The sequence below is a fragment of the Cricetulus griseus genome (assembly GCF_003668045.3).
Source record: "Cricetulus griseus strain 17A/GY chromosome 1 unlocalized genomic scaffold, alternate assembly CriGri-PICRH-1.0 chr1_0, whole genome shotgun sequence".
NCBI classification, from domain to species: Eukaryota; Metazoa; Chordata; class Mammalia; order Rodentia; family Cricetidae; genus Cricetulus; species Cricetulus griseus.
Genome location: NW_023276806.1, coordinates 249,828,286 through 249,972,464, shown reverse-complemented (window position 1 = coordinate 249,972,464; position 144,179 = coordinate 249,828,286). Strand labels below are relative to the sequence as shown.

The 144,179-nt window shown below is 40.5% G+C and overlaps 1 protein-coding gene across 1 annotated transcript; it reads right to left on the bottom strand.

Moving 5' to 3' along the window:
- Nucleotides 1-71,437: 71,437 nt before the first annotated feature.
- Nucleotides 71,438-135,348, bottom strand: Efhb (EF-hand domain family member B). The gene is given in 14 exon segments (XM_027394573.2): nucleotides 71,438-71,608; nucleotides 75,924-76,105; nucleotides 76,563-76,775; nucleotides 79,128-79,335; nucleotides 86,636-86,790; nucleotides 88,573-88,640; nucleotides 89,229-89,312; nucleotides 95,777-95,906; nucleotides 106,387-106,497; nucleotides 114,037-114,217; nucleotides 116,513-116,656; nucleotides 128,930-128,977; nucleotides 129,544-129,558; nucleotides 134,527-135,348. Coding segments are annotated over 14 exon segments (2,532 nt in total).
- Between the last annotated feature and the right edge of the window lie 8,831 nt (nucleotides 135,349-144,179).

Genomic DNA, 144,179 nt, shown 5'->3' with positions numbered 1-144,179 from the left:
TTCCTCCCTCCGCGCCCAGGTGGCTGACCTTGGGGGCGGAGACCTTGGGACGGAGTGTTTCTCAACGGGGGGGGGGGCGTGGGGGCGAGGCTCCAGGCCGGCTCCCTTGGTGTTCGTTCTCGTGCCGGCCCACCTGGTGCTCGCCCTCGTGCCGGCCCACCTGGTGCTCGTTGCTCGGCCCCAGCCTACCTGGTGCTCGTTCTCGGGCCTGCCCATCTGGTGCTCGTTGCTCGGCCCCAGCCCCGAGGCTCGGTGCCAGGCGGGGCGGGCCGGGGGCGCGAGCCCTGCCGGGGTGAAGGCTTGGGAGGCCCCGGCAGCTTCGGGGCAGGGGGCTCAGGGGCATTTCGAGCGGGTCTTTCATCACAAGCCTACATATATTTTTTAATGTAGTGTAAACCTTTATCTGGATCTGTCTTTACTGTAAATCTTTACCTTTTTCTGGCCACCAGTCTTTTAACTGTTAAACAACACTGCCAAAATTAAAGTGGCGGCTTTCTTAGCTACTGTCTTCGGTTTTTTTCTGCTTTTGCTGAGTCAGGAAAACTCACTTAAAGCATCCACTCAAGACTCTTCTTGTCTCTAGAAAAACAGAGATCACCCAAGGAAACGCTGCTATCATGAAGTCATGCTTGTCTCTGATCTTTTGCTGCTAAAAATCCTTTTTTAAGCTTTTGTAAAGTTTACATGAACTTTTGTAACACTACCTCCAGCTGCCCAGGTTCTGCCACTGTTTGACTAGTCTCCAGGAGGCAGGAAGGCAGCTTGTGGTGGTGAGAGCTCAGAATCCTAACCCTAGAACCCTCAAGGACTGCAGGCCATCTCAGGAGTGCCGGAGTCCAATCCCCAAGAGCACCAGGACAGCGCGAGCCTATGGAAGCTGCTTCAATGCCTCTCAGCAGCCCGACAGGGCAGGCTGTGGCGGCAGGTTTCCCTCTTTCTCTGGGAACCTTGGGGCTCACTGACACCATTCTGTTACAATAAATCTTTCCGACAAAAGCCGCCCAAGCCCCACCACCACATGTGAGCTTTATGCCAGCTTTATGCCAAGTTAGGGCCCAAATGAATAGACAGAAACTTGTATTAGGTACAATGCTGCTTGGCCAATGACTAGGATTCTCATCTGTTAGCTCAGTCTTAACTATCATAAACCTATATATTTTATAAGACTTATCGGACACCTTATTGTCATCCCTCCTTGCCATTGGATCACATTGTGCCGCTGGAGCAGGAGCAGAGGGGAAAAGAGGGATGCTTCCTGTTTCTCCTTCTTTAAATATGAATCTCCTTGCTATGTCACTTCCTGCCTGGATCACCACTTCTCTACATTTCCCATAATCCTCTTTGACTCCTAGTCCTGTCTAACTTGCTGTCTCATTGGCCAAACAGTATTTTATTTAACAATCAATAAGATAAACATACACAGTACATTCCCCATCATCTCCTCTTTTCTGTCTAAATAAAAGAAGGATAACTTATCTTTTATAATAACTGAAGAAAACTATAACCATAACTATGTGTCTTCAATTCTATCAAAGACCACAGAAGGATAATATATAAACTCTAGAATTGACAGAGACAGTCATTTTGATCTCTATGCATCATTCTAGAATTCTCAGTAACTAGAGTGCTACTAATATGCCTCACACCTGGGTTGTGTCCACTGCCCATGCTGTACTCTCACTACTCCTTGCTGTGTGGGAAAAAAATCTATGTGTTTATTTTGCTTTTAGATTCAGCTGAATGAGACTCACATTGGTTCCTCAGCCAAACTGGCTGTGCTATGTGCTATGTGCTACCTCACATTTTACATGTAAAGAAACTGTCCTATGTATATTAGCCTGCTGTGACCCCAACAGCTTGGGTCCAGAAACTCTGACTAGAGATGTCAAGGGAACAAAGAAAGGACAAACAAGTGGACAGTAAAGCTCGGATCAGGTTGGGACCAGGTAGGGTTTTGCTACCACAACAACCACCAGCCTCAGCAATGTTTATTATGTGCAGCAAAAAGGTAGAGGGGTTAGTAGTAAATTTCTGTAGGCATGTAATCTCTGGCTGTCAATATCTGGGAAGATGGAATCTGTAGCTGCTAGTATTTGCACATGCTGATCAATTGTTCATAAAAACTCACACTCATACCCCAAAGGAAGCTTTGTCGTCCCTCTTGAGCCTTACCTGAGTAAGGCATTGCCACTCCTGTGAGGTTTGGCCATACACTAAGGGCTTCATTGAGGTCCTCCTGCACTCACTACATTAGCCTGCAGTGCCAGCTGTTCATTGGCATGTCTATTGCCCTCTGGGGTACAAAATTTCTTTTAAAGTAAAGATTGCTATTATAAACTCAGTTGTATCCCTCCAAAGTTTGTCTGTTGAAACCCTAAGTCGTCAAGAGCTCCATGCAGCAGATGAGGTCAAATCTGATGAGATGCATGTTCTTAGAAGAGACACCAGAGCCCTTACTGTTCCCACTTCTACATGCACAAAGAGTACCTTGGTGTCAGTGTCCCTTTTCCTTGTGGGTCATTGGCCACTGACCCTTGAGGGCAAAGGGAGTAGAAGCAGGTTCTCAATAGTTGTAAACATTACAGAAAGAACTTCCATGAGTCACTTCAGAGAGACAGCTCTTTTATTGAAGCAATGAAGCTAGCTTATATAGCTCAAGTCAGGGGCATGGTGTGGAAAAACAAATAAACAAGGGAGGGAATACACCTAATTTGAAATACACAGACCTAATTAAGGACAGATGAATGTTAATGATGCACCAATTCAAATACCATAGCATGTGGTAAACTTACTCACATGTTGAGTCATGCAGAGTTTTTAGGGAGCTCTTTGAAAAGTCATCCTCCAAATAGGATCAGGCATTCAAGCCTAGAGACACTCTCCAAAAAAGTTAGGCAAAGAAAGGAAGTCCTGCTGAGAAAGGGTGTCCTCCATCTAGCTCAGAGAGTTACCAAGACATGGTAAACTACAACCTTAAATGCAGGGTGCTCCAACATCTGGGGAATAAACAAGTTGGTAGGTCTCTGCAGTGGTTTGAATAAGAATGGCCCTCATAGAGATACCATAATAGAGGGAGCCATTATAGATTTAAAGAGAGATCTAGGAAAAATTTCAGAGATCTACAAGGATGACACCAACTGGTAATCTTAGCAATAGTTGAGAGGCTTCCTTAAATGCCCTTCGCCGATAATGAGGTTATAACTACATTGTATGCCACCCTAGAGCCTTCATCCAGTGGCTGATGTAAGCAGAGCCAGACACCCTCAGTTAAACACCGAACTGAACTCCTGGAATCCAGTTGCAGAGGAGTGAAGAGCAAAAGGGTCAAGACCGAGCTTTTGTGGGTAAAACCCACAAAAACAGTTGACCTGAACAAAGGAGAACTCATGGACGCCAGACTAATAGCTGAAAGGCCAGCATGGGAATGATCCAGACCCCTCTGAATGTAGGTGTCAGTGAAGAAGCCTCTGCAATCAATGGGACCTCTGGCAGTAGACCAGTACTTATCCCTGGAGTTAGAGATCATGGGACCCCTTTGTTTCCTGATATGGCCACATTGAATAAATCTTTCTCTCCTTTTCTCCATTAATCTTTTCATGATCAAGCCTATCAGTTTTCAATCCTAAAACTCTGGTAACTCCAGCACCTTGATCTTGCCTACCCTAAATCTATGAGGAAAACATTGTTCTTGTCTATGGTGTTTTGCTGATGAAGCCTACGCTGACTAAAATACTCATGTCTCCTGTGTCCGTCCCTACATCCCTCATCCCCTGACACATTGCCTGGTACATAAGCCTTAGAAGTTGGCATTGAATGAAATGTGCTTCCCATACTATTTACTGTCAAGTGGGGAAAGATAACACATAGTATTTTTGCTATCTGTCTAAATATGGACTTCAATGCAAATTTATATTGCTCAATAAGACCTTTCCATCTGTTTTCTCTTCTAAGAAATGTATTTCTTCAAGGATATGCTTGTTCCATTTCTGTTGCTGTAAATTCCTTTATTCATTTGTTTACTTCTTTTATTTTTCAATTTTTAAAATGTATTATTTTGCTGAGAAGTAAAGAGTGTGTGAGTAAAGGCATATGCATATATGCCAACTTGACAGATGACACCTTTGAGAGTATATTCACTCCTACCTTATGTCAGTTCTGAGGATCAGACTCAGGTCATCGGTCTTTCACAGAAAACCTTTTGCCTACTGAACCATCTTGTGGCCTTTTCTTGCTTTTTTTTTTTTTTTTTTTTTGGATAGGGTCTCACTCCATGGTGCTAGATAGTCTTGAACTCACATAAATGTTCCTGCCTCAGGATTCTGAATACCAGATAACAGGCATAAATGATCACACCTGATTATATCCTTTTTGTGTGTAATACTGGGGATTGAACTAGGGCCTCATAAATGCTAGCTAAAACATGAGCTATCTGTCCTAGGAATCAAACCCAGGATTTCCTGTATGCTTGTCAAGTATTCTGCCACTGAACCACAACTCTAGGCTTGCATTTTTAGCTTCCACTGCATTCTTTATCATTGGCCAATGAAATTATTAGGGAAGAAAGATCTAAAGATTTTTGAGGAGTGTGTGCTTGTTTGTTTGTTTGATTGATTGATTGATTGATTGATTGATTGATTGATTGATTGGTTGGTTGGTTGGTTGGTTGGTTGATTTCATTTTGATTTTGTGTTTACCCAAATAAGTGAATACACTAAGGCCCCAAAACCTCAGTTGAATTTCTAAGGGCCTGCTATTTTGACTAAATGTTAAAGGTCCTTTGGAAATTAGAGGAGGTAATAAGAATATGAGTTCAGGGGACTCAAATGCTGTGTGAGACCAACTGCTTCCCTACACACACAAAAAAAGGTCCCTACCAAAAATATAGAGAGAGAAGAAAAGGAATATCTTTTCTTAGGCTTGGACCCTAATAGCCAATTGGCTGAGTTTTGTGTCAACTTGGCACAAGTTAGAGTCATCAGACAGGAGGGAAACTCAGTTTAGGAAATGCCTCTGGGAGATCCAGCTGTAAGGCGTTTCCTCAATTAGTTATCAATGGAGCAGGGCCCAGCCCATTGTGAGTGATGCTATCCTTGAGCTAGTGGTCCTGGGTTCTATAAGAAGGTGGGCTGAGAAAGCCAGGAGGAAGCAAGTCAGTAAGCAGCACCCTCCATGGCCTCTGTATCAGCTCCTGCCTCCAGGTTCCAGCTCTGCTTGAGTTCCTCTCCTGACTTCCTTTGATGATGAACAGCAATGTGTAAGTGTAAGCTGGATAAACCCTTTCCTCCCAACTTGCTTTTTGGTCACAGTGTTTTGTTGAAAGAGTAGAAATTCTAACTAAGACACCAATACAGAATAATAGTTGGCTTCATCAAGAAAGTGTTCATAAGCCTAAAGCCAAAGTTGACTCCTCGAGTCTCAAAACATTGCCTCATAAAGTATTTATTACTTCAAAAAGAAATAAAATAAAAATGTATAGTACAAGTACTTATCAGAGGTCTAATGATTAAAATTAACATAAAACAATATCATATATCTCTCGCTATGAAATAAAAAGGCAGGATATTATTTCTTTGGTGTAATTGACAAAAAAAATACCTAATCTCAATAAAATCATGAGAAAATATGAAACAAACCAGTTGTGGGTTACTTCCATGAAAAGACTCACAGCAAATTTCCCAAGGTATCAAGGCCATAAAAGAAAAACAGGCTAAGCATTGCCAAAAATATGATTCACTAAAGAAGCAAAACCACTAACTGCAATGTGGGATATTAGATCAGACCTGGGGTCAGGAATAGGACATTGGTGAATTAAGTGGAAGATTTTAGCAATCAGGGAAAGTTAACACTGTTCTATCTACATTATTTTTCTGGTTGAAATCATTATGTTACAATTACATGCCATGTTAACATTTATAATGTTATTACATTTTTATAAAACTTTAATGAAAGGCAAAAGTAACTTTTAATTTTTTTAATAAAAATACCATGGCTCCAGTTACTTTTTCTGGCAGAGTAATTTCCCTAGTACGGATGTCAATATGGCTCAATACTATTTTGGTGATGTTTGTGGTTTTGAAAACTGCAGGAGAGAAATCTTTAGCACATCGAATCTGAATGCAAAATCCAAAGAGGAATAAAGCACTGAGAAAGTCTCACTGTTCACAGTGCTCATGTAGAAGTTCAAATTCTTCTTTTAATCAAATTTGGGCAAAATTACCAGACATGAAAAAACACCTTGGAGAAATCAACAATAACAACAATGGTTTTACTGACTTGAATTATTACTCTAAAGAACCAAAGAGTCATATTTGATGAGGCTGAAGAGGACTCAGCTATTAAGACCTCTTGCTGCTCTTGCAGACCTGCATTTGATTCCCAAAAACCATATCAAGCAGTTCACAACTATCTATAACTCAAGCTCCATGGGATCTGATGCTCTCTTCTGACTTCCCTGGAATCTGAATGCAGGTGGCACACATGAACAAGCATAAAAACACAAAAATAAATAAATGCAATTAAAAGAGAAAGTGTACAGTGTGGTGTCTCCATGTTGACTAATGCTGCCTCCCCAGCACTGGGTCTCCCAGGCCTCTGGGAAAGGAAAAGCATCTCTGTTATTTGGGTCCTGATGGTAAGAATCTCCACAATTTTCTCTGTGCTAATTTCAGAACTCAATGACTTCTGAGTCTGTGGCTGCAGCTTTTACCCAGGAGTAACAGGCTCTACTAGATCTTGTTCAGATGTATTTGTATAGAACGCTGCTGGAAACCTTCCAGAACCTAGACTTACTAAGGGCTTACTGTACAAACTCCATCTGGTTCCCCACTAGGAACAACAGTAAGATCTGCAGAGAAGGAGAGAGAACCATGCCAGGTCACCTATATAGAGGAGCACCTACAAAGTCTTGAGAGTCAACCAATAGTGAAGACTTGGTTGTTCAAGATGTCAATGAATAAGTGATATTTGATTTTTAAAAATTGATAGAATTGACAAGAAACTGGCTACCCTATTGTGCTAATTTGAATGAGAGTGGTCCCCATAGGTTAAAATATGTGTATGCTTAATTACCAGTTAGATGAACTTTTTGAAAGAATTAGAAGTATTGACATGTGTGGTCTTGTGAGATGTGTGTGACTAGGGATGGGCCTTGAGGTTTTAAAAGCATACTCCAGTCCCAGCATCTGTCTTTGCCTGCTACCTACAGATCAAGATGTAAAGTTTTAAGTTATTGCTCTATCATCATACCTAATCATGGACTAACACTCTAAAACTGTAATTAAGCCCCAAATTAAATGCTTTTCCTTATAAAAGTTGCTTTGGTTATGGTGTCTCTTCATGGTGACTAAGACATCCATAATATTGATCACCAAAAAAATGAGATTGTAGAGTTTTGAATGAGAAATATCTTCCAAAGGCTTGGATATTTGAACACTTGGCTCCCCACTTGGTGGTACTATTTGGAGAGGTTATGGAAAAGTGTGACATTCCTTGAGGCAGTACATCACATGGGGAGAGCCTCAATTCACTTCCTTTTCACTCTCTCTGCTTCATGCTAACATTTGAAGATGTAGCATCAGTAGTACTAAAAACCATTGGTGTTAGATGCCAGGTCATAAGTGTAGACACACCTTGTCTTAATTGGGGTTTTATTACCATGAAGAGACACCAGGACCATGGCAACTCTTACAAAGGAAAACATTTAATTGAGGCTGGCTTACAGTTCAGAGGTTTAGTCCAGTATCATCATGGTGGGAGGCAGGATGTAGGCAGACTTGGTTCAAAGAGTTCTACAGGCCTTCGGAAAGCTGGCAGTGAACTGGCTTGAGCTTCTGAGACCTCAAAGCCGACCTTCTAGTGACATGCCTACTCCAACCTGATCACACCTCCTAATAGTGCCACTCCCTATGGATCAAGTATGAGTCTATGGGAGCTATTCCTTTCAAACTACCATGCACATAGTCAGTCTCACCAGGGCTGGATATACAGTGGAAGTCCCAGTTTCAATGGTGGGAAAGAAAAGGATTTGGAGCTCCTAATCTAGAGAACACAGGATTTCTGGCAGCAGGTATCTCTAGCAGTTAGAGTTCACACATGCAGCAAGAGCTTGGGTCAAGGGAAACAGAATGTTTTCCAATTCCTAATCTCTGCTATCCTCATTCTCTGTTCAGTACAACCCTATGATGTACTTCTGGCATCTCCTAAAACTCTTCTCATCCACAACAGTTGATTTCATCATTTGTTTTGATTTTAATGGACAGTTTCATACATTTATATAATGAACAGTCATTTTCACCCCCTATTGTGTTTTCATCTCCTTCTCCCACTGGAAGTCTTCTACCCATAGAGTCCCTATCCTACTCTCAGGTCTTTTTGTGTGTGGTCTACCACTTAATTAGAGTTTCTTACCCAAGTGTAGGTGGGAGACTATTTACTGGAGTAAGAATGACTTCTCAGTGGCTACACCACTGAAGAAAATGACACCCCTGCCACCAACCACAGAGAAGGGTGGGTCCTCATGGACCCTTATCCATGGTGAAGTATTGAAGGGACCAATCTCATAAAGCCTTGTGCAGCTAACCATAGCTTCAGTGAGTTCACAAGCTCAGTGGTGATGTCTTGATCAGTTTTTTTTAGTATGGAACTAAGGGCAAAGGCCTCCTAATCTGCCATCTTGATATCTATTCTTTTGACTTGCTCTTGGTTTTGTTTGTGTTTTTTTATTTTCATGAATTTTGTCTGTTTGGGTTTTGGTTTTTGAGACAAGGTCTTGGCTGTCTTTGAGCTGTAGACACATAACTTCAGCTTCCTGATTAGTGAGATTGTAGGCATGCCTCCACCCTCTGAACTATTTGTGATATTTTTAAATCTCAGATTATTTGAAAATAAGACTTTAAAGGATTGGGACATAATATGGAAGAGCTAGTCACTATGTTTGCTTATAAGAAGACACACAGAGGTTAGAAGCAAAAAAGAGATTAATGATTTATTGACTTTTGCTGCATTATTTTAAAGCCATATTTGTGTTTAATTCCTTATTAACTATATAACTTGGAAACAATGAACATTTGTTCATAAACACTAATGACTCTGTAAAACCAAGTGGGAAGCAGAGAGCCACTGCAGAAAGGAAGGAAACAAAGGAAGAGAACTCCCATGATTGCTAACAGGAGAGAATTCTATTGTGTGCAAACTTAAGTGCAGCTGCCTCATTTTTAGGTTTTTTATTATATTTTAAGTGTGTGGGGGTGGGTGTATGTGTGCATGTAGGTGTGTGTGAGACAGTATGAGTGTAGGGGTGTGTGTCTGTGTGTGTGTGTGTGTGTGTGTGTGTGTGTGTGTGTGTGTGTGTGTGTCGGTTAGAAGAGGGCATCACATCCTTTAGAACTACAGTTATAGATTGTTATAAGCTGCCTGACATAGTGCTGGAGACCAAACTCAACTACCTCTTCTACAATAGAAGCAAGTGTGCTTAGTTACTAAGCCATCTCTCTATTCCCGTGCAACTACTTATTTTTTTCTTTTCTTTTATGATCCAGGCAAACAAAGGCATCTGGAATCATCCTTAGAACATACACCTGCAACAGCACACTTGCCACATTTGCATCAGAACACAGTTATCACTTTGCCAGTCATCCACTTCAAGATAAAAGAAGCTCTGCTGTGCACGGGCCTGGAAACATTTCACTGAGATGCCCATTTTTACATGGAAACCCTAGTAACCACAGCACAGGTATGGAACTAATAGATAAAAGACAGAAGGTCAAGCACTGAGATGGGCTTCCCAAGGCAGTAAGAGTGCCTGTCTCTGTGAGATTATTAGCATGTGCTGTTGTCTGATCCTTCACAATTATGACTGCTCTATGGAGGCTGATTATAGTCTAGATGAATCTTCTCAAAGAGGTCATCACTGAGGCCATCAAGAAAGACTCTTCCAAGAGACACCTGTGTCACAACTGCCAGTAAGGAATCATTTCCATAACACTGAGCCCTCTTCTCACCCGGAACAAATCCTGTCAATTCCAGACTTTCCAAGACCCCAGTTTCTTCTCTTCACTCCCTCATGTTTAACAAGCACTTACTACAAATCACATTGTATGAGTCTCGCTCCCATTTCAGAAGTCAATCTCGGCCTAAGTATGTAGTAGAGCATGTTCCCAGTATGGCTGAGGCCTTGTCTTTAACCCCCTGGGTTTTAATCCACAGAGGCAAAGCAGATTATCATCATGTGCTTCCAATTGCCATTATAATCAAATGGGCACTCTCCTGGTTAGTTTTAATTGTCAATTTAATACAGCCTGAAATCGTCTATGAGGAAAGCCTTAGGTAAGGAACTGTCTAGATCTGATTGACATGTGAGCATGTCTATGGACTTTGTCTTAACTGTTATTAGATTTAGAAGCACCCAGCCACTGTGGGCACACGACTCCCTAAGTAGGTGATTTGGGACTACATAAGGAGGTTACTAAGCATAAATCTGCTGGCAGGCTAGCAAGTAGCATTCCTACACAGTTTCTACTTCAAGTTCCTGCTTGAGTTCTATCTTGGCTTCTTGCAGTGATGGGCTGTAACCTGGAACCATAATCTCCTCTAGGTTGCTTTTTGTTGGTGTATTCTTTCACAGCAACAAAAAAGAAACTACTAATACAATTACTATTTTCTATGAACTAACAATTCAGATGGGCTATATTTGCAAGAAATTTTAGGATACAAACTATCAAATAATTTGGGGAGTTAGGAACCTAAAGTTTTATCTGTCTTCAGAGGTCAACAATAACACTAGTCAACTGCTACATGAAAACTTTCAAAAAATAAAATTATAAGATCATAAGTATACAACCAAGTGCCATAGTTACATATGGATGCATGTGTATAGCCACCTTCCAGGTAAGCTTTTATCCTCTATATACTGGCAATAGCACCAGTACCTATCCCAGGGGCATGAACTGGCTTTTTGGAGCCCACTCACTATAGTGGGAAACTTTGCTCAAACTTGATACAGGGGGAAGGGCTTGGTCCTGCCTCAGCTTGGTGTTCTGGACTTTGTTGACTCCCCAAGGAGAGCCTTTCCCCCTCTGAGGAGTGGATGGGGGTGGGAAGGGTGGGAGGAAGGGAGGCAGAAGGAGAGGGAGGGGGAACCGGAGTTGGTATGTAAAATGAAAAATAAATTTTTAAAATAAAAAAGAATATACATTTCTTGATTCTATTAAATGATGTGGAGATTACTTGCTTAACATAGCATGCCTGATATAGGAGACTAGAGGAATAAAATAAAGGGTACCTCAGGGATGTACAAGCATTGGGAAGTTGGAAAGTGTAGAAGAATGTGGTTCCTTCTCTGTGTCAGGCACTTCTCTGTACAGCAGTCTGACCACTGTAGCTGAATTGCATAACTTATTTCCTTTCTCAGACCAAAAACAGAAACCATTAGTACTTAGAATTGTAAACACCCACTGCAAGTTTATTCTTTATGCCCAATTAGTATATGTCTTTGTATGTTGATTTTGTATCTTGAAATTTTTCTGAGTTCACTCATTAGTTCTATTAGTATTTTGGTAGCATTTCTAGATTTTTCTATAAGAAGAATAATTTTCATTTTCTACTTCCCAATTATGTTGAGTTTCTTTTTTTATTTATCCTGATTGTTCTGGCTAAGAAATCCTGTGCTGTGTTGAATAGAACTGGATTTTTTTAATTGATATGTTTGTATCTTAAAGGAAAAGCTGGAATCTTTTCCTTCAAAGATTAAATTATGATGGTAGCTATAAAGTTGTTGTTCATGACTTAATTTGCTAAGAATTTTCATCATGAAAGCACACTGAACTCTCTCAGATACTCTATTGAAATGACCATGTAGTGACATTCTATTAATGTGGTGTTCCACATTTTTTCTATATTAAACTATCCTTGCATTTCTGAAATGAATCCCACTTTTTTACAGTGAATAATAAAGATTTGTTCAATTTTTATTGGTGGAGGGGTCAGGGGTATGTTTGCATCTATGTGTGAATGACTGAAGAGGCCATAAGAGGGCATCAGATCTTCTGGAGCTAGAGTTACAGAAGGTTGTGAGCTGCCTGACCAATGCTGGGAACAGAACTATGGTCCTCTTTGAGAGCAGCAAGCACTCTTACTGAGCCATCTAACAAGCCTTCATGAGTGCTATTTCTGATGCACTGAGGAACTTGATTTGTTAGTATTTTATGAGGATTATGTAACAGGACTCCACCCCTTAGTAGGACCCCATACCTTAGTACAACTGACTCCATGATGGAAGTACCATCCAAGCCATAAAATTCAGCATGTAGACAGCACCACCTGCCAAAATGAAAGCAAAAACTTAATCCATCAAAGCCCATAGTTCTGAGAAAGTCTCTAAATGTACTAAACTTGCTTTTTGTTTTCTGTAATACTGCTTTTGGCTAACTGTTCTTGTTAACTGAAGTATGTAAACCTAAAATGTGGTTTATCTAAGCTCACCCTGAGAAAGGCTCAATGCTACATCCAGAATCTTAAACACCCATGATGGGGGAGGTCCTTCTGTATATATGATTGTCTTGTTGGTTGATAAATAAAGGACTGTTGGCCAATAGGAAAACAAGATAGGTGGGACTAGGAGTCAAGGAGGATTCTGGGAAAGGTAGGAGAAAAGGCGGAGTCACCTTGTGAGCCAGGAAGACAGGATGCTTCCACTGGCATCCGATAAGTCTTATAAAATATATAGAATTATGATAATTAAGACTGAGCTAGCATATAAGAAATCCTAGTCAGTTGGCCAAGCAGCATTTGTACCTAATATAAGTCTCTGTGTGTTACTTGGGACCATAACGTGGCAGCGGACAGAACTCAGGCAGCCTGGTGGAAAGCACCCATGAGGCAGCAGGGCTCAGGTAGTTGGAGTGAAGACTATTGTTACACATCCAATCATAACCCAGAATCTAATAAAGACTTCTTATTGGTTTAAACCCATTCCTAAGCAATCTTCTCTGGTGAATACCCCACAAAAGATTATTCAGGAGTTTTCAGAGCTGTAGTCTAGGCAACCCTTCCTAGTCTTCCTTCACAGTGTTCTCACAATAAACCAAACATGGGCTCACCACCCCTCCCAATTCCTCTTTCCTCCCCTCCAGATCCACACTATCTCTGTCTCTCATTAGAAAAGAACAGGCTTCTAGGAGATAACAACCAAACATGACAAAATAAAAGATAATAAGATGAAGCAAAAACTTGCATATCAAAGTTGGACATGGCAACCCAACAGGAGAAAGAGTTCCAAAAGCAGGCACAAGAGTCAGAGACCTGTTCATTCTCATAGCCACAAAGTCCCACAAGCTAATAGCTCTAATATATATGCTGAGGACCTGGTATAGACCCACCTAGGCCCTATGTTTGCTGCTTCAGTCTCTGTGAGCTTATATGCCCCTTGTTTAGCTGATTCAGAAGGCAGTGTTCTCCTGGTGTCCTCCAGTCCCTCTGACTCTTATTATCTTTCTGCCTCCATTTCCCTGGGATTCCCTGAGTTCTGAGGGAAGGGATTTGGTGGAGACCCTAAATATAGACTCTCTCTCCACACAATGTCTGGCTGTGGGTATCTGTATCTGTTCCCATCTGCTGACAGAGGAAGCCTTTCTTATTATGACTGGACCAGGCACTGATCTATGAGTATAGCAGAATATCATTAAAAATCACTTTATTGATTTTTTAGACCAGTCATATTTGTTTTTAACCTAGGTCTCTGGGCTATCTAGTCTCTGGTTCTTTGTCACCCAATTAGCACCGGGTGTGTGTTCCCTGTCATGAAGTTGGCCTTTAGTCAAATCAGACACTTGTTGGATACTCCCATGAGTTCTGTGATAACATTGCTCTAGAATATTTTGCAGACAAGACAGATTGTTAGTCAAAGGTTTTGTGGCTGGATTGGTGTCCACATTTATCTTTCAGTAGCCTGCAAAGTATCTTCCTGCATCAAAGAGACTAGAACTTAGGAATGAAGGTGCCATGTTGTATGGATGTTTTTCTCAGCAATGGGGCTTACTGTCAGCTTTTGGAGAGCAACCCTCTCCCCTGGTATCAGCCTGGGTAGTTTGAGGATCTCCATAGGACCGCCCCCCCCCCCCCGTGGCCAACAACTCAACCAAATGCAACCTGAAGCCTTACCTGGCTACAAAAGATGGCCAGTTCAGACCCATATTCTCCATTATTAGGGGTCCTCACTAGAGTTACCCTTATACATTCCAGGAAGTTTCCACTGCACTAGTTTTCCACACCATCCCCCCAAATTCCAGCTGTCTCTCAGCACACTCTCTCCCTCAATCCCCCAATCCACATAATCCCCACCTTGCTGTTCCCACCTATCCCAAGTCTACATGTAAAATCTTCTATTTGCCCTTCCCAAGGAGATCTATGTGTCCCCTCTAGACCTATCCTTTTTGCCTAACCACTATGAGTCTGAGGATTGTAGTGTAGTTATCATTTACTTAATGGATAATATCCCCTTATAAATGAGTACATACCATATTTGTCTTTTGGGGTCTGAGTTACTTCATTCAGGATGACTTTTTCTAGTTGCATCCATTTGCCTGCCAAATTCATAATGTCATTTATCAACAACTGAGTAATACTCCATTGTGTAAATGTACCACATTTTCTTTATCCATTCTGCTGTTGGATAACAACTACATTCTTTCCAGTTTTAGACTATTATGAATAAATTCACAATGAACATCACTGAGCAAGTATCCTTGAGGTAGTGTGGAGAATCCATTGGGTATATGTCCAATAGTGGTATTGCTATTCTTAATGTAGATTGATTCCCAATTTTCTGAGGAACCTCCATATGGATTTACATACTGGCTGTATATATTTTCTATATATATATATATTCCTTCTAACAATGGAGGAGTGTTACCCTTGCTCCATATCCTCAAGAGTATGAGCTGTCACATGTGTAATTAATCTTAGCCTTTCTAACAGTTGTAAAATGTAATCCCAGAGTCATTTGCATTTGCATTTGCATTCCCTGATGGCTAAGGATGTTGAACATTTCTTTAAGTGTTTCTCAGCCATTTGAGTTTCCTCTATTGAGAATTCTGTTTAAATCTATATCCCATTTTAAAGTAGATTATTGGTTTTGTGACATCTAGTTTCTTGAGTTCTTTATATGTTTTGGACATTAGTCCTCTATCAGATATGGAGTTGGCAAAATTCTTTTCCCATTTTATAGGCTGTCATTTTGTCAGATTGATGGTGTCCTTTGCCTCACAGAATCTTTTCAGTTTCATAAGGTTCTGTTTATCTTACTGTCTCACTATCAGTGTTCTGTTCAAAAATATTCTCCTGTGCTAATGCTATTAGCTATTATATTCCCCACTTTCTCTTCTATCAGTTTCAGTGTATCTGATTTTATGCTGAGGTCTTTGATACACTTGGACTTGAATTTTATGAAGGGTGATAAGTATAAATCATTTGTTGAAAATACCATCTTTATTACAGTGTGTATTTCTGGGCTTTTTTAAATCAAAAGTAAGGTGTTGATGGGTTTGTGAATTTATTTCTAGGTCTGCAATTCAATACCATTTATTAACATGCCTGATTTTATGTCAATACCATGCTGTTTTTATTATTACAGCTCTGTACTATAATTTGGAATTGGGACTGGTGAGACTTCCAGCTGTACTTTTATTATTCAGGACTATTTTAGCCATCCTGGGGGTTTTTGTTTGTTTTTCATTAAAAGTTGAAAATTGTTCTTTCAATGACTGTAAAAATTTGTATTGGAGTTTTTATGGGGATTGCATTGAAATTGTAGATTGATTTTGTTAGGATGGCCATTTTTACTATGTTAATCCTACCAATCCATGAGCATAAGAGAACTTTCCACCTTGTGATATCTTCAATTTCTTCAGTCTTCTTTCCTTCAATACATAATGTATTGGCTGTTATTGTGTTTTATGTTTATATATAGTCATCTGTATTTGAGGTGATTAATTCTAGGTGCTAATATCTGCTCTTGTCTTTGCTGCATAGGTATTCCATTTCTTGGTTTCTGTTGCCCTCTCTGGTTTTTAGGGGAGTATGGTGAGTGTGGGTTGCCTGGTAGGGAATAAGTCTGAGATCCTGCCAGGTATGTGACAGCTGTGGCCACTGTGGGTCCTGAGAATAAAGTATTTCTAAGTATTGGGAGTTGACACCAAGGAACAAGAACAGACTAGAAGGTGGGGAGGGGCTGAGGGGGTCCACATGAGGAAGCATAGCTGGTTGTGCTATCAGGATCTCAGTAGACCCCTGGGAATTGGGGAAGAGATGAAGAAGAGGCCACAGAATATGGTCGGCTACAAGGCAGGTGGCCAGTAAGATTTGAGGATTGGAACTGGAGGAGATGAAAGTGAAGATTGTCTACCTAGTTCCATGGATGTAACTGATGGTTTTCCAAGGCACGCTTCTGGGAATTGGTGGCTGAGACAAAGGGGAAGATGGAGGAAGGCTGATTCCCTGCTTAGCTGGGTTTTCAGAACTCTTGACCTCAGGATTATTTTCAGTTAGCAGGATATGCTTCTGAGCACTGACCTTGGCTATCTTTCTCTGTTAGTCTCCTACTGAGCTGTACCTCCTGCTTACTACATCATTTCTTGTCATTGTCCACATCATTACTTCCTTGGGTCTTCTGTCACCTGGGACTGTGATAGGCCTTATTAATGCTCCCTTGAACTCTGTGGTCCTCTGTCTCAGGTCCCCACAACAACAATCTCAGGTCTCTCTCAATATGACACCTAGCCATTACCCTCTGACTCACAACATGACAAGTGTGATTTCTCTCCAGATTGATCTCTCATCCAGAATGTGGGCTCAACCTGAGGACTGTCCCACCTCAGCCTAGGATGGTCTCACCCCATGTCTGGCTTACCCTTTGGAAGTACCTCCTGCTGTCTTCCCTCACCCCTAAGGCTGCTCAACTGAAACTGGGGCTATTTCTTGGTGTGATGCTCATCTTCAGTCTATTTTCAGATATACTTTCACTTCTTTTCTTTCAATTTTTACATGGATCATCTATCTAGTATCTATCAATCATCTATTATCTATCATATATCGTGTTTGTGTGTGTGTGTGTGTGTGTGTGTGTGTGTGTGTGTGTGTGTATGTGTGTGTGTGTGTGTACTGGCAGAGAGTAGGTGGTGATCAGGAATCATTTCTCTCCTTCCAGCAAATGGCTCCTAAGGACTGATGTCATTAGAATTGATAGCAAGTACCTTTACTTACTGAGCTATCTTGTCTGCCCTATCATTTTGCTGCTTTTATGTATTTCCAAAGTTCTTCCTCTCTTTGTTGCTTAGGAATAGTCTATTTTTGTCTACAAGGGTAGCTTCTAGTCCACTGTCATACATAGAAATCAGCTGTGAGATATATATATATATATATATATATATATATATATATATGTTTATGTATGTATATATGCATGTATGTTTATAGAATTTATGTATTTATTTATTATATATGAGGGAGTTCAAGATAGGGTTGCTCTGTGTACCTCTGGCAGTCCTAGAACTCACTTTGTATAGAAGGCTGACCTCAAATTTGTAGAGATACTCCTGCCCTTGAAGTGAAGGTGACAGGATTAAAGTCATTCAACAACATCACCCATCTTAGCTGTGATATTTTTATTTGCTTTTATGACACTTGCTTTTTAAAACTTGATCTATTCAGACTATACATATTTAAATGATTCTCAAGATACTTGGAATAATAGCAGCTACTTCTTATTTGTTTAATTTGTTACAGGCATCTCTGGTTTGATTCAATTTCTGACATCCTCTGATCCTCTGATCACTGAGCGTTTTGTGATTCCATTTTGTTTCTTGGCACAACAATTACATTTTTTCTTTAAAAACTTTTTTCATTAATATCCTAAAAGTCCTAGTATACATTTTAAGCTAACTCAAACCCACCTTCAATTATGACTTTGCTGTCTCCCATGAAATGTACTTACTTGCAACAAGTATCCCCACTGACTTCCTCCCATTTCTAGAGCACTGGCCTCATATCTATAATTTTCCTAGAGCTATAATTATCTAACAGAATCTCACTGATACTATTTGAAATAGGCACCTTTGTGTATCAGTTGAGAAGTGTGGCATGGTGGTACCTGCCTGTAATGCCAGTGATTATGTACTAGAGGGAGGAAGATTGGCAATTCAAGGTCAACCTTGGTGACACTGTAAGTTCAAGTTTAGCCTGAACTCCTTAAGACCCTGCCATGATTTTTGTTGTTTTAGCTCCTGTGCAGCACTGTCTTCTAAGTTGAAACACTATCCCTGGAGTGAGTGGGACTCAGGAAAGGCAGGATTAAATAAACTCCAAATTTCTAGGGAAGGGGCACTTAAGGATCCCTGAGACCCCTCCCCAGGGTTATGGAAGCAGCAAACAACTGCTGTGGGTAGAAACTCTGACAAGTTGAGCTACAAGAAAGAGTGTTCTGGGACATGCCCAGCTGACTGCAGGCTCTTCAGAGAGCTCTAGGGTTGCAGCTTTCATAAGTTCTCATCTGAGTTGGGGTGGGCTTTTCAGGGATGTAGTTGCATTTGAGTCCCTGTTCTGTTAAATAGCATCCATAAAAACTTATTTGTTCACCATGTTGGACTTTGGTAAAATCATCACTCTGGTCTGTGGTGAGTTTATATGTGCCTTGCTCTCTAGGAAGAGTATAACACAACAGATCTCCTAAAAGTCCTATAGCCTTTCAAAATAGTGCTACTAAATGAGGACAGCATTCAAAACATGAGCCTGTGGGCAAACATTCAAACCACTGCAAGAGGTTTGAGAAATGCCAAGGTGTTGCACTCAGTTCCAGCGGAGACCACATGGAAGAGAAAAAAATTCCAATCAAAGCCCTGTCAAGTTAGAGAATCATGGGAAACAATACATTGATATTCTTATTAGGCAGCTTGAAGCAAGTCAAAAAGCCAAGGATCAAATCACCGGTGAAAATAAACCATGAGCAGTTTCCAAAGAGGGAGTCTCAATGAGAGTCATTTATTCATTCATTTACCTAATCAGGACAACATTCAATGAAGATACATTATGGACTTGCCAATAAAAATTTGTAAACAATGAGGGGGAATGCACACCATTGCTATTTAAACCACATTGACACTTAGAACTGATTTCTTATTCCATTCAGATGATTTTAAATGGACTTTGACTATGAAGAAAATGGCTTTGGACAAATCCGTAATAACAACTAAATTTTATAGTATGTTGGTAGAACTTCAAGCTCTGAATTAATGTTATGTGTTTCCAGGTATACTCCTATATTTCCAGACAGATGAGTCACTTCAAAGTGTAAACATTATAGTTTTATTATAGAAGTCAGTCATCATTTTGTGTTTCAAAGTCAACTCCTTCACTTCAGACTTTTGACTCCTTGGATTCAAATTTTCTCTTCATTATGATGTTGGGAGGCATTATTCAGATCCTGGGCTATGTTCTTATATATCTTACAGTGTATGACAGAGAATATATACTGTATGGTAGACTCTAACCAAATATTTACTGTTGTTATCCTCCATGGTTTCTGGATCACTGACTCCAATTTAAAAAGTCTTCTTTGCTTTTTGGAAAATCATCTTAAGGCTAGTGAAGTGGATCAGCAGGTATAAGTGCCTGCTGCCAAACCCTAGGACTTAAGTTTTATTTCTGGGACTAACATGGTGAAAGGAGAAAACAGACTCCTATAAGTTGTCCTCTGATCTTACTCTTGTTTTGGACATACACGCACGCGCGCACACACACGCGCGTGTGCACACACACACACACACACACACACACACACACACACACACACCATAAATAAATAAAATATTTTAAAAAACAACTTGGGGACTGGAGAGACAACTAAGAAATTAGTACCGTGTGCTTGCAGAGGACCTATTTTCAGTTCCCAGTGTTCATATTGAGTGACTTACAACTGATTGTAACTTCAACTCCTCTTTAGGCATGAGTGGAAACAAGCACTCATGTTTATACCACACTGCCACGTATACATAATCAAAAAATAAAATGAACTGTTTCAAAAAAGATTTACTTAGGAGAAAATGGTGATTAGTTGTCTTCTGCAAATGTGTGATAAACTCTACTGCTGAAGTTTTCTACCATATTTTCTCTACTTTAGGATACAGAAGGACACCTTACCCCCATGCACACTACTGATTCACATTTAGTGAGAGACTCCGTCCCAAAAAATAAGGTGGAGATGCCCGCCAGCAAACCAGGTAGGGTGCACACAGTTCTTCTCCTTTCTTTCTGTTCCCCAAGACCTAACCCCTCAGCCTTGACCTGGTACTGCAACAGAACACCAGCTATAGCCTCCCTTCCCTCCTGCCCACATCTCTTGTAAATTCCACAGACCATCTCCTCCTCAACACCCTCTCCCAATTTATCACCGTATCCCAATCTCTAGCTCCAGCAGGTACCTCCTGCTCAACCACAGGCCACATCTGCCAGAAAACCAGATAGGTTGCCCACAGATCTCTCTCTCTCTCTCTCTCTCTCTCTCTCTCTCTCTCTCTCTCTCTCTCTCTCTCTCTTGTTCCCCTAGATCTCAGTCTCATTCCTAGCATTGTAAAAGATCACCAGCTGTAGCCTCCTTTCCTCCCTGCCCACATCTCTTGTGGATCCCACAGACCATCCACTCCTGGATCACTCCTCCCATTTGTGGCTGTATTCCAGTCTCCAAATCCTGCAAGCTTTCCCTGTGAATACACCAGCTGAGCAGGCCAGGAAAACAGACAACACACAGCTATTACACTCTCCAAAATTCCAGAAAGGAAACAGAAACCAAGAAACAGGACATTGATGGAGGAAGTCCTTCTGTGTGTTTGTCTTATTGGTTGGTGAGTAAAGCACTGTTGGCCAACAGGGAAGCAAGATAGGCAAGACTCTGAGACAAAGAGAATTCTGAGAAATGTAGTAAAAAGAAGTCACCATGTGATCCAAGCAGGAAGTGACAGAGCAGGCAGAATCAAAATATAAGCAGGGACAAGCAGGAAATCACCCTGCTCTCTTCTCTGCAGAGATGCTGAGAGGATGCAATGTCGACCTCAATGGAGTAAGAGGCCCTGACCTTTAATCTAGTAAGAGAAGGCCATGAGGAAATGGAGCCCCAGAACCAGGTGAGCAGAAAACACATGATACAAAATGGCACCATAAATGTGCAGCATGAATTTCCATGTAGAATGACAAAAGCTTAAAAAAGAATTTTTAAAACAAAAGAACAAAGACAAGCATGGCTTCTTGGAAGCAGCACTTTCTCGGGGCAGGCTCTGTTTTACTAGAGACAAGCAGAGACTTGCACAGCTCCTTTTAGGGAGTTTTTCTGACTCAGCATAAGTGGCAAAAAACTGAAGGGCTCTTTTAAAAGACCCTACTAACAATGGAATGGTGTGTACAAGCATCTGTATCTTATCAGACCACCAAGCTTTAAAGATAGAATTCAACAACAACATGAATTGCAGAAAACCTACAAACTCATGAAAATTAAGTAAAATCCAATTGTACAATTCCTGGGTTGAGGAAGAAATAAAAAAAGAAATTAAAGATTTCCTAAAATTCAATGAGAATGTGGACACAACATGCCCAAACCTATGGGACACTTTGAAAGCAGTGCTAAGAGGAAAGTTCATAGCTCTAAGTGCCCACATGAAGAAACAGGAGAATAATCACACTAGAGAATTAACAGCACAACTGAAAGCTTTAGAAAACAAAGAAGCCAATACACTCTGGAGGAGCAGATGCCAGGAAATAATCAAATCGAAGGCTGAAATCAATAAAATGGAAACTAGGATAACAATACAAAGAATAAATATAACGAAGAGTTGGTTCTTCGAGAAAATCAACAACATAGACAAACCTTTATCCAAACTTACCAAACAGCAGAGAGTGAACATGCAAATTAATAAAATCAGGAATGAAAAGGGGGACATAACAACAGACACAGAAGAAATCCAGAGAATCATCAGGTTATACTTCAAAAAGCTATACTCCTCAAAATTCAAAAATCTAAAGGAAATGGACAATTTTATGGACAGATTTCACTTACCAAAATTAAAGCAAGGAAAGATAAGCAACTTAAATAGATCTATAACCCTTAAATAGAAGCAGTCATTAGAAGTATTCCAACCAAAAAAAAGCCCAGGGCCAGATGGCTTCAGTGCAGAATTCTACCAGAATTTCAAAGTACAGCTAATACCAATTCTCCTCAAAGTATTCCATACAATAGAAGCAGAAGGGCCATTGCCAAACTCTTTTTATGAGGCTTCAATAACCTTGATACCCAAGCCACACAAAGACACAACTAAGAAAGAGAACTACAGACCAATATCCTTCATGGACATTGATGCAAAAATTCACAATAAAATACTGGCAAATAGAATCCAAGAACACATCAGAGAAATCATCCACCATGATCAAGTAGGCTTCATCCCAGGAATGCAAGGATGGTTCAATATACGAAAATCCATCAATGTAATCCACCATATAAACAGACTGAAGAAAAAAACCACATGATCATCTCACTAGATGCCAAAAAATCCTTTGACAAAATCCTACACCCCTTCATGATAAAGGTCTTGGGGGAATCAGTGTTAACAGGAACATACCTCAACATAATAAAAGCAATATACAGCAAGCGAACAGCCAACATCAAATTAAATGTAGAGAAACTCAATGCAATTCCTCTAAAATCAGGGACAAGACAAGGCTGTCAACTCTCTCCATACCTCTTCAATATTGTCCTTAAAGTTCTAGCTAGAGCAATAAGACAACCAAAGGAGATCAAGGGAATACAAATCAGAAAGGAAGAAGGAAAACTCTCACTATTTGTAGATGATATGATAATCTACATAAGTGACCTGAAAAACTATCAGGGAACTCCTATAGCTGATAAACACTTCAGCAAAGTGGCAGGATACAAGTTTGACTCAAAAAATCTGTAGCACTACGATATATCGAAGACACATTGGTGGAGAAAGAAAGCAGAGAAACATCACCCTTTACCATTGCCACAAACAACATAAAATACCTTGGGGTAACACTAACCAAAAAAGTGAAAGACCTATACAGTAAGAATTTTGACTCTCTAAAGAAAGAAATTAAAGAAGATAGCAGAAAATGGAATGATCTCCCTTGCTCAGGTGGACGTTGGTGGCGCATACCTTTAATCCCAGCACTCGGGAGGCAGAGGGAGGCAGGTGGATCTCTGTGAGTTCGAGGCCAGCCTGGTCTCCAGAGCGAGTGCCAGGATAGGCTCCAAAGGTACATAAAGAAACCATGTCTTGAAAAAAAAAAAAAAAAAAAAAAAAAAAAAAAAAAAAAAAAAAAAAAAAAAAGATCTCCCATGCTCTTGGATAGGTAGGATCAACATAGTAAAAATGGCAATCTTGCCCAAAGCAACCTACGGATTTAATGCAATCGCCATCAAAATCCCAACTCAATTCTTCACAGACCGTGAAAGAACAATTCTCAACTTTATATGGAGAAACAAAAGACCAAGGATAGCCAAAACAACCCTGTACAATAAAGGACCTTCTGGAGGCATCACCATGCCTAACTTTAAGCTCTATTACAGAGCTATAGTCCTGAAAATAGCTTGGTATTGGCACAAAAATAGACAGGTAGGCCAATGGAATAGAATTGAAAACCCTGATAATAACCCACACACCTACGAACACCTGATTTTTGACAAACAATCAAAATTTATATGCTGGAACAAAGAGAACATCTTCAACAAATGGTGCTGGCATAACTGGATGCAGACATGTAGAAAACTGCAGATAGACCCAAGCCTATCACCATGCACAAAACTTAAGTCAAAATGGATCAAAGACTTCAACATAAACCCAGCCACACTAACCCTATTAGAAGACAAAGTGGGAAATACCCTTGAATTAATTGGTACTGGTGAACATTACACCAGTAGCACAGACACTGAGATCAACAATTGATAAATGGGACCTCCTGAAACTGAGAAGTTTCTGTAAGGCAAAGGAGACAGTCAGCAAGACAAAACGGCAGCCCACAGACTGGGAAAAGATATTCACCAACCTCTCATCTGACAGAGGGCTGATCTCCAAAATATACAAAGAACTCAAGAAGCTAGTCTCCAAAATACCAAACAATCCGATTAAAAAGTGGGGTACAGAACTAAATAGACAGTTCTCAATAGAGGAGTCTAAAATGGCTGAAAGACACATAAGAAAGTGTTCAACATCCTTAGCCATCAGGGAAATGCAAATCAACACAACTCTGAGATACCATCTTACTCCTTTCAGAATGGAAAAAATCAAAAACACCAATGACAGTTGATGCTGGAGAAGATGTGGAAAAAGGGGAACACTCCTCCATTGCTGGTGGGAGTGCCAGTTTGTACAGCCACTTTGGAAATCAGTATGGCGACTCCTCTAAAGAAATGGGAATCGGTCTACTACAAGATCCAGCAATTCCACTCTTAGGCAAAAGAAGCCCATTCATACAACAAGGACATCTGTTCAATGATGTTGATAGCAGCACTATTTGTAATAATCAGAAACTGGAAACAGGCTAGATGCCCCTCAACCGAAGAATGGATAGAGAAAATGTGGTACATTTACACAATGGAGTACTACTCAGTGGAAAAAACAATGGAATCTTGAAATTTGCAGAAAAATGGTTGGAACTAGAAGAAGCCATTCTGATCGAGATAACCCAATCACAAAAAGACAAACATGATATGTACTCACTCATATGTGGGTTTTAGACATAGAGTAAAGGATTACCAGCCTACAATCCACACTGCCAGAGAATCTAGTAAACAAGGAGGACCCTAAGTGAGACATACATGGTCCCTGGAGAAGGGAAAGGGTCAAGATCCCCTGAGCAAATTGAGAGCACAGGAAGAGGGGGGAGGGAGCTATGAGAATGAGAAGGAAGAAGATGAAGGATGCAGAGGTCATGAGGGAGCAGAAAGGTTGAGTCAGGGGAAGAATAGAAGGAAGGATATGTGATAGGTAGGGTTTTAGTTGGGAGAGGTGGTAGGGGAGGAGGGGAGGGAGAAGGGAAGTGGGATTGTCATGTAAAATAATCTTGTTTCTAATTCATATTAAAAATGATTAAAACATAACCAAGCAAACAAACAAACAAAAAGAATGGGAAAAGTAAAAGAATAATAAATAAATAAATAAATAAATAAATAAATAAATACATAAATACATAAATACATAAATAATTAAATAAATGGAAAATACTCCGGGAGTATGGATACTGTATGCTATTGTGCTGTCTTTGAATTTGTTTGACTGCTGAGGAAATAGCAACAACTGCTAAAAGAAATGCTGCTGAACAGAAAGGTTGAGTCAGGTGAAGAATAGAAGAAAGGGTATGTGATAAGTAGGGTTTTAGTTGGGGGGATTATAGGGGAGGAAGGGAGGGAGAAGGGAACTGGGATTGTCATGCAAATCAATCTTGTTTCTAATTCAAATAAAAAAATGAAAAAAAAAGAAATGCTGCTGGATTAATCCAATTTATAGAAGTATAAGGATATGTTACTTTGGAAAAGACATTTTATTTGTGTTTCCACAGAAAATGAAAAGCTGTGGATTCCTTCCAGACTAATCTTGATCAAGCAAGAACCCCCTGAAGCAGTGTTCCAGCTGATCCAACATTGAAGACACCTGGAACAATGCAGTCATAGACCACTATAGCCAAGATTTCTGGGTTTTCTTAGGATCCCCATGACAGCACCCCCAAACAGCAGGAAGCAGTTTGGAGAGAATGACAATGCCCACATTCCCAAATATTGCTTAAAAATGTTTGTTTTTATTTAAATGGGCTTAGGTATAAATTATAATTATCACGGCCAATCTCTTTTTAACGGAAAAGAGGGGAATATGATATACTTTGATTGGAATGGATTTTCATTTATTGATACAAATTTGGGTCAATTTTGTGATATGTATATTTCTCCTCTTTCTACTCTCATTTAAGTATTATGTTTATACTGATCTTTTAAATATAATACATAATTAAATACAGATTGTATATAGTCACCTATAACAGTCAGAACTTAGGCTAGTTGGGATTTCTACATATACAGAGATGTATTTGAGATGGATAGATATTTTTCAAACCTTTCAAAGACCTTCAGAATATGGCATTTAAAATTGTTTAGGATTTCTCTTGACAATGAGAAATGTCTATTCCTGGCAGCATCAATCTATGTCAGAGAAGATGATAAGCATCAAAGAAAACTCATTATAGAGTTTACTTTCAATATGGTGAAACTAGACATTTGGGCAAGAAACTACTCTTATCCTGGGCTGTTTGACTATTTCTGTATAAACTGAACATGCAAGGCCCACAGGAAAGTGACTGCTGAACTTTCAAAACAAGATGGACAGTCCTGAAGGGTTCCTACTTCATAGAAAAGTCTGCCAGACATTCTGCAGGACACAGAAAAATTACTGACAAACTGCCAATACAGGTAGGACATTTTAAAATTCCCTGCTTCACTGAGAAGTCTACCAGACACACTGTGGCCTATAGGCTGAGGGTGGATGCATCAACATTACAGAGGAACTTTGTGTGAATGTCTAGGCAGTGAGATGTCTCTGTCAATTCTAGAGTTTATATATTATCCTTCTGTGGTCTTTGATGGAGTTGAAGACAGATAGCTATGGTTTCCTTAGTTAGGATACAAGATACATTACATATAAGACTTTAGACTCATAAAGATAAGATAGATGTTAAAATATTTTCTTTAAATCTTGCTAAATAATAATGAACTTAATATTGTAACTATAGTTCTTACTTGATAACTGTTTTGTTATATATCTTACTATGTTAATGTTAAAACCTTTCTTTTTATTTAGACAGAAAAGAGGAGATGATGGAGGAAGTCCTTCTGTGTATGTTTGTCTTATTGGTTGATAAATAAAGCACTGTTGCCCAATAAGGAAGCAAGATTGGTGGGACTAGGAGTCGAGGAAGATTGTAGAAAATGTAGTAAAGGAGTGATGCCAGGAGGAGAGGACACATGAGTATGGAGTTCTGATTAAGATATGTCCTTGTAAAAATATACGTATTTTTACAGTATTAGTAGTTATGGGTTAATACTTAAGACAGAAGTACCCAATGAGAAGCCGGGGACATTGGCTGACAGCATTGTAACTAATAGAGTCTCTGTGTGTTATTTGGAGTTGATGTGACACTGGGACCAGGCTGGAAGAGTTATCATAACAGGACACCTACCCAACAAAGACAAATCCAGAACCATCCCAAATCCCAGATGCTTAGACATCAGTATAAAAACACAATAACAACCACAACAACATGTCTCCACTACAGAGCCTGAATAATCCAGAATAACTGAAGTCCAAGAAAAAGACCTTAAAACCAACCATATGAAGATGATAGAAGTCCTTAGAGAGGAAAGGAATAAACCCCTTAAAGAAATCCAGTAAAACACAATTGGAAGAAATTAATAAATGCCCCTTGAATAAATACAATAAAACATAAACAGTTGAAGGAAATGAATAAAACTGCTTAAGACCTGAAAATGAAAACAAAAGCAATAAAGAAAATACAAAATAAAGGAATTCTGGGAGTGGAAAGTTTAGTAATTTGTATAGGAACTACAGCAATTTTCACCAATAGTAAGCAAGAGATGGAGGGAGTTTCCAGCCTCAAACCCTGGAGCAGCATTAGAAGTAGGTGCAAGCTACAGGCCCTGAGTAGCATCAGTGAAAGGCCTGAATCCCAGCCTGGAAGCAGCATCACAGAAAGGCCTGAGCTTCAGGGCCATAGCAGCATCAAGGGAGCCATGAATTTGAGAACAAGAAATAGTGTCAGAGGGAGGTCCCAGGCCTGAACCCTGGAGCAGATTTGGAGGAGGAGTGTTCACCTGAACACTCTGCTCGACTTGTGCATGAAGGAGTGGTCATGGGAGCCACAGACCCCCAACTATACCAGTTGGAGAAAGAGAACTCCTGAAGCACAAGCTGCACCTGTACCAATTAGAGGAAGAGATGTGTAGACAACAAGCCAAGAACATGCTTAGCAATATAAAGAGCAATAAGGCTCCACTAGAAACTAGTGGTGCTACAACAGCAAGACCTGAACATCTGAATACAAATGAAGCAGAAGACAACTACTTAAAAATTAAATTTATGAGGATGATTGAGGCCCTTATAGAAGAAATTAAAAATTCTCTTAAAGAAACAGAGGAAAAGACAAACAAAAATTGGAAGATATCAAAAAATCCTTGAAGAAAACCAAGAAAAATCAATTAAACAAGTGAAGGAAATAAAATGAAAGGAAGTGAAAGTAAATTAAATCTGAAATAGGGGCAATAAAGAAAACACAAACCTAGGGAATTCTAGAAATGGAAAATCTGGATAAACAATCAGGAACCAAAATACAAGCATGAATGACAGAATACAAGTGGTGGAAGAGAGAATTTCAGGCACTGAAGATAACTTGGAGGAAATAGCTTCATAGGTCAAAGAAAATGTTAAATCTAACAAATCCTTAACACAAAACATGAAGGAAATCTGGGACACAATGAAAAGACCAAATCCAAGAGTAATAGTGATAGAAAAAGGAGAAGTCCAACTCAAAGGCACAGAAAATATATTCAACAAAACCATAGAAGAAAACTTCCCCAACCTAAAGAAAGCATCCCTGTGAAAATACAAGAGGCTTACAGAACACCAAATAGACTTGGCCAAAAAGAAGAAAAAAGTCACATGATAATTAAAACAATAATCATACAAAATGAAGAAAGAATATTAAGAACAGCAAAGGAGAAAGGCTAAGTAACATATAAAAGCAGACCTATCAGAACTACACCTGACTTCTCAGAGGAAACAGAAGGTCCTGGTCAGAGGTTATGCAGACACAAAAGGGCCACAGATGCCAGCCCAGACTACTTTACCAGCAAAGCTTTCAATAACCATAGATGGAGAAAACAAGATATTCCATGATAAAACCAAATTTAAACAATACCTATCCACAAACCCAGCCCTACAGAAAGTACTAGAAGGAAAACTCCAACCCAAGGAAATCACCTTCATCCACAAGAACACAGGAAATAGATGAGCTTACAGCACCAAAACCCAAAGAAGGGAATCAAACACACAATTCCATCTACAACAACAACAAAAAAAAAAACAGGAATTAGCAATCACTGGTCATTAATATCAATTAATATAAATGGTCTCAATTCACCTATAAAAAGACACAGGCTAACAGATTGGATACGAAAATGGAATCCATCCTTCTGCTACATACAAGAAACACCTCAAACTCACAGACAGACATTACCTCAGAGTAAAGGGTTGGGAAAATTTTTCCAATCAAATGGACCTGAAAAACAAGCTGGTGTAGCTATCCTAATATATAACAAAATAGACTTCTAACTAAAATCAATCAAAAACTAGAGGGACATTTCATACACATCACAGGAAAAGTGCATCAAGAGGAAATCTAAATTCTGAACATCTATGCCCCCAAACATAGGCTCCTGCATTTGTAAAAGAAAGATTACTAAATCTTAAATCACAAATCAAGCCCCAAACACTAATAGTGGGATACTTAAACACCCCACTCTCACCACTGGACAGATTTGTCAGACAGAAGCTTAACAGAGAAATAAGGGAACTAACAGAGGTTTTGACTCAAATGGACTTAACAGACATATACGGAACATTCTACCCAAACACAAAAGAATAAACTTTCTTTTCAGTGCCTCATGGAACCTCTCAAAAATCAATCACATACTGGGTAACAAAGAAAACCTGAACCCCTGTACCCTATCAGATCACCACAGGTTAAAGTTAGAATTCAACAGCAAGATTAATTTCAGAAAGCCCATAAACACATGGAAATATAGCAATGATCAACTGAACCAAGGAAGAAGTAAAGAAAGAAATAAAAAAACTTGTTAAAATTTATTGAAAATGACCTCACAAGATAACCAAACTTATGAGACACAATGAAAGCAGTACTGAGAGGAAAACTCATAGCACTGAATGCCTATATAAAGAAGCTGGAAAAATCGCACACTGGTGAATTAATAGAACAACTTAAAGCACGCTAACCCAGAAAGAAAGCAAACCCACCCAGAAGGAATAGACGGCAAGAAATAGTCAAATTGAGGGCTGAAATCAATAAAATAGAAACAAGGAAAACAATGCAAAGAATCAATGAGACAAAGAGTTGGTTCTTTGAGAAATTCAACAAAATAAACAAATCTTTATCCAAACTAACCAAAAGGAAGAGAGAGAATATCCAAATCAACAAAATCACAAATGAAAAGGGAGAAAAAACAACAGACACTGAGGAAATCCAGAGAATCATCAGGTCATACATCAAAAACCCGTACCCCACAAAATTGGAAAACTTTAAGGAGATGGACCATTGTCTAGATAAGTACCACATACCAAAATTAAACCAAGAACCAAGATAAACAACTTAAATACACCTATAACCCTAAGGAAATAGAAACAGTTATCAATAGTCTCTCAACAAAAAAAAAGAAAAAAAGAAAGATCAGGCCCAGATGGATTCAGTGCAGAATTCTACCAGAAATTCAAAGAGATAATTCCAATACTCCTCAAATTATTCCACACAATAAAAACAGAAGGAATACTGCAAAACTTTTTATGAGGTTAAAATTACACTTATACCCCAATCACACAAAAATACAACTAAAAAAGAGAATTACAAATCAATTTCCCTCATGAACAGAGATGCAAAAATAATAAAATACTGGCAAACCGAATTCAAAAACACATCAGAAAAATCATTCACCATGACCAAATGGGATTCATCCCAGAGATGCAAGAATGGTTCAACTTATAAAAATCTGTCAATGTAATCTACCATATAAAAAACTGAAAGAAAAAAAAACACATGATCATCTCACTAGATGCTGAAAAAGCCTTCAAAAAAAGTCAACATCCCTTCATGATAAAGGTTTTGGAGAGAACAGGAATACAAGGAGCAGACCTAAACATAATAAAGGCAATGCACAGTAACACAACAGCCAACATCAAACTAAATGGAGAGAAACTCAAAGCAATCCCACTGAAATATGAAACAAGATAAGGCTGTCCACTCTCTCCATATCTATTTAACATAGTTCTTGAAATTCTAGCTATAGCAATAAAAGACAACAAAAGGGTTTCAAAGGGATAAAAATTGGAAAAGAAGTCAAACTGTCACTATTTGCTCATGATATGAGAGTAAACATAAGTGACCCAGAAGTTCTACCAGAGAACTCCTCCAACTAATAAACACCTTCAGTAATATAGCAGGATACAAGATTGACTCAAAAAATCAGTAGCCCTCCTATATAAAGATGACAAGCAGGCTAAGAAGGAAATCATAGAAACATCACTTAATTTGGGAATTACCAATACGAAGTCAGGTAAAAAATATAAGGGTATTTATTAGGGAGAAGCCTTACTTACAGAGTGACCTAGCCAGCTGGCAGGGCAGGAGTAAGTAGAGCAAGCCGAAGATGAAAAGGAAGCAGGGCCTTCCACATGCATGCTCCTCACTCTTTTAAAAAAAAATGTACATTTTTTTAGTTCAAATTAGGAACAAGCTTGCTTCAATGTCAATCCCTTCTCCCTCCCCTCCCCCAACCCCCCAGTTGCCCCCCAACCCATCCACCTTCCACTCCCCAGGCAGGGTAGGGCCCTCGACGGGGCTCCTCTAAGTCCACCATATCATCCTGGGCCGGGCCTAAGCCCTCCCCCATGTGTCCAGGCCAAGAGTACATCCCTTCATGTGGGATGGGCTCTCAAAGTCCCTTCTTACACCAGGGAAAAATACAATTCCACAACCAGGAGCCCCCTAGAGTGCAGAGGCCTCCTCATTGACATCCATGTTCAGGGGTCTGATTTAGTCCTGTGCTGGCCTCCCAGACAGGAGTCTGGGGTCCATGAGCTCCCCCTTATTCAGGCCAGCTGATTCTGTGGGTTTCATCAGCCTGATACCAACCCCTTTGATCTTCATTCCTCCCTCTATGGAACTAGGTTCCAGAGTTCAGTTCAGTTTATATCTGTGGATGTTTGTCTCTGCTTCCATCACCCGCTGGATGAGTGCTCTAGGATGGCATAAAAAGTAGTCATCAGTCTCATTATGGGGGAAGGGAATTTAGGTTATCCTCTCCACAATCCTCCTAGATTTTCAGGTCATGTCATCCATGTAGATCTCTGGAAATCTCCCTAGTGCCAGATCTCACCTTGGACCTATAATGGCTCCCTCTGATATGGTATCCCTCATCCTACTCTCCTCTATTCTTCCCCCAACTCAACATTTCTGGCCCTCCATTTCCTCCTCTCCCCTCCTCTTCTCCTCCTCTCATTCTGGCAGCTCCCTTCCCCTACCCTCATACTCCCAATTAGCTAATGAGATCCTGCTCCTTCTCTTTCTCTGAGGTCCATGCATTTTTCTCTTAAAGTCCTTCTTGCTTCCCAATTTCTTTGGTGAACAGGATTGTAGGTTGGTAATCCTTTGCTGTATGTCTAAAATTCACATATGAGTGAGTACATACCATGTTTGTCTTTTTGTGACTGGGTTACCTCACTCAGGATGGTTTCTTCTAGTTCCATCCATTTGCCTGCGAATTTCAAGATTCTGTTGCTTTTTTCTGCTGAGTAGTACTCCATTGTATGAATGCACCACATTTTCTCTATCCATTCTTCAGTTGATGGTCATCTAGGTTGCCTCCAGGTTCTGCCTATTACAAACAATGCTGCTATGAACATGGTTGAACATATGTCCTTGTTGTATGGACATGCATTATTTGGGTATATACCCAAGAGAGGAATTGCTGCATCTTGAGGTAAACTGATTCCCGTTTTTCTGAGCCACCGCCATACTGATTCCCAAAGTGGTCTTACAAGTTTGCACTCCCAACAGTAATGGAGGAGTGTTCCTTTATCTCCACATCCTCCCCAGCATAGATTGTCATTGGTGTTTCTTATATTAGCCATTATGGCTGGTGTAAGATGGTATCTCAGAGTTGTTTTGAGTTGCATTTCTCTGATGGCCAAGGATTTTGAGCACTTTCTTAAGAAAGTCTTTCAGCCATTTCAGATTCCTCTGTTGAGAATTCTCTAGTTCTGCACCCCACTTTTTAATTTCATTGTTTGGTGTTTTGGTGACTAGCTTCTTGAGTTCCCTGTATATTTTGGAAATCAGCCCTCTGTCAGATGTGGGGTTGGTGAAGATCTTTTCCCATTCTGTGGGCTGTCATTTTTGTCTTACTGACTGTGTCCTTTGCCTTACAGAAGCTTCTCAGTTTCAAGAGGTCCCATTTATTAATTGCAGATCTCAATGTCTGTACTACTGGTGTAATGTTCAGGAAGCAGTCTCCTGTGCCAATTTGTTCAAGGGTCTCTCACAATTTCTCTTCTAGAAGATTCATTGTGGCTGGATTTATGTTGAGATCTTTGATCCATTTGCACTTAAGTTTGTGCATGGTGACAGATATGGATCTATCTGCAATTTTCTGCATGTACGAATCCAGTTGTGCCAGCACCATTTGTTGAAGATGCAATTTTTTTCCATTGTATAGATTTAGCATCTTTGTCAAAAATAAGGTGTTCGTAGGTGCGTGGGTTAATATCAGGGTTTCCAATTTGATTCCATTGTTCTATTTGTCTACTTGTGTGCCAATACCAAGCTGTTTTCCAAACTATGGCTCTATAATAGAGCTTGAAGTCAGGGATGGTGATGCCTCCAGAAGATCCTTTATTGTACAGGGTTGTTTTGGCTATCCTGGGTTTCTTGTTTTTCCATATAAAGTTGAGTATTGTTCTTTCAATGTCTGTGAAGAACCATGTTGGGATTTTGATGGGGATTGCATTGAATCTGTAAATTACTTTTGGTAGGATTGCCATTTTTACTATGTTGATCCTACCTATCCAAGAGCATGGGAGATCTTTCCATTTTCTGGTATCTTCTTTAATTCCTTTCTTTAAAGTCTCAAAGTTCTTACTGTACAGGTCTTTCACTTTTTTGGTTAGTGTAAACCCAAGATATTTTATGTTATTTGTGGATATTGTGAAGGGTGATGTTTCTCTGATTTCTTTCTCATTGCATTTATCATCTGTATATACTAGGGCTACTGATTTTTTTGAGTTAATTTTGTATCCTGCTACCTTGTTTATCAGGTGTAGGATTTTGCTTGTAGAATTTTTTTGGGTCACTTATGTAGGCAATTATATCATCTGCAAATAGTGAAAATTTGACTTATTCCTTTCCCATTTGTATCCCTTTGATCTCCTTTTGTTGTCTTATTGCTCTAGCTAGAATTTCAAGTACAATATTGAAGAGATATGGAGAGAGTGGACAGCCTTGTTTTGTTCCTGATTTTAGAGGAATCGCTTTGAGTTTCTCTCCATTTAGTTTGATGTTGGCTGTTGAATTGGTGTATATTGCTTTTATCATGTTTAGATATGTTCCTGTTATTCCTGTTCTCTCCAAGATCTTTATCATGAAGGGATGTTGGATTTTGTCAAAGGCTTTTTCAGCATCTAGTGAGATGATCATGTGGTTTTTCTTTTTCAGTTTGTTTATATGGTGGAATACATTGATGGATTTTCGTGTGTTGAACTATCCTTGCATCCCTGGGATGAAGCCTACTTGATCATGGTGGATGATTTTTCTGATGTGTTCTTCGATTCAATTTGCCAATATTTTGTTGAGTATTTTTGCATCAATGTTCATGAGGGATATTGGTATGTAGTTCCCTTTTTTTAGTTGTATCTTTGTGTGGCTTGGGTATCAAAGTGATTGTAGCCTCATAAAAAAAGAGTTTGGCAATGTCCTTTCTGCTTCTATTGTCTGGAACAATTTGAGGGGTACTGGTATTAGCTGTCATTTGAATTTCTGGTAGAATTCTGCAGTGAAGCCATCTGGCCCTGAGCTGTTTTTGGTTGGGAGGATTTTGATGACTGCTTCTATTTCATTAGGGGCTATAGGTCCATTTAAATTGCTTATCTGTTATTGGTTTAATTTTGGTAAGTGATATCTATCTACAAAATTGTCCATTTCCTTTAGATATTTGAATTTTGTGGAGTACAGGTTTTCAAAGTATGACCTGATGGTTCTCTGGATTTCCTCTGTGTCTGTTGTTATATCCCCCTTTTCATTTCTGATTTTGTTAATTAGCATGCTGTCTCTCTGCCTTTTGGTTAGTTTGGCTAGAGGTTTGTCTATCTTATTGAACTTCTCAAAGAACCAACTCTTTGTTTCATTGATTCTTTGTAATGTTTTCCTAGTTTCTACTTTATTGATTTCAGCCCAAAGTTTGATTATTTCCTGGTGTCTACTCCTCCATGATGAGTTTGCTTCTTTTTGTTCTAAAGCTTTCAGTTGTTCTGTCAGTTCTCTAGTGTGACTATTCTCCAGTTTCTTCATGTGGGCACTTAGTGCTATGAACTTTCCTCTTAGTACTTCTTTCAGAGTGTCCCATAAGTTGGGTATGTTGTGTCTACATTCTCATTAAATTCTAGGAAGTCTTTAATTTCATTTTTTATTTCTTCTTTGACCCAGGAATGGTGTAATTGGGTATTATTCAATTTCCATGAGTTTGTAGGTTTTCTGCAATTTGTATTGCGTTGAATTCTAATCTTAAAGTGTGGTGGTCTGATAAGATACAGGGGGTTATTTCAATTTTTTGTATCTGTGGAGATTTGCTATGTATGCCAAGTATGTTGCCAAGTATGTGGTTAATTTTAGAGAAGGTTCCATGTGGTGCTGAGAAGAAGGTATATTCTTTTGTTTTTGGATGGAATGTTCTATAGATGTCTGTTAATCCAAATTGGGTCATAACTTCTGTTAGATTTTTTGTTTCTTTGTTAAGTTTCTGTCTGGTGCTCCTGTATAGTGGTGAAAGAGGTGTGTTGAAGTCTCCTACTATAAGTGTGTGTGGTTTTATGTGAGGTTTGAGCTTTAGTAATGTTTCTTTTACAAATGTGGGTGCCTTCATATTTGGCACATAGATGTTTAGGATTGAGACTTCATCTTGATGGACTTTTCCTGTGATGAGTATGAAATGCCCTTCTTCATCTCTTTTGATTGGTTTTAATTGAAAGTCTAAATTGTTAGATATTAGGATTGTTACACCAGCTTGTTTCTTGGGTTCATTTGATTGGAAAATCTTTTCCCAACCCTGAGGTAACACCAGTCTCTGAAGTTGAGGTGTGTTTCTTGTGTACATCAGAAGGTTGGATTCTGTCTTTGTATCCATTTTTTTAACCTGTATCATTTTATAGGCAGGTTAAGACCATTAACTTTGAGGGATATTAATGTCCATTGATTTTTGGTTCTTGTTTGTTTTGGATTTGTTGGTGGTGGTGTCATTGTGTGTGGATTTCACCCTCCTGTTTCTTTTCCTGTTTGGTAAAGTTGGATTATTTATTACCTATGTTTCTGTGAGTGTAGTTATCTTCGTTGTGTTGGAGTTTTCTCTCTAGGACTTTCTGTCGTGCTGGATTTGTGGATATGTATTGTTTAAATATGGTTTTGTCATGGAATATCTTGTCTACTCCATATATAGTAATTGAAAGCTTTGATGGGTACAGTAGTCTGGGTTGGCATCCATGTTCCCTTGTGTTTGTAAGGACATCTGTTCAGGACCTTCTGGCTTTAAAAGTTTCCACTGAGAAGTCATGTGTGATTCTGATAGGTCTGCCTTTATATGTTACTTGACTTTTTCCTTTGCTGCTCTTAATATTTTCTCTTTATTCTGTACATTTGATGCTTTGATTATTATGTGGCGAGGGGAGTTCTTTTTGTGGTCCAGTCTATTTGGTGTTCTGTAAGCTTCTTGTACTTTCATAGGCATATCCTTCTGTAGGTTGGGGAAGTTTTTCTCTATGATTCTGTTGAATATGTTCTTTGTACCTTTGAGCTGTATTTCTTCACCTTCTTCTATACCTATTATTCTTAGATTTGGCCTTTTCACAGTGTCCCATAATTCCTGGATATTTTGTGTTAGAGATTTGTTGGACTTGAGATTTTCCTTGGTTGATGACTGTATATCCTCTAATGAGTCTTCAACAACTGAGATTCTCTCTTCCATCTCTTTTATTCTATTGGTTATACTCACATCCTGATCATTTATCCAGCCTTTCAATTTCCAGCATCCCCTCATTTTGTGTTTTCTTTATTGTTTCTATTTCAGCTTTCATGCCTTGAACTGTTTCCAGTGCTTCCTTCACTTGTTTGGTTGTCTTTTCTTTAAATTCTTTAAGAGAATTACTTAATTTTTGAATTTTTTTTGTTTGTGTTTTCTTCTATTTCTTTAAGAGATTTTCTTGTTTCCTCTTTAAGGGTTTCGAACATCTTCATGAAGTAGATTTTTAGGTCTGTCTCTTCTTCTTCCTCTGTGTTGTGCTTTTCAGATCTTGCTGGTGTGGAGTCTCTAGATTCTGGTGGGGTCATATTGGTCTTTCTGTTGAGTGTGTTCTTATTCTGCCTTCTTCCCATCTGTTCTTCCAGTGGGTGCAGGTGGAGTCTCTCTATCTCATCACCCAATGGTGTGTGGGGGCCAAGACTTCAATGTCTGCAGATATGGATGGTCTTGCCTCTCCTGGTAGTCTCCTCACTCAGCAGAGTTTGGGGCAGCAGAGGGGGAAGGGAGAGTGAGGTATTTCCAGACTCAAGGAGGTCCTTCCTGTCTGGGTGGGTCCACTCTATGCATGCAGATTTGCTCTCTGCAGCCACAGGTCCAGAGAGATCCTGGGGTGATGGGGACCTCAGGCAGGAGTAGGACTCAGGAGAGTTCAGGGAGGCAGAGGGGGAAGGAAGAGTCATGCTCCTCACTCTTAAACCTTTTCTACATCACCCTAACCATGCCCTTGTAGGCGTGGTCAGGCATACCTGAAGCCAGCCCCTAGCAGGCTTGGTTACCATGTCCGCTACAATCATCCTTAACAATAGCCACAAATAACATAATATATCTTGGGGGAACTCTAACTAAACAAACAAAACACCTGTATGACAAGAACTTCAAGTCTTTAAGAAAAAAATTAAAGAATATACCAGAAAATGAAAAGATCTCACATGCTATTGAATATGTAGGCCAACATAGTAAAAATGGCAAGCCTACCAAAAGTAATCTATAGATTCAATGCAATTCCCATCAAAACACCAGCACAAATATTCACAGAACTTGAAAAAGCAATATGAAGTTTACTTCATATGGAAAAGCAAAAACCCAGGATAGCCAAAACTCTCCTATACAAAAAAGGATCATCTGGGGGCATTGTCATCCCTGACTTCAAGCTCTACTATAGAGCTATAGCAATGAAAACAGCTTGTAATTGGCATAAAAACAGACAGGTGGACCAATAGAATGGAATCAAAGACCCCAATATCAAACCACAACCTATGAACACCTATTTTTTGAAAAGAAGCTAAGAATATAAAATGGAAAAACAGAAAATATATTCAACAAATGGTGCTGTTATAACTGGCTGTCAACACATAGAAGACTGCAGATAGATTCATGTCTGTCACCATGCACAAAACTCAAGTCCAAATGGATCTAAGACCTCAATATAATCCTTCTACACTGAACCTCATAGCAGAGAAAGTGGGAAATACATTTGAACACTTAGGCACAGGAAACCATTTCCTAAATAGAACAACACCAGTAGCACAGACTCTGAGAGCAGCAATTAATAAATGGGAGCTCCTAGAACTGAGAAGCTTCTATAAAGCAAAGAACACAGTCAACAAGACAAAACAGCTCCCTACAGAAAAGAAAAAGATCTTCACCAACCCCTCATCTGACAGAGGGCTGATCTCCAAAATATACAAAGAACTCAAGAAACTAGAAATCAAACTACCAAAAAAATTAAAAAATGGGGTAAAGATTTAAATAGAGACTTCTCAACACAATAATCTCAAATGGCAGAAAGACACCTAAAAAATACTCAACATCCTTAGTCATCAGGGAAATGCAAATCAAAACCACTCTGAGATTCTATCTTACACCACTGAAAATGGCAAAAATCAAAAACACCAATGACAGCTTATGCTGGAGAGGATTGGAGAAAGGGGAACACTCCTCCGTTGCTGGTGGGAGTGAAAATTTTTACAGCCTCTGTGCAAATCAGTATGGTGATTTCTCAGAAAATTAAGGATAAACCTACCTCAAGATCCTGCAATATCACTGTTGGGCATATACCCGAAGAAGGTGCATTCATACCACAAGGACATTTGCTCAACTATGCTCATAGCAACATTATTTGTAATAGCCAGATCTTGGAGACAGCCCAGATGCCCCTCAACTGAAGAATGTATAAAGAAAATATAGTATATTTACACAATAGAGTACTACTCAGTGGTAAATAATGACATCCTAAAATTCACAGGCAAATGTGCAGAACTAGAAAAAAAAATCCTAAGTGAGGTAACCCAAAACCAGAAAGACAAATATAGTATGTACTCATTCATAAGTGGATACCACACATAAAGCAAAAGATACCCAGCCTACAATCCATAACCCCATAGAAGCTTGAACCCTCTTTCAGAAACAGAAGGAAGAAGATTCAGAAATCCACAACTAACCAATGGGCCAAGCTCCTAGAGTATAATCAAAGTAAGGGAGGAGCAAAAATATGAACAAAGGAGTCAAGATCATGGTGAGGAAACCCAAAGAATCAGCTAACCTGAGCTAATGAGACATCACTGACTCAGTTCTGATAAATGGGGAATCTGCATAAGACCGAACTAGAAACGCTTAATGTGGGTGACAATGATGTGACTGGGACAATATATGAGGCTACTGGAAGTAGGTCCAAGATCTAACACTAACGAAATTCACAAACTGACTTAGTGGAGCCCATTCTATATGGAGAGATACCATGCCCAGTCTAGACACAGGGGTGGAGTGGTACCTTGGTCCTGCCTCAACTAGATGATAGAACAGACTTAGTAGACTTCCTATGGGAGGCCTTACCCTCTCTGTGGAGCAGATGGGAGGTGGAGAGAGTGGAGGGAGTGAGAGGGAAGGAGGGAGGGGGACTGGGATTGGAATGTAAAAACTAAATTAATATAAAATAAATAAAAAGAAAATAGGATATGGAAGAGAATTTCAGGCATTGAAGATACAATAGAAGAAATAGATACATTGGCCAAAGAACAATTTATATCTAAAAGAACTCCTGAAATCAAACACCAAGGAAATCTGGGACACTATAAAAAGGCCAAATCTAAGAAAAATAGGAACAGAGGAAGAGGAAGATTACTAGATCAAAGACTGAGAAAATATTTTCAACAAAATCTTAGAAAATTTTCCTAACCTAAAAAAGGAGATGCTAACTGACTTAGTGGAGCCCATTCCATATGGAGAGACACCTTACTCAGCCTAGACATAGGGGTGTGGGGGGTAAGGAGGTGCCTTGGTCATGCCTCAACAAGATGATGCAACAGAGTAAATAGACTTCCTAGGGGAGGCCTTACCCTATCCAAGGAGCAGATGGGAGTGGGGATGGAGGGAGTGGGAGGAGAAGAGGGAGGAGGAACTGGGATTAGAATATAAAAGATAAATTAATAAAAAAGTTCCAAAAAGGAGATGCTTATAAAGACACAAGAATCATGCAGATCACCAAATAGATTGGACCAGAAAAGAAAATTCCCTCATTACATAATATCAAAGCACTAAACAAAGAAAGAATTTTGAAAACTGCAAGGGAAAAAGACCAAGTAACATATAAAGGCAGATCTATTAAAATTACAGCTGATTTCTCAAGGGAGATTACAAAAGTCAGAAGGGTCTGGACAGATGTACTGCAGACTCTAAGAGATGACAGATTCTAGCCAAGACTACTATACCCAGCAAAACTTTCAATCATGGTAGATGTAGAAAATAAAATTTTACCTGATAAAATCAAATTTAAACAATATTTCTCTAAACATCTAGTGTTATAGAAGGTGATAGCAGGCAAACTCCAACTTAAGGAGGCTAACTACACCTATGAAAATACAGGAAATAAGTAATCTCACACTAACAAAACCAAAAGAAGGGAAGAACACTCACTCATCCACACACCCATCCCAATCACCACCAAATGTTGTATGTGTTCTAATTGGTCTTAATAATAAAAGCCCAGATACAGATAATGAGATAAATGCTGAAAAGACAGAGAGACAAAAGAGCAAGCCACAGCCACCTCTTGAAGACCAAGCTCCAGTCTCTCCCACCTTATATCCCTCTCTCCATCCAGCCATATCACTTCCTGTCTGTCTGTATGGGCCTCCAGAACTCTATGGTTAACTAGTGGCTAGCTCTGCCCTCTGATCTTCAGAAAGGAATTAACAATCATTGGCCATTGATATCTCTTAATATCAATGGTTTCAATTCCCCCAATAAAAAGACACAGACTAACAGAATGGATGCAAGCACAGGACCCATCCTTCTTCTGCATCCAAGAAACATACCTCAATATCAAGGATAGACATCACCTCAAGGTAAATGGTTGGAAAAAGCCAATGGACCCAAGAAGCAAGCTGGTATAGCCATTGTAATATCAAAAGGGGGGACTTCAAACCAAAACTAATCAAAAGAGATGAGGAAGGACATATACTCATCAAAGAAAAGAATCCAACAGGATGACACTTCAACTCTGAACATCTATGCCCCAAACACAAGAGCTCCCAAGTTTGTAAAAGAGATGGTACTATAGTTTAAATCACACACTGACCCTCATGCACTGATAATAGGAGACTTGAATACCCCACTCTGACCAATAGCCAGGTCATCCAGACAAAAACTAAATATAGAAATGCTGGAGCTAACAGACATTATAAACCAAATGGACCTAACAGATATTTACAGAACATTTTGCCCAAACACAAAATAATACATCTTCTTCTATGAACCTTATGTGACTTTCTCCAAAACTGACCACATACTTGGACACAAAGAAAGCCTCAACAGATACAAGAAAATTGAAATACCTCCCTGCATCCAGTCCGACCACCACTGATTAAAGCTGGGTATCAACAAAAACAGAAACAAAAGAAAGCTTAGAAACTCATGGAAACTGAACAGTTCTTTACTGAACAAAACTTGGGTCAAGCCAGGAAAAAAAAAGTAATTAAAGACTTTCCAGAATTCAATGAAAATGAATACAGAGCACACTTATGGGACACAATGAAAGTAGTACTAAGATGAAAGTTTATAGCACTAAGAGCATACATTTTAAAAAATGAAGAGATCTCATACTAGCAACTTAGCAGTATAAATGAAAGCTCTAGAAGGAAAAGAAGTAAGCAAACCCAAAAGGAGTAGATGGCAAGAACTAATCAAACTCATGGCTGAAATCAATAAAATAGAAACAAATAGAACAACACAAAGAATCAATGAAACAAAGAGTTGGTTCTTTGAGAAAAGTCAGCAAAACAGACAAATTCTTATTGAAACTAAATAAAAGGCAGAGAAATGAAAAGGGGACCATATCAGAAATGGAGGAAATCCAGAGAATCGTACTTTAAAAACCTGTACTTGGTCTTTGTTAGCCATCTGCCATGGCAGGTGGGTGAAAGACCTGAGCTAACATGGGGTTAGCTCGTTAAACAACAATAAAGCCTCATGCAGTTTGCAGCAAATTTTCGAATCCACCTGGTGATTGAGGTGACCTCGGTCCTGGGCTGGGACCCCAGAGGCCTGAGTTATCCAGGGGTCTAACATTTGGGGGCTCATCCTGGATTTGCAACCATCCCTTACCTGAGTGGATTCGATCTTGGAGGTAAGATGATTTGAGCTTGCAACTTATACATTCAATGTTATGTATGTCTTTTGCTATTTTGTTGGTTTGGTAACATGACTTGAATTTGATCTGTGATTGTACAGGACTTGTACTTGTATTTACTTGTATTTGGAATTTGGAATCTGGACCTCAGGGGGAAACAGATGTGTTTCGAGACTCTGAAGTCCCGCCCTGGACGAAAGTCCGAGGGTCGTTTGATTTGGACCATAGGGAAAGCAGACGTGTTCTGGGAACCCTTGGTTCCACCCTGGATGAAAGTCCAAGGGTTGTTTGTAGTTTTGGTTTGGGGCACCATTCCTTTGCCGCACGGTTTGTCCTGTCTGATGTCTGTCCTGTTTTTGCTGTTTGTGTCTATCTCCATACTAACCACCCCATCCCTGAATTCCACCTCAACTGTGATCGGCAGATGTGCCCGGAGGATCACAGACTGCTGCTCTGAGGACACCCAGGAGGACACTTGGACCCTCCTCAGTTAGCGGTGATTGTAGCAGCCTGATTCTGCCGTCCGTCTTCCCGGCGCCATTGCCTTATAAGTGGCATGGGCGGATTGGGTTGGTGTCTGTTCTTTTCTGTCTATTCTGTCTCTGTGCTTTCATCATTGGTTTTCAATTTAGGATGCACCACACCTTTCATTGAGTCACGTAGTGCCACACTAGGTAACTTTCTTCTCCAGTCTTTGTTTCTGTACAGTTTTCTGTAAGGCTTGGAGGGTTGGAATGGGCTGGGTGACTGAGCAGGTTTGTTATCTGTGTTATCTGATGAGTTGCAGCCGAGTCCCCTGAGGCTGCTACTCTGAACTCCAACCACTGCTGCAGCCCTCACAGCTGAGTCTGGCCGATGTGAGTCTGTTTTTCTATCTTCACCTGCCGGTCTGTGAGGCATTCGAAGTGGGGCTGTCTCTGCCCCAACTGCCATCCTGCCGTGGGTCCTGGTTTGAGGTGGGAATTTCCCTGCTCTGGGCATATGACTGCAAGGCTGCCATCTGCCTGGCTGCCCGGCCTTCTCTGTGCTCCACACACATGGTATGCAGGGGGACTGCAGGGGTCTTTTTCCCACCCCTGCATTGGCTAAGGGTCTGGGATTACCAGCAGCACCCCCCTCCCCCCCCCCCCCCCGCAGGTTTCTGCCCTGAGGACATGGAGCTGGGGCATATGAACTACCTGGTCTGATTTGGATATTCTAGAAAAAAAAAAAAAAAAGCCTTAAAGTTATTAAAAACTATAAAAGGAACTTTGGTAAGAATTTTTATGTTGACTGAAAAATGAGGGAAAATGTAGGAGACTAAAGTAATAAAGAGAGAAAGGGAAAGAGAAATTTGTCTAAGAATGTCTAAGAAAATCAGAGTAACAAACCAAAGGTATATAGAAAGTTATAGAGGGCTAAAGCAAGCCGTAGAAGGTCAGAGAAAAGGTTGTTAAAATAAAAAAATATATAAAATGTTTGCTATGGTTTCTCATGTCTACAAATAGTAAATTTTAAAAATTGATAATATAAGTTAAAATTTTAACCATATTAAGTTAATTCTGTTTTAAAAGTCCTGTTTATTTCTCAAGTAAATTATGTATACTTGTTTTAAAATGTTCTGTTTCCTGGCATAACCTAAGTTCTGTTACAAGCATGTAGCTAAAACAAATTGTGAGGGTCACCGCCATTTTGTAGCCAGCCCGTGGCACAAAATGACTAGTAGCCATTTTGCTAAAGTTGAAAAAAAGATACTTAAACCACCATCTTGACTAAAGATGACCACATGAAAATTAGAGGTACCATCTTAGAAACAAGTTTTTCAGTTAAGATTTGAAATGTTAATGCTTCTATATATTACAGAAAGACATTAAGGGAATTTAAGTTTCTTTTTAAACCAGTTTTTTAAATGTTTATGTTTTTTAAATGTCTTTTTATTAATGTTTGTACTTAAAGAACTTCAATTTAGAATCATTTTTAAGCAAAGCCTGACAATATAAAGTTCTTGTTTTATAAAAGACGCTAATCTATTATAAGATGCTACAGGTTATGTTTTCAGAAGTTAAGTTTAGGGCATTGGTGGCACATGCCTTTAATCCCACCACTTGGAGGCAGAGGCAGGTGGATCTTTATGAGTTCAAGGCCAGCCTGGTCGACAGAGTGAATTCCAGGCTCCAGGCTCCAAAGCCACAGAAAAACCCTGTCTCATTTAAGCAAGCAGCTAAAATGTGTACATGTAGCTACTGTTTAAGGACTATAGGGTAACTCTATGCAGTTTTAAATTCAGCTGGGCTAAGTTTCAAATATTTTACTAAGTTAAAACCAGTTACAGTCAGGCTGAAAATTAATTACAAAAATAAGACCTTACCTAGCCACCTGTATGCTTCTTGTGTGCTTAGGGCAAGTAACTAAAACAGACAGACAGACCTCTAATGCTTCAGAGACCTGCAGAATATGGCATTTAAATTGTTATCTTTAAAGTTTATAATATCAGACAGACTGCCAGATCCTGACAGTGACCCAAAGTCTCCAAAGAAGATTATGAGGCACCCCAGTTCCTGCACCTGGACCAGTGAGGGAGATGTGCAGATGTGATACTTGCTGCCCGTCAGGAACTGGCCGAGACTGTGGACAAAGCTGCTGGACACTGGAAAATTTATTGCACCCCTTTGCCTAGACAAAACAAGATCAGTCTTTTCCATGTCCCTCTTCCACAGAGAGGAAAAAAACCTCTCACCTTATAGGCCTGGCAAAGATTGCTGTTCTTTGAGACATTTGCCTCCAGTGGTAATGGAGAAACTTGGTGTGTCTAACTGTATATGGACTGGCTTCTAGACTGGCTTCTGTCACTTTTCAGTAGATTTGGATAAAATATACCCTTCTCAGATCTCTGAAATATTAATGGTTATCAGCTTGACAGCATCAGACAATCAGATCCACTATAGGCTATAGTCAGCATGTTAGCTGATAAACTAATGACTACCTACTGTTCAGTCACAAGTTCAAGGTTTTTAAGTTTATTTTGGTTGTCGTCTAGGTATAAACTTAAAGGGTTTTTCATCAGGCCAAAGGCACCTCTGTCCAATCCATACCTGGCTCTCTGGACAGAAGAAAAATGTACATGCTTCTAGCCCAAATCTGTATTTTTGCTAGGACTCAAAATTATAAATATGTTCCTGCTGTTTGAACAGATATCCAGATATCTGCTTTTTCTGCACTGTGGGCTTCAGTAAATAAGTTTTAACCTCTGTTCCTAGTTTAAACATGTCTTAAACAGGTTTCTACTTCTGGCAGACATCTGAGTATCAGTTGCTACCTACAGGCTGTTCTAAGTAGACTGTGAGCCCTGGACTTGCATCGGATGTGAACCAGTCCATCTGATGTGGACACCCCCTGTCTCTGCAACAGTCTGCCAACAGCCCTTGATGGATTCCCCATTGCCTAAATTCCTTTTTTGCTTTTGACTAGAATTTCAACCTTCTGGGGTCCCTAACTTTGTCCCAAAGTCAGCAGGAAGTAGCATGGGAAAGAATACATCGTCCATTTTCCCTGGTAAAAATGCTAAGTAAGAAGGAACTCCCTTGCATGTGGATGCCAATATCTCTCACTCCCTGATGGGGGTGCTAGAGACACAGCAATTCCATGATTGAAATTTCAAAAGAAAAAATGGGGAAATGAAGGGACCAGCTCCCCATTTCAGCAGCCATGACAGTAACACGTGCTTGCCATGACCTTGTCCTAGTCACTAAGAGATCAGATGCCTGCCTCGTGTCAAAGAATCAATCAGAAGTTAGCTGGTGGCACTACGATTTACTGCTCTGGGTGTGCTTTATGGACAAGTGCAGAGCAATGACATGCAGAGCATAGCAACCACTCTGGGATGGCCTATGGGCCATAACAACCAGTTGGCCAATCAACACAGGACAAGTCCTTCAAGCCTGGAGGCACACCAATCCTGAGCCTGTGCATACCCCTAGAAACTCCCCTTATGCTGCCCTACAAGATCTCTATGCAGCCGGTTCAAGCTGTCTTTGCTAGCCATCCGCCATGGCGGGTGGGTGAAAGACCCAAGCTAACATGGGGTTAGCTCATTAAACAACAATAAAGCCTCATGCAGTTTGCAGAAAAAAAAAAAAAAAACTGTACTCCACCAAATTGGAAAATCTAAAAAAAATGGAAAAATTTTTGATGGGTATCAATTACCAAAGTTAAATCAAGATCAAATGAACAATTTAAATAGACCTATGCCCTCTATTGAAATATAAGTACTCAGCAGTCACCATCGACATAAAGCAAGATTCTGGCCTCTGTCTTCACAGGTGTGGTGAGTGCCACTTCAGGAATATTATGTCCCCCTGAATGTTTTGGCATCTTCAGCCTATCAAAACTATGCCAAGAATGCCTGTCTTAATTCTACACTGTGCACCACTCATTTTAGACATATTCAAATACCACTTGTTTCCTCTGCTCCAAGACTTGTTCCATCTGTCAGAAACCTGACACATGGGTGTACTGCAGCAGTCCTTAATAGTTGCCACATTGGTTCCTAGTGTCCTGAAGCCACGCATCAGAACTCTAACATACTGTAGCACATAGAAAGGCAACAGGGAGACAATAAAAATCAGCTGTGCATCAGTTATTTCGACTTCATTCTGGCCTTTGGCTAAAGAGAAGGTCCAGATATATATATAGATATATAGATATATAGTTATATAGATATATATATAGATAGATATATAGATAGATATATAGATATATAGATATATAGATATATATAGATATATATAGATATATAGATATAGATATAGATATAGATATAGATATAGATATAGATATGAAAAATCAACAACAAGAAAAAAAGGGCTTGAGGGAATTTGTGTTCTGCAACAAGATCCCTAGAGTAAATTCCTAGATAAAATGACCACGTATGCATCTTCCTTCCCTTTCTGCCAACCACGAGGTGAGTGAGCCTCTTGCTCTTAGCCAACTCCCATCCAAAGCATCATTTACCCTGATCTCCCTGAACCACTGCCTGGGGTAGACACGCCCAGGCAGGGAGGAGCTCCCTGAATCTGGGAACACGCCACTCTTCCTTCCCTTTCCACCGACTGATCCACAACGAGAGGCCTAACTCCTTCAGAGTGAGGAGACTACCAGGAAAGGCAAGACCATCCAGAGCAGCAGACATTGAATTCCTGGCCCACACACACTACTGGGTCACAAGAGGAGATAGAGAGACCACTCCTGCACCCACTGGAAGAAGAAATGGGAAGAAGACAGAATAAGAACTCACTCAACAACAGAAAGACCATTATGACACCACCAGAATCTAGGGAATCCACTCCAGCAAGATCTGAAAAGTCCAACACAGAGCATGAAGAAGAGATGGACCTCAAAAATTATCTCAGCAAGATGATAGAGACCTTTAAAGAGGAAACAAGAAAATCCCTTAGAGAAATAGAAGAAAAAGCAAGCAAAAAATTACATGAAATGGAGGAAAAGACAAACCAAAAAATTCAAGAAATAAACAAATCTCTTAAAGAATCTAAAGAAAGCCAAGAAAAAACAACCAAACAAGTGAAGGAAGCTCTTGAAACAGTTCAAAGCTGAAATAGACACAATAAAGAAACCACAGAATGAGGCGATGCTGGAAATGGAAAGACTGGATAAACAATCAGGAACTAAAGATGTGAGTATAACTAATAGAATGCAAGAGATGGAGGAGAGAATCTCAGCTATTGAAGACTAGCTAGAGGATATACATTCATCAACCAAAGAAAACCTCAAGTCCAACAAATCCCTAACACAAAATATCCAGGAAATATGGGACACCGTGAAAAGACCAAACTTATGAATAATAGGTATACAAGAAGGTGAAGAAACACTGCTCAAAGGTACAGAAAATATATTCAACAAAATCATAGAAGAAAACTTCCCCAACATACAGAAGGATATGCCTATGAAAGTACAAGAAGCTTACAGGACACCAAACAGACAGGACCACAAAAAGAAGTCCCCCCCGACACATAATAATCAAAACACCAAATCTACAGAATAAAGAGAAAATATTAAGAGCAGCAAAGGAAAAAGGCCAAGTAACATATAAAGGCAAACCAATCAGAATCACACCCGACTTCTCAATGGAAACTCTGAAAGCCAGAAGGTCTTGGATAGATACCCTACAAGCACTAAGGGAGCATGGATGTCAACCCAGACTACTGTACCCAGCAAAACTTTCAATCACTATAGATGGAGAAACAAGATATTCCATGACAAAAACAGATTTAAACAATACATATCCACAAATCCAGCACTACAGAAGGTTCTGGAAGGAAAACTCCAACCCAACAAACATAACTACACTCACAAAAACACTGGCAATAGATAATCTAATTTTACCAAACACAAAAAGAAACAGGAGGTTGAAATCCACACACAATGACACCACCAACAATAAATCCAAAACAAAGAAGAACCAAAAATCAATGGACATTAATATTCCTAAATGTCAATGGTCTTAACTTACCCATAAAAAGATATAGGCTAACAGAATGGATACGAAGACAGAATCCATCCTTCTGCTATTTACAAGAAACACACCTCAATTTCAAAGACAGGCGATACCTCAGAGTAAAAGGATGGAAAAAAATTTTCCAATCAAATGGGCTCAAGAAACAAGCTGGTGAAGCAATCCTAATATCTAACAAATTAGACTTTAAACTAAAATCAATCAAAAGAGATGAAGAAGGGCATTTCATACTCATCACAGGAAAAGTCCATCAAGATGAAGTCTCAATCCTGAACATCTATGCCCCAAATACAAAGGCACCCACATTTGTAAAAGAAACATTACTAAAGCTCAAACCTCACATAAAACCACACACACTTATAGTAGGAGACTTCAACACCCCCCTTACACCACTAGACAGGATCACCAGACAGAAACTTAACAAAGAAACAAAGGATCTGACAGAAGTTATGACCCAACTGGGTTTAACAGATATCTATAGAACATTCCATCCAAATACAAAAAAAATACCTACATGGAACCTTCTCTAAAATTGATCACATAGTTGGCAGCAAAGCAAACCTCCACAGTTACAAAAGAATTGAAATAACCCCCTGTATCTTATCAGACCACCATGCATTGAAGCTAGAATTCAACAGCAATACGAATTGCAGAAAACCTAGATACTCGTGGAAAATGAATAACACCCAATTGCACCATTCCTGGGTGGAGGAAGAAATAAAAAAAGAAATTAAAGACTTCCTAGAATTTAATAAGAATGTAGACACAACATACCCGAACTTATGGGACACCCTGAAAGCAGTGCTAAGAGGGAAGTTCATAGCACTAAGTGCTTACATGAAGAAACTGTGTGTACATGATGTTCTTGCAGAATTGAGTATGTGGTAAACTGTAAACTGTACCAACTGATAGACAAACATAAAATACCACCATTGTGCATTAAAAGTCCATGCATTAAGCATTCCCAGAGTTAGTCACGGAACTAAAAGTTAATTTTGGGGAGTATTATTTCCAAAAAATGGTAATGGCTTTCTTCATTCCCATTAGTTGCAATGAATTTCAAGTGAGGAAAAACATGAAAAGACACTTACACAATGGTCCTTTTGTGGGATTGATGTTGCATCCAGGGCCTTGCACATACTAAACACACATCCTATGTGCCTATCCTCAATATGATGCATGATACATTTAAAGTTTCAAGCACCCAGGAACCACTTCATAGTTTGAGACTTCCCACCCCAGCTTTGGGAAGGGCAGGAATTTGATGGAGCAGTTGATGGGGCTTTATGCCTCAGCTCTACCATGTATGTGACTCTACCAATCACTTTTCAGCTTCTCTTTTGCTTATATAAAGTTTATGTTCTCTCCGACTATTCAGTTTGAACTTTTGAGGTTCCTTTAACATTACAACCCTCGACTCTTGTCATCTCCTGTCTCTAAATCCCAAGGAAGTCTTAAATGGGCCAGATTGCCTTTTCATCATAAACCTTAACCCTTGCTACCATGCAACGTAAAGCTTGCCATTTGGAGGTCAAAATCTAACCCAGGCCTTCTTAGTTGTATTAGCAAGTTGATGTGGAACAAAACAGCAGTTCTGAGCAGTTTTGTGTAGAGGTGACACAGGGTAGCAGTGTGGCTTCATCTGTATCCTGGGATCTTTGTGTTCATGACAGTTATCATTCATCTTATGGTAACAGGATAATTTTCTTTTCTTTCTTTTTCTTTCTTTCTTTCTTTCTTTCTTTCTTCCTTTCTTTCTTTCTTTCTTTTGAGGCAGGGTTTCTCTGTGTGGCTTTGGAGCCTGTCCTGGCACTCACTCTGTAGACAAGGTTGGCCTCAAACTCACAAGAGATCTGTCTGCCTCTGCCTTCTGAGTGCTGGGATTAAAGGTATGCACCACTACCACCTGGTGTATCAGGATACTTTTCCTAAAAGTAAATCACCTTTCCACGGATCCTTCTTGACACACATAGCTATACAATAAACTCTTCTGCCCAATTTTTCTTTTCAACTTTATTTTTTTTACATGTATGAGTGTTTTGCCTGCATGTATGTATGTACACCAGGTGGGTGCCTGGTGCCCTTGGAGGCCAGAAGAAGATTGTTGGGTACACTGGCATTGGAATTGCACATGGTTGTGAGACACTATGTGTGTGCCGGGACTTGAACCTGGATCCTCTGCAAAAACAGCCAGGGTCTCGTAACTGCTGAACTGTCTCTCCAGCCCTCTGCCCAATTTTTCAAATGCACTGAATTTTTTTAAAAGTTTATCTACTTGGGATTTCTTATTTTAATTTATTAGGATAGTTTTTTTTAGAATTCTCTAAAAACACATTGTGGTAAGTAAAGGGATAACTAATATCTATCATTTGATGAGACTAGCGGGCTGCCCACTATGCTGGAGTGCAACAGTATCCCTCATTTTAGAAATGGCAAGAGATTAAGGTCACACCACCCTTAGTGACAGATTTTGTCTGCTCTCAGAAGCTAAGCAGAGTCAGGCCTGTTAGTACTTGGATGGGAAAAAGGATGGAAGAATTACATACCATTTACTTAAAGAGTGGCAAGCAATGGCTACAGTCTAAGACAGCAACTCTTAGCTCTCCCATCAGAATTTTCTGGGAGTATTTTCAAACAAAGCAGCTTTCCAAGTTGAAAACTCCCATTAAATAGAATTATGAATGAATTCGTGTTTGAAAACTTGGATGATAACATGAAATTCCTTCATTTAGTGGAAGATAATCAGTTGAAGTTCTGTGGCATGTCAGGCCAGGAATTTGAGAGCCATTCATTGAAGCCAGTACTTGTGTTCATTAAATGGAGAGAGATATAGAATGACATGAAACCAGAAGGACGAGCATGTATTTGTGGGACTAGATGTGTAACTTGAGCACCTCATACACCAAATGGCTTCTGTTCTGATGGCTCTTCTTGTATGTGTTCACACTCCAGAGGTGACAAAAGCTGAGTACTGTGGGGCTTTAGCATTTCCTCACCTGCACAGCTCCTGCTTCCAGTACATCAGTGGCACTGGGAAGAGCTGGTGCTGCAAAAACTAAGAAGAAAGACATTTCACAGACACATAACTTCTCTGGAGTCAGTATGGATGATTCAGGTCTGTTACATGGCCTCAGCACCTTGGCTTCCCCTGTGGCCAAGAACAGGTGAGGCAGGGAAGGACCAGCAACCACAGGATGAGGTAGAAGGGCTGCAGGCACACTGTGTATGGGAAGGGAGTTTCATCCATACAGTTTTCGTTTGTGGGGAGGGGAGCTTCTCATCAGAGCTGAATTTTTAGTATGACAGTTAAGAGTTTGCATTAGGGCAGGCATAGATGTTCAAGTATATGAATACTTATTTATTTACATGTAATTTATTAAATACTTGCTATATTTCAGTCTGTCTGCAAAAATCTGCTGGACCTCATGACAGTCTTATGAAGGAGCTAGCATTTATCCCTGATATAAATTGGAGACAACTAAAGCTTACAGAGACTTAAATAAATTACTCTAAACTATAGCTTTAAAAAAAAGAAATGTAAGCAGTCATTAAAGGTCTCCCAACCAAAGGAAAGAAAGAACTGAAGGATGGATAGTTTTATCAGCGAACTCTACTAGATTTTCAAAGAAGAGTTAATTCCAAAACTCCTCAAATTATTCCACAAAATAGAAACCAAAGAAACGTTCATTTTCTTTTACAAGGCCAAAGTTACCCCAATATCCAAGCCAAAAAATATAGACTCAACAAAGAAAGAGAAATGCAGACCAATTTCCCTTATTAACATAGATGCAAAAATATTCAATAAAATACTTGCAAATCCAATCCAAATCCATCAAAAAAGATCATTCATCATGATCAAGTAGGCTTCATCTCAGATAAACAGTGATGGTTCAATATATAAAAATCAGCTGATGTAATCCACAACATAAACAAACTGAAAGAAAAAACATGTGATCATCTCATTAGAAGCAGAAAAGGCCTTTGACAAAATTCAACTTTCCTTCTTGATAAAATTCCTGGGGAGATTAGGAGTAAAGGGGACATACCTAAACATAATAAAGGCATTAAAAAAAAACTCAATTCTACTAAAACCAGGAACAAGACAAGGCTGTCCACTCTCTCCATATCTACTCAATGTAGTACTTAAAGTTTTAGCTAGAGCAGTAAGACAACTGAAGGTGATCAAGAGGATACAAATTGGAAAGGAAGAAGCAAAAGTATCTTCATTTGTAGATGATATGATGATATATGTAAGTGACCCTAAAAATTCCACCAGAGAATTCCTATATTTGATGAACACTTTCAGAAAAGTAGCTGGATTATGAAATTAACTCACAAAAATAAATAGCCTTCTTATAAACAAATGACAAACAGACTGGTAAAGAAACCATGAAAATAATACTTTTCACTATAGCCTCAATATAAAATATCTAGGGGTAACTAATCAAGCAAGTGAAAGACTTGTATGATAAAAATCTTCAAGTCATTGAGGAAAGAAATTTGAAGATATCACAAGATGGAAAGAACTCTTGTGCTCATGGAAGGAAGGATTAACATAGTAAAAACGGCCATCCCACCAATAGCAATCTGCAGATTCAATGCACTTCCCATCAAAATCCCAACACAAATTCTTGCCAGATCTTGAAAGGACAATTTTCAGCTTCATACTGAAACACAAAAAAACTAACACATCCTGAATAATCAAAGAACTAACTGACAGAAGTATCACCGTCCCCAATCTCAAATTTACTACAAAGCTGTAGTAACGAAAACAACATGGTATTGTCACATGTTCATCACTGTAATTGAATTGAAGATCCAGACACAAGTTCACACACCTATAGACACCTGGTTTTTATATGAAGAAGCCAGAAACATACTAGAAATTTAAACAAATGGTGCTTGTAAAATTTGATATCTGGCTGGGAACTCCTGTCCTGGGGTCTGCAGGCAGGTCAATTTGACCCCTGAGGACCAACCAACCCTGAGTCTGTTGACATCACTGTACTAGTCCTCCTCCCACTCATCTGGAGAGGGAGTGCCTCAGACCTACCTGCAGCTACCTTAAGAACCATCAGAGTATCAGACCCTCTTGCACCCACTGGAAGAGAACCTTGGATCCATACACACCAGGAAAGGAAGAGACACCACCTGTACCCACAGGAAGAAGAGATGGGAAGATGACAATATGAGAACACATGAACAGAAAAACCAATATGATGCCACCAGAGTCTACCATCTGGGATGGTATACCAGCAAAAACTGAACATCCCAACACAGATGAAGCAGAAGAGAGCAACCTTAAAAACAACTTCATGCAGATTATAGAGAACTTAATAAAAGAAATGAGATAAACCTTCAAAGAAATGGATGAAAAGACAAACCAAAAATTGTAAGAAACAATTCAAATAGTGCAAGGTTTGAAAGCCAAGATAGAGACAATAAAAAAACAGTCTGAGGGAATGTTGGAATTAGAAAACATGATCAGGACTACAGATTCAAGCATAACCAACAGAATACAAGAGATGGTAGAAAGAATCTCAGGCATTGAAGATACACTAGGAGAAATAGATTCATCCACCAAAGAAAATCTTAAGTCCAACAAATTCTAACTCAAATATGAAACACCGTGTATAGGCCAAACCTAAGAATAATAGGTATAAAAGAAGGTGAAGAAACCCAACTCAAAGGTACAGAAAACATATTCAACAAAATCATAGAAGAAAACTTCCCAACACAAAGAAAGACATGTCAATGAAAGTACAAGAAGCCTACACTATACTACAATACAGACAACAACAACAATTCAAAACCAAACAAGAATGAACACTCAATGGTCCTTAATTTCCCTCAATATTAATGGTCTTAACTCACATATAAAAAGACACAGGCTAACAGAATGGATACAAAGACAGAATCCATCCTTCTGCTACATACAACAAAAATACCTCAACTTCAAAGACAGACATTACCTCAGAGTGAAGGGTTGGGATAAGATATTCCAATCAAATGGACCCAAGAAACAAGCTTGGGTAGCTATCCTAGTATCTAACAAATTAGACTTCAAACTAAAATCAATCAAAAGGGATGAAGAAGGTCATTCATATTCATCACAGGAAAAATCCATCAGGAAGAAGTCTCAATTCTAAACATCTATGGCCCAAATACAAAGGCATTCGTAAAGTAACATTATTAAAACTCAAATTACACATAAGACCTCACACAGTTATAGTGGGAGACTTCAACACCACTGGACAAGACCACCAGACAGAAACTTAACAAAGAGACAAAGGAACTAACAGAAGTTATGACTCAATTGAGATTAACAGCATCTATAGAACATTCTATCCAAACAAAAGAATATACCTTCTTTTCAGCACCATATGGACCCTTCTCCAAAATTGACCACATACTTGGTAACATAACAAACCTCAACAGGTACAAAAAAATTGGAACAATACCCTGTGTCTTATCAGACCACCATGCTTTAAAGTTAAAATTTAAAAACAACTCAAATTGCAGAAAACCTACAAACTCGTGGAAATTGAACAATGCACAATTATACCATTCCTGTGTCAAGGAAGAAATTAAAGACATCTAGAATTCAATGAAAATGTAAGAACAACATACCCAAACTTATGGGACACTTTAAAAGCAGTACTAAGAGGAAACTTCATAGCTCTAAGTGCCACATGAAGAAACTAGAGAACAATCACACCAGAGAATTGACAGCACAACTGAAAGCTCTAGAACAAATAGAAGCAAATTCATCTCGGAGGAGTAGATGCCAGGAAATAATCAAACTGAGGGAAAGAAATCAATGAAGTCGAAACAAAGAAAAGAATTCAAAGAATCAATATAACAAAGAGTTGGTACTTTGAGAAAATCAACAAGATAGACAAACCTTTATCCAAACTAACCAAAAGGAAGAGAGAGAACATGCAAACTAACAAAATCAGAAATGAAAAGGGTGACATAACAACGAACACAGAGGAAATCCAGAGAATCTTCAGGTCATACTTTGAAAACCTGTACTCCACAAAGTGTGAAAATTTAAAGGAAATGGACAATTTTCTGGATAAATATCACTCACTAAAATTAAACCAAGAAGACACAGCATCTTAAACAGACCTATAAACCCTAATGAAATAGAAGCAGTCATCAAAAGTCTCCCAACCAAAAAAAGCCCAGGGCCAAATGGCTTCACTGCAGAATTCTACCAGAATTTCAAAGAAAAGCTAATAATAATACTCCTCAAATTGTTCCACACAATAGAAGCAAAAGGTTCATTGCCGAACTGTTTTTACGATGCTGCAATTACCTTGGTACCCACGTCACACAAAGACACAACTAAGAAAGAGAACTACAGACCAATATTCCTCATGAACATTGATGCAAAAATACTCCATAAAATAATGGCAAACTAAATCTAAGAACAAATCATAAAAATCATCCACCATCATCAAGTAGGATTCATCCCTGGGATGCAGGGTTGGTTTAACATACAAAAATCTATCAATGTAATCCACCATATAAACAAACTGAAAAAGAAAAACCACAATATCATCTCACTAGATGCTGAAAACCCCTTTGACAAAATCTAACACCCCTTCATGATAAAGGTCCTGGAGAGATCAAGAATAACAGGAACATACCTTGACATAATAAAAACAATATAAAATAAACCAGCAGCCAACATCAAACTAAATGGAGAAAAACTCAACACAATTCCTCTAAAATCAGGAACAAGACAAGTCTGTCCATTCTCTCCATATCTCTTCAATGTTGTACTTGAGGTTCTAGCTAGAGCAATTAGACAACAAAAGGAGAACAAGGGGATACAAATTGGAAAGGAAGAAGTCAAACATTCACTGTTTGCAGATGATATGATAGTTTACATTAGTGACATAAAAAAACTCTACTAGGGAGCTCCTACAGCTGACAACCACATTCAGCAAAGTGGCAGGATACAAGATTAACTCAAACAAATCATCTATATACAGACGATAAGAGGGCTGAGAAAGAAATCAGAGAAACATCACCCTTTACAATTGCCACAAACAACATAAAATATCTTGGGGTAACACTAACCAAACAAGTGAAAGACCTGTATAGCAAGAACTTTGAGTCTTTAAAGAAAGAAATTAAAGATAGCAGAAAATGGAAAGATCTCCCACTCACTTGGATAGGTAGGATCAACACAGTAAAAATGGCAGTCTTGGCAAAAAGCAATCCACAGATTCAACACAATCCCCTAAAAATACTGACACAATTCTTCACAAAACTTGAAAGAACAATACCCAACTTTATATGGAGAAACAAAAGACCCAGGATAGCCAAAACAACCCTGTACAATAAAAGAACTTCCAGAGGCATCACCATTCCTGACTTCAAGCTCTATTATAGAGCTGTAGTCCTGAAAACAGCTTGGTATTGGCACAAAAATAGACAGGTATACTAATGGAATGGAATTGAAAACCCTGATATTAACCCACATATCTACAAACACCTGATTTTTGACAAAGAAGCTAAAGTTATACAATAGAATAAAGAAAGCATCTTTAACAAATGGTGCTGGCATAACTGGATGCTGGCATATAGAAGACTGCAGACATATCCATGTCTATTGCCATGCACAAAACTTAAGTCAAAATGGATCAAAGACCTCAACATAAATCCAGTCACATTGAATCTCTTAGTAGAGAAAGTGGGAAGTACCCTTCAACAAATTGGTACAGGAAACTGATTCCTGAACATAACACCAGTAGCACAGACACTGAGATCAAAAATTAATAAATGGGACCTCTTGAAACTGAGAAACTTCTATAAGGCAAAGGACATAATCAGCGAGACAAAAGGGCAGCCCACAGAATGGGGAAAGATATTCACCAACATCACATCCAACAGAGGGCTGATCTCCAAAATATACAAAGAACACATAAAGCTAGCTTCCAAAACACCAAATAATCCAATTAAAAATCAGAGTACAGAACTAAATAGAGAATTCTCAACAGAGGAATCTAAAATGGCTGAAAGACACATAAGAAGGTGCTAACATCCTTAGCCATCAGGGAAATACAAATCAAAACAACACTGAGATACCATCTTACTCCTGTCAGAATGACTAAAATCTAAAACACCAATGACAGCTTATGCTATAGAGGATGTAAGGAAAGGGGAAGATTCCTCCACTGCTGGTGGGAATGCCAACTTGTACAGCCACTTTGGAAATCAGTATGGCGATTCCTCAAGAAAATAGGAATGAGTCTACCACAAGATCCAGCAGTTCCACTCTTAGACATATACCCAAAAGAAGCACACTCATACAACAAGGAAAGCTGTTCAACTATGTTCATACCAGCATTATTTGTAATGCTGGTAGAGCCTATCCTGGAGACCAGATGGCCTCAAACTCACAGAGATCTGCCTGCCTGCCTCTGCCTCCCGAGTGCTGGGATTAAAGGCCTGCGCCTTTAGACATTGATGCATTTACTTTGTGTGGTATATGTGTCTATATGTGGCAGGGGGACATACATGAAGATGTCAAAGGACAACCCACCATGAACCAAATACTCTAATCACAAGAGTATGTGCAACAGAACAAACCACAATCTGTTCTCTAGAAAAAGACAGTATAGTCACTAACCAGCCACCTCTGGCTTAGAGACTATTAGAGCTGGCTTTACTGTCAACTCACCACTAATTAGAACACCTGATCAGGGAGCTTTGCCTGAAGTGTTCTGATTGCCATGCTGATGCATGGAGGCCCAGCCTGGCTGCAGCTGGCACCTTCTGGTAGTGCCAAGATCAAAAGAGCATAGCAGAAGAAAGATCATCTCAGCTTTTCTTGGCTTTAGCCTTCTCATTAGGCACTGAGTTAATGTGCACTGTCAATGATGATAATTCCCCAATGCTATCAGAACCAGCACATCCACACTTTCATAACGAACAAAGAAGGGTTTGGGCACAGAGTGAGGCTGCTGAAGTAACCAGCCTAGAGAACAAAACAACTCCAGGGAGTCAACATCCCCAGTGAGAGAGCTACTGTGGAACTCCCCCAACTGCTGAGGCACCCAGCCTCAAGCCCAAGCAACTACAGGGTTCTCAGGTTCAGGTGTGATATAAATGATGTTTCTTTTTAAAGTAAATGAGAATAAATTCTTACATACTTTTTCCCATCCTGTTATTTCTGTTCCTCTAGTGAACCCTTACCTATACAGCTATGGGGGGGGTGCCTGATTTAAAAGATAAGTGTACAGTGATGAGTACATTGACATGGCATCCGAGTTCACTCCAAAGGGGACTGAATACAATTCTTCCTCAGCTCAGGTGGAAGTGTCTTCAGCCTGTCTACAGAAGGGGAATCTAGCAGCGAGGTTACAGGTGGAATACGAGCTGAGCTCTAGATGACTCAAAGGAAGCATTTCCTACTCTAAACACACTTTTTAATTAGCTCCTCCAATAACATCAAGCTAATTGGCTAATTTGGGAATGATATGAGACCCTGTGTGCTTTAAAGAAAATCTGTTTGTTGATGTATTTATTTGCAACTAAGTGTCTTATTGCTGGAAAGACAGAATTTATTAAAACAGTCTCACCTGCTTATTTTAAACATTTTTTAATGAACACACATGAGTTGGCTTATCCCTGGGGCTTCAGGGGGAAGTACTAGCATTTTGAGTGATAGGAAATTGCCACTTAGCTGGGAAATAAATGAGCTTTAAATAGATCCCATTATTTTTTACAGGGTTATTATTGTAAATGTTCCATCAGAGAAAAAAATGCCCTTCTAGTTTATGATTGGCCTGTTAACCTCTAGCTAGCCCAGCTCTTCATGCCTACCACAGTGGGTTTTCATGAGTGATTATTACATAAAATGAAAGTATTCTTTCCATCCCACATAACATTCCTAGCAATTTTCCCATCTTGTTAGGATGGTATGAAAAAATGCATTGTTTCTTTGCCTGAGCTAAGGGAAAAAAATGGCTTCTTGAAGTTTTTGTCAGTTTAATATATTTTACTATTAACAAAACTGCCTGGAATGCCATAAAAACATTATTTCTCAGCACTCAGAAAATTGAGGTAGAAGGATTGTGAGTTCAAGGCCCACCTGATCTACATAATGCACTCCAGGTCTGCCCCAAATACACAGGGGGATCATCTCCAAAAAAAAATAAAAATTGTTTCCCTGTACTTTCTTGTTTTAAATGTTCATTTCTTCACTAACTACTACCAACAAATAAATTTTAAAGAAATTCCATGGATCACTCCATATCCATGTGTGGTATAAAACAGTCCTTCCTCCAGTTTAAGCACTCATTTTATCAGCAAGTAAAATTGAGCAGACTGCATCCATTCTCAACAGTCAACTAAGGTTCATAGGTAAGTTTAGAAATGCTAGGGTGCCCCCTACTGTTACAAATAAGAAACAATTCTCTTTGGCCCTCCATTCAGAGAAGAGAATTCTTCCGAAATAAAAGGATATTTAACCAAAGCTGGTAGGTAATAATTACAGCTGTGCATATAGAGGGAAGTAAGAAGGGGAAGAGACAGGCAGGGAGGGGGGGAGTGGAAGGACAACAAAGGTCTGTATTAATAAATCTACCTGTGAATAAAATGCTTGATGGATGGGAGCTATTTTAATATTCAGCTAGTCTAGAATTTATCTGTGGGTGAGGGGATTGTATATTACATGACAAGATGTATGTATCTGCATCTTCTAAAGTCACATTGTATCTCATCATAATTTCAAAACAATATGAATTCTGGGTCCAAATATGTGTCTCTCCCTTCTCCTTCTTCCTCCTCTTTTCCCTCTTCTCCCTCCCATCCCTCTCCCTCTTCCCACCCTCGCCCTCTCCCCCCTTCCATAATCTTCTCCCCCTCGCCTTTTTATCTTTATCTCTCCCCCATCTCTCTCCTTCCTCTGTCTTCTCTCTCTCCTGGCAATAGGTGATTAGATGATATCAAAATCCATCAAGACTCCATGAATTCATCTTCAATAATCCTGTTCTCCTTGCTCCATTCATGCAGATGTGTAACACCCAAAATGGTGTGATAACTACCAACTGTTCCCACTCTAGAAACTCATTTGGAAGTGCCCTGGGTTCTAGTCAAATGCCTTGCTTTTTAGATTTTATTTCATAACCCTTCTCCAGTGTCCTGTGTGTGAACTCGGATCCTTTGTCCATCCTTTTCACCATCTCTAGGTAAAAGTCCATCCCTAACAAAGTCTTTTCTTCAAATCTAACAAATGCATACGAGGAAAATGAATTAAGTGGGCATGATGCCCGGGGTCTGTATTTCTGGCACTTCAGATGGAGAAGCTGGAGGAATAGAAGTTTTAGGTTATCCTTGGCTACATGGCCACTTCAAGGTCAGACCCTGTCTTGAGCAAAATAATAAGATAAAATAAAGAGAGAGAGAAAGAAAACAGAAAAGAAAAAATAAATACCCAAAATTGAGTGGCCACCCTCATGATCACAAACAAGAGGGGTCCAGCAGTATCATTCATTTTCCAGGGCAAGAAGATCCCACTGAGACGTGCATTTCTTCCTCGTGGTCCCTTATTCTCATTTCTACTCACCCTTAGATGGTGAGTGTTTGGATGCAGACACCATCTGCCTCCTCCATCTCTATCTAATGCAGCCAGCCTGCTGCATTATTTGTGATGACTTTCTTATTTGTGATGACTTTCATTGTGAGATTTCATACCTGTATATAATTGGTTTCAATCATGTTCCTCTCTCTTTTACCCTCACCATCTCTTGCTCACATTCCCATCAGCTCCCTCCCCACTGCGATACTGGCAGGCAGCACTGGTGCATCTCTGCATCATCAGTCTTCCTCTGCAAATCACCCTTGATCCATCCCTTCCTGCCCTATGCTGGGGCATCTTCCCAGCTGAAGATACTTTCTGTGGCTTCTGTATTTCAACTTCCTTCTTTCTGGTATGCAAATTCCTTCCCACACCAATGTACTATAACACCTCTGGAGAACACATGGAAGTCATTGTCCTCCCTCTTGAAAGTCTATTGAAGAGTTTATTCTGTGCTCACTTCCTCCAACAGGCACAAGTCATTGCTAGGCCAATTGCTTGAAACAGTGTCTGCCTTCTCAGGCAGCAGAGGAGCCTTTGTCAATGTTGACAGAGATATGTGCATTGTCAGGCCTCATCTTTTTCTGCCTCCATGTGACATTTCCTGTGTTCTCAAGTCTTCACTTGGCTAAGGACTCTCTAAGTGTCTGATGACACTAAAGATTCCTAAATGCAGAACTAATCATCAGTCCTCCAGTGTACACATGGAAAGGCTAGCTATTCACCTGTTTTAGGCAGGTGGATAAACAGCTTAGTGGGAATTTGACATGGAGGACAGTCTTTATTCTTTGAGTCCTCTGAGATTATCACTGTTTAATCAGAATACTTCCCCTTAATTCCCCTACGCTTTGGGGGAAACTACAATATTACAGATATGGACAAGATTGGTCTAATTTATATTATGTCCTCAGGAGAAAAGAGAGAAGAGGATCACTTACAGCTAGATATATAACATGCAGAATGCTTGTCATCTTATGAAGGCAAAGGGGTACTAAGTGAGTTCACAGGAAAAGCATATGATTTTCTGAGGAGTCACAGATAATGATTCACAGGACCAGGCTCAAATATAGGTTAAATATAATTTATTTCACAGAGAAGTCATTTACACAAGAAGAAGGTGGCTACTGCAGGAGCTCTAAGGATCTGCACAGGCTGTGACCCAACCAGATGCAAGAGAGAGCCACTGCCCGGACCCCAGATCTAAAACTCAGTCTCCTCATGTCCACACCTGTGACCACGCCCAGAGCTACAGGTTCGGGCGGGATGGATATCTCACTACAATTCCCCTTTTAGTCTAAAGATTTAGGCTTGATACAAAACTATATACAAAGATAGCAAATATCAAGTATGATCTAGGAGAAGGAAAAGTAAGAACAAACACACTTAAAACCTATTGCCAGTGAAGCAACTAAAGCAAAAGGCAAAACTACATATCCAGTCCTAGGGTAAAGGCATAACAGGGATTACTATAGAGTTATCCTAAGCTGGAAAGTTTAAGTCTTGTACCTAATATTTCTATCTAGGAAGAGAGAACAATAATTGTGACAGTTTAATCTTCAACCTCATCAAAGACCTGAGAAGGAGAACAATACTAGGGTAGGCAGGAAGTGCAGGTGAGCAACTTAGTGTCACAGCAGCATAGGGACAACCAGCTTTGGCAAAGGCCTTGAGCATCTGACTGACCAACACAGAAGCAGGGAGGTAGAAAGGCTGTCTTACCCTGACTTGGCAAGGTTCAGCAGTCTTCTAAGTTTATCTCCTGCAAACACAGGAGTCCAAAGTCAGGGGCCAAGGTGGGGGCAGTTCTTTGCCCAAGAGGCCATTAGCCAAGGAGAGAATGGACTCCAGAAGGAGTGACATTGTTGTCCAACATATTCTCAGGAATAGCTTGGTGCTGTCAGGAGCAATTTTGTCTCCTGCCAATAGAGTACTAATATTAAAACATTTCAATGCCATTTTCTGCAGGTCTATAAAGTGTTTGAAGATCAAATATCTATGTCTGGCTAATCTCATAGATAAGAAATGTGGGTGGTAATAGTCTGTAATTCTCAGAAACATAGTTGTACAATGGCTAAAGGTTCCCAAAATAATTTAACCAGGACAATGACTTCAAAAAAATGTAACTGTGGTGAGGGAAGGTTGGATTTCTTACTACAATTTTGTTCTGGAAATGCAGTGGTAACATTAGATTTTGAACTACTACTTAAGAAATGGATAAAGGGGCTGGAGAGATGACTCTGCATTTAAGAGGACTGGCTGCTCTTGAAGAGGACCTAGGTTCAGTTCCCAGCACCCACGTGGCAGCTCATAACTCCCTGTAACTCCAGTTCCAGGGGATCTGATTTCCTCTTCTGGCTTCTGTGGATACCAAACATACATGCAAACAAAACACTCATACATACAAAATAAATAATTTTAAAAGAGCTGGAGACACAAAGTTCAGAAGTTCAGGTCATCCTTAGCTACATAATAAGTTCAAAGTTAGCCTGAGCAGCCTGAAATTCAGTCTCAAAACAGCAAATTTTTTTTAAAATAATATGTATATTCTACCAACCAAGCTACACCTCTGACCCTATTTGCCTTTTTTAATATATAAAAATATTATTAATTATGGGTCAGTGAGATGTCTCAGAGAGATGCCAAGACTGGTATGACTTGAGTTAAATCTCTAAGATCTACTACAATGGTAGAAAGAGAGAAATGCCTCTGACCTCCACAGACAAGTATTCACACACATACACACACAATAAATAAATGTAATAAAATTTTAAATGTTTTTAACAAACAGAAATAAATAACAAAATAAAAAGTTGATCTTAAAACTTAGAACAAGTTGAGCAGTAAAGCAATGAAAATTGTCAAATTTACCTGAGTCAGCAACAGGTATCTGCTAATAAGAATGACAGGGATGAAGGAGAGCCAAGAACAAGAAGTTGGGGCTATATTAGCAGCTAGAGAACACAATGTTACCTGCAAGTACATGATCCCTTCTGATTAACTTTTATTGAGCTAAAACAATGCTGGGAACTTAACATACCTTTCCACAAACATAAAAATAAACTTACACATTGATTAATAGTGTTATCTTTATTTTTTAAAGGTTAGAGCTTTTAAAGTTAAATGTCTTTTCAAGGTCATAAACCCAGAAAATAGCAGATTTATTGTTCATATCCAATGCTCCTAGTTTGCTCCCAGGAGAGGTCTAATTGGTGAACTAAAATTACAAATGTTCTGCAGTTAGAATAAGTGGAGCATGGTGCTACAGAGAGTGTACCACACTGGAGACTATGATTGGCTGAAGTTAAAATCAAGAAATCAGCACTATGTATCAGAATAAATACAATTTGGAAAGGGTGTATCATTGCAACAAGTAGCATTTAAAAAAATACATGATGAGTTAGGAACCATTGAAGGGATGAAGCTTGATTGAAATTGTAGTTCTCTGTTCTTTATTAATTCGAAGACAAGAAGCATGAGTCACGAGACGTTCATATAATTCTCAGCACTGTATACCTTGTCACAGCCTAAGTCAGAACGCAGCATAAGCAAGTGTCAAAGCACTCTGAGGCTAATTTCCATCAGGCCACTAGCTTTTCACCAAGCCCTGGTTAAATGTGCTGAAGTTCATGTTAGGGGGGTTCACAAGTTAAAGATTGTTTCTTCAAGGTTACATCTGCAAACGTAAGACACTTTGCAAAGAGCAAAGACACTAACCTCAACTAAAGATAAGCCAAAAAGTTTCAACTTATAGGACATTACTAATGGTGAGATTTCTGACCAGACATCCGCCAGGCAACCCACAAACAGGTCTTCAACAGACAGGTGGGGCTTGCAGGCACTGCCAGTGTGATGGCTAAGGAAGACTCCATTTTGTGTTATGCACCACTTCTAAATTCCTAAAAGACAATCTCCTAGCAACTCTGGATCCTTGCCCAATCCCCAGAATTGTAACCTAGTTATGAAATTCTTAACCACTTGCTCTGATTTCTGTAAGCTCTACTTACTGCTCTGTAAGGCAGAATGAGGCTTTTCCTCACCCAGATGTAAATCCCCCAGGAATGAAGTCATTGTAATCTGCCTTTAAAAGCCTTCTTTCCTTGTAGCTGGTTCTTAGTTCTAAATCTGGCATGGGAACTAAAGTCAGCTTCAGATCAAATAAAAAGTCAACTAATTATAATTTAAATTGAGTGTTCGGCCTCTCCTAGTGGATTTGAACTCCATAAAACCAGCTACAGCTTAACTGTAAATTCCAGTTTAAAACACTAAGTGTACCCTATGTCTAGCCATCAGCTCATTGAATGTTGCTAAGATTTAGTCAGAATCAACATAGCCTGGCATAGGAGCATGCTCATGAGATCAAGGCAGGAAGATCATGAGTTTAAGGCCAGCCTAGGCTACATGGTAAGACAGTCAAGAAAGAAGGAAGGGATCTAGGCTTGTTTCACACACCTGCAATTCCAGGAGACTAAATCAAGAAGTTTAGGATTTCAAGGCCATCCTCATTAAATAACAAATTCAAAGCCAGCCTAGGCTATGTAAAACCAGTTCTCCAAAAAGAAAAAGAAAAACAACAAAAGATGGAAGAAGGAAAGAAGGAAGGAAGGAAGGAAGGAAGGAAGGAAGGAAGGAAGGAAGGAAGGAAGGAAGGAAGGAAATGAGGAAAGAGGGAAATGAGGAAAGAGGGAAAGAAGATGGGAAGGTTTTGCCCAACTTTGTTACATTTTGTTGACACGGGATCTCTACACAACCCAGGTTGATCTTGGATTCAGTTCTATTGCTTCAGTCTCTAGTGTTTAGATTACAGGTGTGAGCTATCACATTAAGAAATAAATAATATTTAAAATATATATTTATTATTGTGTGTATATAATGGAATGACACACATGCCATGGCCCACATATGGAGATCAAAGGACAACTTTGTGCAGAAAGTTCTCTCCTTTCACGTTTACATAGATTCCAGAAATCATACTCAAGTCTCCAGCCTTGCATGTCAAGTGCCTTTGCCCACTGAGGTCTCATGCCAACTCTGATAACTTTTTAATGAAAAGGAGGTAGGAAGTTGAGTATGGTGGCTCACACTTGTAATCTCAGCACCCCAGAGGCTAAGGCAGGAGGACTCCTGTGAGGTCAAAGCCTAAGTGGGATATGTGGTAAATTCCAAGTCAGCCTGGGCTACAGAGTAAGACTGAGACAGACAGAGACAGAGACAGAGACAGAGACAGAGACAGAGACAGAGACAGAGACAGAGACAGAGACAAAAAGAAAGCACATACATGCAAATGAACGTGGAAGCCAGGGATCGACTTCAGCTGTCATTCCTCAGGTGCTATCTACCCTATTCTGAAGAAATGTCACTTCCTGGGACCTAACACTTGCTGATTAAGTGGTAAGGCCCAGGGTCCTGCTTGTCTCCATCTCCTCAGCACTAGACTTGCAAATACACACCACAACGCAGCTGCTGGAGACTGGCCTTGGGTCTTTGAGGCTTGCTTGACTGAGCTATCTCTTTAGCCACAAGACTTTGTTTTTATGGTTTTAACTTGCAGTCCAGTAGCTAAACAAGAATGCGCTCACACATTTTTTATCACCTGTGACAAAGCACAGTTCAAAATGGCTGAATTAAGAAAGATAATGGATTCTTTTGTACAGCTAAAATATACAGAGCTAGCTACTCAAAGCTAGATAGGAAATTTACAATGGCACAGTCATTCAGGACAATACTGATGTACTCAGGACATGTGAGCTTTGCTTCCTCTCTGATCAGCTTCCATTTTCTACCTTAAGATAGAAAGATCTACTTGCAGCCATGGATAGCAATTCAAATTTCCAGCATTGTTTTCTCATAAGCCTAGCAATGTTTCAGTATTTAAAGAGCTGTGCTTATCACGAGCTTAACAAGGACAGCAATAGAAGACCACAAATCTTCAATCCCACACAGAAAACTAAGATACTCAAAGAAGGAGAAGCAGTCTTCCCTGGAGAAGAGCACACCAACTGACAAATCTAACACCCATTGGTCAGCCCTGAAAACATGCCTACAAGCAACAGTTCACAGACTGAGTAGGCTGTATTTAGGAATATGCATATACATATATGCATGTAACAACAACTAATGAAAAAAGACCATAAATTTGAAAGAGATCAAGGGGGAGTATATGGGAGGACTTAAAGGGAAGGGAGAAATATGTAATTATAATCTAAAAGAGAAAAGAAAAAAATAGTCAGTGTTCAGATGGCTTGCTTTGAGCCATCCCTGGGGAACTCACGCTCATCCACAGAAGCTCATGATATCCAGGCCTAGCTGACACCACACACCCAGATATGGAGTAGAAAAGGCTGGCCTTAGCAGGTCACATATGCTAAAGCAAAACAAAGAAGGTTGCTCAAGAGCTAGGATGCTTTCACTAGAAGGAGAATGGACAAGTATGCTTAAGTGCCCATTTCAAATGAGGACTGTCTATCTGTTCACATTTTCTGCTCATAATATATGGATCAGAGTTGATTTGTTTGAAAAGGGGTTTTCAGTAAACAAAACCTCAAGTGTGCTGTATAAGTCCACCTCTATAGTGTAATAAATTGCAACTAATAAAAAGGGGTATGATGGGGAGTGGTTTCAGTACTCAGGACTGAATCAAGGACTTGGAGTGGGCTGGGAAAGATCTTCCCATCATATGGAGAGAAAGCTAGCCAGGAAATGATAAACAGGGAGACATCACTATCAGTGACAATCCATTGTACAAGATACATCTTCTTTACATCTTTTTTGAGACAGTGCCTAATCAGTAAATTTCTTAGGTTAGACTTGAATTCATGTTGTAGCTAAGGCAGACCCTTGATCCTCTTGGTTTAACCTCCAGAGTAGCTGAATCATGGGCCTGTGCCCCTAAGCACCATCAAGACACATTCTACAAAAATCTCATTTAATTCATAAATAGCATCAAGAGTTAGGAAGCTTATCCATACATAGTGGCACACACCTTTAATCCCAGCATTTAGGCCACAGAGGCAGGTGGATCCCTATGAGTTCCAGGCCAGCCTGGTCTACATAGTGAGTTCCAAAACAGCTAGAACTACATGGTGTTCTACATGGTTTATTCAAAGATAAAGAATTGTTTCAGATTAATGACAACCAAAGAGGTAAGCCACTAAATATAGCATACAGGTGTAGATTGGATCTTCCCTAAATCAAGATTTTTAAAAATGTTGCTATAACATTAGAGGAATTTAAATGAGCTCTGTAGATTAGATAACAATGCCAGATTCAATGGATATTCTTGGTTGTCAACTTGACTACATTGGAAATGAACTAAAATGCAAAACTGGATGGCACACCTGTAAGTGATTTTTTTTACCTAATTTGAAGTAGGTAGACCCACTTCCAGTCTGTGTCTTTGAGGTGGGAAGACACATGACATTAACCCATATCTGGAAGCAGAAAGACGCACCTTCAGGATATGGAAGAAGGAAGCTTTTGCTCTTTGCCTGCTTGCTCTCACCTTATTAGCAAGTCCATTCCTTCCCTGGCATTGGAGCCTAATTCTTCAGGATTCCAAGTATATACTAAAGACTAACTGAGACATCCAGCCTCATGGACGGAGTGAATACTGGAGTCTTGGACTTTGCATTCATAGCTAACCATTGTTGGATTAGCTGGACTGCAGCCTGTAAACCATCTAAGAAATCCCCTTTCTATCTATAAAGAGAGATTCATTTTATAAGTTTTGTTATTCTGAGAACCCTGACTAATATTCCACAGTTTTCCTGATTTGGGAACTTCAATGTAGGTGGCTGAGGGTGTGGTCCTGTGGTCATTAGCCATCTAGGTGACAAAACGTCCTGGTTTGGAACCAGCACCTTGAGAAGGAAGGAAGAAGGGAAAGAGGGAAGCAAAGAGATGGGTTGTATTATACCGTTGCCCTGTATTCTTGGTATTGAGAAGAAAAGCACAATAGATACACATTGCTTTGACAGATGGAAAGATAAGCAACACACACACAAGTAGTTGAATGGGTGAAAGCAATAGTATTTGGTGTTTTGCTCAATAAAATACTTTCTCTACATCTGGTATCTGTAGAGGCAAATGCTGTCCACGCCTGCTTGGGGCTGGCACAGGTGCCACTGACCACTTGGCCATGGTCAGATTGAATAGCAAGGGTTTAAATATCAGAGAGGCATGCACACTGCCCTCTTTTTTTCCCTCTCCCACCAGGCTGAGCAGACGAGCAGGCATCCGGTGTATACCTGGTCACTGGCTCCGTTGCGTGAGTACTTTCTTAATAAACTATCTCTTATCAATCTAGTTCTGACTCCACATTGTGTTCGGCTTTAGGTATCTAGCTACCAATGAATTCAATACTGGAAAGAGACTCACGTTTGACTTTTGTGGGCAGATCTGTGTGTTTGTTTGTGTATGTGTAAAGGGCAGATTCCAGCACACCCCTAATACATAGTACTGATTGCTACTTTTGTGAGTTTCCTGTAGTTGTTAAATCACTCCAAAGGTTTTTTTTTTTTCTGCCTCTGTTTTTGAACAGGATCTCACTGGATAGCCTAGATTGGCCAAGAAATCACTATGTAGCCTAGGGTGGTCTTTAACAGCAGCAGTCCTCCAGATGTATTCACAGTCAGGAAGCAGAGATGTGGGGAGATGCTACTCAGTCTGGTTGGGTCTTCCCTCTGTGATTAAACTTTCTGGAAATAGCCTGAGAAACACATCCAGAGACTTGTGTCTGTGTAGCTCTAAATCCAAGCAGGCTGATAAAGAAGATCAACCATCACACCACCCCTGCCCTGTCTTGTCCTGTGCATGGAATATGTATCAAAGAGCCAGGGTGTAAGTAGAAGAACTGGTAGGAAGCCTGCTGCTGGTAACCTCCCAAAGACTGTGTCTGTCATGGGGCAGCCATGTCTTCTTCAGAACATCAAGGACAATGTAGATTTTTGTTCATGGGAAGGCATTAAGAGCCAAATGTGGGAAAAACTAAGGCAGAGCAGCAGGTCTCAAGCTCAGGCCAGGCCTGGCTACATAATTTTTAAAAAATTAAGAAGATATTAAGCAAATGGACATTGTGCAATCAATTGTTGGGTTTTGAAACTTTGCGCCCTACATCCTGTTATTTGAATAACCTGTTTTTCATGGGTTCAGTAGAGACCAAAGGCACCCTAAGTAAGGGTCTTATAACAGAACCTAAGCACAGTGACAAAGCACGGCCATCGCAGATCAACCACATTTCAGATGTGCTAAAATGTTGGGATTCTTAGGCCGGTTAAACATTATTGGCTTTCAGCATCATTCTAACCATGGCAAAGCAGATGGTTCTTACAGCACCTGTCAAGTTCTTAGATGCTTTAGAATTCACAAAAGGATGCAGTCCCCACCAGATCTAACTTCTCAGTCCTACACACAGGCGTATGAGTTATACCAGAGTGACTGCCAAGTTCCAACATAACAGCAAAACCAGAACATTTTAGATAAACACAGATTTAATGGCTCTTTTGTTTAAATAAGTGAGTTCCCAAAATATCACATGACTGTTTTACAGTCTCGGCTTGCATGCTGCAGCTCATCTAGAACGTTCCTGATGGTCTCAACACAAACTTCTCCTCTGTGGTGTTTTTTTGATGCAAGATTCCACACATTTTCAAATTCTTCTTCAGAAAGTTTGACTCCAATGTTAGTTAATATATCTGAAATCTAGAAACAAAAAATTTAAAACCAGACCAAGATTTATGATTTTAATGTTGTATTTTTAAAAATTAAGTAAAATAAAATTTATATTTAAAAAACTTTATAACATAGAGGAGAGGCTACCTTAAATGCCCTCCCCTGATAATGAGATTGATGACTAACTTATATGCCATCCTATAGCCTTCATCCAGCAGCTGGTGGAAGTAGAAGCAGACACTCACAGCTAAACCTTGAACTGAACTGAAATCCAGTTGTAGAGAAGGAGGGATGATGAGCAAAGGGGTCCACACCAGGCTGGTGAAACCCACAGAAACAGCTGACCTGAACAAGGGAGAGCACTTGGTCCCCATACCAATAGCTGGGAAACCAGCATGGGACTGATCCAGACCCCCTGAATGTGGGTGTCAGTGAGGAAGTCTTGGAAATCTCTGGGGCCTCTTGTAGTAGATCAGTACTTATCCCTAGCATAGGAATGGACTTGGGAGCCCATTCCACATAGAGGGATACTCCCTGAGCCTAAACACACAGGGGTGGGCCTAGGCCCTATCCCAAAGGATATGACAGACCCCCTAAGGAAGGCCTCACCATCCCTGGAGAGCAGAAAGGGTATGGGATAAGTAAGGTGTTAGTTGGGGGGGAGCAGGTGAAGAGGGGAGGGAGAGGGAACTTGGATTGACATGAAAAGCAATCTTTCTAATTCAAATAAAATTTTTTTTAAAAAAAACTATAACATTTAATACAATGGACACTGAACCTTCCCCAAAGTACATGTGTTCACATGTGCATATGTGCCTATACATATAAAATGAAAAGGTATTAAAATTCCACCACTTTCCAGGCAAGGAGGTGGGGGTGCTTTCCTGTAGCCCTAGCACTTGGGAGGCTGAAGCAGAAATCCTAAAGTTTGAAGACAGCCTAGACTGCACAGTCAATTCCAGGTAAGCCTGTGCTGCAGGTTAAGACCTCACTCCTCTGGGGCAGTGAAGATGGCTTAGACAGTGAAGGTGCTTGTTTCAGGACTGATGACCTAAGTTTGATCCCCTAATCCCACATCGAAGAAGGAAAGAACTGATTCCCACAAGTTGTCCTCTGATGTTCATACATACTCAGGTATACATTAAGTACACACACAAAATATAAATAAATAAATAAATAAATAAATAAATAAATAAATAAATGTAGCTTTAAATTTAGCACCGAAAATAAAAATTAACTAAATTTAAATGAGGAAAAAAACACTGGGCATGGTAGTTTGTGCTTGTCATCACAGCACTCTGGAGGCAGAGACAGGGAGATGCTCTTGAGTTGAAGGCCTACTGGCCTACACAATAAGACCTTGTGGGAGAGGGAAAAGAATTATACAATACACCCAGAAAAATGAAAATGAAAAACATAGCAGCCTGTTACATCCTGTAGCAAGAGTTCTAATTGGTCTTAACAAAAAAAAACCTGAAGTCAGATATTAAGGAGTGAAAGCTGAAAGATCAGAGAAGCAGAGCAGCCAGTCACTAGAGTACTTACCACTATGAAATCCTCAGACCGAAAAGGGACTAGCTCCTGTTTTTGCCTGCCTTATATTCTTCTCCCCACCCAACCATATCATTTCCTGTTTCCTCCTCCCTAATGCTGGGATTAAAGGCACATGCCTCCCAAATACTGAGATCAAAGTGCTGGGATTAAAGGTATGTACCGCCACTGCCTGGCCTCTATGGTTAATTAGTGGATAGCTCAACACTCTGGTCTCCAAGCAAGCTTTTATTTGTTACAGTACAAACAAGATATCATCACATCATGCATATTATTGCGTTTTCTTTGAATTTTTGACTATTAATGAGCTAACTACTGAGAGACATTTGATTGTGGGGGCTACTAAGTTAAACCAACATATATATTTTAAAGATATCTTGACTTCAAATTTAACTCTAAGGATATGTTGTTGTGGAAAAGAGGTTCTGCTTTTGTCTCCAATGGAAACAATGGCCCAGGTGATCCAACATACACACAGTTTCAAGGCTATTGGCCGAAATGGACCAACCACACAAAATACCCCAGTCAGGGCCTGGCTATTATTTCAGATTTTCTCATGGAGCCTAAAGATACATCATCCACAGATAACAGGAAGCAGTTTAGAGAAAACAACATCCACATTGCCAAGAGTGGGGGGCGGGCATGGATGGGTTTTGGTTATTTGGTAGGTTATGGATGTTTTCTATATTTAGGGGAATATAGGATAAAAAGACAACTATAATCTCAAAATACTTTACATTGGTATGGATTTTGGTTTATTGACACAAATTTAAGGTCAATTTTGCTATACTTATATTTTTATATTTCTTCTCTTGGTTAAGGTATTATGCTTATGCAATTTAAAATATGCTTATGCATTTAAAAATATATAGTTAAGAAATACAAATTAATAGTCATCTATAATAGTCAAATTTATAGTCATGTTAGGTTTTCTAGATATGCCAAGATATACTTCAGATGAATAGGTAATCTTCAAAAACTTCAAAGACCTACAGAATATGGCATTTAAAATGTTTTAAGAACTTAGGCTTTTTTCAACAGGATGATAGGCATGGAAGAAACTCCTTATTGAGTTTGCTTTCAATGTGGTAAGACTAGCCATTTAGGCAAGAAACTGCTCTTGCATGGACATGCTATATAAACTGGACATGCAGGACCCATAGGAAAATGACTGCTGAATTTGCCAAAATAAGGTGGAACAGTCCTTCAGGGTTCCTACTTCATGAAAGAGTCAGCCAAACATTTTGCAGGACACAGAAGAAAACGACTGAAGAATTTTGACAAAATAGGTGGAACAGTCCTTCAAATTTCCTGCTTCACTGAGAAGTCTGCCAGACACTCTAGGCCTGTAGGCTGAAGATGAATGTCCCAATGTTAAAAAAATAAAAAACTTTGGGTGACTGTCCAGGTAACCAGATTTCTCTGTCATTTCTAGAGTTTTGGAAGTTACAACATACTTCCTGTTTACGTAGGTAATATTATATCCTTCTGGGTCTTTGATGGAATTGAAGACTAGATATTTATAATTGTATTTTCCTTAGTTATGATAAAAGATAAATTAAATATAAAACTTTAGAGTCACAAAGATGGGATATGATAGAGTATTTTCTTTAATTTTGCCAAATACAAATAGGTTAAATATTATAACTAATTCTTACTTGGTACTTGTTTTGTTATATGTAATTTTACAATATTAAAGTTAAAACATTCCTTTTAACTAGACAGAAAAGGGGAAATGATATGGGATGTCCTTCTGTATGCTGTGAAAATTGTTGCTTTTATTGGTTGATTAATAAAGCTACTTTGGCCTATTGCAGGGAAGCCAAACAGAATACATGGAGAAAGAAGGTGGAGTCGAGGGAGAGATGCCAGCCAGCTTCTAAGGAAGCAAAGCATGTAGAAAATGAGGTAACACCTTGGCCACACGACAATACATAGATTAATAAAAATGGGTTCATTTATATGTAAGAGCTAGACAGTAATAAGCCTGAGCCATTGGCCAAACAATTATAAATAATATTAAGCCTCTGAGTGATTATAAGTGGCTTTGGGACCAGGCAGAACACAGAAAAGTTTCTGGCTATACAACCAAACTGAATATCATTTATCAAGAATCCTATATTTGATGATCCCTATACAAGCTATAATTCTAAAAAGTCAAATATGATAGTCATGGGCTGGAGCTGGGACTAGGATTGGGGCTGGGGCTCAGTTGGTAAAGTTCTTACCTAATATGCAAAAAACCTTGGATTTGATCCCCAGCCAAACAAGTACCAGGCACATACCTGTAATCTCAACACTCAGGAGGTGGAGGCAGGAGGATAAGAAGTTCAAGACCAATCTCAGCTATATAGCCTGGACCACAGAGGAGGAGGAGGAGGAGGAGGAGGAGGAGGAGGAGGAAGGATGGTGATGTAAATTAACCTAGAAGCAATACCTTATGCCTATAATTCCTGCAATTAGTAGAATGAGGTCGGAAGATCATGATTTCAAGTCCAACCTGGGCTACATAGCAAAATTCAGTCTCAAAACAAATAAATAAAACACTAGCCAAATATGTTGGTTCATGCCTGTAGTCCCAATGCTTTGGGAAGTTGAGACAGGAGAACCACCAAAAGTTATAGGCCAATACAGGCTACAAAGTGAGTTCCAGGCCAGAGTGGGGGTAAGAAGTGAAATACCACCTCAAATAAAAATGAAAGACAACAAATAAAACTGGTCACAATAATAATGATCATTGCTAAGTCAAAATTTGTCTTTGTATATTTGTGTAGGATTGGGATGATTTCTATACCTCTTCCTTTGATCTGGTCTTGAAGAAGTCTGTCTCAAATACACCTTTCTGGGAGAAGATGGAGGGGTGCAGCAGTGAGTAAGCATTGCCCTCTTCACCATAATTATTTACGTCACCGACGCGACGAATCCGAGGAGCGGGAATGTCAGATCGAATCATTGGAACACCGTATATGGGGTAACCTAGGTCATTAATGAGGGAGAAAAAGACACCTGAAACCCAGCTGTAAAACAGCAGCCACCAGTCACACTTGACCACTGAGCACTTTCAATGTAGCTGGTCTACATTGAAAATTCAAAGACTATATTAAAGGCAGAGTGTAGCCAATTACAGCAGAGCACACCTTGGACATAAGCAGCTGAGGCAGGAGGGATAATGCTTGAGCCCAGAAGTCCAAGCACAACTTAGGAAAGCATTCAACATGCTCACCCATCAGTGTCTCAATTTTACTAATATAGATTTTTTTTTAACTTGGGCCATCATGAACAGGTCAGTAAAACGTATCTGTGAGATCCCTGAGTGCTTAAAGCAAAGTCCAAGGCCTTGAGAAACACATACTCTAATGCAGAGAGAGGCTAAGGACAGTGCCAGGACACCATGAACATTGCAATTACTTCATAAGGAATTTGACATGCTTACACATAGGGGGAACGGCACCAACAATTCCATTGATCTCTGAAGAAGTTGTCTTATAGTGGTTAGAAACTTTGTCACTTGGTCTCAGGAGTACCCGGACAGTCTCTTCTGAACTTCCTGGTTCTTTGGGGACTATATCTTCAGGCTGTATCAGAAGAGTTGGTTTAACTTCTCTCATGTTAGTCTCAGTAATGTTTTTGCAGTCTTGTTTTCTACCTTGAAGGAAAATCAGAGAGGGGGACAAGACAGTACAGGAAGACGTCACTTCCTGGTGCTTGTAGCTGCTTCCTAACAGTAGAACTGAAAGCTGTGAAGCAGCCGCCAGTGCCAGTGCTCCACTGTGGAACAGCAAGTTCAGGCCAAAGTCAGGTGTGGTCCCAGGGTGACCTAGTGCCACTTTTTGCTGCTCCGCTTACTTTATTCCAGAAAAATCTTTGCAGTCAGAGATCCCTTTATTTTTTTCTTCCTATACCAGAGTAAACCCAGAGCCTCGTGGAAGCTAGGCGTGTGCTCTACACCTGAACTGTCTCCTCAGCTCTCCCTTTATTAGAGCTCACCCTCGTATTTAGCTTGAACTATACAGCTTTCCCTAAGACTGAGTCCTGGAGGGGGGATGAAAAGACACACTTGGAATTGAAAATTCCACACAAGCAGGGGAGATTGCTCAGTGGGAAAAGGCTGTTGCCACCAAGCCTGACAATCTGAGTTCAGTCCCAGCCCCACGTGGTGGAAAAAAACAGATTCAATTGCTACATGCTGTCCTCTGACCGCCACATGTGCGCTGTGACACACACTGTGAGCACATATATGCTGTGAGCACATGCACACTATGTATTTTGTTTTTAGGATTAAGTTTTCTGCCTGCACATGTGTATTACATCAGGTGTGTGACAGGTGCTGCTGGAGACCAGAAAAGGACGTCAGACCCAACCCCCCCCCCCCCCGAACCTTTGTTCCTGATGGTTGTTAAGCCACCAGTGGATGCTGAGAATCGAATCTGAGTCCTCTGTGTAAGCAACAATTGCTTATACCACGGAGCCATGTCTCCACTCCCAATTTTAAAGTTAAAAAGATAATCCCACATACAGTTGGATTAGAAGGGCAGAGCATGCCCTATCCAGAGAAGAGATAAGAACATACTGTGAACTGGGGGCCTGAATCTCTAAGTAACTTCCTACAAGTGAGTATACAGAGAAAAATCCAGGACTGTGAGTGATATCGTGTGCAGCTAGCATGCACCAGGCACTGGGGACCAATCCAAAGCCAAAAGGTGAAAAACCTTGTAGAACTGAAACTGCAGACTGATTTTATCAAAGAGTTAGCTATTCCACAGACACCACTAGAGGGCACTGTGGTGTTTCCACGTTGAGGAAATCCTCTCAAAGGTTGCAAACAAGAGCTCCGAGTTCCTGTTCCAATGGATCTACAATGTGGGCAGCATGCCTTAAAAGCTCCAGAATCTCTACCTAAAAGTAGAGAACTGCACATTTTGGAAAGTTGCTGGCCATAAAACTGAAAGGCAGTCACTATAAATGCCTGTCCTCCAAATGCCAGCCCTGAGACAGAATGTGGTATAGGAAATGCACTCACTATAAGACTGGGCAGAGTGACTCAGTACCAGGGCAGGTGGGACAGGGGGGTGATAAATTATAAGACAGCCTGGAATAAATAGAAGTGAACCTTGCCCCAAAAACAAAATAAAAAAAAAAACAAGAAAAAGTCCAAGAAGAAAAGAGTCAGGCAGTGGTGGCATGTCCCTTAAATCTTAACAGAGGCAGGCGAATCTGAGTTCGAGGTCAGCCTGCTCTACTGAGTGAGTTCCAGGACTGCCAGAGCTACACAGAGAAACCCTGTCTCAGGAGGAGGGGGGGGAGAGGAAAGAAAGGAAGGAAGGAAGGAAGGAAGGAAGGAAGGAAGGAAGGAAGGAAGGGAAGGAAGGAAGAGAAGGAAGGAAGGAAGAGAAGGAAGAGAAGGAAGGGACGGAGGGAAGAGGGAAGAAAGTTTCCTGGTAAAACATTTCTGAACTCCTGAACCAACAGACTACCTTAAAAGTTTGTGCCCTAAACCTAGAAAATAAAATCCTCAGGAACTCCACTGACAGCAGAAAATGACTTTATGTGCACCACATTCATGCCAGGGCCTGTGGAAGCCAGGAGGCAGTGAATCCCCTGGAACCACAGTCACATGCAGCTGTGAGCCACCTAATGTAGATGTTGGGAACTGAACCTCAACTGGCTGGGAAGGCCCTTCTGCAAAAGCAATAAACACTCTTAACCATTGAGCCATCTCTCTGGTCCCTCAAATAGCCTTGTACAGCCCAGTCCTGCCTAGCTACCTAGGGATGGTGCTGTTCTACCCTGGACTGTCTTCCCTCAGTGGCTTGGCACGCTCTTACATGAATCATCAATCAAGACAATCTTTCACAGAATCTGCTCTGGTCAATCCCCCAGTTAAGAGTCCCTCAGATGACTCTGGGCTATGTCAAATACTATTAAAGTTGATTGAGATCCTAAAAACTATGAGAATATAAAACTCTACTTAATAATTCAACAAGCTTTAAAGAAATACCTTTAATAATGACCCTCTTTTCATACTCTGTGAGAGGTACATTGTCTTTCCAATTAAGGAAATTGGCAAATTCCACAAAGTTAATCAGGCCATCCTGATCCACATCACAGTATTCAAACAGCTGGTTCAGGAGCACCTCATCTAGATGCAGGTTTGCCTGGTCACAAGATTCATGGAGTTCTTCTCTGTCAATCATCCCATCTCCTTTCTGTCAACCAGTAAGCAAAGGAGGGTAAGGTTAAGGTGAGTATGGTCTCTGATTAAAAGAAAAAGAAGAATGAGAAGTGGCTCTAGCACACACACTCAGCAAATCCGACCTCCACTAAGAACAATCAAATATTGTGTATGTAAAGCAAGAGTTATCTTCATTGAGTCAACCTGATAGACACACTTTGTAGTCTATGATCCTACTATAAGCAGAATGCAATTCAGAACCTTTTGTTATTGGTCCTGAAGACTGAATCCAGGCCCTTGCACACAGTGAACACACATGAACTATGTTCACAAGCCCACTTATTTTAATCACCTTTTTCTTTTCTTTTTTTTTCCCTCCTTATTTATTTTAGTATTTTATTGTTGTTTTGAGGCAAGGTCTTATGTAGGCCAGGCAGGTTTTAAGATCAACTATGAAGCTGAGAATGGCCTTGAATTCTGGTCCTCTGCCTCCTAAGTGCTGGGACGACAGGCTTGTTCTCACACACCCTGCTTAATCACACCCTTTAAACCAAACTGTTGGCACTGGAATGTAGCTGGCATAATCATAAAACATGCTTGGCATGTCACTTGAGCAATGTTTTGCATGTCTGACAGCTCATTACAATTTTTCATGCTGACAGAGTTTTTAACACCTTCTGTTTCTCACTGGGGCCATAAATGGTCCTGTACATCATTGCTTACTAATGAGGAAAATAGTCGTTAGATTACAAAGCAAAGTGTATGGAGGCCTGGTTTTGTTTGATATTACTCCCACTAGCAAGGAAAATAATCTACCCCCATTGTAACAGTGTTAAGATTCATTCTTCCAAAGAGGGAAAATCCTCTAGTCTCCTTTCACATAATAGCTAAAGGCCAAAAGACCTATACAAAGTGTTATTGGAGGGAAATTGATGAGAGAGCAAAGAGAAATTTGACTGGTTTCCTTAGGAGATAAGGGGGACAGAGTATATAGTAACTGTTACGGGAGAAAGTCAACAGCTAAGACATCTTAACCACTCAGTGCCCGATAAATCCTTTCAAACCAACCTTAGATGCACTCAGAGAATGCTAAGAAGCCAAGGATTTCATTTTGTGCACACCACCCGCCATGGGAGGATGCTTTGGGTGGTAAATTCTGGATGCTATATTTAGGGATATAGCTCAAGAGTAGAGTGCTTGCCTCAAATGTGTGAGGCCCTGACTTCTACTTAAAGGGAAAAAAGAATATATAAATGTGTTGGCCCATTAAAGATGTTTAGGGGGAGAATATGTCAAGAGAAACTACTTATGAATGAATCATTGAGCATTACTGGGGCTCCATCAGCCCAGAGATAAATTCACAATGCCATTGAAAATAAACCCCTGCAGAAATGGCACAATGGGACAGACCAAGTGAATTCTAAATAAATTATTATGGCTCTGGAGAAGTTCCCTATGTTTCCTGTTGTTAACACATATTACCATGACAATAGAGTTATAAATGGCCTGGACTAATGTAAACATCTTTATAAATGTCTATATGGCAAACCCAAGTCAACCAAAACCACAAACCTACTACCCTGCCAGAAAATAATGTGGTAGCTATTAACAGAATCAAAATGTCTACAAAGCTAAAATAGCCAAGTAATGACAGCTTGGCTGCCCAATACAAGGCTTGTATCCATTGAAAGCACAGGTGCTTTATTTTCATTGAACTCCATGTAACCATCATGCCACCCAAAACTCAAGGAAAGGTGGCCATGGCCGAGAGGTTGGGGAGCATAAGAATGTCCTTTGTGGAAATGAGCACTGACTCTCCCTCCCATTTGATCAGACTATAGCTCAGATTCTACTTTGAGGAGATAGCTTGTTAACAGGGAAAGCACTTGTTTATTGCAGTCGTCAGAAAAGCCTTAGGCATTTAGATTTTGTTCCTATGATAGGAAGATTTAGCTATCACTGGGGTATTATTGTAGAATCCCAAGGATATCAAAGTGAAGTATCAGCTGTCAGATTCTTTTACCAGACTCCAAAGTTTTTGCTTTAATGTCTAAAGAAAAAAATCATTTTCTCATTTCAAATCAATTAAATATTATGGGTGAGACAAATCACTCATTTGCCTCTGACCTTTTAGAAAAAGCTGTTCTTTTGTTGAAATACTGTCCGTAGGCTCAGTCTAAGTTTGTGTGGACTATACTTTAGTGTATTTATAAATGATGAACTTGGATTCTGAAATTAAACTTTTATTTGCAATTTAAAAAAAAAGAATGTCCTTTATGAATTATAGGGACAAAGATAGCCAATAGCCAAAATCCCCAGTTGTGACTCTTGAGTCCTTCAGAGCTCTTAGCTGTCCTTCTATTCCATTGCTGTGTGGTGTGCATATTTAGCAACAGGCTCTCAGGTAGCTATAGCATAAGGAAGTCCTGCTTTCATTTTATAGGGAGAGAGTTGTTTTGTTCAATTTTTGCTATTTGGGTCTTGGTTTTTTTTGAGACAGAGCCTCACCCAGGCTGGCCTCTATTATGAATCTTCCAGCCTCTGGCTACCAAATGTTAGGACTTAGGCATGTACTACCACATTCCTCAAGAAGCCCCCAATTTGTGCCAGTTGCTACTCTCCATGACATAACTCTTTCCCTTTCTTCTTTGTGGCTAGTTTGTAACTGCCAATATGATATACTTTTGCTTGCAAACTTGATGGCATGCTCTCTCAAGCCTGCTTATACTCAAGTGGCATAACACTGCCACTCAAATTTATGGTTAACATATTCAGATTATAAGTGACCTAAAGCAACAGTCTACTATTTATCCAGGATGGTGCTTAATGGACAGTATGCTCTCAGTGAACAATAGAATTAATTTTATATTAAGAATGTCCATTTCTAAAAACCAAAGTCTGTTTGCTGTTTTAACTATTTTTTTCTATAAAATGGAAGCAGAGCATCCAGCAGTTTTGGATTCCACTGTACTAGAGAGACATCATCCCGACTTCTCAGTAAAACATTCCTTAAGGATGCCAAACACTACACTGTACAGATTAAAAGTCAATAGTTTAAAAGATGCATCATTATTAAACAATGCTAGGTGCTGTGATGTCATCATAAGGAGCCTGCCTAGTGGCTTAGTTGGATAGTCAGCAGCTATAAAGATAATTTTATTTCTTATAATTGTACTCAAAATGGACTTTCAAGAAAGCAAAGCACTACACATCACAGCAGATGTCTTAGTTAGGGCTTTTATTGCTGTGATGAAGCATCATGACCAAAAAGCAACTTGTGGAGAAAAGTATTTATTTGGCTTACACTTCCATATCACTGTTCATCTTCAAAGAAAGTCAGAACAGGAACACAAACATGGCAAGATCCTAGAGGCAGGAGCTGGTGCAAAGGCCACAGAGAGCTGCTTACTGACTTGCTCTCATGACTTGTTCTGCCTTTTTTTTAGAACCCAGGACCAGCAGCCCAGGGATGGCACCATACACAATGGACTGGGTGCTCACCCATCAATTACTAATAAAGAAAATGCCCTGTATCTTATGGAGGTATTTTCTCAATTGAGGTTCCTCTCCTTTCAGATAACTCTAGTTGTGTCAAGTTGCCATAAGACACCAGCACAGCAGATTCTATTATTTGTATTTGGGAGCTATTTAGAACTTTCTGAAGGGAATTAGAGTGTAGCTTTGTGGCCAAGCACTTGTCTAGGAAATGTGATGCCTGAGTTTCATCCCACCAGTACAGCACACACACACACACACACACACACACACACACACACACACACACACACACACACTTGCAATAAGATTTTAGTCAGGTATCATTGTACATGCCTGTACTCTCAACTTGGAGGTTCAGAATCCAAGGGCAGCCTATGTTACATGCTACATGTAACCCCATCTAAAAAAGTTTGTATGGGTATTAGGGTGGGGGGGGTCTGTTTGTCTATCTATATCTCTGTCTGTCTGTCTGTCTCTGTGTGTATGCATATGTGAATAAAAATCTAAATGTGCTTATTCTAACTTAAACATTTTCATATTGAAGATCATCTTGAAATTAATGGAATACCCAGTAGTCACGAAAAAACAGACAAAATATTTGATTTTTAATTATGTGTATGTGTTCACGTGGGGGGATGTGCACATGTGCAGGTGCCCAGTGAGTCAAGAAGAGGGCATCAGGCTACCTAGAGCTGGAATTACAAGCAATTGTGAGCCATGCATTACAGGTACTGGAAAATGAATTCAGGTCCTCTACAAGACCACAGAGCCATCTCCACAACCCCACTTATATTTTCTTTTCTTTTCACTCTTTTCTTCTTCTTTTCCCTTCTTTCTGTTTCCTTTATTGTGACAAGGTATGATTGGGGATGTTCTTCTGTGTATGTTTCTCTTATTGGTTGATGAATAAGTTTGGCAAATAGAGGTGAGAAGACAGGTGGGGCGAGGAGACCAGAGCCCACCAGAGACAGATGGCATGTAGCAACCAAAGGAGAGAGAGGTCTGGGCATTCTCCAGTAAGCCAAGACCATGTGGAAATACTTAATTTATAGAAATGGGTTAATAATTAGGACAGAGCTAGCCAAGAAGAAGCCTAGTCATCGGCCAACAGTTTAATAATTAATATGTCTCTGTGTGTTCATTTGGGACTGAAGCATCGGCAGAACCTAGGCGGGACAAGAGAAACTGCCAGTAACAAAGGTATGTATGTATCACTGACTGTCCTGGAACTTGCTATGTAGATCAGGCTGGCCTCAAACTCATCTAAAATCTGCCTGTGCCTGGCTATCCAGTGCAGGGATTAAAGGTGTGTGCTACCTTGACCCACTTCTACTTACACTTTCTTAAAACACCTTTTTAAGGGAAAAGCACAGTGGTTTATAGACATCTGTTGTCTCCTATTTGGTTATCATAACTTCCTTACATGGGACTAGAGAGATGGCTCAGCAGTTAAGAGCAGTGGCTGCTCTTCCAGAAGACCTGGGATCAATTCCCAGCACCCACATGGCAGCTCACAACTTCCTGTAACTCCAGTTCTGTGGCAAAACACCAATGTACATAAAAAACAAAAAATCAAAAAATAATGCCGGTGGTGGTGCACACCTTTAATCCCAGTACTCAGGAGGCAGAGGCAGATGGATCTCTGTGAGCTGTGAGTTCGAGACCAGCCTGGTCTACAGGAGTTAGTTCCAGGACAGCCTCCAAAGCCACAGAGAAACCCTGTCTCCAAAAACCAAACAAAAAAAAATAAAAAATAATTAAAAAATAATAACTTTCTTATGGAGGGTGGGAGACAAAGACAAAACAGGATTTTGCTCAACAGCCCTCAACAGGCCTCAAAAACTTGATTCTCCTGCCTCAACCATGTAATACTAGGATTCCTGGAATTAATACAAATTTAAATGAAATGTTTTGTGTGTATTTTATTTTATTGATAATGAGAATTGTTTTACTTACTCATTGGTGCACACTTCTGCAGTTCCCAGGCCTAAAACCAAAGCAGTTAAATGAATAGAAGTTTCTGTCCAACCCAATCCTGCCCATTTACATAGCTGTGAGAAATGGATATTTTTCATTAATTTTTAAAATGAAAAAGGTTCTTGGGTAGCATTCACAAACACTGTGCTCTACACAGGAAGGGAGATAGGAATGTTTCTTTTTCTCTCTCTCTTTTTAAAATTATTCTGCTCTTTTTTCTCTCTGTCTCTCATATAAAGATTGTGATTCCTGGGGTCAGGATAGAGCTCAGAAGTAGATCCTAGTACTGAGATAGGTGGGGAGAAGGGGGAGAGAGGGGAGGGAGAGGTAGGAGGAGAAAAAGGCATGGGGAGAAATACAAGGCATATTGTGTTGGTACCTGCTTGAGAAGTAGGAAGATCAAGAATTCAATGTCAACCTGAGAGGCACAGTGAGAAGTTATCTCTTCTCCCTGGTTGTCCCCACCATCTTTCACACACACACAGAGTGTAGCTAGCTTACAGTTTAACAAGACATGTGTACTTAGGAAATTACATAGTACAAAAACCCATTCAGTATCAGGAGGAAGGGAAGCTTAATGCAGAACTAATATTTTTAAGGTTTTGTAAAGACTTTTAAGATTTGTTTTGTTTTTCACTCAGCCTTATTTATATCTCAGTTAGAGCATCATGCAGTGACATGGTTTATATTCTGCCCTGGATTCTTTTATAATTATTTCAAACTTGTGACTGTTTCTATTAATTTCCTTTTGTGTTAATAATATACACAAATTTCTTAAAACTTTTGCTCATGTAATTTTGAATAAAAGCTAGATTCATAATTTAAAATGGTTGTGATACTCTATCAGCACACATCATATGTATTGATTTGAAAAATGGTTTGTAGGTTCAGCAAAAGAGCTCAGTGGGTAGGGGCACTCATACCAGACCTGATGAACTGAGTTCAATCCCTAGGTCCTACAAAATTAATAATTTTTTAAATCCACTTAAAATGGTTTTCTAAACTGCCTAGAAAACAAGATACAATAAGGCACAAAGGGGAGTAGAGGAAAATCAAAGCAAAGAAAGAATGAAAGAAATCCAAGTGACCACAGTTGACACTGAAATTATTCAATGGGCTCTGGGCTTCCTGGAAAGCAAGGCAAAAAAATGCACATTCAAGGAAATGGGGTGCAGTTCAGAGCATGCCATGTGCTTGGCCTGTGCAAAGTTCCAGGTTCAGCCCCAGCACCCAAAACTAAATGAACAAAGTACATTTATAGTAGTTTAAAAATGAATTGATCTTGGCCTACAGGTGCAGCCCAATTGACATGGTGCTTGGGTAGCACACACATAAGCCAGATATAGTGGCATTTGGGAGGTGTGCTACAACATGGGTTATGGGCATGCCTGTACTACAAGAGACCCTGTCTCAAAACTAATAATAATAATAATAATAATAATAATAATAATAATAATAATAATAATCAGCTGATTTTGTACCTTTTGAATGGATAGCAGCCCAGTTATCCAAGTCAATGGCATTCTGTGAATGAGTTAGACATAGACTGAAGTTGCTATGTATAGACACCAAAACTTAAATATAAGATGACTATCCAGTGTCCCCCCGCCCCAGAGATCTACAGAGCTACACTTGCCCTTGTTCTCAGACACTGAGATTTTCTCAGTTCTACCTATGTGTAGGACAAAAGTAGTCATTGACCATGCTTAAAACCACAATCACGGATGTGTTTCAACTAAACTTCACTTACAAGGACAGTAATGAGCTGGATATGACCCTCAGGCCATAGTTTAATGACCCCCATATGCCCCAGTCTGCTAGAATTTATCTATGTATCATAAATCCCTCGTTCTACTGGCCTTGTCATAGTGCCTGAAAGCCGACAGCAAAGTGTCAAAGTGCTGGTAATTAAATTTTTTCAAGTGGTGGCGGGCAGCTGCGATCAGGGCTCGCTGGCGGTCTTTCCCACGAAGATATTCACCTGGGAGTCTGTAATGGATGAGATCACCAACTCCTATTGAAGAAAGAAATTGTCTTGCATGTGAATTTAAAATATAGCCATAGTGATTCCAGAGAGAGAGAGGCAGAGAAAGACAAAGGCAGGGAGACCTAGCAACCTTTGGAAATGAAAAAACAAAAACCAGTCATAGTAATGCTGGCACTTTCCCACCCCTGGTTTTGTAGACAAGGTCTCATGAACTCAGGCTGGCCTCATTGAACTCATGCCAATCCTCTCAGTTTCCTAAATGCTGGGATTACAGGAGTGCACACCACACTCACTCTGACACTATTATGCAGAAAGCTTCTGTGTGTTAAAAAAAAAAGTGTATAAACCAATTGACTCATAAAAGTTAGTGTTTCTATTTATTTGGTTTTTTAATGAGGGTGTAAGGCATGCACGGGTATATACGGGTATGCACATTCATAAACATGCACGCAAGAGGCCAGAGAAGAACTTCAGGTGTCTTCGTCATTTTCCACTTACTGACTTAAGCCAAGGTCTTTCAGTGGGCAGGCAGCTCATATTTTCAGGACAGCTGTCAATAAGCTTCTAACACCTACTTAGCTCTGACCCGAAATGCTGGAGTTACATATGTATAGAGCTATTCCTGGCTTTTTATATAGGCTCTAGGGATTCAAACTCAGTCCTCGGGCTTATACAGCAAGCATTCTTACTACTGAGCCCTTTCCCCACCCCCAAGTCTCTGCTCATAAAAACATCTATGGCATTGTAGATTGTACCTGTAATCTCAGCACTGAAGAGGATAAAGGAAGATCACTAGCTCAAAGCCAGCCTAGATCACACACTGAAATTCAAGCTAGACTTAGTTGCACAGTAAGATCCTATCTCAGAATACAAAAAAGGAAATCAATCAGACCCAATATGCTAATAAACACTAGTGTGCTTCTTCCCTTGTGAAGTATATCCCTAGATTATGTTTACAGTGATGAGGATTCCACCAATGGCCACAGCATGTTAGGCAAGTATTGTACCCTGAGCTCTAGCTCCAGGCCTTTCTGTTCTTTATAATTTATAAAAACAAAGACTGCTCTATCCAACAGTGGAGCATACACCTACCTTATCCTGGCTAATGTTTTGTCAACTTGACACAAGCTAGAGGAAACATCCTGAGAAAATGCCTCCCTCAGACTGACATGTAGGAAAGCCACTTTCTTGATTGGTGATTAGTGTGGGAGTGTAAGTACAATAATGAAATTAAATAAAAAGCTGCCTTATCTCACTAAGTTTGCTTAATAAGTTTATGTTTCTTTTCTAAGTAAAAGCCCACTTACAGTATTAATGATAAGGCCTTTAAATTGTATTAATTCAAACAACAACATAAAAAATCATTCTTATATACCATTAATAGTATAAAGCTTCAGCACTTTAGCATCAGACCCTTTGAGACATAGCTCAGTGATAGAGTGCTGTATCTCGCATGCACTAGGGCCTGGGTCCAACCTCAGCACTATAAAAAAAAGTACACGTGTATCTGTGTCCATGGTGAAAGTAACAGCATAGCTTTCTGGAGGTGTTTTCAACAGTTTATTTAGCCTGCGCCCAGGTGCAGCACACTGAGCAGTAACAAGACCCCAGCACCTGCAGCCCTCTAGGGGGACTGGTGGAAAGGGATTATTTCATATATTTCAATACAGGCTAAAAGCATGTGGGTTAAGAGAAAAGGAGACTCTCAGAAAGAAAGTCATACCCAGGGCCAGGTGTGGGCTTCTCTATGAAAGCTACTCCTTTTATGGGGATGTGTTTATTTGTCAAGAAGAAAATTCACATATTTACCATATTCCTCAGGTTTGAGGCAAGCTCCAAATGTGTGGCCTGGGGCAATGTTCATAGTTTCTGCAATGCTATGGGAGAAAACAGACTCCTTGGTTAAATTTTCCACCACCTGAAGCTGAAAACTACATGTTTGCTTTAGGCCCTTAACAACCCACAGACTCTCTCCTATAGACATACTGAAAAACCAAAGGGAAGACACAAGAATCTGGTGTCTATCTACATTAACAATGGCTGAAGGTTTTCCCTGCAGACCACTCCAGAGATGGGGGGGAGGAAGGAAGGGAGGAGGGAAGGGATTCAAAACTGGCAAAAATCCTCCCTCCCTCTTCTGCAAATATGTACAGGTCCACTGATCTCCTGGGAGCCCAAACACTGTAGGCAGTGACAGTGCTCCATTAATAAACAATAGAGGAATAATTTTTCTTATTCAATATAAGCAATCTAGTAAAATGCAAACCAACATTTGGTTTTTCAATGTAGCCCATGTTGGCATCCAATTCAAAAATATAGCTAAGTGTGACCTTGAGCTCCTGGTCCTCCTACTCTCCTTTCCAGTACTAAAGTCACAGGAATGTGCCACCAAATCTACCCAGATGAACAGAGAGTCATTCAATGTAGAAGCAAGACAGCTGACACGGCCTCAAGCTCAAACTCACGGGTCTAAAACTCTTCCAACTTTGTGTTGAAACTTTTCTTTGAAGTCATCAAATCTTTTGGATGTAATTTTAGCTCCTCTTTCCCTACAAAATGAGAAAATTGTCACATATCTTTATTGTTAAAATGTCATTGGCTACAAAATACTCACATAGTAAAAAAGTATCAACTGTGCTTTCAATGAACAAGTCTCAAAAGACATTCCATGTTTAACGCTACATGTAATGATGTAGTGTTAAACATGCTCTATAATAAAAATACATTTGGTAGATATTAGATAGCAAATAAAGTGAGTATGACCTATTCAAGATAAGGGTTGAGGGGGAGCTTTTTATAGTAGATATAAGGGAGAGTACAGACAGAGGCATATGGAAGAGTCCAGAACAGGGAGAGAATGTAGTGGACTAAACATGACCCATAGATTGAACAGATCCATGAGAGGAGACAGAGAGAGGGAAGAGAAAGAGTTCAGGTAAAGGAAACCAAGTCAGAGGGCCAAGAGAGAGGGGGTCACAAAAGCACATGGCCAAAATGGTAGGGCTATATAGAAAGCAAAAGCTGGGGCAAGGGAAGCCCATGGGCTGGAGAAGTTTAGAGTTGGGAGTGGGTGAGAAGAGCTAAGAGGAGACTCAGATACTGAGTCAACCTGGAGGCCCTAAGATACCTTGGTAGGCTAATGGGTACCACAGTTAGCCACTTGTTCCTTTTTCTTTTGAACCTGACAGTCTGGAGATACAGTTCAGTGGAAGAACATTTGCCTAGCATGGAGTTCAATACTTAACACAAGAAAGGGGGGAGCAAGCAAAAGGAAACACTTTGGCAATTATGAATCAAAAATACAAAAATGTTTTCCAAAGAGGGAGAATATAGATATATGATATGAGAAAAGGTACTCTCCACTTATATATACCATCAAAGCTCCTTTTATGTAGAGATATCTCAAATAAGAATATTAAAACAAATAGTGAACTCCACTTCAGGTCTAACCATATACTGCCTTAGCCCTATGCCACTTAGAATGTTAAAATAATAATGAACCTTTTTTTGATTTTTTGAGACAGGGTTTCTTTGTGTAGCCCTGGCTGTCCTGGAACTCACTTTGTAGACCAGATTGGCCTTGAACTCACAGACATCGACTTGAGTCTGACTCCTGAGTGCTGGAATTAAAGGTGTGGGCCACTACCACCCAGCAATAATGAACTCTTAAGATCTAAGTATATTCTGTTCAACTATGTTCATAGCAGCATCATTTGTAATAGCCAGAACCTGGAAGCATCTTAGATGCCCCTCAACTGAAGAGTGGATAGAGAAAATGTGGTACATTTACACAATGGAGTACTACTCAGCAGAAAAAAAAAATAAATGGAATCTTGAAATTCACAGGCAAATGGATGATGGCACTAGAAGAGACCATTCTGAGTGAGGAAACCCAGTCACAAAAAAAAGACAAACATGGTATGTACTCACTCATATATGGATTTTAGACATGGAGCAGGGGATTGCCAGCCTACAATCACACTGTCAGAGAGTCTAGAAAACAGGGAGGACCCTAAGAGAGATATGCATGGTACCCCGGAGAAGGAGAAGGGGACAGGATCTCCCGAGCGGATTGGGAGCATAGAAGGAGGGTTAGAGTTAGATGAGACTGATGACTATCTTATAAGCCATCCTAGAGTCTTCATCCAGTGACTGATGTAAACAGAGGCAGACACCCACAGCTAAACACTGAACTGAACTCTGGAATCCAGTTGCAAAGAGGCAGGAGTGAAGAGCAAAGGGGTCATGACCAGGCTGGTGAAACCCACAGAAACAACTGACCTGAACAATGGGGAGCTCATGGACCCCAAACTGATGGCTAAGAGACAAGCATGGGACAGACCCCCTGAATGTGGTTGTCACTGAGGAGGCCTCGGCAATCTATGGGGCATCTGGTAGTAGATCAGTACTTATCCGTGGCATAGGAGTGGACTTTGGGAGCCCATTCCACGTAGAGGGATACTCTCTCAGCCTGGACACATGGGGGAGGACCTAGGCCCTGCCCTGGATGATACAACAGATTTTGGGGGGGGTCCCCGTGGAAGGACTCACCCTCCCTGGGGAGCAGAGGGGGGATGGGATGGAAGGTTGGAGATTGGAGGTGGGAGGAAGGGAGGGAGAAGGAGCTGGGATTGACATGTGAAGCAGACTTGTTTCTAATTTAAATAAAAATAAATTTTAAAAAAAGATCTAAGTGTACACATCCTTACTCCTAGTCCAGTTATAAAGTGCTTATTTCAAAGAATGTCATTAAGAAAACTATAAAAAGCTTACATAAAAATGTCTTGGGAGCACATTCATACAACAAGGACATCTGTTCAATGATGTTCATAGCAGCACTATTTGTGATAGCCAGAAACTGGAAGCAGCCTAGATGTCCCTCTACCAAAGAATGGATAGAGAAAATGTGGTACATTTACACAATGGAGTACTACTCAGCAGGAAAAAAACAATTGAATCTTGAAATTTGCAGGAAAATGGTTGGAATTAGAAGAAACCATTCTGAGCGAGGTAACCCAATCACAAAAAGACAAACATGGTATGTACTCATTCATGTGTGGATTTTAGACATAGAGTAAAGGATTACCAGCCTACAATCCACACTGCCAGAGAAACTAGTAAACAAGGAGGACCCTAAAAGAGACAAACATTGTCCCCTGGAGAAGGGGAAAGGTCACAATCCCCTGAGCAAATTGAGAGCATAGGAAGAGGGGGGAGGGAGCTACGAGAATGAGAAGAGAAGAAGAGGAAGGATGCAGAGGTCACGAGGGAGCAGAAAGGTTGAGTCAGGTGAAGAATAGAAGAAAGGGTATGGGATAGGTAGGGTTCTAGTTGGGGGGGGTGGTAGGGGAGGACAGGAGGGAGAAGGGAACTGGGATTGTCATGTAAATCAATTTTGTTTCTAACTCAAATTAAAAAATGATAAAAAAAAATATGTCTTGGGGACAAGCTCACCTTAGGATACCCACACATATCATACCCACACTAAATAAATGTTTAAAGAAAAACACATTTGCTTCCTTGCAAAACCTTAGGACCCATGCTTTTACTTTGTGTGCTGTTGTCCTACTCAATGCCCCCTCAGGTCCTTCATCTCATTTACTGGAGGAAAAGGAAAGAGAGAAGAAGTTCCTTAGCAATCCTTTTCAGTAGTACTTCAGAAGCCACCAAGTCATATATATAAATATTGTAAAGAGACTTAAGATGATTTCTTGAGAAGGCCACGCCCACCTGGATGTGTACTACCTTCCTTTCTGATGTGGCTCTCTTTCTCCTAACCATGACTGTGTTTATGTTAAATAGAGGAGCTCAGAGCATCAAAGCAGGAGGATCTGGGTTCAGATTCCAAACAGCCACATAGAAAACCTGAGTCTGGCCATAAGTGCCTTCAATGAACATTGAACAGGGGGTAGGGAGGCAGATCCCACTGGACAGCTAGTCTGCCAAAAAATGGTAAGTGAAAGACACTGTCTTGGGAGCGTAAAGTGGAGAGTGACAGGAGATGATAGCTGACAATGTCCTCTGACCTGCAATGCACTTGGACAGTTTTGCACTTACACTACACATGTGCATACACACACACACACCACATAAATACCACAATTTTTAAATGTTTTAATCTCTTGGAATAAGCTCAAACTCTGCTTCTCATACCGAATCACCCTGAAATTCTTTTCTGTAGCAATGTCAGATGCACCTTCTCTCAGAAAAGAAACCCTCAGGCTGATAATGTGTGTCTGTGTGGAGCTAGACCCCTCCCATCCCCACCATGTTTATGCCCTTTTGTCTCCATCTAAGAATCAGTAACAAGGAGGCATCCCACACTGTCTTTTAAAATACATGAAGCAGGGCTAGAGAGATAGCTCTGGGTTAAGACAACTTGTTTCTCTTTTAGAGGCCCCAGGTTCAGTTCCCAGAACCCACCCAGGAGCTCACAACTGTCTGTAACTCCAATTTTCAGGCATCTAAAGCCTTTTTCTGCCCTCTGTGAACACTACACACACATGGTACACGGGCATACACACAGGCAAAACACCAATATACATATAAAATAATGCTAATAAAAAACATTTTTAATGTAAAAAGCTAGATTGGTGGAGCAGTCATCAGTTAGTCAGGAGGCTATGACAGTGAGACCCGTCAACCCAAGAGACAGGAGGAGCAAAGGCCATCTAAGAAAAAGAAAGCAGAAAAGTATGTGCACTTCTATCTCACACACAGACAGACAGACACACACTCTCACATACACACACACACACACACACACACACACACACACACACACACACACAAACACACACACACACACACATTGGGCTGAGGAAATCACTCAGCTGTTAAACAATTTGCTGCACAAACTCCAAGCTGGCGCTCTGGTGCTTGGAATGCACAAGCTGGCGTTGCCTATCACACTGGTGTCTGAAGGGAGACACAGGGTCTAGGGTCTCTAACGTAGACTAGCTGGAAAAACTAACCATCTTGAGCACCCAGTCTCAAAAATAAGGACAAAGGGTAATCAAAGAATATCACCACCATTACCCTGAGGCACATATGCACACACATACATGTGCACTCCTCACATATACATGTGTGACACACACATACACAAGAAAGGAAGGATGAAAAAACTGACTTGCCTAGCTTAGTGTGTGTGTGTGTGTGTGTGTGTGTGTGTGTGTGTAAGGATACATAACTCAGTGGTTCATGAAACATTATACTCTCATTAGTTATAATAGAAAAATACAAATATCCAGTCATGACTGGTGATTACAAACCGCCTTGCATACATTTTAGGTTCTGGTTATGAGTGCTAAGTAATGTTTCATAGTAACTTCTTAGTAAGGCTACAAAATGGGGTGACAGTCTGGTGAGAACTATGCAAAACTCTGCCTGGGGAACCATGCTAAAAAGAAAATGTTAAAGATGGCCAAAGTAAATTGACAGAAGTATGGACTTTTATTGTATTGGTTTTCCGTAGTATGACTGTTACTTCCACAGTCATTATCAAATGAGTAAAATTACAGCACTATTAACTAATGACATTAATAAATTCCGCCACTGAACACAGATCCTTACAGTCCCTCTGCTTTTAATAGCATTTCCTGATTGGTCAAATTCTGGCCTGCAATTCTGAAAAAAGAATACATTTGTGGAAAAATCAAAGCAGAGGTAGGGGCAGCTGCTGAAGCCACCCTGCCAAGGTTCTGGCCTAGCACTAGGACTTCCCCAGCTGCATGACCTTAGACAAACGATTCCCTTCAGAGTATTCATCTATGAACTTAAGTCTCTCTACTTCATGATGTTCAAATTAGGATTAAATGAATAACATAAAGAGTGTTTCAGACTTGGCCTTTTAGCTGAGTGCTATTATTATAGGAACAACACTGGCAGAAGAGTAGGTAGCTGGATGCCTAGCTGCATGCTCCCCGAAGATGGCAGAAAGCAGAGTGAAGCCAGGTCTTCCCTGACACCTGGGAGAGCAGGCCGAGTGTGTGGCCTTCCTATGGATGCTCCACTATGTTACCACAAACAGCTTCAAACAACGGAACTGTGTTCTCTCACAGCTCTGTAGGCAGTTGTGGAATCAGGAGGTGAGTATGCTCACATTTCCTCCAAAAGAGAAACCATTCTTAGTGGTTTCTTGTATCTGTTGGCTGCTGGTATTGCTGGCGTCCTTGGTTGGAACTATCTCCCTCCTGCCTCTGCCTACATCTATCTTCAGAACACCTTCTCTTTTGCATGCCTTTCCTCTTCAGCTTCTAGTCTCCCTCTGAATAACCTGTACCTCATTCTCCTCCTCCTCCTTCTTATTCTTCCTCCTCCCCCTTCCTTCCCTCTTTTTTTATTTTTGATGGAAGAATGTGATGGCTAATTTTGTTTGTCAACTTGACTGAACTAGAATCTACAATACAAACAGCTGACATTCCTGGGACTAACTTTTTTCATCAGATAATTTGAAGCAGGAAGACTTGCCCTAAATCTGGACCACACCCTTCAGGTGGCAGCCAATGTAAAAGAACATGGAAGAAGGAAACTGCTTTTGTCTGCTTGCCCTCACTCTTGCTAGCAACATCGTCTGCTCTGTTGCTGCTGTATTCCTTCAGTGGTACTAGAATCAATATCTTTGGGATTTCAATGCTGACTGAAGATCAGTATCTCTGAAGAAATCCTCCAGGACTCCAGAACCAGATTGCCACGAATCCTAGACTACTATAGGCTTCAGAGTGAATTCCTGTCTCAAACAAAAACAAGTCATGAAGTAATTTCAGAACAGCACAAACAAGAAAACAGTATCATGGCTATCCCTGGAGAAACCACACAGAATGGTGGTGGAAGTAAAGAAATTGTAAGACCTATTTTTTCTATGTTATTTTGGAACATGTTGATGTATTTAATATCTCTTAAAAATAAATAATAATATAAATAATAAAAATAAATTTAAAAATAAATTTTAATTCAGGTGCAAATGCTAATCTCTAAGATTTATTGCTGGACCAGGTATAATCACACTTACATTTGTAGTTCATGGAGCCAATGTAAAGTTTTGGCCATAGTGCGTCCATCATTAAAATGAGGCGTCGGGCCTCCATACAATTTAAATCTTTGAAAACTTTCTGGGTTATACTTTCGGTTCTTTGCTTCTCCTGTGGGTAGTAAGAGCAGGGAAGAAGACTTCTGAGTTAAACATCAAAATAAAACAAAACAAAAAAAAAAACCCTTATCTTAGGGAAGGCACACTAGGTTCTCATTGGCATTGGATGAGTGGGACAAAGACTGTAACTACACCTATATAGGGATCTGTGCAGACTCAGCTACAAATGGCAAAGACCCTCCCCTACACATGCTGCAACACCATGGGATGTTACATACAGAGCTCCTTGTGTTCATGTTTGCCAGGCATTGTGGCTTATGTCTTTAATTTCAGTACACAGAAGCTGAGACAGGACAATGAGTTCCAGGCCTGCCTGGGCCACATAGTGACTGATGAAGAGACTGTCCTGTGTGGTTAACATTTCTAGATTACCTACTGTTATCCATGAGTGCAAGGACTTTTATGCTCTCCAATAACTACCTAGAACAAAAGGAAACTGAGAAAGCAAACCCTGTTACAATAGCATCGACTAAAAAATACTTAGAAATAAACTTGATTTTTTTGGTTGGCTGGTTGGTTGGTTGGTTGATTGGTTGGCTGGTTGGTTGGTTGGTTGCAGTTGAAGCTCAAATGGTTAGCCCTGCACATACTAGGAAAACTCTCTACCACTAAGCTACATCCCAAGCCATTGTTTATCTGAGATATGGTCTCACTATGTTGTCCAGGATGGCCTCAAATTCACAGGCTAAAGAGATCATCCTATCCCATCCTCATCATGGCTGAGGCAAGAGGCCCCACACTACCACACTTGGCACTTAGGAATAAATTTAGTAGAGAAGGTGAAAGTCTTGAACACTGAAAACTACAGAACACTATGGAGAGAAACTTTTAAAAGGCACAAAAGGAAGGATATTCTTTGTTCATGCATCAGCAAACTTGATAACATTAAAATACCCACACTGGAACAGCTGAAATAATGGATATAGGTGCCTGCTACAAAACTTGGGTTTGATTCAGGGATATATAAGGTGGAAGGAGAAATGCAACTTGGAAAAGTTATCTCCTCTCTCTCTCTTTCTTTCTCTCTCTCTCTCTCTCTCTCTCTCTCTCTCTCTCTCTCTCTCTCTCTCTCTCACACACACACACACACACACACACACACACCTCCCATGCTCATGAATAGGTAATAGCAATATAGAGAAATAGTCATCTTACCAAAAGCAATCTACAAATTCAATGCAATGCCCATCAAAATTCCAACATAATTTTTCACAGATCGTGAAAGGATAACTTTCAGACTCACATGGAAACACACATACACACACACACACACACACACACACACACACACACACACACACACGCAAAATCAGGATATCTAAAGCAACCCTAAATAATGAAAGAACTTCTAGGAGTATCACCACCCCCAATTTCAAGTTGTACTACAGAGCTAAAGTAATGAAAATCAGCATGGCATTGGCATAAAAACAGACACATTGGTTAATGGAATTGTTTTAAAGACCCAGATATAAGACCACGTATTTTTGGACACCAGATATTTGATAAAGAAGCCAGAAATACACATGAAGAAAAAGAGACAGCATCTTCAACAAATTGTGCTGGTCAAACTGGATGACTGCATATCAAAAATGAAAATAGATTCTTATGTATCACTCTGAATAAAACTCAACTTCAAATGCATTGAGGCCAGATTCCCTGAACAGACAAAAGAGAAAGTAAGAAATAGTCTTGAAGTTCTTGGCACAGGAAAACACTTTCTGAATAGGAAAAGACTGCCTGAACAGAACACTGATAGCAAGGCACCAAAAACAACAATTAATAAATGACACTTCAAGAAACCAGAAATCTTCGGTATGGTGAGGATACCATCATTCAGACAAAATGGCAGGCTACACAATAGGAAAAGACCTTCTTTACCTATTACAACAACAGATTTAGGTCAATAGCTAAAATATATAAAGAACTAAAAAACAGGAAAACAAGGAAACAAATAACCCAATGAAAAACTGAACTACAGAAGTAAGCACAGAGTTCCTAAAAGATGAAACACAAATAGCTGAGAAACAAAGAAACATTTAACATCCTTAGTCATCAGGAAAATGTAAATCAAAATTACTTTGAGATTCTATCTTATAAATGTTAGAATGGCCAAGATCAATAAAAACATGACAGCTCATGCTGACTAGTCATTGTACAGTAAGGGGTAAAGATATGGGGAAAGGGAAACACCTATTGCTGATGGTAGTGCAAACTTGAATAGCCACTATGGAAATCAGTGTGGTAGTTCCTTGGAAAGCTGGAATAGATTTATCTTTAGATCCAGTTGTACAACTCTTGGGCATATACACAAAGGACTCTATAACCTACTACAAAGGCACTTACCATTTTCATTGATGCTCTATTCATAATAGCCAGAAGGTGGAAACAGCCTATATGTCCATCAATGGATGAATGGATAAAGAAATATAGCACATTTACACAATGGGAGATTACTCAGCTATTTAAAAAAAATGAAATCATGAAATTCTAAAGTAGATGAGTGGAGCTAGAAAAAATTATCCTGACTGAGGTAACATAGATCCCAAAAGATAAATATGCTATGTATTCACTTATTTATGGATGTTAGCAGTTAAGTCTTTAATAATTGGTTACTATCCATAAAATCACTGAGATTAGGTATAGACTAAAGGACTGAGGGGAGGGAAGGATCTCTCAAGGAAGTGAAAATCAAATATATAGTTATTCACAGACAAAGGGTGATCTGAATGGGAGAATTAAAGGGAGACAGTGAGGAAAGAGGTGGTTAAGGGAAGGAAAACTGAAACTAAGGGCCATTTGAAGGGTCATATGGAAACCTAATACCATAGAAGCTTCTTGAAAAAATACATATATGAAAGAAATGCAAATGGAATCACCAGATACTGGAGAAGACAGTGCCCCAACTGGACTTTTCTTGTCACCAAATGAAGCCTTCAGTGTCAGGGATGGGTTACATCTAGTTGAGTTGTTGGCCAAAGGGGTCCCAAGAAACCACCAAACAAACCAGGCTATTGCCAAGGCTACAGGTTGCTCTCCATAAACTGATGGTAAAGACCTATTGCTGAAGACAACAGGAACACAACTCACTGAACATGGAGAAGAGGTGCTTGTGACTACCTAGAGCCTTTACCCCTTCATGGTCTTAGAAGGTACTCTGCATGATATCAAAGGACAAAGGAAAACACCAGCTGAGCTACAAACCCTGAGATCTACTATGGTGACCTACCTGTGTGATACACTGGTGCAATAGTGACACAGTGTTGTGGGAGTAACCACTATCTGATTGAATTTAAGCCCATTCCATGCAAATCATGCCTAACATTGTTAAAGTGGCCAAAAACCTGAGATAGGCTATCGGCCTAGGAGAAAACCAAATATTATTCTGCCAAAGAAATATAACAATAAAATGGCCCCTAATGACATTTGATATATCCATAGATTAGTATCTCACTCAGCCATCATCAGAGAAGCTTCCCCTTGCAGTAGATGGGATCCAATATGGAGACCCACAAATGGACAATGTGCAGAGAGTGAGACTGTGAAACACTCAGGTCTACATGGGATGTCTTCATCAAACCCTTCCCCTGACAGCTCAGGGACCTATGCAGTAGAGGAAGCTGAAAGATTGTAAGAGTCAGAGGGGATGAAGGACATCAAGGAAACAGTATCTTCTAGACACCACAGGACTGATGCACATGTGAACTCACAGAGACTGTGACAACATGCACAAGGCCTGTACAAATTCAAACCAGATAGGATCCCAGAGCTAAGAGGTAAGTGTAGACATGAGTTCCCATCACTAACCAAGAAATTATCTCAAATGGACAACTACTTGCAAAGGAAAAATTAGCTTTCTCCAATGGAGTCTCACTGGGCATATAAACTACACTTAAAGGCAGGCCCAGCAAAAGATGGCCAAAACAAAATAAACTTAATAATATTTTTGGAGACTTTGTCTCATATTGGTCTGTTTGGGTATTTTTTTTACCTTAGAGTCTTTTTTTGTTGTTGTGAGCCTAGCCTTTAATGGCTGAGCCATCTCTCCAGCCCTTCTTAGAGTCTTTTGCTTGTACATTATGGTCTATGACTTTTTGTTTTATGGGTATATGTGATTCTTTTGCTTTTTTATTTTTTATTTTTTTGCTTTTTTATTTGCCTGTTTTCTAAAGATATAGAGAAAGAAGGCATGGAGTTTAATGGGTGGGGAGGTGTGGATGATCTAGGGGAGGGGATGAAGGGAGAGGGGAAACCATGATCAGAATATGTTATAGGAAATTTTTATTTTCAATAAAAATAGTAGAAATTTTCTGTAGATACTAATATGAAAAATATTACAAAATATTCCATGAGATAAAACAAATCAAGTGGGAGTATATAAAAGTATATATACATATATATTGTACACTAAAGTACACACATAAGTTGGGCATGGTACATATATCTGTAATCTCAGTATTTGGGAAGCTAAAGTAAGAGGATTATGAGTTCAAAGACAGCTATACAGTGAATTTGGGACCAGCCTAAACCACATAGTAACTGCTGTCTCAAAACAGAAAAAGAAAAAAAAAGGAAGAAAAGATTGGAAACAGAAATCTTTTGAATACTATGTATTTTGATATAGTTTGCATTTATACAAGATTTATCTATCATTTCAGTAGTTATTTAAAGTAAGTGTATTTAAAAGATATTGCAGGTCTTATTGTCTCTGAACATTGTCCCTCATGCACTATTTTGAGTTTCATTTATTTGTTTATTTATTAAAACAGGGTCTTACTATGTAGATATGGCTGTCCTGGAAATCACTATATAAACTAGGCTGGCCTTGAACTCAGAGATCCTCCTGCTTCTGCCACCCAAGTGCCGGGATTAAAGGTGTGTGTCACCATGCACAGCTTATTTTTATTATTTTTAATTATGTGTCTATGGGGAATTAAGTGTACATGAAGGCAGGTGTCCCTAGAAGCCAGGAAGGGGTATTGGATCCCCCTGGAACTAGAATTACAAGTGGGTGAGAACTGCCAGATGTGGGGTCTGTGAACCAAACTCTGGCCCTCTGCAAGAGTAGTGCACACCTTTATCCACTGATCCATCTCTCCAGTCCTTAAATAATCTTAAATGTACATCGAATTCCATGAAACCATGAAACGTCATATCCTATTTGTCAAACCTAAGAATTCAATGGATAAGGGCTAGAAAATGCTCAGTTTATCAATTGTGGTTATCTTGGGCTAAATGATACATTTACTTTCTCGGCACCAAAAAAAAAAAAAGTAACTCTGATTATGTAGCTTTCAAAAGGCTATGTACTTTCCATAAAAATCACCAAAATAAAGATAACTTTGAACTCATTATTGTCCATTAGAGCTGTTTTTAATATAGTTTTAATGTGTGTGTGTGTGTGTGTGTGTGTGATGCATTGCATGATGTATGTGCATGTATATGTGCATGTGTTCATTTATGTGGGTGTGCTCTGTCATAGCATGCATGTGGAGGTCACAGGAAAACCTTAGGTTTCATCTTGAGCCTCACTTTCTGCTTCATCTGAAACAGTCTCCCTGCTGTTTTCTGCAACTACATAGCCAGGCTAGCTGGCCTGTGATAGTCCAGGAATTCTCTAGACTGGAGTTACAGACACATATTACTCTGCTCAGCTTTATGAGAGTTCTGAGGACTTAAACACGGTTCCTCATACTTGCGCAGCAAGCACTTTACCCACTCAATGCATTCAGCCCTATTCTAAATATTTTTTTCTTTCTTTATGAATTGAATTTTCTCATTTACATCCCAACCCCAGTTTCCCCTCCTTCCTCTCCTCCCATTCCATCCCACCCCACCCCTGCTTCCTCTCTGATCCCCTCCCCCATCCACTCCTCTTCTGTTTCTGTTCAGTAAGGGACAGACCTGACATGGGTGTCAACAAAACAAGGCATATCAAGGTGAGGTAAGACTAAGCTCCTCCCTTTGTATTAAGGCTGGGTGAGAGGGAGAGAAGAGGAGGGCAGGAGAGAGCAGGAAGATCGAGTCAGGGAAAGAATAGAGGAGAGCAACAAAAGAGATACCTTGATAGAGCTATTATAGGTTTAAAGAGAAATCTGGAACTTGGGAAATGTCCAGAGATCTACAAGGTTGACCCCAACTAACAATCTAAGCAATAGTGGAGAGGCTACCTTAAAAGCCCTTCTCTGATAATGAGATTGATGACTACCTTATATGCCACCCTAGAGCCTTCATCCTGTAGCTGATGGAAGCAGAAGCAGACACACACAGCTAAACACTGAGCTGAACTCTGGAATCCAGTTGCAGAGAGGAAGGAATGATGAGCAAAGGGGTCAAGACCAGGCTGGAGAAACTCAAAGAAACAGCTGACTTGAACATGGGGTTGTTCATGAACCCCAGACTGATAGCAGGGAAACCAGCATAGGACTGTTCCAGACCCCCTGAATGAGGATGGCAGTTTGGAGGTCTGGTTAATCTATGGGGCATCTGGTAGTGGATCAGTATTTATCCCTAGTACACGAATGGACTTTAGGAGCCCAATCCACATAGAGGGATACTCTCTCAGCCTAGACACACCGGGAGGGTCTAGGCCCTGTTCCAAATGATATGATAGACTTTGAATATTCCCCCCATGGAAGGCCTCACCCTCCCTGGGGAGCAGAAAACAGATGGGATAGGGGGCCTGGTGGGGGGCAGAGGAGGAGGGAAGGGAGAGAGAACTGAGATTGACATATGAAAGAATCTTGTTTCTAATTTAATTTTTTTTAAAAAAGGAAAAAAATAAAAGGCTGGGCAAGACAATGGGGAATAGATTCCAAAAAGCCAGTTCAAGTGTTAGGGACATGTCCTGATCCCACTGTAGACCACACAACTGTCGCACATATGTAGAGGGCCTAGGTAATCCCATGTAGGCTCCCTAGCTATTCATCCAGAATCTGTGAGCTTCTATGAGCCCAGGATGAAATACCTTTTAAACATTCATCAGTTCTCACCCCCACACACAAACACACACATACACGGGGGGGGGGGGGAGGGAAGGAGGGAGAGCAGGGGGGCGAGTCATGGTTATCTTTTGCTTTTGTTGTTTGTTATAGGTCATTGTTTTGAATCAGGTTTTTATGTAGCCAAGGATAGCCTAGAAGTCCTGGCATACTCCTCCTACATGAGTCATCATGGCCACCTCCAAATTAAATACTGACACAAGACCAGATATGTGCACAGTTGTATAATCTCATCACTTGAGAGCTAGAGACAAAGGAAGCAGAAGTTCAAGGTAATCTGCAGCTGTGGAGTAAATGAGGCAAAATGTGATTTTCTAACAAGCATGGAGGGAAGGATTAAAAAAGGAAAGAGAGAAAGAGAGGGAGGAGGAGAGGGAGAGAGAGAGAGAGAAAGGCAGTAAGGGAAGCAGAGGGAGATAGATAAGAGAGGAGTCGAAGGCTTAAAAAGAATACTGTGTTACAGTGAGCAAGGACAGTGGCAGTTGGAGGCAGAGGTAGGGACTATTAGGCCTTGGAAACACATTAAGAAGTGTAGGAACACAATTAAGAAAGAGAACTACAGACCAATATCCCTCATGGACATTGATGCAAAAATTCACAATAAAATAATGGCAAATAGAATCCAAGAACACATCAGAGAAATCATCCACCATGATCAAGTAGGCTTCATCCCAGGAATGCAAGGCTGGTTCAATCTACGAAAATCCATCAATATAATCCACCATATAAACAGACTGAAGAAAAACCCACATGATCATCTCACTAGATGCCAAAAAAGCTTTTGACAAAATCCTACACCCCTTCATGATAAAGGTCTTGGGGGAATCAGGGATAACAGGAACATACCTCAACATAATAAAATCAATATACAGCAAGCCAACAGCCAACATCAAATTAAATGGAGAAAAACTCAATGCAATTCCTCTAAAATCAGGGACAAGACAAGGCTGTCCACTCTCTCCATACATCTTCAATATTGTCCTTAAAGTTCTAGCTAGAGCAATAAGACAACAAAAGGAGATCAAGGGAATATAAATCAGAAAGGAAGAAGGCAAACTCTCACTATTTGTAAATGATATGATAATCTACATAATTGACCTGAAAAACTACCAGGGAACTCCTATAGCTGATAAACATCTTTACTTCTGTCAGAATGGCTAAAATCAAAAACACCAATGACAGTTTATGCTGGAGAGGATGCAGAGAAAGGGAACACTTCTCCACTGCTGGTGGGAGTGCCAACTTGTACAGCCACTTTGGAAATCAGTATGGCGACTCCTCAAGAAAATGGAAATCAGTCTACCATAAGATCAAGATCCAGCAATTCCACTCCTTGGCATATACCCAAAAGAAGCACATTCATACAACAAGGTCACCTGTTCAATAATGTTCATAGCAGCACTATTTGTAATAGCCAGAAACTTGAAGCAGCCTAGATGTCCATCTACCAAAGAATGGATAGAGAAAATGTGGTACATTTACACAATGGAGTACTACTCAGCAGGAAAAAACAATGGAATCTTGAAATTTGCAGGAAAATGGTTGGAACTAGAAGAAACCATTCTGAGCGAGGTAACCCAATCACAAAAAGACAAACAAGATATGTACTCACTCATATGTGGATTTTAGACCTAGAGTAAAGGATTACCAGCCTACAATCCACACTGCCAGAGAAACTAGTAAACAAGGAAAACCCTAAAATAGACAAACATTGTCCCCTGGAGAAGGGGAAAGGGTTACGATCCCCTGAGCAAATTGAGAGCATGGGAAGAGGGGGGAGGGAGCTACGAGAATGAGAAGGGAAGAAAAGGAAGGATGCAGAGGTCATGAGGGAGCAGAAAGGTTGAGTCAGGTGAAGAATAGAAGAAAGGGTATGTGATCGGTAGGGTTTTAATTGGGGGGTGGTAGTGGAGGAAGAGAGGGAGAAGGGAACTGGGATTGTCATGTAAATCAATCTTGTTTCTAATTCAAATAAAAATGATTAAAAATAATAATAATAAAAAGAAGTGTAGGAAACAGCAGAGATTAGCTGAAAGAGAAGAGAATCACACACTCCAGACAATGCTTCCTCAAGACCCATATCAGAGCCTAATTCATTTCATTATTCTATCAAGATTAGCCTTCACATATTTTACAATTCAGTTGTAATTTTACAGCATTATAAAATTTATAATGTTCGTCTTCAAAATCATTCCAGTACTGTGATGCCATTAGACAAGGACACTCGATAGCTGATGGTGGTTGTTCTAGGCACCAGATAAAGCATTTTTGCATGTACTCAGCTCTCACAGGGTTACCATGCCACTGAAGAACTAAGAAGAGTTGATGATCAGGTATGTACGCTCTCAGATTCTAAGACAGTAAATGAGTGAGCTAGAATTTGAACCTAACCTATCCAATCCATAAACCATACTTGGCCAAGATTGGTGTTGCATGCCCGCAGTCCCAGCTAGATGGGGAAATGAAGAGAAAGGATTACTTTTGTGTAGGAGTTTAAGAGCATCCTGGGCTACATAGATTCTTCCTAAAATATGGTAAGGGAGTGGGGCTGAGATTCTAATAAGAAATCATTAAGTAAAGTAAGAACATGTAACATTTCTTCTGATGTTTCACTTATTATTGTGTATGTGCATGATGGGGTGGGGAGTGTACCACAGTGCACAGGTAGAGGTCAGAGGACAAATTTTCAGACTCTGCTCTCTTAACAGCTTTATGTGAGTTCTAGGATTAAATTCTGGTCACCAGGCTTGCATGGCAAACTCCATTTCCCAACGAACCATCACTACAACTGATCTTTCATTTTGATTGGACATGTATGTCTGCCTTTCTTTTACTTTTGTCCTTGCTGTCTTGAGACAAGGTTTCACTATAAGCAAAACCTATCTAGAGTTCACTCTGTAGGTCAGAGTCTTCAAACTTATGGTAGTCTTCCTATCTCAGCCTCCTGAATGCTAAGGTGACAGGAGCAAGTCACCCTACCTGACTATTTCTTTTCTTTATGTTTTCCTTTCTTTCTATTTATTTGCTTATTTTCAAGACAGGGCCTCACTATATAGCCCAGGATGGTCTAAACTCACAGAGATTTGCTTGCCTCTGCCTCCAGAATGCTAGGATTTAAGGCCTGTGCCACTATGCCTGGCTCTTTATTGCTTGCTTTTTTGCTTGTTTGCTCCTTTTTAAATATATAGCTTCACTATGTACACCATGATAACCTCACACTTGCAACCCTCTTTCAGCCTCTTGAGTGATGGGAATATAATCATGTAACACCATGCCTAGTTAGTTCTGTAGTTTATTAATTTGATGCATTAGTCTATGTGTTCCCAGCTACCAAGATTGAATATTAATATATTGCCACCTACTGATCAACTTCATTACCCCTCAGATGTCTAACTTCATAAACATTATGCTCTGTCCTTTTCTTCACAAATCTGAGGGTCCCATATCCTCAGCTCACTTCACACTGAGTCTTACCTGCAAAATAATCATGGTGAGAGACAACGTACAAATCGTGTCCTTCCAGTCCTTCTTTCAACACATCTTCGGAAGGTTTTGGTGGATTCACAATGGCACTAGCACACTGTTCTGAAGAAAGAATCAACAAGATCATTATGAAGGGTTCCTACCTGTTGTGTATATAAACTACAGCAAGTGACAAATGAAGCTACACAGAATACCTTGGAGATCACACAGCCTATATAAGGAAATATTACTCAGCAAAAACAAAAACAAAAACAAAAACCCACACACACAAGATGGGCTGACATAGTCATACTGACGCAGGCCTAGACTCTCAGCACTTGAAGGTAGAGGAAGGAGGACCAGGACTTCAAGGCCAGGCTGGACTACATAGTGATTTGAGGGCATCCTAGGCTACATGAGACCCTGTCCTAAAAAGGAAGGATGGGGAGGGAGAGAGGGGGAAGGGGAGAAGAAACAGAGAGAGGGAAGGAGGGAATAAAGGAAGGAGGAGGAAGAGGGAGAAAGGAGGGAGGGAGGAAGTCTAAGTATCATCTGCTGTAGAGCCCTGAGGACTCCAAGGATGAGAACTCTGCCAGAGCTACTCAAGTCATCCTCAGTCAAACTCTGACTCCAATTAAATCTCAGCCCTAAGACTCCAGACAATTTTGGTTTACATTTATTCCCCACTTCTTAAGAGAATGCAAGCAAATCTGAATTATAAATGAGTAGCACTGATGTTGACACATTCAAACTTGGGGAGCTGTAACTTGGAGCAAGGACATCCAGTCTGTTTTGATCTGAATCTCCATGCTCATAATAGCCAGAGATAACAGGGAACTCAGGAAGTTCCTCTTTCCACAAATACTCAATCTTGTTTAATTTACTATTCTTCAAATCCTGGGGGTTGAATGTGGGACCTGGGCACACCCTCTATCACTAAGCTTTGTCTCTTCCCTTTGGCTTTTCCAGACAAGATCTTGATTGTGTGTGTGTGTGTGTGTGTGTGTGTGTGTGTGTGTGTGTGTGTGTGTGTGTCCGTGTGTATCCCAGGCTGAGCTCACACTTGAGACTGTCCTGCCTCTGCCACTTGAGTGCTAGGATTACAGGCATATCCTCCATGTCAGTGAATGAAGGGTATCTCTCACAGGCTCATGTTTGAATTGTTGTCCTGCTAGTTGTATGGTTTGGGGAGGTTGCTACCTAAGTAGGTTGCTAAACTGCTATACCCAGTCCCACTTTTACCCTCTGCTTCCTAGTTCATGAATATGTGGGGAGTGCCAGTTGCATGCCTCAGCTGCCATGAACTCCACCATGCCTTCCCTATCATGAGGGACTATGCTCGCTCACAACATGAGATCAAATAAACTCTTTCTTATTCTGCCTGTCACTGTAACAAGAGTGGTAGCTAATGGACATCACTATGCCCTGCTTACTCAGTACATTTTATTATATTTTTTTCTTGTTCTTGATGCCTTTAAACTCCTGATCTTCTTACCTCTGCCTCACAAATGCTTCTGTTAAAAATACATGTCAGTGCATGGCTGCTATATAATCGTCTTAAATGTCACCCCACTCCTTTTTCACTGTTCCCTGAAAACTGTCAATATAGATTAATATGCTAATCTCACAAATCCTCTTTTGGCTTTTCTTCAGGAACTGAATGAAGTCTGTGAACTAATAATTAATGATGTCATAAACTGGGGATAGAGCTCGATGGTAGGCTACTTGCCTTCCTTGTATGGGACCCCAGGCCCAATTTCCAGCAATGTAATGAACACACACAAGCACAGAACAGGAGAGACAGAGACACAGACAGAGACAGAGAGAGACAGAGATCATGTTTAAAATAATATAATCAAAGCCACTGTGGGCCGGGCGGTGGGGGCGCACACCTTTAATCCCAGCACTCGGGAAGCAGAGACAGGAGGATCTCTGTGAGTTTGAGACCAGCCTGGTCTACAAGAGCTAGTTCCAGGACACCCTCCAAAGCCACAGAGTAACCCTGTCTCGAAACCCCACCCCACCCCTGTTACGATAAATCTTTCTACCAAAAGCTGCCGAGCCCCACCGCCACGTGTGCACTTTGTGCCAGCCACCCGCCTAAGTTAGGGCCCAAATGAATACACAGAAACTTGTATTAAGTACAATGCTACTTGGCCAGTGACTAGGATTCTCATCTGTTAGCTCAGTCTTAATTATCATAAATCTATATATTTTATATGACTTATCTTATCGGACGCCTTATTGGCATCCCTCCTTGCAGGTGGGTCACATTGCACTACTGGAGGAGGAAGGGGAAAGAGACACACTTCCTGCCAGGATCACCACTTCTCTACTACATTTCCCAGAATCCTCTTTGACTCCTAGTCCTGTCTAACTTGCTGTTTCGTTGGCCAAAGAAGTATTTTATTCAATAATCAATAAGATGAACATACACAGTACATTCCCCATCATACCTCCCCCCAAACAAAAGCATTCCCAGGGCAGAGTTGGGAAATCTGAAGCTCAAGGTCAATCTGGACTATACAGTGAGACCTCATCTTAAAACAAAAAGTAGAAAGATCCCTGGAAATGCAGCTCAGAAGTAGAACACTTGCCTACTTTGTTCAAGGTCCAAGATTCAAACCCTAGTAGAGGGCAGTTTCCTACAAAACACTACTTGAAGATTTTTAGATGATTATTTTTAATGTACAAAGAGATACTATGGGTCCACTAGGTAGATATCCTCGATGATAATTCCAGCCCCACCAGCTTACATTTGTAATCCTAGTGTTTGGGAAACAGAGGCAGAAGAGTCAATGTAAGCTTGAGGCTGGACTACAGAGTAAGACAAAAATAAAATAAATAATTCGAGGAAGATCACTTAGTTGAACTTAATGATGACTATATCCTTCAAGTGTTCTGACAGAAACATTTGCCAGTACACAGTGTGCTCATATTTCAGGATCAAAATGACTAGAGTGAGAACACTAGGGGTGCCAGGTGTGGTGGTCCACACCTTTAATCCCAGCACTCCAGAGGCCAAAGCAGATGTATTTCTAAGAGTTTGGAGTCAGTTTGGTCTATATACTAAGCACCAGGCTAGGCAAAGCTACATATCAAAAGATACCCTGTCTCAAAAAAATAAAAAATAAAAAATACAAAGTAAAACAAACATACACAAAAACCCTGGAAGGTTTCTCAAAAAATGGTTCCAATGGAAGTAATAATGGCCTGTTTTACTTTCAGGGATTCAATGAAGCAAACAGAAACAGTGCTTCTTTTCATGTGTGAATCATTATACCCACTGATACACATTTTGAAGCATTGGTTCAGGGTTTTGTTTGTTTTTTGAAAAAGGGTCTTATGTATAGCCCAGCCTAGCCTCTACTTTGCTATGAAGATGACCTTGAATTCCTAGTCCTCCTGCATCAACCTCTTAAGTGCTAGGGTCACAAGTGTTTACTATCACACCCAGATGAGTATTAGAGAGAACTTTCCATATTAAAAAATGTACTTAGTTCTAGATAGTGGTTATTAATGTAGTTACAGTATTGTCTCTATCATCATCATTGTGTGTGTGTGTGTATGTGTGTGTGTATGTGCCTATGTCTGTGTGAGTGTGTGTGATGGGAATGACACTTTACATGGGTTCCCATGCTCTATCCCAGGTGTCCATACCCACACAAGTGCTTTTCTTTCTGAGCCATCTCACTGGCCCATAAGATTCTTAAAAGTTCACATAAATTGGATTTTTGTTTTTGTTGTTGTTTTGAGATGGGATAACTAACTTGTGATCCTCCTGCCTATACTTCCTGGGTGCTGGGATTATAAATATGCACCATCTCACATGGTTTGTGTAGCACTAGAGACCAACCAGGTTTAGGCAAGTTCTCTACCAACTTAGCTGTGTTCCAAGCGTAAAAGTAGGATTTTTCATTCCTACTTTTCCTACTTTACTTTCTATTCCTGTGATAAAGACCATAACTAAAAGCAACTTGGGGAGGAAAGGGTTTATTTATTTTATACATCTCAGGTCACAGTCCATCACTGAAAGATGCTAGGGCATGAACTCAAGCAGTGTGAGAAACTAGAAGCAGGAAATGAAGCAAAAATCATAGAAGAATGCTGATTTTTGGCTATTCTTCATAACTCATTTATCTTGTTTATTATTATTATTATTATTATTATTATTATTACTTTTTAATTATGTATATTTGCATGTTTGTGTGGGGGTAGGTACATATGAGTGCAGGCATCCTATAAGTTCAAAGGCATCAGATGCCCTGAAGCCTGGAGTTAGAGGCGTGAGCCACTCAATGTGGGTCCTGGGAACCCAACTCCGGTCCTCTGGAAGATTAGTATATACTCCTGATCACTGAGCCACCTCTCAAACCCCTCAGTTTCCTTTCTTTAAATGCAATTCAGAACTAACTTCCTAGGGGTAGCACCACCCACAATGGGCTTGGCTCTCCCACATCAATTATGAATCAAGAAAATAACCCCACAGATTTGCTTGCAGGCCAGTAAGATGGAGACATTTTCTCAGTTGAGGTTCTCTCTTCCCAATGATTCTAATTGTGTCAAAATAACAAAAATTAATCAGCACACCACTAAGAAGAAAAAGATACTTCATCCTTTATAAAGTACATTTTAAGCATAACAAACATATATTTACTAAAGCAAAATGAAAAAGAACTTTCACCGTTCAATTTTTACTAGATCTTAGCTCTAGAGCTAAGTCAATAATTTACCACAGCAGACTATTGCATTCTAATCATTTCTTTTCAGAGCAAATATACCTAAAAGAAAATAATCTAATGGGCTTTTTAATTCAATATGACCCAGCACATGATAGGGTCTTTTAAAACTAGACTATGAGAGAGAAGAGGAAGGCAGGGATGGAGGCAGGGATGGAGGCAGGGAGGCAGGGAGGCAGGGAGGCAGGGAGGCAGGGAGGCAGGGAGGCAGGGAGGCAGGGAGGCAGGGAGGCAGGGAGGCAGGGAGGCAGGGAGGCAGGGAGGCAGGGAGGGTGAGACTGTCAAGTGGATCAAGTAAAAGTACTCAGCTTGACTTGAGTTTGATCCCCAGAGCCATGTAAGGTGAAGAGAGAAAGCTGACTCCACAAAGATGTCCTCTGACCTCCTTGAGAACTATGTATGACACACATGCCCCACCCACCCATGAAGTAATAAATAAAAAGAAATTATAAAAAGTAATAAATAAAAAAAAATATAAAAAGACCTGTGACCAATTCCATTATAAATTGCATATGTTGAACACTGAGACGTGGCATCCTGTGTCCTGGCACTTAGAAGTTAAAATTAGGAGCTGGAGAGATGGCTCAGAGGTTGGGAGCACTGACTGCTCTTCCAGAGGTCCTGAGTTCAATTCCCAGCAACCACATGTGGCTCACAACCATCTGTAATGAGATCTGGCGCCCTCTTCTGGTCTGCAAGCATATATGCAGACAGAACATTGTATACATAATAAATACAATCCTGAAAAAAAAAAAAAGCTGAAAGTAGGGGTTTGCTGCAAGTTTGACCTGCCTCTCTTGTCTCTCAAACACAATGAGTTTGAGGTCAGCTTGGGTTAATGAACAAGAGTCTCACTCAAAAAAGGAGCAGGGAAGAGAAACTAGTAAACAAGGAGGACCCTAAAAGAGACAAACATTGTCCCCTGGAGAAGGGGAAAGGTCACGATCCCCTGAGCAAACTGAGAGCATGGGAAGAGGGTGGAGGGAGCTACAAGAATGAGAAGGGAAGAAGAGGAAGGATGCAGAGGTCATGAGGGAGCAGAAAGATTGAGTCAGTTGTAGATTAGAAGAAAGGCTAAGTAATAGGTAGGGTTTTAGTTGAGGGGGTGGTAGGAGAGAACAGGAAGGAGAAGGGAACTGGGATTGTCATGTAAATCAATCTTGTTTCTAATTCAAATAAAAAAAATGATTAAAAAAAGAAATAAAAAAAGGCTTTCTTTATTCCTAATAGGAGCCTGGGAGTTGATATTGGAAATGTTAGACCCCCAAAAACTCAAGTATCCGGGGTCCCAGGCCACGTTCACAGTCACCCCAATCACCAGGCGGATTCGAGAGCTTGCTGCAAACTGCACAAGGCTTTATTGTAATTTAACGAGCTAACCCCATGTTAGCTCAGGTCTTTCACCCACCCGCCATGGCGGATGGCCAGAAAAGACGGCTCCTAGGGTCTCCCGAAAGATCTTATAGGGCAGCGTAAGGGGAGTGTCTAGTGGTACGCACAGGCTTACGATTGGTGTGCTTCCAGCCTTGGAGGGCTTGCCCTGTGTTGATTGGTCAACTGGTTGTTATGGCCCATAGGCCCTCCCAGGGTGGTTGCTATGCTCTCTACGTCATTGCTGTGTGCTTGTCCGTAAAGCACACCCAGGGTCGTAAAGCATAGCACCACCAGCTAACTTCTGATTGGCTCCTTGTCACAAGACAGGCATCTGACTTTCTAGTGTCTGGGACAAGGTCATAGAAGCACGTGTTCGGCCGTTATGGCTGCCAAAAGGGAAGCTGGTTCCTTCAGCATCACCTCTGTTTTATGTGAAGGAAAGGGAGGCATTTACAAGCCCAGCTATACACTCAATATGTTGATTTGAATGAAGTGTCCCCCACAGTCCGGGCATTTGAATATTTGGTCCCTAGTTGGTGGCTATACGGGAGTCTTAAGAGGTATGGTCTTGTTGAGGAAGTATGTCACTGGGGATAGGCTGTGAGGTTTCTAACACTTGTGCCATTTGGAGTTCACTTCAGTTCCTGTTTGCTACTGGAGATGCGAGCCCTCAGCTCTCAGCTTACAGCCCCAGTTTCCATCTTGCCTGCAGCCACACTCCCCTACTGTGATGGCGATGGATTCTTATCCCTCTGGAACCATGAGCCCCAAATAAACCCTTCTTTCAAAAAAAAAGGGGTGGGGCAGGGAGTTCTATTCCATCTCTAAATCAATGGAGAGAGTTGAAGATACACTCTGTAGGTATACAGGGACCTGAGTTTAATCCCCAGTAGCATCAAGACAGATAGATATCCAGGGAAGCTCACAGTTGATCCTGATGCCAGTTTCTCTGGGTTTCTTGTATCTATCTACTGTTCTTAACTGTTTCTCCACTGCCTTGGCTGTCACAGAGAAACTTTACAAGCATTTGGGTTCAGAAAGTAACTTAAAAAGACAGAAAAATGACAGGAAGGCAGGAAGGAAGGGAGGGAATGAGGGAAAGAGGAAGGAAGGAAGGAAGGAAGGAAGGAAGGAAGGAAGGAAGGAAGGAAGGAAGGAAGAGAAGGAGAAAGATCTTGCTATGATATCATCTTTTTTACTTTTCCATGGAGGACTCCAAGAATCATTCTCTATGTGTCTTTCTCTGGATACTATGTCAAGATACTAACTAGAAAAAAATAGAGGTTCAAGTAAAAGCAGAAAATTGAAAGCTAAAAATGCAAAAATGGACCTGTAGTTAGGGGCAAAGAGGATGTGATGTCCACTGTAAACAGGGCTAGCTAGTGATGAGAGAATGATCCAACCAGAAAACAGAGCATGTTTCAAGATGATGAGCATCTTTCATCCTTAACAATACTTCACACCATCAACAAAAAAACCTATCAGTGACATATCTGATCCAATTTCATAAGACATTTTCCCACTTCCTCCTACCCCTTAGTTTTACTACCTCTGATGATTGGTGTTCCAAATGTTGTGTTGATTACATCCAGTCCTTTAGGCAATCCTGGTGTTTGATCATGAGATTTTCCCAATGGTGCCCGTTGATTGCTAAAATATATAGATTCTTTTTTGTCTTTAAATTTCTGTTGAAACTTGGTAATGGGCTGTGGGTTTACCAATGTGCTCACCTAAAGAAATTATAGACTGCACATGTATCAAAACAAGTATATGTAAGAAAACAAAAATCCTAATGAGAAGAAAATATGATTAAAGTGATAATTTCTCATCATCATTGGCTTTGTTCACCTTCCTATGATCTGTCAAAAAAGTAATGAAAATTTAACATACCAGATCCAGAACTTTCAGCTAGAACTATAATCCCAACTCTCAGGGAACTGAAGCACCAGGATACCAAGATCCAGGATGGAATGGACTACAGAGAGTACAAGGCCATATAGAGATTAGAGAGCTCATAGGGTTGAAAATTCAAGCCCTAGAGCCAGAAAAAGAAAGGAAGAAAGAAAGAAAGAGAGAGAGAGAGAGAGAGAGAGAGAGAGAGAGAGAGAGAAAGAAAGAAAGAAAGAAAGAAAGAAAGAAAAAGTTAGAGATATAGCTCAGCAACACAGCACTTGTCTAACAGACACAAGACCATGGGTTCTAGCCCTGGTACTAAATAAATAAGTAAATAAAGAAATAAAAACCTTTCAAAGTAGTTAAAAGTTTACAATAGTATTAGAAGGCTCACACAAGCAGTTCCCAAGTTATTGACTCAAACACTCAAGAACAGCAGGCATGACAAGCACAGGACACAAACCATTTCCAAAAACTTTCTTAAGCGTATGCATCCCAGTTTGGGCTTGATGCACAGTACTGTCATCCTAGCACTTGAGTAGTAGAGACAGGAAGATGGAGGCCAGCCTGGACTACAGAATAAAAAGTGCAAAGAATAAAAGATAAAATGGTGGTGCATGCTTTTAGTCCTAGCACTTGGGAGACAGAAGCAGGTGGGTCTGAATTCAAGGCCAGCCTGGTCTACAAAGCCAGGTCCAGGACAGTCAGTGCTACACAAATTTCTCAAAAACAAAACAAACAAAAAGATATAAAAAAAGATTGAAAGCAAGAAACAGGGAGATAGGAAGAGACAGACAGACAAGAGAGATGCTGGGGGAACAGTACCTTGTCTCAAAAACAAACAAAACAGGGCCTGAGAGATGCACCCAAGGGTGTTGTGGGATATCTGTACACCATGTGAAGATATGTTGTTATGATCACTTTAATAAAGAGCTGGACAGCCAATAGCTGGGCAGGAGAGACAGGACTTGCAGGCAGAGGGAGGAAGTATGAGGAGATAATCAGGGTGGGGAGGAGTATTAATTTAAATTATAAGAGGCAGTGAGATAAGCCTAAGCTAAGGCCTAGCTTTCATAATTAATTAATACTAAGTCCCCATGTTGTTATTTAGGGGCTAGTGGTCCTGACAAGAAAGAATATTACATAAAGGTACTTCCTACAACAAAAACCTGCCAATTTAAGTTTGACTCCCAGATTCCTTGTAAAAGTGGAAGGAGAGAATCAACTCTGGTTGTCCTCTAGGTCTCTATATGCATGCCTGCACACATATCACACACATACAGAGACACACACACATAATTATTAATAAAATAATTTTTTTAAAAGACCAAGAAGATGGCTCAGCACATAAGGGAGCTTGTTGCCAAAACTGATGACCTGAGTTTATTCCCTAGAAATCACTTGATGGAAATAATTGACTCCCCCAAGTTCTCCCACACATGTACTCCACACATGCTTTAGTACATGTACACACACACACACACACACACACACACACACACACACACACACAAATGTGGGAAAAGGTTTTTAAACAAACAAACAAAAAAATAGATGAATCCATGATCGATTAATTAGAGGGTTGGTGATTGGACTCCATGGTAAGCAGTGTTTACCCAGATCGCATAAGACCCTGAGTTCCAGCATTAACCCCACCAAAAAAAATTAAATCAAAGGTAGATAATATATATAGAACAAAAATATGTAGGCAGATAACTAAATAGTTAGGTAACAATTATAGCCAGGCAGCCAATATCAAATATGTTTTGATCCCACATCCATTCAAGATCTATATATACTCTCTGTTGTCAACTCTGGGCAAGAACAGCCAATCCTGACTAACAAGTGTGACATTTCTCTTTATTGGGAAAATGGGATGTCACTGCCTCATACCATCCAGGGAACAGTAAAGTCTGGGATTTGAGCCCATGCTTCCTTCACACATTCTTTGTTGCCACTCCTTGAAAACTCTGTCCATTGCCCAAGACTAGTGTTTTTAGAGGACAGGATGAGGAAAGGAAAGACACACAGAAATTATGAATTTCACTTATACCTTTATGTGTGCAACTTTCTAACTTGGTAAATTAATAATGCGATGTAAATTATTAAGAAAAAAAAAGAGAAAGGTTTACCGTTACTGGAATTTGAGATCTTATTCCATGTGTCAAATAAGGTGAAATTTGGGGATCGTTTGCTCTGCCATAAAATACTCTTTCTGCTCCAGTAGGCGGGTATCTGAAATTGAAATACTTCTTTGCTTCTGGGGGAGTAATAAGCTGGAAAAGGTGAGAGAAGGAAACAAGACCATGAAGCAGTAGTTTTAAACTATCAATTCAACTTCTCTAAGCAGTGCTGGCTTCCTTAGTAAAGAAGGAACTTCACCCCAAAAATGAGGCTATGTCCCCTAAAGTCTGCTAACTGATGGAAATAAAATACTTTAAATATTATAGTTTGAGGGGCTGAAGAGATGGCTCAATCATAAAGAGCACTTGTTCTTACATGGGACCCAGGTTCAGATCCAGCATCCACATGGTAGCTCAAAGCTCTAACTCCAGTCCCAGGGGATCTGGATATCTATTCTGACCTCCATAAGCACCAGGCATGCATGTGGCACGAAGTCATAAATGCAAACAAAGGACTCCTGTGGCCTCAGTAGCTCCCTGAGCCATAGACTGTGAGTGCACAGAGAGAACCAAGAGGTGAGTGACCAGCCTTCCAGCTGGACAACCCAGTCTCTAGCCCCAGGCCCTGGGGCAAAACCCCAGGCCCATCCCCCACCTGCCTCAGTCATACTACCAGGGCAGCAGGCAATCCTCCTGCAGGCAGGCTGCTCCAGCACCACTCCATCGGGTCCTATAAGCTACAAGTCCCACTCCACCCCAAACCCACCCATGCCCGGAGACCTCAGTGGCTCCCTGAGACACAGACAACAACTGCACTAAGGATCCCTGAGACACAGACAACAACTGCACTAAGGATCCCTGAGACACAGACAACAACTGCACTAAGGATTCCTGAGACACAGACAACAACTGCACTAATCTGTCCCAGAGAGACTCCCTAAAACACAGAAAACAACTGCAAGGATTGGAACAAGAGCCTGCACCAATTGGAGGAAAAGATGGGTAGGCACCACTGCAAGAATACATTCAACAATGTAAAGATCAATATGGCAATGCCAAAATGTAGTGTTCCTACACAGGAAGACCTGAATATCCTAACCCAGAAGAAGCAGAAGGAAACAACCTTTTAAATATAGCTTTAAGAAGATGATACAGAGCCCTTTTTAAAGAGGAAATGAAAGATTCCCTTGAAGAAATAAAGGAAAAGACAAGACAAAAATTTGGAAGAAATCAATAAATCTCTTAAAGAAAATCAAGAAAAAACAAACAGGTGAAGCAAATAGTTCAAACAGTTCAAGACTTGGAAATTGAAATAGAGAAAATAAAGAAAACACAAACTGAGGGGTTTATGGAAATGGAAAATCTGGGTAAACTAACAGGAACTACAGATGTGAGCATAACCAACAGAATACAAGAAATGGAAGCGAGAATCTCAGGAGTTAAAAATACAATAGAGAACTGTTTGCAGCCTGCTTTCCAGACCCTGCTTGGAGGCGCCAGAGGCCTGGAAACTGCAGATCCCATCCTGGCAGGATCCAGACCACCCAGAGACTACCGGCAAGCATATAGTCCCTTTCTCTGCCCACAGGCCGAGGAAGAGGAGAACCATCTAAAGTACTGGACCTGCTTGCACCCATTGGAAGGGAACCTTGGTCCTGTACCCACCAAGAGAGGAAGACATTCCTTCTGCACACACTGCAAGAAGGAATGGGAAGAAGACAATATAAAAACACATTCAACAACAGAAAAACCAATATGAACCACTGGAGACTAGGGACTCTACACCAGCAAGACCTGAACATCCCAACACAGATGAAGCAGAAGAAAAGGGCCTTAAAAACAACTTCATGAGGGGCTGGAGAGATGGCTCAGAGGTTAAGAGAACTGACTGCTCTTCCAGAAGACCTGAGTTCAATTCCCAGCAACCACATGGTGGCTCACAACCATCCGTTATGAGATCTGGTGCCCTCTTCTGGTGTGCAAGCATGCATGCAGATGACTGTATTTATAATAAATAAATAAAATCTTAAAAAAAAACAACTACATGAAAATGATAGAGGCCCTCAAAGAGGATATGAGAAAATCCCTTAAAGAAATGGAAGAAAATACAAACCAAAAAATACAAGAAATCGACAAATCTCTTAAAGAAAGCAAGGAAAGCCAAGAAAAATCAATCAAACAGATGAAGGAAACAATACAAACAGTTCAAGATATGAAAAGTGAAATAGAGACAATAAAGAAAACACAAACCAAGGATACAGGAAATAGAAGAGCTGAGTAAATGAACAGGAACTACAGATGCAAGCATAACCTAACAGTTTTAAGAGATGGAAGAGAGAATCTCAGCATTGAAGATACACTAGGAGAAATAGACTCATCAACCAAAGAAAATCTTAAGTCCAACAAATCCTTAACACAAAATATCCAGGAAATATGGGACACCATGAAAAGACCAAACCTAAGAATAATAGGTATAGAAAAAGGTGAAGAAACCCCACTCAAAGGTTCAGAAAACATATTCAACAAAATCATAGAAGAAAACTTCCCCAACATAAAGTAAGAGGTGCCAATGAAAGTACAAGAAGCCTACAGAACACCAAATAGAGTGGACCACAAAAAAAGTCCCCTAGCCACATAATAATCAAAACCCCAAATATACAGAATAAAGAAAAATATTAAGAGCAGCTATGGAAAAAGGTCAAGTAACATATAAAGGCAAACCTATCAGAATTACACCTGACTTTTATATTAATGGTCTTAACTCACCTATAAAAAGACACAGGCTAACAAAATAAATATGAAGACAGAATCCATCCTTCTGCTGTATAGAAGAAACCACCTCAACTTCAAAGACACACATTACCTCAAAGATAAGGGTTCGGAAAAGATTTTCCAATCAAATGGACCTATGAAACAAGCAGGGTTAGCAATCCTAATATCTAACAAATTAGACTTCAAACTAAAATTAATCAGAAGAGATGAAGGAGGGCATTTCATATTCTTCAAAGGAGAAATCCATAAAGATGAAATCTCAATTCTAAACATCTATGCCACAAAGGCATCCATATTCATAAAAGAAACATTACTAAAACTCAAATCTCATATAAAACCTCACACAGTTATAGCTGGAGACGTCAACAACTCCCTCTCACCACTAGACAGGACTACCAGACAGACACTTAACAAAGAAATAAAGGAACTAATACAAGTTATGACCCAATTGGGTTTAACAGACATCTATAGAACATTCCATCCTTTGACAGAAGCTAACATCCCTTCATGATAAAGGTCTTGGAGAGATCAGGGATAACAGTAACATATCTAAACATAATAAAAGCAATATAAAGTAAACCAACAGCCAACATCAAACTAAATGGACAGAAACTCAAGGCGATCCCTCTAAAATCAGGAACACGACAAGGCTATCCACTATCTCCATACCTCTTCAATATTGTACTTGGAGTTCTAGCTAGAGCAATTAGACAGCAAAAGGAGATCAAGGGGATACAAATTGGAAAAGAAGAAGATGTAAAACTTTCACTATTTGCAGATGATATGACAGTATACATAAGTGACCAGAAAAAGTCTACCAGGGAACTCCTACAGCTGATAAACACCTTCAGCAAAGTTGCAGGATACAAGATTAACTCAAAAAAATCAGTAGCCCTACTATATAAATGGGTTGAAAAGAAATCAGAGAAATATCACCCTTTACAATTGCCACAAACAACATAAAATAATTTGGGGTAACACTAATCAAACAAGTGAAAGTCCTGTACAGTAAGACCTTTGAGTCTTTAAAGAAAGAAATTAAAGAAGATACCATAAAATGGAAAGATTCCCCATGCTCTTGGATAGGTAGGATCATGGCAATCTTGCCAAAAGCAATCTACAGATTCAATGCAATCCCCATCAAAATCCCAGTACAATTCTTCACAGACCTTTAAAGAATAAGTCTCAACTTTATATGGAATAACAAAACACCCAGAACCCTGTACAAAACAAAAGAACCCTGTACAATAAAGAAATGTCTGAATGCATCTCCATCCCTGACTTCAAGCTCTATTATAGAGCCATAGTCTGGAAAACATCATGGTATTGGCACAAAAATAGACAAGTAGACGAATGGAATTGAATTGAAAACTCTGATATTAACCCACACACCTATGAACATCTGATTTTCAACAAAGAAACTAAAATTATACAATGGAAAAAAGAAAGCATCTTCAACAAATGGTGCTGTCATAACTGGATGCTGACGTAGAAGACTGCAGATAGATCCATATCTATCACCCTGCACAAAACTTAAGTCCAAATGTATCAAAGACCTCAACATAAACCCAGCCACACTGAACCTCTTAGAAGAGAAAGTAGGTGGTACCCTTGAACGAATTGGTACAGGAGACCACTTCCTGAACATAACACCAGTAGCACAGACACTGAGATCAGCAATTAATAAATGGGACTTCCTGAAACTGAGAAGCTTCTGAAGGCAAAGGAAACAATCAACAAGACAAAATGGCAGCCCACAGAATGGGAAAAGATATTCACCAACCCCACATCTGACAGAGGGCTGATTTCCAAAATATAGAAAGAACTCAAGAAGCTATTCTCCAAAACACCAAACAATCCAATTTAAAAATGGGGTACAGAACTAAATAGAGAATTCTCAATAGAGGAGTCTAAAATGGCTGAAAGACAAATAAGAAAGTGTTCAACATCCTTAGCCATCAGGGAAATGCAAATCAAAACAACTTTGAGATACCATCTTACTCCTGTCAGAATGGCCAAAATCAAAAACTCCAATGATTGCTTATGCTGGAGAGGATGTGGAAAAAGGGGAACACTTTTCCACTGCTAGTGGGAATGCCATCTTGTACAGCCACTTTGGAAATCAGTATGGCGACTCCTCAAGAAAATGGGACTCAGTCTACCACAAGATCAAGCAATTCCACTCTTAGGCATAAGATAGCAGGGAAACCAGCAAAGGACTGTTCCAGACCCCCTGAACGAAGATGTCAGTTTGGAGGTCTGGTTAATCTATGGGGCCTCCATAGTGGATCAGTATTTATCCCTAGTACATGAATGGATTTTGGGAGCCCAATCCACATAGTGGGATACTCTCTCGGCCTAGACACATGGGGGGAAGGTCTAGGCCCTGCTCCAAAAGATATGATAGATTTTGAGGATTCCCCCATGGAAGGCCTCACCCTCCCTGGGGAACAGAAAGAGTTTGGGATGGGGGGGGTGGGTAGGGGCAGGGGTGGAGGGGAGGGAGAGGGAACTGGGATTGACATGTAAAAAAGCTTGTTTCTAATTTTTTAAAAAGCAAGAAAATGTGTTAGAGGAAATAGATTCATTGGTCAAAGAAAATGTTAAGTCCAACAAATTCTTAACACAAGACATCCAGAAAATCTGGAACACCATGAAAAGACCAAAGCTAAGAATTATAGGGATAGAAGAAGTCCAGCTCAAAGGTACAGAAAATATATTGAACAAAATAACAGAAGAAAATTTTCTCAACTTAAAGAAGGATATGCCTATGAAGGCACAAGAAGCTTACAGAACACCAAATAGACTGAGCTAAAAAAAAAAAAAAAAAAAAAGTTCCCTCACCATGTAATAATCAAAACACTAAAAATACAGAATAAAAAGGACTATTAAGAGCTACAAAGGAAAAAGGCCAAGTAACATACAAAGGCAGACCTATCAGAATTACACACAACTTCTCAGTGGAAACTCTGAAAGCCAGAAGTCCTAGACAGATGTGCTACAGACCATGGATGCCAGTCCAGACCATTATAGCCAGGAAAGCTTTCAATTAGACAGAGAAAAGATATTCCATGAGGAAACCAGATTTAAATAATACCTATCAACAAATCCAGTCTTACAGAAAGTACTAGAAGGAAAACTCCAACCCAAGGAAGTTAGCTGAACCCATGAAACCACAGACAACAGATAACGTCAAACAAGCAAAACCCAAAGAAAGAAAACATAAACACTACCACTGGAAAATAACAGGAATTAACAATCATTGGTATTAATATCTCTTAATATCGATGGACTCAATTCACCTATAAAAAGACACAGGCTAGCAGATTGGATATAAAAACAGGATCCATCCTTCTGCTGCATACAAGAAACACACCTCAACCTCAAAGATAGACATTACCTCAGAGCAAAGAGTTGGGAAATGATTTTCCAATCAAATAGATCTAAGAAACAAGCAGGTGTAGCTATCCTAATATCTAACAAATTAGATTTCAAACTAAAATCACTCAAAACAGATGGAGAAGGTCACTCCATACTCATTACAGGAAAAATCCATCAAGATGAATTCTAAACATCTATGCCCCAAATACATGGGCACGACATATGTAAAAGAAACATTACTAAAGCTTAAATCACACATCAAACCCCACACACACTAATAGTAGGAGATATCAACACACCACTCCCACCAATGGATATGTCTGCCATACAGAAACTTAACAGAGAAATAAGGGAACTAGCAGATGTCATGACTCAAATGGACTTAACAGATATTTATAGAACATTCTACCCAAACACAAAAGGATATACCTTCTTCTCAGCACCTCATAGAACCGTCTCTAAAATTGACCATATACTCGGTAACAAAGCAAACCTCAACAACAAAAAAAATTGGAATATCTCCTTATATCTTATCAGATCGCCATGCCTTAAAGTTAGAATTCAACAACACTAATTGGAGAAAGCCTACAAACTCGTGACAATTGAACAATGCTCAATTGAATCACCCCTGCATCAAGGAAGAATAAAGACAGAAATTAAAGACTTCCTGAAATTCAACAAAAATGAAAGCACAACATACCCAAACCTAAGATAGCAGTGTTAAGAAGAAAGTTCATAGCACTAATTGTCTACATAAAGAATGAGGTGAAATCTCACACTAGTAACTTAACAGCACTCCTGAAAGCTCTAGAACAAAAAGAAACAGACTCACCAGGAAGAGGAGATGCCAGGAGATAATCAAATTGAGGAGTGAAATCAATAAAATAGAAACAAAGAAAACAATACAAAGGATCAATGAAAAACAAGAGTTGGTTCTTTGAGGAAATCAACAAGATAGATAAAACTTTATCCAAACTAACCAAAAGGCAGAGAGAGAATATCCAAATTAACAAAATCAGAAATGAAAAGTGGGACATAACAGCAGACACTGAGGAAATCCAGAGAATCATCAGGTCATACTTCAAGAACCTGTAATTTACACAATTGCAAATATAAAAGAAATGGACAATATCCTGGATAGATATCACATACCAAAATTAAATCTAGAACAGATAAACAATTTAAATAGACCAATATTGTCGCTACCCCACCCCACCCACCCCCAGCTTTAAAGACCTCCATGCCTGCAGGTGGCTCCTTCGGATAAGGCATGCCATTCTGAACCTTACTCCATGATTCCTCACATCTTACCCCAGGAAGAACTACTTGTTGAAGAGCATCTGTGAATGATAGGTGAGCAGAAGAAATTATCATAGGAAGGGGATGCAGCTAAGTGATTAAGTGTTTGCTTAGCCTGTACCAATGCCTAGTACAAAGGTTCTACCCCACTACTACAAAAAATGAGGGGCAGGGGAGGGAAAGAATCATACTTACTAAAATGATAAGACTTGAAAATAAATTTAAAAAATAGACCTACCACTCCTAAGGAAATAGAAGCAACCATCAAAAGTCTCCCAATCAGAAAAAGCCCAGGGCCAGGTGGTTTCAGTGCAGAATTCTATCAGAACTTCAAAGAAGAGCTAATACCTATACTCCTCAAATTGTTCCACAAAATAGAAACAGAATAAACATTGCCAAACTCTTTTTGATGAGGCTACAATTACCATGATACACAAACCACACAAAAATTCAACTAAGAAAGAATTACAGACCAATCTCCCTCATGAACGTTTATACAAAAATACCCAATATAATACTGGCATACAAAATCCAAGAACACTGTCGTGACCCAGCATGTCTCAGCCTTAATCCATGAGGTTGGCCTGAGTGGGGGTGTGTGGACCTGGAAGCTCCTAGCAACCCAGCGGCGATAAAGACCAAACACGGACATCTTGTCATCTTCAGAGAGCTCTCAGTTCCATGTTGTAGAACTAGAGTCATTTCTTTATTAGCCATCTTTTCTGGTGTTTCTTAACCGTCCTGTCATGACCATGAGGGAACCATCTCTCTTTGTTCCCTCTCTGCTCTGGTCTCTCACCCCTAACTCTCATCTTCCCTGGTCATTCACACACCATGCACCTCTGCCCAGGTGAGGGCCTATTCAGATGCTTAGGCCCACAGAGATGCAAAAAGGAGGCATTTTTCCCTGAGGCCATGGTAAACAATAGTAGCCCTACTGGCAATTAACAATACAATGGTGAACCAGAGCTTTCCGGTGCCCCATGTTTACAGGAGATGGAGGCTGGGCCCCAAAATATTCCATAACAGAATTATTTGGTTCCCCACAGAACACATCAAAAAATCATCCACCATGATGAAGTAGGCTTCATCTCAGAGATGCAGGGATGGTTCAACATGGGTAAATCGGTCAACATAATCCACCATAATAATAAACGGAAAGAAAAAACCATATGATAGTTTCATTAGATGCTAAACAAGTGTTCAACAAAATCCAACACCCCTTTATGACAAAGGTCTTGGAGAGATCAGGGATACAAGGAACATATCTAAACATAATAAAAGCAATATACAGCAACCCGACAGCCAACATCAAATTAAATGGAGATAAACTCAAAGTTATCCCACCAAAATCAGAAACAAGACAAGGTTTCCAATCTCTCCATATCTATGTAATATAGTACTTGAAGATCTAGCTAGAGCAATAAAACAACTAAAGGAGATCAAGGGGATTCACATTGGAAAGGAAGAAGTCAAACTTTTGCTATTTGCAGACGATATGATGGTATACATAAGTGACCCCAAAATTTCTACCAGGGAACAGCTGATAAACTGATAAACACCTTTAGTAATATGGCAGGATACAATATCAACTCAAAAATATCAGTAGCCCTCATATATAAATGATAAAACAGCTGAGAAAGAAATCAGAGAAACAACATCCTTTACAATAGCCACAAATAATACAAAATATCTTGGGATAACGCTAACCAAAAGAAGTGAAAGACCTGTATGACAAGATCTATAAGGCTTTGAAGAAAGAAACTAGAGAAGATATCAGAAATGGAAAGATTACCTATGCTCTCGAATAGAGAGAACCAACATAATAAAAATGGCAATCTACAGATTCAATGCAATCCGCATCAAAATCCCAACACAATTCACAGACCTATAATCATCTAAATTCCAGATGCCTAAAAGCCAGTGTCAGAACAGTCAACAACAACCAGGACAATATCTCCACTAAAGCCCAGCTATCCCCTACCACAGCAGGCCCTGAATATTCCAACATAGCTAACACACAAGAAAAAGACCTTAAAACTAACTGCCCATATAAAAATGATTGTCAGGGACCCAGCTTGTATCAGTCCCACGATAAATAATATTCAACTTCATATGGTAAAACAAAAAACTCAGGATAACCAAAGCAACCCTGTACAAAGGGTCATCTAGGGGCATCACCATCCCTGACTTCAAGCTCTACTGTTGAGCTATAGTAAATAAAACAGCATGGTATCAGCATAAAAATCAGACAGGCAGACCAATGGAATCAAATTGAAAACCCTGATATCAATCCACACACCTATGAACACCTGATTTTTGAAAAGTATTTAAAATTATACAATGGGGGAAAAAGCATCTTCAGCAAGTAGTACCGGAATAACTGGATGTCAACATGTAAAAGAATGCAAATAGATCCCTATCTATTACCATGAACAAAACTCAAGTCCAAATTGATCAAAGACCCCAACATAAATCCAGCCACACTGAACCTCTTAGAAGAGAAAGTAGGAAGTAGCCTTGAATGCATGGGCACAGGAGAACCCTTCCTAAATATAACACCAGAAGCACAGACACTGAGAGCAACAATTAATAAATGGGACCTCCTGAAATTGAGAAGCTTCTATACGGCAAAGGACATAGTCAGTAAGACAAAACAGCAGCCTAAAGAATGGGAAAAGATCTTCACCAACCCCACATCTGACAGAGGACTGAACTCCAAAATACACAAAGAACTCAAGAAACTAGACATCAAAAGACCAAATAATCTAATTAAAAATGGCGTACATATCTAAACAGAGGATTCTCAACAGAGGAATCTCAAATGACCAAAAGACACTTAAAGAATTGCTCAACATCTTCAGCCATCAATCAGGAAATGCAAATCAAAACGACTCTGAGATACTATCTTACACCAGTCAGCATGGCTAAAATCAAAAACACTGATGATAGCTTATGCTGGAGAGGATGCCGATTAAGGGAAACACTCCTCCATTGCTGGTGGAGGTGGAAACTGGTACAGCCACTTTGGAAATCAGTATGACATTTTTTTCAGAAAATTGGGAATCAACCTACCTCAAGACCCAGTGATAGCACTCTTGGACATATACCCAAAGGATGCACTCTCATACCACAAGAACATTAGCTCAACTGTGTTCATACATAGCAGCATTATTCATAATAGTCAGAACCTGGAGACAACCTAGATGTCCCTCAACAAAGAATGGATAAAGAAAATGTGGTACACTTACACAATGAAGTACTATTCAGTGGTTAAAAAAAAAAAAAAATGACATCATGAATTTTACAAGTAAGAGATGGAATTAGAAAAAAAAAAAAAGTATCCTGGGAAAGGTAACACAGACCCAGAAAGACAAAAACGGTATGTACTCACTCATAAGTGGATATTAGACACAAAGCAAAGGATAACCAGCCTAGTGTTCACAATCTCAGAGAAGCTTGGTAACAAGAGAACCTAAGGGAGATATACATGGATCTCCCTGGGAAAGGGAAATAGGCAAGATCTCCTGAGAAAATTGAGGGTGTGGGGGAGCGAGGAGAAGGGAAGGTGGAAGGGGAGGGGAATAGAGGAAGGAAGAGGAGAACATGAGGGAACAGGATGGTCGAGATGGGGAAAGGACAGAGAAGGAGCGCAAGGAAAGAGATATCTTGATTGAGGGAGTCATTATGGGGCTATTGAGAAACTTGGCACCAAGGACATTCCCAGGAATCCCCAAACATGACCCCAGCTAAGACCCTAAGTGTTAGTGGAGAGGGTGGCTGACTGGGCCTTCCCCTGTAATCAGATTAATGACTACCTTAATTATTATCATAGAACCTTCATCCAGCAACTGATGGAAGCAGATGCAGAAATCCACAGCACTGGGCTGAGCTCCCAGAATTCAGTCGAAGAAAAGAAGGAGGGATAATATGAGCAAAGGGGTCCAGACCATTTTGTGGATACATACAAACAGCTGACCTGAGCTAGTGGGAACTCAACAACTCCAGATTGACAGTGGGGGAATCTGCATAGGACCAAACTAGGCCCTCTGAATGTGGGTGACAGTTGTGTGACTTGGGCAGTCTGTGAGGCCACTGGCAGTGGGACCAGGATCTATCCTTAGTACTTAAACTGTTTTGTTTTTGTTTTTGGTTTTTTTTTGGAGTCCATTCTCTTTGGAGGGATACCTTGCTCAGCCTAGATATGAGGGTGGGGCTGGTCCTGCCTCAAAAAGATGTGCCAGACTTGGTTGACTCCCCATGGGAAGCCTCACCCTCTCTAAGGAGTGCATGGGGGATGAGGGGAGCAGGAGAAGGGGAGAGAGTGGGAACTGGGATTAGTATATAAAAATGATAAAATAATGTTTTAAAATTTAAAAATGGTTTAAAAAGGCAAGCAAAGTGTTCATACACATAAAGTTAAAAATTCAACTTTAAAACATTTTTTTAAGATTATCATTTAGGGGACTGGAAATGCCTGACTGTTTAAGAGCACCTGCTGTTTTTGTAGAGGACTTGAGTTCTGTTCTCAGCCCCCACATCGGGAGGCTCATACATCACCTATGACTCCAGCTCTAAATGATTTAATGTCTTCTCTGGACTCCATGGATACCTGAACACATGTGGCATATAGTCACAAAGGTGTGTGTGTGTGTGTGTGTGTGTGTGTGTGTGTGTGTGTGTGTGTGTGTGTGTGTGTGTGTGTAAAATCAGGAAATATCCAGGTTACAATCCATCTCATTCCTCCTGAAACACATTAAATCCTAGAGGGGTTTTTGTTTTTTGGTAACTACATGAAATGTAAACTTCAATTTTCGTTTTCCTGAACGAAATCAATAGGCATCTTGAAAATAGAGTAAAAGTTCAAAATTGACCATATTACATCTGTGCGCCCATTCATGGGAAAGCTGAAGAGTTCAGTTTCAAGTCTCTTATAGTTCTTACTTACAAACAGAAAGGCTGGGAAGTACTTACCCTGGGAAGCTTTTCAGTCAAACAGGTTGCAACTCTGTATCCAACTGGCTTAAAGAGGAAGAAAACATTGAACTTTCAGGGTGAAAAAAGCATTTTAAGAGAATTGATTTTACTTTTGAGGCCTGTGCCTCAACTACAAAGAGTAAAACTAAATAAAATAAATGAACAATTAAATAATAAACAAACAAAAGGTATAAATGCATTCAGTAATTCCGGGATGTTCTGAGGTGTTCACTTACCTCCAACCGGGTGTTTCTTTTTGTGCTTTGTTTGGGTCTGGGACTGACTTTGTAGTACAGGGTGACCTTGAATTCCTAATCCTTACCTACCTACCTGGTGCTGGGATTATAGATGTGTATCATGTCGACAAGGCTTTGTCTGGTTTTTTGGTTTTGTTTGTTTGTTTGTTTTTTGACTTAGAGTTTCTCTGAAATTTATGGCAATCTCCTGCCTCAACCTCCTTGGGGCTGGGATCACAAGCATTACTATGCTCAGCCATAAACAATCCTAACATTTTTTCACTGCTTAATTATTTCATGTCCAAATATGTGCGTGTATCTGTGTGTTTCCAACACAAACCTTTTTTGAGATACAGATCTTATGTAGCCCCTAACTCACACTTTGCCTGCCTCAGCCTCTAGACTTGCACAGACTCACATTTTTGATATGTGAAGGCATGTTATCTGTAGCCCAATCTCTAGAGAGAATAATCCAAATCTTACTTGGCTTTTCTCACTTTGTAACTTGGGTCTTATCTAGCTTTCCTTTGCTCATAGCACAGCTTGTAAGAATGTACTCCCAGAAACACAACACATATACTCAGCTGGTAGAGGACTAGTCTAATATGTCTGAAGTCCTACATTTGCCAATCAGCACTGCAGAAACCAGGCATGCTGGGACACACCTGCTCTCAGTGCTTCAGAGGTAACGGCAGGAGGATTAGATATACAGTCATCCTCTGCTACATGAAGTCTGAGACTAGCTTAGGATAAGGGAGGCCCTGACTTTAAAAAATTAAAATATCCTCTAAGAATCAAATTAAATTACCTAAAATATTCAATGGGTTATTTGAGCTTAGAGTAACGAAAATCAATAGACACGAGTCCAAGTCCTCTTCCCTACTCTTGTTCTGCTTAAAAGTGGGGTGTTGACTTGCTCTTCTGAAGTGGGCCCCAAACCTAGCAAGAGCAAATCAGCGCCTAAGGACAGCCGGTGGAAATGATCCTGCATAAGCAGACTTCTGGTTTCATTCTGCTGCTGTGATAAAACATTGAGCAAAAACAATGTAATGGAGGAGAACATTTATTTGGCTTCCACTTCCAGGTGATAATCTATCATCAAGAGAAGTTGGGGCAGAAACCCAGGCAGATCTGCCTGCTATTTTACATACTAGTACACCAAGGAACTCACAGTCAAGACATGTGAGTTCCATGGTAGAAACCACACTGCTTACTGGCCCATCAGCTCATGCTTAACTTTCTTAAGCAGCCCAGGACCACCTGCTGGAGGAATGGTGCAGCCCACAGCCGGCAGGGCCTCCTTGACTATCAATTAAGACAACCCCTCCAAAGATGGAACTACGGGTGCTCCAGGTCAATCTAATCTGGGCAATGCTTCAATAGAGACTCCCTTCTAAGGGGATGCAAAGCCAGTGTTTCTCAACCTGTGGGTCGCAACCCCATTGTAGGGAGGAACAACCCTTCCACAGGGGTGGCACATCAGATAGTCTGCATATCAGATATTTACATTAGGATTCATAACAGTAGCAAAATTACACTTGTGAAGTAGCAACAATATTATAATTTTATGGTTGGGATCACCACAACAAGAACTGTATTAAAGTGTCACAGCATTAGGATGAGAAGCACTGTTCTAGGCTGTGTCAAGCTGACAGGTAAAGTGCACACAGACTCTACCAAAAAGAGGCTGTGGCTTGCATTATTTCTCCCAAAATATTTCCTAGTAGCATCTCCATAATCTATCATTCCTTGAAAACTAGGGGTGTGTGTGTGTGTGTGTGTGTGTGTGTGTGTGTGTGTGTGTGTCTGTGTGTCTGTGTGTGTCTGTGTGTCTGTGTGTCTGTGTGTCTGTGTGTCTGTGTGTGTCTGTGTGTGTGTGTGTCTGTGTGTGTCTGTGTGTGTGTCTGTGTCTCCTTCCTGACTGCCCTCTCCATCCTCTCTCTCCTCTCCCCCACCTCCTCTCTACCTCTATATTGACCAAGCCTGATCTAAATTTACTCTCCCCTTACTTCAGAATCCTAAGGAGCTGGGATTCACAGGTCTCTTTTGGTAAAATAAGTCCCCAAGCCTAACAATCAATTTGAGGCTCAGTTATTTTCTGTGAATCTCTGTGTCTATAAATGAAGTACCACTTTTGTGGTTAATCTTTCTTCTAATAATTGAATTACTATTTCTGTAGTTCATAAACCAAAAATAGCACTGTAAAAGTTTTTCCTCTGCAATAATTCAGTGAAAACAGTCTTGTAGGGGTTCCATATCATACCAAACAAAACTGTTTTGTATTACATAGTGAATTTTTTGTTTATTAGATAAATGAAAAACAGACCATTTTTAATGTTCAAATAACAACTTGTAGAAGGGCATTTGGTGCAGAATCCATCTTTCTATTGGCCCATTTAAACACTACTGGTCACTGTTCATCCTATAGCCAGGGTACTCTGAATTTGTGTCAATCCCCCTGCTTCAGCCTCCTGAAAGCTGGGATTACAGGCCTGAGTCACCCCACACAATCACTTGTCTACTGTCCTTTTAAAGAAGCTAAGCCAGAAAACTTTGAAGTGAGCATAGAGTACAGAAAGAGTAAGGGATGGAGAGAGGGAATAGGAGGGAGAGAGATGGTCAGTGAGCCAAGCATGCATGATGGCTCAAAACTATAATCTTGTCAATTTGGAAGGCTGAAGAAGCAGCAACACTGTGAGTTCCAGGCAAGCCTGAGATACTATATACTGAGTTCCAGGCTAACCTGTACTTCAGTGTAAGATGAGACTCTGCTTCAAAAAACTATATATATTTGTGAAAAGAAAAAAGGCTGGGGGTGGGGGGAATGGTGCACACTTTTAGTCCCAGCACTAGAGAGGCAAAGGCAACCAATCTCTGTGATTTTGAAGCCAGCCTGGTCTAGTTCCAAAACAGCCAGGGCTGTAGCACAAATTCTAATTGGTCTTAATAATAAAAACCTGGAGTCAGCTATCAGGATAAAAGCTGAAGGATAAGAGAAGCAGAGCAGCCAGCCACTAGAATTCTTACCTCTACGAATGCTCAGACCAAAGGGGCTGTCCTGTCCTCAGACTGCATCCACCTCTACGAATCCTCAGACTACTCTGTGCTCCTGTCTCCTCCTGTCTTATATTCCTCTCTCCACCCAGCCATATCACTCCTGTCTGCATCTCCCTAGTGCTGGGACTAAAATTTTGTGATTCCAAGTGCTGGGATCATCTCTGTGTGAGCTGTTTCTCTTTTAGACAGATTCAATCTTGTATAGCCCAGGGGGGGCTTAAACTCACTTTGTTATAGTATAAACAAAATATCACCACATAGGGCTGATACACAGAGAAACCCTGTCTAGAAAAAAGAAAAAGAAAAAAATAGCAGGGAAGGCCAGGCCTCGGTGGTACATGCCTTTAATCCCAGCACTCAGGAGGCAGAGGCAGGCAGATCTCTGTGAGTTCGAGACCAGCCTGATCTACAAGAGCTAGTTCCAGAAGAGCCTCCAAAATCACAGAGAAACCCTGTCTCAAACAAACAAACAAAGCAGGGAAAGAAGGAAGGGTAAGTGGGTAGAGGGAAGGGTGAATGGTGGCAGAAGCAGACATTTTAGAATTAATTACTTTGGAAGCTGTCTTTTTTTTTAAAGATTAATTTATTACATACACAGTGTTCTACCTGCATGTATGGCTGCAGGCCAGAATAGGGCACCAGATCTCATTATGGATGGCTGTGAGCCACCATGTGATTGCTGGGAATTGAACTCAGGACCTCCCAAAGAACAACCAGTACTCTTAACCTCTGAGCCATCTCTCCAGCCCTGGAAACTGTCTTCGTTGGAATTTTTTTTTATTATTGCTTTGATGAATCACCACCATCAAAAAGCAAGTGTGGGAGGAAAGGGTTTATTTGCCTTATACTTTCATGGTGCTGTTCATCACTGAAGAAAGTCAGGACAAAAACTCAGACATTGCAGAAACCTGGAAGCAAGAGCTGATGCAGAGGCCATGAAGGGTGCTACTTACTGGCTCACTCCCCATGGTTTGCTCAGCTTACTTTCTTGAGAATACAAGACCACCAGTCCAGGTATAGCACTACCCACAAAGGGTGTGATCCTCCCCCATCAATCGATAATTTTAAAAAATGCCTTACAGCTGAACCTTAAGCAGGCAATTTTCTTAATTGTGGTTCCCTCCTTTCAGATAATCCTTGTTTCTAGTTCACATAAGACTAGCCAACACAGATGTGAAGGGCTAGAATACATATGTGATTGTGGCCAGATCAGAAACCGTGAACAACAGAACCAAACCAGAAAGAAGAACAGGCACGCCGTAGAGAAGCAGCAGCAGCTGGGGAAATCCAAGGACAGACCAGAAAGCAGAGTGGGTCAAAAACAAAGTACAAACCGAACCCCAAGAGGGAAAAAAGTCTGCTGCACCCGGACGAAACTCTGAAGGATCCCTGTAGGTTTGTTAGGAGAGTTTAACTTAGAAGTTCAGCATATAAGCTCTACCCAAATTGTCTAAGAACCACTATAGCAAGAGATTTTCTCTAAATTCCAGGCCAGCCTATAATCCTAGCACTCATGAGGCTGAAGCAGAAGGATTCAAGATCATCCTGGACTATGTGAGACCCTGTCTGGAAAGCAATCAACAACAAAAATCATCTCTTCAATGGTCAGTGATAGTGCACACTTTTAAACCCACCTCTCAGGAGGCAGAGGCTGGTGAATCTTTGAGTTGGAGGCCAGCCTGATCCAGGACAGCCAGGGCTACACAAAGAAACCCTATCTCACAAAAACCCAATAATAATAAACATATTCTGTACTGGCTAGTTTTATGTCAATGTGACAAGCTGGAGTCTTCAAATGGGAGGGAGCCTCAATTGAGAAAATGCCTTCCTAAAACCAAGCTGTGGGCAAGCCTGTAAAGCATTTTCTTAATTAGTGATGTATAGAGGAGGGCCCAGCCCATTGTGGGTGGGGTCATCTGTGGGCTGGTGGTCCTGGATTCTCTATGAAAGCAGGCTGAGCAAGCCATGAGGAACAAGCAGGTAAGCAGCACCCCTCCATGACCTACATCAGCTCCTGACTCCAGGTTCCTGCCCTGCTTTGAGTTCCTTTCCTGACTTCCTTTGATGATGAACTGTGATGTAAAAGTATAATAATAAACCCTTTCCTCCCCAACTTGCCTGTGGTCGTGGTGTTTCATCATAGCAGTAGAAACTCTAACTCAGTCCCAGCAAAATCCTTGTTATTTATCTCTCCAAACACAAACAAGCCTCACTACTGTATCATCTCGGTAAAGACATGGTTACCACATAGTCAAGGGAAAATCCTAGGGAAAACAAAAACCAAACACAACATGAACTTACACTTGGCCAGCAAGGCATCCGATCAAAGAATTTCCCAGAATATATGGGTCTGATGTGGGTTGGAGCCTCCACTCCAGGTTCCGTGGCCTCGGGCTCCTTTGTGTCTTCAGGTTGTCGGGCAAATGGGCGCTCAGAAGGTTCTGTCACTAAACCTATTTGAGGTTCTGCATTCTCGGCTTCACCGGTTTCCTGGGTTTGTGGCAACCCGATGTCTACCTCCTTAGGGGGAGTCTTTGCGTAGGGGTTCCTAACATAGGTAGGCTCTTTTTCCAGTTCTTTTCTTTGTTCCAAACCCTCAACTGGCTCCTCCATCCATGCAGGTCCACAGGCGACAGACCTCCCTGTGCTCGCTGCAGCCTGTGGACTTCCAGGCTCTGCGCCCAAAGGAGGCCCGGGTGGAAGACCCTCGTTTTCTGACCCCACTCTTCCTGGTAACACACCCAGAGTTTTTGGTGCCTGCAAGGTGTAGCCCCTGTGGAATCCTAAATTACTCAACTCCACGGGTGTCCTAGAAATAGTACGTCTTTCTAAATCTACTCCAAGAGCATGGCTCGGTGGTGATTTTGTTTCTGGTGATGAAATCCTCTCCCTCCACCTTCGATTTTGTCGTTGTCTCATTTCGAACCCCAGCTCCGAGAGAGATTTTGAATCCCTATGTGTCCTGTCTATGATATCTTCCTTTTGTTCCTGAGTGAGTCCAACCTCCGTGGTTTCCGGTGCCCTCATCCTCCCCAGAGAACTCATCTCTAACGGGAAAGCTGTACTTGGCTCCAGGGAAGTTTGCAAAGCTTTGGGGGACCTCACTCTCATAAATGAACACATTCTCCGGTACTCCCTGTCGGCCTACAGACTGCTTCTTGCCTGCTGCATTACACCTTGGAGGAGTGTGGCCGGAGTCTGTTTACCCCGTTACCTAGGAAACGGACTTGGGGCGGGGCCTGGCGAGCAATTCCTTTCTGTAACTCAACCCCGCCCCCCATCTCTCATTCATAGTGCTTTAGGTTCCACTCCTTTTCTTTCCCAGAACCCGATTTCTTTCTTTCTTTCTTACTTTTTCTCTTTCTTTCTTTTTTTCTCTTTCTTTCTTTTTTCTCTTTCTTTCTTTTTCTCTCCTTTCTTTTTTCTTTCTTCTTTTCTTTTTTAAGAATATTATTTTTAATTATGTGTATTAATTAAATACAAATGTGTTAGATGGCACAAAAGCCAGATGCCTTGTGGGCCCAGACACTGAAATTACAGGAAGTTGTGAGGGGGCTAGGAACCAATCTCTGCAAAAGGAGGAAGATTTTGATCGCTGAGCCATCTCTCCAGTCTCAGTCTGTGTTTACAGGAATCCCAAACACCTCCCACCAATACACACACACACACACACACACACACACACACACACACACACCGGTTTCTTTTTACTATAGAAGGCAAGAAAACTTGGGTGATGTGGCTTTTATCCAAAAGCCTAACTAAGCCTAACATTTGTCAAGTTCTCTTTAGTTTCCCCAGTTATACAGTCCTATTATGATGGTTTTAGTAGACTGAGCTAGGCATGGTGGTGTATATCGAAATGGCAGAAATCAGGAGGCTGAAGTAGGAGGGTAGCCTTGAGTTCAAGGCCAGCCTGGGGTAAAAGAAACAGGCAAAGAGGAGGGTGATACAGACACAGAGATAGATTTAGTTCTGAAGGCCACTGGCCTCTTCTCTGGTGACCTGGGAACAAATATTCTGTGGTGACTGCATCTTTTAGGTGTTCCCTTGCCTGCAAGTATGTCCAGTGCTTGGAGTTATTTTAGTGCTAAAGAATCAGGGGTGGACAGGGCCTATTATCATACACCTTTAATGTCAGCACTCAGATGGCAGAGGCCAGAGCATTTCTGTGAGTTCCAGGCCAGCCTGGTCTACAAGAGGTTCACACCAGCAAAGGTTACCTGGCTACTTAGTGAGACTCTGTCTCATAACCACTACATGGACAAAAATAAATAAGAAGAAAGAAAGAAAGAAAGAAAGAAAGAAAGAAAGAAAGAAAGAAATCACAAGTAGACAGCCATTCTCCCTACTGTTGGCAATGCATTGTGATATCCAGAATCTCAGGCAGCCAGGCAACCTCTCTTCTGAGGATTCATGGAGACAGAATAGCCCTGTGGTAGGGTCTGTGGTAGAGATAAGAACTCTCATGGCTGGCCACTTTGCTTCTCTAATCTTTCAGCACCCACCTCACCCCCAAATATCTGACTCCGAGTTTTTATTATTAAGAACAGTTAGAATTCATGCTACAACTAGGCTTCCAATTATATGAAGTGTCTGTGTTAAAGTTGGAAGGTCAGGCATAGCGACACAAGCCTGTAATCTCAGCACTCAGAAAAGAGGCAGGGTAACTGCATGTTCAAGACCAGCTTGACCTGCATAGGAAGACCCTATCTCCACCAAAACAGTTAAGATGTAACACAATAATACAAACTGTAGTTTATAAACATGACAACTTTATTGCTTTTAAATGTGGATATCCCATGAATTGGAGTTGCAGGGGTTTTTTTTGTTTTGTTTTGTTTTGTTTTGTTTTCCTTAGAGTGAGATATATTGTAGCCCTAGCTGGCCTGTACCTTAAAATTCTGTATCAGCTTCCCAGGACTAAGATTTTACTTATGTGTGATCACAGCTTCAATCTTTTTTTCTCTCTCTTTGGGGAGGGAGTTAGAACCAGGGCTTCACAGATGCTAGGCAAGTGCTCAATCACTAAGCTATACCCCAGCCTTTTTACTTGTTGATACAGGGTCTGTCTAAGTTGCTTAGGGTGGCTTTGAATTCTCTCTGTAGCCCATGTTGGCCTTGAATTTGTAATCCTGCTTCTTCAGCTTCCAAAGTAACTAAGATTATGTATAGGACTGCAAGGTTTTTGTTTAAGTGTGTGTGTGTGTGTGTGTGTGTGTGTGTGTGTGTGTGTGTGTGTGTATGTGTGTGTATACTTGTGAGTACATACATAGGTATCTTGTAGAGTTCAGAAGAGAGTGTTAGGTTCCTCCTGGAGTTACAGGGAGTTGTGAGCTGCCTGACTTGGGAACCTGGATCCTCTGCTAGAGCCATATGAAGTTTTAACCACTGAGCCATCATTCTAACTACACACACACACACACACACACACACACACACACACACACACACACACACACACTGCCTTTTGTTTGGTTTGTTTTTTTTTATTTTTTAAGACAGGCTTTCTCTATATAACCCTAGCTGTCCTGTGGGGTGATACATTGTTTATGATTTAATAAAGTTTGCCTGGGGATCAGAGTGCAAAGCTAGCCACTCTGGTTAGTCATAGACTTGCAGGCAGTGGTGGTACACACCTTTAATCCCAGAACTCAAGAGACAGAGGCAAATGGATTTCTGTGAGTCAAAGACTACCCTGGGCAACACAAGAGTGAATTAGTCTAAAAGAGTAGCAGAGCTAATGGCTTTATTCCCAGCACCAGAGAGGTAAATAAGACACGGTCTCAGATGGCATTCAGTACTCGGTATTCTGGAAATTAGTCTCCAACCACTTTGAGGATAGGATCTTCCCAGTCTTGGTAGAGGTTAAGAGTTTTCTGGTGGCTTGATTGCTTTGCTTTTCTGATCTTCAGCTTGAACCCCAATATCAGTCTCTGGGTTTCTTTCACTAGTGCTATAGTCCTAGAACTTGCTCTATAAACAGGCTGGCCTTGAACTCAGAGATCCATCTGCTTCTGCCTCTGCCTCCTGAATGCCAGAATTAAAGGAATGTACCACCATCTATCTCCTGGCTAGGATAATTATTTATATGGAAGAAATTGTCAGAATGAAACTTATTTCTCTGCATGGTAAACCCCACATGTAAAAGCAACTAAATTTCCAAAGAAATTAAAAGAATGTTAACTGAATAAACAAAGAAGGTAGACAACAGAACACCAATTCCAGCCTCCCTTCCCCACATCCACATCTCCTGTGGATCACACAGACTTTTCCCCTCCTAATCTATCCCAGATGCAAACTCCAGTAGGTACTCCCTGTTAAGCCACAGGCTACTCCAGCCAGGGAAGCAGGTAGGCTGTCTGTAGATGTTCCCCTCTCCTTCTGTTTCCAACACCCCGCCCCCAGTGTCACCCCTAGTTCTATAGCTGATGCTCTGTGGTGACCTCTCTTCACTGTCTTCCCTCTATTTCCAAGGAGACTAAGCAAGCAGATCCTGGCTGAACACTATGCTATCCTCCCTCCTGTGAGCCTTCAGGGCCCTAGCCTATCCCTATCCCTAAGTGTCCTATGACCCCTTCAGACCCCTAGCATAGACCCATTCCTAGGTGTCCTGTGAACCCTCAGACCACTAGCCTCGCTCCATCCTAAGTGTCAGCTCCCAATACGCAGAAACACATTTCACCTGGAACCTCAGTGGCCACGACTATCAGGTCCAAAGAGTATTTCCTACCAGGGAACACACAGCCATCATACTCTCCAAAAATTCAGAGAAGAAACAGAAACCAAGGAACAAAACACCCACCCAACAAGGACAAATCAAGAAATTAGCATCTAGACCTATAATCATCTAAATTCCAGATGCCTAAAAGCCAGTGTCAGAACAGTCAACAACAACCAGGACAATATCTCCACTAAAGCCCAGCTATCCCCTACCACAGCAGGCCCTGAATATTCCAACATAGCTAACACACAAGAAAAAGACCTTAAAACTAACTGCCCATATAAAAATGATTGTCAGGGACCCGGCTTGTATCAGTCCCACGATACAGAGGCCACTGAGTCGGGGCGGGGGCAGGGGGGGGTGTGACTGGACCAGAAAACTCCTAGCTACCCAATGTCGATAAAGACCAGATACACAGACATCTTGTCATTTCAGGAGGGCTCTCGGTCCATCTGGAAACTGAAGACTCGTTTATTCCAGCATCCTCCTAAATTGCTTTCCAACAGTCAGGTTGACCACAGAGAACACCTACCATCAAGTCATTCTTTTAACCCTAGCGAAACACCTAAAAAAAGTCTCTAGACATGCAAACAGAGTTCTCAGCACAGGTGCAGCACATTCAGGGTCTAGGCCTGTTCTAATGCAAACTAGAAGACATTCTCCACTGAGGCCAAGCCATCCAGCACCAATAGCCAGAATCTGCAATGCAATGGAGGTTCAGATTTCTGAAATATGGAGCTGGAGGTTTGGACCCTGAGAAACTTTCTAACTGATAATTTCTAACTGATAAGTTCCCAGGAACCCTGATTCAGTGACCACCCCCACCCAGAAATGTACAGCTGTGACCATTTTCTTGCTGCAATATAACTAACTGCTTTTTTGGCTTCTGTAACTTGCTTACACAGATACCCAAAGATTGTTTTGAGTTGCCTCGACCACTTAACTTGGCAGAACAGACCAGGTCTTACTTACTTACATAGATAAAGAAGGTCTTCATGTAGTTTACTCCACACCCCTTCTTCATGACAATCTCAAATTTGTCTCAGAGATTGTTCATCCTGCTAGCAATACGTCAATAACTCTTTTAATTATAATTGGACTGAATGTGTGGTCTTTTCCCAGGAGTTACAAAGTCCATAACATTTGGAAGTCCCAGTGAGATCCCTAGGAAACCCCAGACTCAGGGCCAGGGTTCTGATTATAGGCCTGAAGTATGTGCAAGATGGACTTGACTGAAGGAACCAGCTTCCCTTTTGGCAGCCATAACGGTCGAACATGTGCTTCTATGACCTTGCCCTAGACACTAGAAAGTCAGATTCCTGTCTTGTGACAAGGAACCAATCAGAAGTTAGCTGGTGGTGCTATGCTTTACGACCCTGGGTGTGCTTTACAGACAAGTGCACAGCAATGATGTAGAGAGCATAGCAACCACCCTGGGAGGGCCTGTGGGCCATAACAACCAGTTGACCAATCAACACAGGGCAAGCCCTCCAAGGCTGGAGGCACACCAATCGTAAGCCTGTGCGTACCCCTAGACACTCCCCTATAAGATCTTTTGGGAGCCCCTAGGAGCTCCCAAAAGATCTTTTCTAGCCATCCGCCATGGCGGGTGGGTGAAAGACCCGAGCTAACATGGGGTTAGCTCGTTAAATTACAATAAAGCCTCGTAGTGCAGTTTGCAGCAAGCTCTCGAATCCGCCTGGTAATTGGGGTGACCGCGAACGTGGCCTGGGACCCCGGATACTTGAGTTTTCAGGGGTCTAACAGACATATGCTGGAGATCCCAGACTGCAACTATCCCAAAGTTGAAATTGAAAGTAAGAATTGCCAGCCAACACACTTCTGAAGCTTGGATGATGGGCGAGTTGTCCTATTCTGTTTGAAGGCCAGACATTTTGGAGAGACAAAAGGCAAGATCTGACAAGATTGTAGACTCAGTTTCTGGGGCAGAGGGGATGTTCTATTGTCCTTCTGGTTTGGGTATAAGTCGAGTTCCTCTGTTTTGTTTGTTTGTTGGTTGGTTTCTAAGTGTGTTGTTGTACTGTCTTTTTTTTGTTGCACTGTTTGTTGGATTTGCATTTTCAAGTTTTGTTTCAGAGAACTGAATACAGCCAAAATTGTCCTGTGCTCCATGCAGCATTTTCAGGATTTCTGTGAGGTAGACTGCTCCTGGATGCCTCTAAGATAGCTCCTCACTGAAGCTTAGTCTGTCTCTGCTTCTCTCATTGGCTCACAGGAATCTGCTATTGAAATCCCATTGGTACATCAGGTAGTTCTCTATGCCTTGCTGTTTGAGATACTTTTGCTTCACTCTGCTCTTGAAGGATGTCATTTTCCAAGTTGTCCTATCTCCCAGCTGGCTCCTATCTCCAATGATGGAAGTCTGGCTGAGGCCACTCCCTAGCTGCTGAGCTTGGGTGATGTGGGTAGCTGATGTGCAGCCCCCTGTTCTGCCATCTGCAGCTCTCTGTGCTGCTGCAGATGGCCGGCACCCAGAATTTCTTATCTCTAAGCCTTTTTGTACTCTGCTTGCTCTGTCTCTCCCTAGGTCACTGGATTTGGTTTCATAGAGATTAAGTGTCTTTAAGGTATGTTTAATATACATTATTGTTTTATAGTGTTCTACATTATTAAAAAGCTGGCTCTAGAGTTGCAGTATGACCTCCCTCTTCCAACCAAACCTAAGAACAATAGTAATAGAGGAAGAAGAGTCCCATCTCAAAGGCCCAGAAAATATTTTAATAAGCTCATAGGAGAAAATATACTTAACCTAAAGAAGAAGATGCCTATAAAGGTACAAGAAGTATACAGAACACCAAATAGATTGAACTAGAAAAGAAAATCCACTTGGCACACATTAATCAAACCACTAAACATACAAAATAGAGAAAGACTATTGAAAGCTGCTAGAGAGAATAGCAAGTAACATATGAAGGCACCCCTATTAGAATTACACCTGACTTCTCAATACAGACTCTAAAAGCCAGAAGGACCTGGGAAGATGTGCTGCAGACTCTGAGAAACCACAGATGCCAGCCCAGAAAAACTTTCTTTCTTTCTTTCTTTCTTTCTTTCTTTCTTTCTTTCTTTCTTTTTCTTTTTTGGTTTTTCGAGAAATGATTTCTCTGGGTAACAGCCCTAGCTGTCCTGGAACTTGCTCTGTATACCAGACTGGCCTTGATCTCACAGAGATCTTCCTACCTCTGCCTCCCAAGTGCTGGGATTAAAGGTGTGCACCACTACTGGCTGGCTCAGAAAAACTTCAATCACCATAGACAGATAAAATAAGATATTCCATGATTTCTGGCAGTGGTGGCAAATGTCTTTAGTCCCAGCACTAAGTGTAAGGGGCCGTTTCCTGCATTATAATGGTGCCTGAAGACACCAAGATGTAAATTACTTTACAGGCGCTGGGTAATCTCCATTCCTTTGATCTCTGCCTATCCCGTGGCTCATTTTTGCCTGAGGAGCTGAAGCCATTCATAGGGTAACACGTCCCAGGCGGCTGGTCAGCCTTTATAAGGGATGGTTTTCTTGGTTCAATGTCTCCGCTCAGTCTCTCTGCTCTGGGAAGCTTATGCTCTCCTCTCAAGATGCATTAAAGCTTGTCTGCAGAAGGATCCGAGTGTCCCGTGTATGATTTCTTGCTGGCGAGAAATACAGAGCACGCATGGGACAAATGGTGCCGAAACCCGGGAACATATGAACATCTCCAGCACCGCGGAGACCCCTTGGCTACAAGGCGGATTCAGAACTGCAGGATGGTAAATTCGGAGAGGTATGTTTTTTCTGGACTTTGGCTTGGGAATGTTGCTATTGTGGGAGGTTAATATAGAGGCTTCTATGCTTTTACTAGGAGCTATTTTGACTTTTCTCACTGTTGTAACAATCTTAAAGAAGTCCAGAATTACATATCAGAAACCGAATATGGTGAGAGATGGGGCGCGCCTAACAATAAAATATAAGAAAAAAGGACCTCCTGGGATGTCTAGTGACAAGGGAGTAAATAATTTGTTAAGAAAAACAACAATAAATAAGAAAAAAGGACCTCCTGGAATGTCTACTGACAAGGGAGTGAAAGGAACAGCTCAGCTGGATGAGGGAGAGACAGAGAAGGAGGGAGAGAGAATGGGGAATGGCCGGTCACACCCCGGTAAATTTAGGAGAGATGAGGACTCGAAACCTAGCCTCTGCCCTGCAACGAAACTGGAAGCCTTGGAGCTGAGCAGCTAAGACTCTGAGATTTTAGACTCTAGCAAGGAAGCAGAGCTAGAGAAAGAAGCAGCAAAATACCACCCCGATAGATATCGGCTGCCAAAAATGCCAGCGGGTGTGCTTCCATCAGCACCCCCACTATTTGGTACCGACTCCTTTTTACCATCAGAGGAGCGGAGAAAATTGCAGATGGCTTTCCCAGTCTTTGATAGGGGAAAAGGCCATGCCTGCTATTCAACACTTCTTAAAGGCCTGGAATGCCTGGGGCTTTAAAGCCTCATAAGCATTGACGCTCGGGCCAAGCGTCTCACCTCAAAAACTAAAAGGCCAAAAGGAAATGGTAAAATAGAAAGATATCTTAACTGATCTTTGGAGAGGCCCGGATCCTAATCTCTTAAGATCCAGGGGAGCGATATTGTGTTTTCTCACAGGATAAAGAGAATCCCCTGTGGATCCCAGAAAGACTCAACCTGAAGAGCCTCTCCAGACCTTCAAAAGTCGGAACTCCACCCTCCCCCCGGGAATTGAGAGCCGCTATTGTTATCCAGATTAACTCCTGCCCTTGGCGGAGAGATTGTCACTGCTTAAGGGGTGGGGGTGTTATTGTTTGATGCAGCCGTTTGCGGATTGCTGTTATTTTTGGCTGGTCTGTGAGAAAAGGGGTGGGGGTGAAATTGTTTGATGCAGCCGCTTGCGGATTGCTGTTACTTTTGACTGGCATGTAAGCTCCAGGGCTCAAACCAAGAGACCGCCCAAGCGCTTATATTTTGGCTAAGCAATAGGCCGCCGGCCAGACAGCTCTTACACACCCGGAGCCTAGGCTCATTGCACAGGGTAGAGTGTCTGGTCTTGGCAGCCCAAAGAGGGATGCTGAGCAAAGGCATCGCACAGAGTTGCCTATTATGCAGGCTTCTCTGGGAGGTACGTTGACCTACATAAGGGTTACCTGCCCTGAGAATCCCTTTCCCAGAAAAACGGCAGAGGACAGGTCGAGAGTACTTCGGGTCAAGCTAAC